Source organism: Psittacula echo, assembly GCF_963264785.1.
Source record: "Psittacula echo genome assembly, chromosome: 4".
In the NCBI taxonomy this organism is placed as follows: domain Eukaryota; kingdom Metazoa; phylum Chordata; class Aves; order Psittaciformes; family Psittacidae; genus Psittacula; species Psittacula echo.
Window position 1 is genome coordinate 21,069,265 of NC_137738.1, and position 107,318 is coordinate 21,176,582.

A 107,318-nucleotide genomic window follows, 5' to 3' on the forward strand; every position below is an offset into this window, starting at 1 on the left:
TGAGACATACTTGTGATTAACTTTATTTTGGAGGAAAGGATATCGGTATAAATCCAATGTCCCTGTTACCCACTCTGCTACTGTCGCTTCTGCAAGCAGTAGGAGTGGTGGTCACTGCTGAACCTGGCTGGCCATAAACAGAGAGCCGCTAGCATCAAGAGAAAGCAAGAGCTTTGTGAATGCGAAACTGAGAATTGTTACCCAATTCTTGTCTTGAGCTTTCCAGAAGCTGAACCTTCCTATGGTACAAATTAAATAGTCCTTCTCTTCATGCCCTTTATTCCAATAATTGTTCTCCTGTCCCTGAGTTGGAGTAGGGTGCTCTGTTCCACACCGGAAAAAAGATTTAATTTGGCCTTTTTATGAGGTAGGAGTGAAAGGTGCTCCTTGCACTGCTAGAACGGATGAGAACGAAGCAGGTGGTGTAGATGGCAGAGGCAGGCTTTAACACTGTCTTGCAGTTTCATGAAATGGCATATATTTTTATTTATGTATTCTTTTTTTTTCCTTTTTCTTTTTTCACTGTGGTTTCCAGAGGCATGCAGTAAATGATTTATCCACTGTCCTGGTCCCCTGTGCTGGCAGAGCTGTAGCATAGTGCACTGACTGGGAAGCCTTAAGTTCTAGGCTGGCCTTGGACTCTTGACTCCAGATCCTCAGGAGGAGGGGTGAGTTAATGGAGGGGATTTACTTGGGTGTTTGAATGGTGCAATACAGCATAACCTCTCCTTCCCAACCTAGTTCTCTAAAAGCTGCATAACGCATAAGAAGTTTTCTTTCTGCTGGTTTTTAGAAAGCTGCTGATAGGGAAGAAATAAGCCCAGTTTGAATCTTTCTTGACGCTACCTCAAATCAGGCATAAGTACCTGTACATTCAAAGGACAGTGGATTAACTCTAAGCCTTCATTTGATGCTGCAACCTTTAGTTTGCTGTGATGGAGGCTGGCAGAAAGGCCTTTCTCTTGGACGAAGTTTGTTGCAAAATCAGTCTATTAAGAGGCAGTGGAAGAAGAGGCATGGATAAGCTGCTGGCATTCTGTCAGTCTATTGTATGTCCAGGTGGGTTTTTTTAATACTTCCAGTTTCTTTTAACATCTGTGGCTGCATCTGGAAAGGAGAAGCAGCTTTCAAAGGTTTGCAATTTGCAGAAAACTTTACGGAAAAGCAAAAGTAATGTTTTAGACAAAATGCAGTACATTTTTTCCCTGGGGTAGTCTCTTGGGCAGGTAAATCCTGCTTCTGGCTTGCTGGAATCTTGTTTTGACTGTGTCTTAACTAAGCAGCAGATAGGCTTTTGAGGGGTTGTTTGCTTGCTTGGTTTAGACTTTTAGATGGCATGTGAGCAGGGAAGAAATTATCAACCAGCATCCTGTTGCTAATTTTTTTCCAGATGCATTTATGTCTTAGTGGTAAAAAGTACAAAGAGCAGATTGAGATATAAGGTGTCTGCTCTTCTTAATTCTTGCCAACGGTGCGAATAAATGCTTAATTCTTAGCTAAGGGAAGCCACACAAATACCTTAAATTTTGCCTGTGGAAACAGTAGGAAAAGTGGGCAAAGAGAGATAATTTTTTTAGCCTGGTGAATCTCAAACAGCTTTCAGAAATAGCAAGTGAAAGTAAGCGATGATAGAAGACTCTAAAAAACCAAACCCACAACCATCCACCAAACTAGTGCATCCCAAAGCATGATAAAACTATATTTTAGTGCAAAGGGCAAGATAAATCACGAGAAAGGTTTTTATGTGGCACTTAATGTAATACTGTGTTGGTTTATTACTCTCTCAGCATATTACGGAAAGGTAAAGGGAGCAAAATCATTCAGTCCTTTTTTGCCTGCTGCAGAGTTAAGTGCAAGCAGCCTACATGCCACCAATGTGGGAGTATGAAGCAGACATGAAATAGATTTTTCTTGACTCCTCTGCCTCTATCTAGCATGAAGAAGGAGCTAGAGATGCAGGTTGTGGCTGCTAGACCATCCTTTCTTGAGACATTTTCATCCAGTATGGATGTATTCCTGGTTGTAACCAACTTGAGCAAAATCATGCAGCTGCAGATTGCTATATACTGCCTTAGAGCAGAAACCTGATGCTCTAGCTTTAGTATTAGTTTCTGGGGTTGGTTTTGCGATCCCACCTCCATCTCTTCTTGGGCTGTCTTGTTGCTTGCAATGAGAAGGCTAATTACCACGTTGGCAGTTCTAGTCTCTGGTAAAAGGAGGTGAGCTGCTGTAATGATTCTCATGAAGCTGTACAGCAACTGGAGGTGCAGAGAGCAGAACCATTAGAATTGCTCAGGCGGGTGGTGGAGAACAGTTGAATGCCTGCAGGAAATAAAACCTGTATTAGAGCTCCTTCAAGGGACACAGTGTTCCATTTTCCAGTAGGCTGGCTGAAGAATGTTCAGTTTACAGACAGGAGAGCTCATACACACAAGGTAATGTTTTCCATTCGTAATAAAATAGAACCTTTCTTTAAGAAACTGCTTTTGTGGATAGAAAATAATAATTGGGATACCACCCTGTTTAATTTTCTTACAAACTTGAGATGAATGCAGAAACAATACTTCAGGGGCAGTGTTAGCTGCAAAAAAATATGAAGAGCCCTGTAACAGCTACCTGGTAAAGAAATGGTAGGGATGGATCCTCACATCAGTATTTACATCAGGCTGTGTTCATCTCTTCATCAGTTATGAAAAAACCCATAAATTAAAGTCCAAATAATTAGATGAGAGAAAGACTCATGTAACTACACACCTCTGAGATGGGTGTTTAGAAATGCTTGTTTAGTGGGGGAAAAAAACCCAAAGTCCTTTAGCAAAGGAGTATCAGACACTGCTTTTTCTCTGAAGAACTGAAAACTGCATTTAAATTTAATATGCTGCTTTTCAAGTACTGTTCAAACTTCACGTCCTCTGCCACCTAGTTTCACAGATTATATTGCTTTACCAAGTGTATGAGAGATTTAAATCTAGTGTATCTTGCTTGTGTCTTTAGCCATACCATCCAAGATAGGATTACAGAAATAATTCACACTTGTATTTCGTGCATTCAGTGCAATGAATTCATGCAATGGATTCATTTTGGCCAGGGTGGGGAAAAAAAGAGCCATATCTGCCTTTGCTACAGTACCTTGTGATTCACTTTCTGCCTAGCATTTGAAATAAGATACAGGTATGCACAGCCTACTTCAAGCAGGCTACAATGTCTGCAGAAATCATCTAAGACACTAAATAACTTGTAATTATTCCTCTGAGAGTTGAATTTGTGTTTCAGAACACAAGAAGGGTTCAGAGGTTGAAAATTTATTTCAGGTTTGTAAAATAAAACCCTCTGCTTTACTAGGTTAGTATCCTAGACCAAAGTATTAAATACATACCTTTTAGTTACCTTAGTTCTTACAGGTTTCTTCTCCTAGTGCAACTACCTACATTGCCAGCATGTTCTACTGCAGCTGTTTTCATTCTGTATTAGGCTTGCCATATTTCTTCCAGAGTACATCAAAAGCTTTTGGTATTGAAAGCTTTTGATGCAGAGGGGAAAACAGTTAAAAGGGCCTCAGATTTGGGAATGTAGCAGTGAAATACACCAGATGCTTAGCAATCAGGATTTTAGGATGAGCATGAAGTTTGCATAACAAGCCTGTTCTCTTTGCTGGCTTTTGGTTAATTTCCACAGGAGCTAAGAAAATGTTACCTGGAACTGCTGGACTCCTGGAATCCTGTTCTGAGAAGGTGGGTACAGATTTGCATGATTGGTACCTCTTCCTCTTCTCTTTGGTATGAGGGAACATTGTTTTCATTACTATTAATGTGATTAATCAATGAGGCCTTTTCTATATTCATAATACTTAAACATCCTGTTCATGGGTATGTCTGTAATTGAAGTTCTTTTGCCAGCATCCAAGGTGACTGTGTATGTGTGGATGCTTCCTTTCTCTTGATTAAACAGTTTTAAAAACAAACATTAAACTTTTATGAAATAATACTGGATCCTGAGTGCTGTTTGTTTAAAAATTATTCTCTAAAGAGGATTAAAAAAGTGCAGGCTCCTTCAGGGTATTAGTAGTGGCAAGAGAGTGCTAGATTCTGAAGCTTCTTGATTTGTAGGACCTTTATGGTTCTATAGTAGCTTGTTTTCTGTATCTCTTGGAAGAGCTGCTTAAAGTAGGGGAAAATGGCTTTTAAACCTCTTCTCTCTACACTGACTCTGGAATCTTCCAGCTATTTTAAACTCAGCTACTGTGTTAAATTATTAATGAAACTTTTTTGTCATATGTTCACAGAAGTCCCTTGTTAGCTCTTTGCAATTACTTCACCTGAGGGAGTTGGTGCTGGGTTTCAGCATAAAAAATGTCCTGACATCAGCTACCAAGCATGTAAAAGAATAAAGGCAAACAACAGACAGGCTGCTTTTTTGCATATATTTATCAAAGCTGTTGATTATTTTAGGAAATAATGTGTAAGAGTTTGCTTTACAATATATAGATAGGCTCATCCTGCTTTATAAGTGATGCAACTAGTTTGTTGCTGCTGCTCAGGGAAGGAGAGCACATTAGAAATATTTCTTTTCCACACACAAGCTCCATGCAATGCTAACACATTTCCTAGCAGCACTACCTGGAAATTCTTACCCATATGTGTAATCTTAAGTACTGAATTGTCAGGTCTCAGCTTGCTGTTGTGTTAACAAATCAACTTCCCTTTCTCCTTCCTGATTTACTACTGCAGAGACTGATTGTTAAATTGCCAAAGCACTGACATCTGTTGGCTAATAGAGGTGTAATCCAGAGATGGATTTGAACACCCTGTCTAAAGGAGATTGCTTGTACTTTCATCCCAAAGCAGCAGAACAGCAAAAATTCAGCTACTCTAGAAAATAAAATAAGCATGCATTTCTGTTGAGAAGATACTCAAGAATATCATAGAATGGTTAGGGTTGCAAAGGACGTTAAGATCATCTCGTTCCAACCCCCGTGCCATAGGGAGGAATGCCTAGACCACACTAGACCATGTCACCCAACGCTCTGTCCAACCTGGCCTTGCATATGGTACAGTATAGCTACTGAAAAATTAACTGCTGCACAAAGGCTGCTTTTTAACCTTGTTCTGTAGCAAAAATTACCTCCTGCCTGCAGTAGGAGGGAGGTGTTGGTTGGAGTTGCTAAACTTCACAGACTGACAGTGGTGAAGCTGCCAGCAGCTCCGTCTCCCCAGGTCCAGTAGCAGCAAGGCAGAGTGTGTACTGCCAATAGGCATACACACACACAAACCTGTGTATGTGTATACAAATAGCCAGCCACAAAGATAAACACAAAACCAGAAAACAGCACTTATGCAAAGTGAAACAGGACCAACAGCATCATCCGATTCCGCTCTCTGGAATGAAGGTCCTTCGTGGAACATACAGAAGTACATACAACATGGGTCCCTCCAGTAACAGGCCTTAGATGCTCACTTATTCAGTGCTGGACCCAGATGACATACTCTCCAGCTGCAGACACCTGGTGATACAAGCCCCCAAGGCCTGCTGCCTCACTCAGTTTGCTGACACTCGGACCCCCTTGTGCCCACAAACGTAAGTGCATACAGAATATGGATTCCTTCAATAACTGGGTCTAAGTAGTCAACCCGAAGCTGGCCCTGGTGCCCTGTCAGGCAGAACAGCAGTAAGGACTGAAGGAAGTCAGGAAAGCTGAAAGTAGTTGGATACTGGAAGAATATTAGGGGAAGCATCATACGTGTTTGTCCTGCTCTTGATCTTCCCCTGGGATCTGGCTTTAGTTAATACTACCAATAGGCTATTCATCTAACGAGAGTGTGACCTTAGCCAGAACTGACATTCCTAGATACTTGGTAGATACAGCTGTATGTCACAGCCAGTGGACTTTTATCTGCAACACACTGGTTGGATTCTGCTGCATCCGGGCACTCTGGAAAAGCTGCAGTATCCTTGGAGAAATTGGTAAAAAAATTTATTTTGATAAAAAAGTGATTAGCAGCACTTTAACTTTGCTCTGCACCTTGTAACAATCAAGTGTTTCATACTGTTCCACCAGTGCAGATTTCAGGATGCTGTTTTGCAAACAGGCAGGGTACTCAACCGTCACACAGTAGCTGTATAACATGCAGTTTATTAAGCAAGCACACTAAAGCAACTAAGCACACGAATCAGGTCTATGTCTATATGTATATAGTAAACAAGCACAATAAAGCAAATCAGATATATATGTATAGCACAGAGGAAAATCAGCAATGCATCAAAGCATTAAAGCATACAGAGACAGTGATTAAGAAGAAATACGTCACCAAGTAGCACCCAATCTGCATCATCCAGGCCCACACTTCAAGATGGGAAGCCCTGTTGCAGTCGATGCTGGAGCCTCAGGTAAGTGTGAAAATTCCTACACGGTGCATCCACCTGCAGGTGAGGCTTCAGATTCAGCTACAAGAGGCTCCTGCTTTTATATTCTTAGAAACACAGCCGGCTTTACACCAGATCTCTAATGGTTCACTTGTGGAGCCATGCAGGTTCTCATGATCTCACTGTTGTCCGCGCCAAGAGCATTGGCCAGGCACCACAGCGTGGCCAAATGTGAAGATCATGGAAGAGCTGCACACTTATGTTTTCCTGCCTCTTTTCAACAAATAGTGACAATAAACATAAACATATATACTTTATCGAATACTCTGTCAAAAACATACTTTGTTATGTCTCTCAGTCATGAGCAGGGATCAACTCTTAGGTTCCCATCCATTACATTCAGTCCTTTGGTCCCTGATCACGACAGAGACACATGAGACACAATTTCTCGTAATTTGTACCATAGACAACAATTCCATGATGTTAGTAAAATCAGTATAACAGGTACTATGACTAGTGGGTGAATTAAAATACTCAGAATTTTCATAGCAGATGGTGAGAATCCTGTAAATCTGTCCCACCAATGGTGAGTGGCGAGTTGTTCAATCTGAGGCCCAAAGTTCACCAATTGATTTCAGCAAGATCCAATTAGTTTCTGGAATCCAGGATGTGAATATGATCTCCATGTTAATTCATTATTACTCATTAAGTCATGCTGTGCCTTATTCCTTTGTATTATATACAGTGCGTAATGTGCACTTTGTCCAATTCATAAATGAACTAACGTTTTTCTGGGCATGATGATTACGATTTTGTGAACTATCACAAAGTTGCAGGAACTCACTATCATACTGTAAAGTAAGGCGCTGTGAGGTAAATACAGTGGGCATCCATTGTGCATGTAAACTAAGCATTTGTGATATATCTTGCCCAGTTATTTTTGATTTGTCACTAAGCAATTCTATGTTTACACTATTTAGAAATTAAGTACCATCTCCCACTTCCCCCGGTACCGTGTCCCATCATGCTCGCCCCCTTTTCCGAGATGGTTGGGCTGGAAAACTAATGTTAAAATGCATTCTATTCTTTGGATATTGTTGGGCCCCAGGGGTGCAGGTAGCAGGGACCCTGACAATTTGATCAGTGTTTACAACAGGATGATTATGCAAAATTGTAATACAGTCTGCCCAAACTGATCCATTTGTTATTTCGGTAGCATTTATGCAAAACAGCACACTGAGGGTTGCCAGAGTTGTATTCCCACTACTACTGAAGTTGTATACATTTTCCATACTATCAGTGCAATAAGTGTCTTTTAGTGTCAGCATATAAGCACTAGAAAGATTACAACATTTTGATAGTGACAGTGCTAGCATTAGATATAGTTACTACATCTTGATCTGTTTGACGTTATACAAACAATTGTCTGTAGCATTGTCTGGACAAACTGGTTGTCCATAGATTTACGCCTGGGAAAAATGTTAATTAGCTACAAGGCAAGGTTCATTCACATACAGGCGTAATTATCTTGTCTGCGAGGTCTGGTGCTGTTTTTCTATCTCCAGCACACAAGCGAGTTGTCAGTCCCATTCAAATAGCTTCATGGGGACCATAAGGCATATGAGGACAGCTACAATCTGTAGTTTCCGTAAAACACAAAACTAAAACATAATAATATTCTCTCAAATAGCATTTATTTGCAAGGACATATTCCCATTTTTCTCATTTCGATTTAATCGCTAATACTGTGTGGTCTTTTTCCAGTGGCAAGAATTTCACCCGGCTCAGTTGGGCCATTGGGTGTTTGAACCCAAACTTTAGCTCCACTCTTCCATTGGTTAGTGGATTCAAATCCATGGTTCCCTTGAGCTGTGGTTATTTGTGGGGTTTCCCCCTTATTTACTTGCTTTTTCAACACAGGCAAAATCAACATCTGGGCAATACAGTCTCATGGCTGAATTTAGGTATCTTGACCTCCCCTGTTCAACAAAATCACCTTGATCTCCCCTTGATAATCTGAATCAATGATGCCCCCAAGTATTTAAATACCTTTGATTGCTAAATTGGCCCTTGGGGCTATTAAACCAAAGTAACCTGACAGACTATATATTCCAATACCAGTATCAATGACACAGATCCCTCGGGTATTCAATCTATGTATTTGTAAAGCATACAAATCTAATCCTCCAGCATCTGCAGTTGCTTGATAAGGTGCTAAAGCTCCCACCTTTATTTCCCAGGTGAGGGTCTCTGCTGCTCTTAATGGTTTTATTTGCAAATTAGGAGCAGTCATCCTCATTGAAGGGGTTTCCATTTCTCCTATGGGTCTATTGTTCTATAGCTGTAGCACTTCGGATAAATGGACTCTCCACATGTTCAATTTGCCTCCCCCAATTTCTTTAACTGTTCCTTAAGCAAGTCATTCATCTGTTCAATTAGTCCAGATAATACAACTTTCCCAACTAAAAATGGCCAAGCCAATATATGTGTCCTGGTTCCAAATTGATACTTCCCATCAGGTAAGTGTAATGTCAACCCTTTTAAAATGTCAATTCCAATTATATAGTCAGGGATAGGGACAATCATCACTGAGTAAGTTCGTCTTGGCAGATTGCAGAGTTTCATCTCAATTTTTCCTGTACCGCTTCAATTTATTTGCCACCTTATCCTGTAATGAAAACCTTTTGCCCTTTAAAATTTTTAGGGTTACCATAAATTAAAGAGGCCTCCGCTCCAGTATCAACAAGGGCCTTAACCGTTTGACAAGACCTATTTTTCCAATGAATTTGGAGCACCATGTGAGGATGATGGTCTGCCCGCACCCATCCTTGTGCTCAAGCTTGGCCTTCATTTCATTCTGGTTTTAATTCTTTCAATTGTTTTAACATTTTAACATCTGGCTGCAGGTAGAGATTGTCGTGCTGATCCCATCCTTTCTTGTTCCCTGGAACTGTCAACTTGCCAATGGGGGGGCCCTCCATTGGTAAGTGTACTGTCCCATTGAGGTTCAAAGGTGGGAGCGGAAGGTCTAATTGCCTCATCCGTCATGCCATCACTTTTGTTTGAGCTTGAATTTTTTACACTTTTTACAGGTCTATTCAACCCACGTTGCTTGTATAAACTGCACAGTTCATTAGTAGGGATCCCATCAATTTTATCTCAGTCCATCTCATCTTTCAACAAGGCAACAAACATTTGTTTTTGAGAGATTTGATTCTCCTTCACTTTGCAACTCCTGTTCTTGCCTCTTGTGTTTTGTTTGGGTCCCCATTCCCCCAAATCTTCTAACAGCTGGATCCTTTTTATGACTTCTCCTATGGGGTTTCCTGTTTCATTTATCAATAAAATCATAATAATACTTTCATACACATGTGGTGTAGTCTTAGTGATCCTATTCTGAATTAGAGCTGATAATGCACTTTGCAGCATGGTGTTTGCATCTCCAATAAAAACAGCAGTCTTCATTCCTTCCTCCTTAATACTCTGAATACAATCCTGTAAAGTATACCAGGGTTTATCTGCACCAGGCCATTCCCCTTCCATGGGGTATTTTTTGTTACAGCCTTCCACTACTACTGCTAATAAATTAATTTCCCCATTGGTGCCTCGGAAGGCATCCTGAACAAATGAGTCAGAGCTTAACACTGCAAATATTTTACCAACTGCTGAATCCAGTCTAATTCCCGAAGCCCCTAATTGTGCAGCCTAACAGCTCAAGAGAGCAGAGGTTCTCCAGGCTTTTGTTTGAATGTATCCATAATGTCATTAATTTCATGCTGAGTGAAATTTATCATGTCCCGCCTATCTGGATGACCATTAAGGTCAGATCCGAGTTTCCTTCGTATTATCAGCTTTGCTTCAGCAACCACTGCACCCTCCGAACTACTATCTAAATCGACTGAATCCCACACATCCCCATCCCATTTCTTGGGGTCTCAATTTATTCTTGCCTCCGCGATCACTGCATGCACTTTTTTCTTGTTTACTCGACCCCTTTGCTTTCAATATTTATTTTGGGCTACCCAAACAACCTCTTTTTCTGCTACTGTTTGATAAGTGTCCAATTTATCCATTAATAGTCGATTCTGGCACTGCAACGTAACTATTTTCCCCTGCAATTCGCATACTTGGTTCTCCAAATCAATCTTTTCTTTACACACTTGCTCCCTCTGCTGATGCTGCTTTCGATATGCAGCCAGCAGAATCCACTCGCGTCTCCCTAGAGTATTCACTTCCTTTCTTTTCTCTACTGAAACCTTTTGTGAGCATTTCACTACATAAGCAGGTTCTGCCTCTTTCAAACAGGGGTCCCACTTCTCACATAAATCATGACACGACCACTCAGCAGCCAAAATGCTATAAGGTGATTGTTACCAGCCGGGAATATCCAGCTCTGCACCTGTCTCAGCAACATTTTTCTTTACCTTAAAAAATGACATTTTGTTTTGTATCCTGCCGACTACCCCAAACTTGTTTAGCAAATAGGCAGGGTACTCAACAAAATGATCACACACTAGTCTTATAACATGCACAGTTTATTAAACAAGCACACTAAAGCAACTAAGCACACTAACTTGAATCAGGTCTATGTCTAAATATATATATATATGCTAAACAAGCACAATAAAGAGAATCACATATATATATGTATAGCACAGAGGAAAATCAGCAATGCATCAAAGCATTAAAGCATAGAGAGAACAGTGATTAAGAAGAAATACGTCACCAAGTAGCACCCAATCTGCATCATCCAGGCCCACACTTCAAGATGGGAAGCCCTGTTGCAGTCGATGCTGGAGCCTCAGGTAAGTGTGAAAATTCCTACACGGTGCATCCACCTGCAGGTGAGGCTTCAGATTCAGCTACAAGAGGCTCCTGCTTTTATATTCTTAGAAACACAGCCGGCTTTACACCACATCTCTAATGGTTCACTTGTGGAGCCATGCAGGTTCTCATGATCTCACTGTTGTCTGCGCCAAGAGCATTGGCCAGGCACCACAGCATGGCCAAATGTGAAGATCATGGAGCAGCCGCACACTTATGTTTCCCTGCCTCTTTCTGGTTTACTAATTGATGGGGGCACCAGAAAGGACACAGTCACCAAGGGAAAGAATGGTCTTATTTTACTATTAATATTAAGGTAATGCAGAAATAAAATGATACATTTAGTAAAATAATCAGCTTACTATGCTCCAGGTTTAAGCAAAAAACAAGATAAGCAAGGTAATGTACCTAATCATTGCTACATGAGAAAGAGAACAGTGATTAAGATACATCACCAATTGCCTAAATACGTTACCACCACCCAGATCCGCAGCTGCTAAGGAGACCCTGTTGCAGTGAGGATTTGGGGAACCTATCCCAGCAATTGGGAAGTTCTACACAGTGCGTCCACTTGGAGATGAGGCTTCCAAAGTTGCTGCAAGAGGGTCCAGCTTTTTAAAGACCCAAATCAGCAAGTCAGAGTGACTTGCATATTCTTTTGTGTGGAAACAGCTGGTGGTACACCGCCTGACCAACCGAGACCAGGGCTTGACCAGAGCACAGGGCACGGTTGGCAATGTTTCCTAAAATACTTGCAGACAATTGCACAAGACCATGCATGGGTCACCAGTCTTTAAAGTATCCATTTTGGCATTAAAACAGCTCGCATAAGCTGCGTGTTGAGTCTGTATACAAGGTTTATCTATTTCAAAACACCAGCATCAGCAGTTTATTGTTATGTCCTGACAAGGTTTGCCTATTTCAAAACAGCAGCATCTGCTCACTCACATCATCCCAGACACCAAAACCAATCAATCAAACGGCAAATACACAGAAAACCAATTGTCTTTGTTAAATGACAACTGGTATCAGAGTAATGGAGCACCTCACACCTCTCAGAATAAGTATTTCTCGCCTCTGCACAACCACAGGCCACACAAAGGCTGCCAATTTCCTTAACTTGTATGTCAAAGGCTGAGAGCACCTGACCAAGATCCACCATACACATCCACATCCCTCCAGGACTAAGGGGCTGGAAGGGGTTTACAGGAGTCCAACGGAGAGACAGCAGCAGCCTGGGCTGGTTTTGTTCTTACCATAGAGGAAATGAGCATTACATTGCTTTTTCAGTACTGGGGCATTGTAGGGAGTCAAGTGCAGCTCCAGCCAGGATGCTGCAATGAAGCTGCCTGAGAACCACGTGGAATCCCAGAGCTACAGCTCCCTGTGAGTGAGGGTAGGGAGGGAAGGAGCCATAGGAAACCCAGCCAAGGAGAGAACAAACATGAGGAGAGCTGAGCTCAGTTCTGCAGCTTGACAAGTCTTCTGCAGAGCCGTGGGTGTCCGTGTAAATCAGCTACTCCAGTTACAGCCCTGGTGTGAGCTGACAGCTTGAGTTGCTGCTACTCCCAGAAGTAACTGTTCTGCAAAGCCATGGGTCTCATTGCACAACAGCAAATTTCTTGGGACAAGATTAGTTTGTTTGAGAAGATCTATGCAAAACAAAAACTAACCGTGCATTACCCAAGTGAATTTCTTCTACAGGGGCCAGGATGCTGCACAGTTGCCATTCTCACCTCCCATGCCTCCAAAATTTGGGTAGTGAAAAAGCTTATGTAGCTAGGGGGAAAAAAAATATATCACAACTGACAAGACACAGAAAAACAAAGCAAAGCTCTCTTCCCTGTCCTTAGGGGTAAGTGTAGCTGCCTGCTCTAGTTTAGCATCACACCTCCAACTATTCATCTCTCCAACCACAGGATCCATATGGTTTTCAAGAAACCACTGATTCCCACAGCATAGAAAGGAAAATAAGGCAGTTGTGGAACTGAGTGATACAGACGGGAGACTTCTGTCTTGCCCCTACCCTGCAGTATTGCCACAACTGAATCAAAGAGAGAAATAAGCAAAAGGCAGATGTCGTTAGCTGAGCACCAAGACGAATACAACCCTTCGCCTGTGCTTATTTAAATAATCTGCCAATATAGAGTTTACCTGCAGTAAATGCAGGAGATAACAGCAAATGTTTCAATGAAATCAGCACAAAATCCCTGCTTGTAAATGTGCAGAATCACAAATGGACACAGCCTCTATATGAGAAAATGAATTGTTCCATGTACTGCTTGTTGCTGTGAATGCTTTAAAACCCTATGTTTAGTCCTTGTCTGTGGGCAAGGAAAAAAGCAGAAGGTTCAGAAATAAGGGCTAAACATTATCATGACCAGAAGCAGCAGCAACGGAGGAGCAGGGGCAGACTGTGGACATACTGCCCTGCTTTGTACACTTCCAGCTGTGCAAGCAAGCTGAACCCAACCATTACATTAAATCAAATGCCACAAGCCTTCTGCTGCAGTGTTGGATTTGGGAGGCAAAACCGCAAACCCTCAGACCCTCAACTCAGACTACGCACGCAGGCAAGACTCCCAGGCAGAACACTTGAGGTGCTTTGAATAAATCCCAACTGAATGGACTAAGGGAAAAGCAGGAAATTCTTACAGCCAAGTTTAGCCCAGCAGCTTGCCAGGAGCCTTAATCTGTTTGGTTTTCTAACAAACAAAACAGCTTACAGCTACCCTTTACAAATCACTATACCACTAGAAGCAAGCACACAAAGAAAGAAGAATGCCCCCATTATTCCTTTCATGTTACATTTTTGCTGTTCAGGAGGTAACTTTCCCCTAAGTGTCTTTAATAGCAGAACCAGTGATCGAGCTGTCTGTTAGAGAAGAATTTCTTCCTTAGCCCTTCAAGGCCGTGTTTCTTTGCCCTCCTACCTATCTTGAGGCTCCAAGATTCCCTCCTTATTTGCTCACAGCTTTTCTTCTCAATGCCTGACAAGAGCAATTTTAAGAAGTACAGGCAACCGGGATTCCTCTGCTGAAGCATCAGCTCACTGCTGGGCACAGGCTGCTATTATATCTGGCTTTCCCTGGCATGTCCTTGCCACTACAACATACTCTGCTCTCTGATCCATGCTCCCTTTTCAGTACCGATGTGCTTTCTGCACAGCCGCTGCGTACCAGGCAATACAGCAGTGCTGCCTAAAGAGAACTGGACAGAGCAAGCCAAATTATTCCCTAAATTAACAGTCCATTATTAATGATGCCTCTTTAACCATGGCAAGTGAGCAACCGAAAGAAGTGACGGGCGTCACACTCCTCCCCTGCCCCCAAAGCTAAAAATGAGTTTTAAAACAGCTGCAAGAGCACTGCCTTGAGGAGTTCCACCCTCTGCACAGAGCTCTGGTACAACCAGCACTGCCTCGGCGGTGCTCTGGCCCTGCGGCCCCATCCACCTCAGGGACAGTCCGCCATCCGCAAACCCGCCCCCCGGCAGAGACGAGACCCGCGGAAGCAGCGATTTTCATTTATTAGTTCTATTTCCCACCACATCTGCCACATCCGGCACAAGCCCCCGTTTCCCTACGGCGGCCGCGAGGGGCCCTGCCGTGCGCATGGCATACTGGGACTTGTGGTCCCGGAGGTGCATTGGGACCCTCCCGGCTGGGGAAGCGCTCGCTCACTAGAGCAGTTTGACCCTTCCGCCGCCCCGTCTCCCTCCGCCCGTCCCCGCGACGCTGCTCGACACGGCACATTCCAGCGTGGGTTCCGCGGCGGGGAGGAGGGTTTTTCTTCTGGGCCTGTCTGCGGTGGCGCCTGAACAGAAGAGTGGATCCTCCGCTCACTCCGGGCTCCCGTCCGACAGAAACAACCTGGCGTCCGTCCTCGCACCGTGTCTCCGTTTAGCAACGCTGCGTGGCTCAGCAGGTAGGCGGACACCGCCACGGGAGGAGGTGGCTCCCATCAGGCACGGCGGTTGGCGGCCCGAGAGCAGCCGGGTGAAGGGTCAGGCCGGGGACCTACTTCTCCCTCCCCCTCCCCGCCCTGACATGCCAACCCGGCAGTCGGCGGCGCCGCAGCGTGTGAGCAGCGTACGTGGAGCTGGGGCTGGCGGCACGGGACAGGGGCTCCGCGCAGGGAGGGGGTGGGCTGTTGACACCCAGCTGGGCCGGAGTGTGGGGCTGGGGAGGGGAGCCGAGGGTGGCGGGTCTGCCCGTACCGGGGAGCTGAGTCCTGCTGTCGCGCAGGTTCGCCTCCCGTGCCCCGCCGCAGGATGGAGGTCCAGCTCCTGGAGAGCGACGTTCTGGAGTCGCTGGAGGACCTGGGGTAGGTGCCCGGGGCCGAGCGATGCCCTGTCATGGGATCAGCGATGGGGAAAGGGTGGGCGCTTGGTGGCCCTTATCGGGGCCATGGCGTCCGCGGACGGCCGGTGTGGCCCGGGGGGGCAGGAGAGCGCCTCGGTGCGGGCCCCTGGCTCAGGGAGCGGCTATGGCTGTGCGCCTCGGACAGGTGGAGCCGGTGTCGCCGCGGTGGGCCGCGGCCCCCCGTTATGGTCCCTGTTCCTCAGAGCTGCGGTGCTGCCCCACGGTTGGCTGGTGTCGGTGCCGGCTGGGCTCTGGAGAATCACCAAGTGCAACAGACAGGTTTTCAGCCGTACAGGTATTTACAAGCGTTTTACCTCTCAGTGCGTGCTGATCTTTTTGATTATTGTGGTGTCATCTCATTGGTAGCACCTCTGATCCACAGAGTGGCCCTAGCCGAGGGTGGGGAAGAGAGAAAGCCTTTTACGAGAAGCCAGAGGGAAAGACAATTTTTAGGCTTCATATTTAATGAAAAATAATAGATGGGGGGAACAGGAAGCAAATTACAGTATTCCCCCCACCTTTTTTTTTTTTTTTTTTTTTAGTATAATACAGCACAGAAAAGTTCTGTGTTTTGTTTAAACCTATTACTCTGTCAGAGCCAGTAAAGGTTATGTAAATATGGAGAGCAAGAATAACGTGTCATACGGTAAGCTTGCATGTCTGTAAACTGTTGAGAGTTCAGGCAAGAGGCAGCTAGAATTCTGCTGCTGGTTCTGTGCAAACAGTTGTATTTATACACACTGGCTATGTTCCCATAACTCACTTTGTGGCTAGAGTCGTCAAGCTCCAGAAGAGATTTTATTTCCAGGCTAAGTTGGTGATGATAGTTCCAAAACTTCACAAATAGGTTTCTGTTTGAGCAGGTATTTTTCTGACTGAAATATGAAGAGGTCTCTGCCATGATGCATATACCATACTTGGCTTTTTTTTTCTGCCTTATGCTTAGAAGGATATTAGTGGCTTGAAGGAGTTGTGATTTATGCTCCTTATCTGTGTAATTACAGACAGAAAGTGTTGCTGATTTTGACATGAATAAAGTGAAAAATGAAAGCAGATTAAAAAATATCAAGATTGGCTACAGTGGTTGAAAAGAAAATTTGGAGGACAAAAGACACAGATCTTCCACAGTATTGATAACAACTGGGAAGATTACTGCATGTGACTACACAATTTGTTTCCGTGTGTCTGGAAAGAGTAGGGTATTTGAGGTTTCAGGCTTTGCCAAAAGTTCCATGATCCTTCATAGTTCAGCTTATTTTTTCTAACCAGATACTGAAGACATCTTTAATGTATTACTTGATTAATTTTTTCAATAGCATTGCACATCAGAGTTGTTTCTTTTTGAATTTTGAGGTGCTCAAATAGCAGCCTCTTGTCTTGTAAGTCAGTCTGTTGAAAAAAGCAAACAAAATGGACAGCGTAATGTCACCAGAAGGAGTGTAGCTCTAGAACATGTACCATTGGAAGGAATGGAAGGAAAAAGAAAGTCAGCAATCTGCGAATTGGATTACTGGGCAAGTAGATGTGTAACTGAAGTTATAATTATCAGAGATAACACAGTCAAGATGTCATATCGGTCAAAGAAGAGTTCTAGAAAAGGGGTTTCTGATGTGATCAGTGACTTAAATCCGGATCTTGCCAAAGCAAAAGGTTTGTCATCACTTCCCTTCTACTTTGATCTATAACTGTATGTTTCTGTTCTGAGTCCCAGAGGTTCCTATATATGTAGGTCTGAAACATCTGTGGGACAGGACTTGTTCTAATTAGCCTGTTGGAATTGTCTAACCTACTGTGGTAATTGTAGGAGGGTTGTCATACACCAGATTACAGCTTCCAGTAGCTGCTAGTAGATTAATTTAGTGTTGCTAATTGAGCTGCGTTGTGAGGTAAATGTTATTTTTGAGAGTGGCTACTTCATTGCATGAAGTAGCAGGCTGTTACAATGATGTGAAGCACAAGAACGAAGTGTAGAGAATAGCGTTTTCATTTGCTCTGTGAGAGACTTTTACATCAGAGGTTTGCCAGGAGTTGACTGAACTCACTGGGTTGCTGTGACATAGTGGGTGACTTTACCAGGAAGTTTGAGAGAGGGATTTTGGTCAGTTATGCTCACTCCTGCATGCCTTTCCGTTTTGGGTGCGGTATACCAAAATAATACTGTGCATTTTTCTTTAATACTCTGGTAAGCTCTGACTTTGTGCTTCTACCTGGTTAACAAGGCAGTCTTCTTCCTACTCTTCCTCCTCCCCCTGACAGAGTTTCATGGGGAGGAGACACAGATGTCCTGAAAACTGTCTTCTGAGACCTGATCTTTAGACTTATGCTTTTTTGCTTATTTTGTTTATGCAAATAACTAGTTCTATGTATTTTTCTTGTGCCCGTTTAAGAAGAGAATTTTTCAAAAGAGGATATTGTTTTTCAGATTACTTGTGTAACATTTATATTGAAGGCTTAGCTTTGCATGGCAACCCTTGAATGTATGCTAGGAAACAACAGAAAAGATGCACTAGTTCAGCAATAATCATTCAACTTACTGTAAAGCAGTGCTCAAGAATGGTACTTTGAAACTTTTTTTGCCCTAGATAGGTATATAGTAAGTAACAAGAGACAGAGGCAGAGAAGTTGTCACTGTATGTCATAACGTTCTCCAGGACGAAAGCTTTGATGATAATCTTTTGTGACGCAGTCTTTTTGGCAGTAAGCTAATGTGCATGGAAACGCTGAGTTTATGCAGATGTTTTCAGTATGCTTTTTCTTACAGTTCAGTGCAGGACCCTTACAGTTTAGATGTTCAGCATTGTGGATGTGGAGAGCATTTAGCTCTCAATATGTACACAGCATAAAGTAAACGTATCACAGGACATCAGTCGTAGCAAACATTACTAAACTGTGCTTTTGTTTTACTTTTCAGTTACAAAGGTCCATTGTTAGATGACGGAGCGCTGGCTCAGGCAGTCTCTCATGGAGCCAACTCCCCTGAATTCACTAAACTCTGTGCTTGGTTGATATCTGAGTTACGACTATTCTGTAAACTAGAGGAAAATGTGCAGGCAACTAACAGTAAGTAGCTATAACTCTAGCACAAACATGCACTTAATGTGTGTTGTTGCATGCCATAAAGATTTGGGCTGACAATTGCTGTATCTCTTATACCAGGGAGTACTGTCTGCATGCTGTCAGACTTTGGATATTTTCCACCTCGGACTTGCTTAATGAACAGCCAGTAGAGGGTGAAATACAAGTGAGGATCAAACAGTCTTTCTTCTGAAGTTAGCTTTTTCTTTCAGTTTTTCAACCATGGAGACTTTTTTAATTTTTTGGATAGGTTTAAGGAAACATTAGTGTCTTTTTCTAATAAGATCATGAGAATACACTACTTCTGGTTTTATTTTGATAGAAGCAACTACAGTAACCATATTTTATTTTTCTTTTTGGTTACCTTAACTCTGTGCTTACTACATACTTTTTTCCCCTACATTTGTAGTAGGAAGAGTTGGTTAATGCTTAAAATACCCCTGTAAAATTTGCAATGTTTTTAATGTCACTTTTAGTTATAGAAGTTGTCAGTGGCTCTCTGTTGTAGCTGGGAAAAGCTGCACGTGAAACATAATTTTACTATAATGAGGGTTATTGTGGCTCCAAGTAGGTTGTGCTTTTTCTTTGAGAAACACAAAAAATGCATTTGGCTTCCATTAAAAGCAGGGTTTTAATGTTAAAGAGCAACTGGAGCAGAGCGTTTATTTTTTTTTTCTAATAGCTAATTCATTCTAATCGTAGCCATATAAATGTATATATTAGCTGTAAACAAGTTATTATCCTTTCCTTCTAAGGTCCAAATGAAGCAGAAGAATTTCAACTTGAAATGAGTGGGTTGTTGGCTGAAATGAACTGTCCATATACGTCATTAACATCAGGAGATGTGACAAAACGCCTTCTTAATCAAAAGAACTGTCTCTTGCTGCTTAGTAAGTTAAAAGGGTGCTTGTAAGCAAACTTCTTGTGAAGAATCATAGTATTGTTTCTTACACTTAATGAGATACTGTTTTGTTTATCACAATGTATAAAAAGTTACCTAAAATTATGAGTTAGTTTTCCTTGTAATTTACAGTGTCAGAATATTCTACTTCTCGGTCTCATAAACTTAGCAGTCACTCTGTAACCAGTCTGAGCATGAACTTTTTTCACATTCACTACCAAAAAGCCTGTCCTATTACTTCTCAAAAGGTACTCTGAAGAGGGAGTAATGTGAAGACTTCTACAAGGATTTAGCCACTGAACTTTGTTTAGAAGGGTGTTAAAAATGACAGCTAACATCAGTTGCATCATCATTTTGGAGCCCCTACTGTGAGGACTTGCAAGGTGCAATAAGACTTGCGTTTTCTTACATTCTGACAACAATTTGAATCATTGCAAAAAAGAGAAAATGTTTTATCCTGACTGCCAGTTCTTTTGATCAGTTCTTAAGAAATTAGCAGTAGCAGTGGTGATGTCTTCTCTTTCACCCAGCAGATCTCAGTAGCTAAATTGGTTTTACTCCTGCTTAGGAAATGTTAGAGGAGAAGAAATAGTACTTTAGTTTGGAAAATCTGTGTGACGTTGATTTACATTAAAACAGAAAAATGAGTTTTTACAAGTGTCAGTTAGAACTTGTAATAATCATTCTAATATGATCTTAAATTAATGTTCTGTCTGCTTTCTCAGTTTCTACTGATTATTTAACTTCCAAAGCAGAAATTTAGTTGAGCCCTAGCTGAGATGTAAAAAGTGAATTACAGAGTAGGTTCCTGTATTTCAACAGTAGGAGAAAGATGAGTAGCAAGACTTAGTCTGAATTTATTTTGATAGTATGCTCAAAAATGTCAGATGCAGTGAGGTAATGAAAAATTTAAATTACTTTGTAGCTCAAGCAATCCGCTCTTCAGCTCATTCTCTGTAAACCAAGCCATTTAATAAATTTGGCTTGTCTATGACACACAGTTTATCCCAGAGGTCCTGTGTGATGTACGTTGTGGTAATATAAGGCCATGTTCAGCAGCTGAACTCTGGTATCCCATCTGGCAGGAATACTGTGTTTACTGTCAACCGTTGAATTGAAGTAGACGCCAAATTCCTTTTTTGTGTGCCATGATAATTGCATAGCTTTCTTTACCTACATTAAGCTAACTTAATTAAAAGTATCTGTCCTGGGTTCAGCTGTAACAGCTGTTTTTCTTCCTAGTAGTTGGTACCATGCTGTGTTTTGGCTTTAGTCTGAGAACAATGCTGGTAACACACTGACTTTTCAGTTGTTTCTAAGTAATGCTTACCCCTATCAAGGACTTCTCAGTCTCTCATGCTTTGCCAGTGAGGAGGGGCTGAGGAGGCATGCTCTTCTGGGAGGAAGCAGAGACAGGACAGTATTCCATAACTCCATAAACCCAGACTTTTTAAAGAGAAACAGAATAACCCTCTTCAGTGGTATGCCAGGATATTTTACATTTTAATGAAATGCAGCACACTTTATATCAATTGGAAGATGTAGCAGTATTGCCAAGAGAGGAAAGCACCAAATAAATGGAAGTAGTTAGGATTGTCTTGGTGTGCAGCAGCTCTAGAATAACATATTAAGTACTGGCATCTGCCAAAGTAAAAAGTGCAAGAGTTTCAGGTGCATTCAGAAAAGGTCTGCAAAAAGGGATCACTGTCTGGAGAACATTTATGTCTTACAGTGGTAGCTTGAATATAAGCTCTGAATTCTTGATATGAAATTCTGCTGCTAGTGTCTTTATCAGGAGGTCCTAATGGGGTGTAAATAACTGAAAATTAAATATAAGAAAAATGTGTATAAAGTACCTTTGAAAGAATTTAGAAAGGATTCTTCATAGCTTTGCATATTGTAAGAATTTTATACTTTAAAGGTGTTCTGTGTCTTTAGTAGAAGATATTCTACAGATAAAGAAAAATTCTAGAGATCATTAAAATGCTTTGTTGTTTTCTTCATCTTTTGATCTGTCCCAGTTTTATAGGTAGTGAGCTGCTTTTGTATAGCCGTGGGATTACATCGCTACTCACAAGTCTGCCTTTATCAGTGCAGTATCTATTTCTCAGTCCTATTTTTAGATGTAATTATTTACTTTACTGTTATGGTCACTCAGTATGATTCCTGATAAAATTATTGTTAAAGCTATGCATTATTTTTTTTTTTTTCAATTCAAACTTCAAAGTTGTGCCAATTACAAGTGAAAGTGGTGTGCTAAATTTATATTGCTGCAGCCAACACCTGATGCTGAAATTTTGGGTGTATACCATGTTCAGAAATCTTGATTTAAATTTTTTGTTTGTTTGATAAAAGAGTAATAATGTGATTGTAGGCTCTTGCAGTTCTGACATCGAAGAGCACTCCAGGCATTCTAGCTTCTGTTTCATCAGTTACTGCCTTCCTTTCTGCATGTCCTGGGTTAAAGACACTGGAATTGTTATAAACCTGAATTCTTAATAGTACTTTTAAAAGTGGTTTCCATTCTGCATCTTGCCTGTGGAAGTAGAAGAAATTCATCCAACATTTCGCTTCTCTCTACTCATTTCCTTGCCTTGCTTTCTACAGCATCAAGCAGTGCTTGCTTGTCTGGCTTAAAGTGTATATCCCAGTCACTCATCCTGCTTATTTCCATGTTCCTAGTCTCCTGTCTTTGCTTGGCAGAGCCTGAAGGAAAAGAGCTGTCCTGTGTTGAACTCTGATTAATACCTGTTGGAATCGTAGGGATTTTTTTTTTTCCGGCTTTTATTGGTTGTACTAAACCTTTCCCCTATTTGTTGTGTTTCTAGCATTGGGCTCAGTGATTATTAGAAATATGAGTGTTCTGCGGATACCAAAATTATAGCCTTCACTCTTTCTAAAACGGTCCATTTGCACATTTGTTCATTGTAAGCACTTGAATTCTCGCTGATTTTAAAATACTTTAATTCAGCTATATCTGATGCTGAAATCTAATTTTTCTCACCCCAGCATACCTCATCTCAGAACTGGAAGCTGCCAGAATGCTGTGTGTGAACGCCCCTCCTAAAAAAGCACAGGAAGGAGGTGGCAGTGAAGTCTTTCAGGAGCTAAAAGGCATATGTATCGCTTTAGGCATGTCCAAGCCTCCCGCCAACATAACGATGTTCCAGTTCTTCAGTGGAATTGAAAAAAAAGTAAGATCCAAACGAACAAAACTAGAATATTTATGATGTTTCTGTTTTGATGGAAAGTAGTTCTGCTACCAGAGAAAGATTTGACGCTTGTGAAACTTGAGTGTTGGAATTGTGAAGGAGAGCTAACATGGTTTACTGAGTATGCCAAGAGTCGAGATTTTGAAGATGAGTTTAAAGGCTTTTTCCATGCCAAGGCACGAGGTCAGGGACTACTGCTATCATTGCCTTCCAGGGTGAGGTATTTCTTACTCTGCTCTAGGCTTTAATGTCATCACCTGTTGCAGAAGACATGGAAAATACTGAGCTTAGGCCTCAGAAAGAATGTTAAGGAGGAAGTATTCCAAGACATACACAAATTAACAAATTTCTACAGGAATCTACTATTTGAAAAAATGTTTAGATTAAAAGGTGTTGTAACTGAAGTCAAGTTTACACCTTTTCCATAAGGTTTCATTGGTTCTTGTGTTCCATTTTTTTTTTTTTTTTTTTTGTTACTTTACATATATGCGTTCTTCAGGTTTTTGTGGTTTGTTTTTTTTTTTAAGAAATTTACCTTTGTTTGAGTAATTTTTATAAAGCAGAGAAATGAAGTGGAATGGACTGTCCAGTGCACAGACCAAAGGTGGCCGAAAGGAATTTTTTAAGTTACATTAACTAGCTTAGCTTGCGGGTTAGGGGAGAGCAAAACAGCAGAAAAGAATATTCGTGAACTTTAAAGAACAAATGTGTTTACAAAGTGCCCTAAAATACTTTCAGAGAAGATTTTTGACTAACCTTTTAGTTACATTATACTTAAACAAATCGAAGCAACTGAAAATAGTGCTTCATTTCTTTGCAAAAAATCAGTTTAGATTGACCTCTTTAAGAAGTGGAAGGTGTTTTTCCAGAAAAAGCCTTAAGGTGTAGAATGGAAGCAGTATGTTTTCTGGTTTTGGTATTGTCATGGGCATTAAATAGGTAGATACATAAGAATCTGTTCTTCCATTTTCTGTAAAAGTAGAAAATATTCCTACCAATGAACAATACTAGCAAGCTTTGCTGGTGAAAGAGACTTAAAAATACAGAATACAAAGTAGGTAACAATATTTTTAATCTGGGAATTCCGTTATGTTTTTCTACCTGACTTTTCTGTTTCATTGTCTTACTTGGTTAAATGCTATCTCAGTGATTTATATCCATAGATGGTCATACTAAAAAACAAACAAACAACTTGAACATTCCTTATGGCTTAATAAAATATATCAGGAATTTCTAATCTACAGAGTTTCTTAGGAATTATATATAGCTCTGGTGCTTGCAGTCTGAACAGTTCAGATGTTGGTAAAAACCACCAAACTGCTGATACTTGAATGAACTGCTGCCTCTGCTATTCTGAAAGCACTTGGTTTTAAAATCTTCAAGTTAGACAAATTAGGCTCAGTGCCTTTGGAAAACCAGTTCACTGACTTTGTTAAATCAGCTGCCGGAAGGAACAGCCAAGGAAGTTGAAAAAAGTGGTTTGCATCAGTGGAAAAGTGAAGTTTCATGACTCCAGCCTGCTTTGATCCAAGCTTTTGTCACTGTTACTCCATTTCTTCCCCTGAAATCCTCAGAAGTTTTGGGATGGGAATAGACAACCAAAGTTGTTCCCAAACTTTTAAAATGCAAGATAAATTAAAATTTCATATTGAAGATTTTCTCCTTTTGATTCTTTAGATCATGTTGTATTTCACATAGTCTTAATACAGACGTTTTTGATACAAGTGTGTTTCTTCTCTGCATTAGAGAGGTGATGTGTAGACTAATCGCTCTGTCTTCAAGAGTAGCTGTACCTCATAGGATCTTTCTGTTTTAACTGTAGATCTGCTCTGTCATCCCTTCTCTTAACTTTTAAATAATTACAGCCAAGACTACCAGAAATACAAAACCAGCTGCTTTCCAAAAGAAGGGTGCTTAGTTCTCTGTCCCAGAGAAAACAGCTTTATTGGAGTTTGCTCTGTCATGCCTATGACTGTCCAAGAGTCATCCCCTGTAATTTGAATCTTCAAAAGGTAATTTTGTTTTAGCCGATGCTTATATTTTTATGTGTCTCCTAACAGCTGAAGGAAACACTAGCAAAGGTTCCACCCGATCATGTTGGAAAACCCTTATTGAAGAAACAGCTGGGACCTGCTCACTGGGTAAGTAGTTGCAGGTGTTACAGCCTGTTTCCCTTTTTCAGAAATATAAGATATTAATCTTGATTCTGTGTGTAGTGTTGCAAAATTTTCTCATCTTTTCCTGAAGAGAAGACAATTTCTTGTAGTATTTTACATATGTGTCGGTCCAATTAACGTTCAGCAACTGGTAAGTTCTTAGGTTCTTGGGTATATGGGCAGATGCAGGCAAAAGTTTTCCATAATGAGACTTAAGGTGGTGGTGCTGACTTTTGGCTTCTTTCCAGCTAGCCTGTGTGTTTTTCCATCATTTTCCTCTTCTGTCTTGTTGGAGTAGTCTGCTTCTTTCATAGCTTTTTCTCCAAGGAACTCTTAGTGTCCAGGTGGAAGGTGGGAGAGGCTGTGCCCACAGGCCAGAGCCACAACCATCTCCTGCTGGGTTTTGTCTGCTGTTCTAGAAGGATGGTGCCTGGTTTAGGTGCTGCTGCTACACCAACACAAAGCTATGGCCACAGCTGCAAGACTGCAAGTCTCTTTTGTGTCTCTTGCTTAAGGCTGAAGTCTGCTTCCTTTAGTGTTTGTATTGTTGAAGCTGACAGTAGGCCCTGCCACCCTTTTCCAGCCAGGCTTCAGTCAATACATAAATTATTTCCTTAATGGTGCATATCTCAACTGTATCTGTGGCTAGACAGCCCTCTGCTACCAGGTTTGTTTCTGATGCTGGCTTTTCACCGTAAGGGCACTGTTGTCTGTATGCAGATTGTGCTTTAGTCAAGATCCTCTTACACTACTTTACTTTTAGTTCTCTATCTTTGTCCTTAAGCTTACTACTTTTTAAGAAGTCAAGGACACCCTGGTCCCTAGACTTAGTTACATCCTTGCATCTCCTTCAGCTTGTTGCGTGTAGTGTTTTCTCGTTTCTGCTAGGTGTGGAGAAAAGCCTCAGTAATGTGTGCAGTTTTCTATGTCTCTTCTGAAAAACAGGCAGCTGTGCTGTTAGAAATGGTAGAAGGCTGAATGTGAGGGTAACAGAACCTTTGAAGACCTCAGGAAAACAGTGTCAGCAGGCAGAGCTTGCTGTGAGCCCATTTGACAAGGGAGATAATTGCAGGCTTAAGCCCTGTTTAGTATCTCTGTGTGTCTTTTTATCTTCCATTCACATAGTTTATTATCTTAAGTAGAAACATTTTATCTGTAATCCATAGGTTATGTTTGTGAATTATTTTTTTTTTCAGGAAAAAATTGAAGCAATTAATCAAGCCATAGTCAATGAATATGAAGTCCGAAGAAAACTGTTAGTGAAACGTTTGGATGTTACTGTGCAGTCCTTTGGCTGGTCAGATAGAGCTAAGGTACAACTTGCTATGAAGTCCTGGTTGGTGGTAATGCTCTATAATAAGTATCTCTGGAAAAGTCCCTCATTGTTTCATCCTTCATGAGTAAAAAATAACCACAGGAGTTGTCTTGTTTTGGTTTCAGTTTCTAAAGAAGTTTCATGATGATGTAAGATGACTAAAAGATTTTACTTAAAACTGTTTTGTTGGATTTTAAAACATGTAAAATGAGAAGATAGACCATGTGTAACTAACTGTGCACCAAAGCCACCACATAACAACTAAATAGGAAAAAAGACAACTTTTTGACACATAACAACAACTAGGAAAAAAGAAAAGTAAGTGGAGATCCAGCTGTGAATCATTAAGTGCTGTGTCTGTGTGATGGTAGAAAAGCATCTTCCTGTTGACCATCCCTAAACTTAAGTTGTGCTGTCCACAGTGATCAGGTTTCTTAACTCAAAGTGTGTCTTCACAGCTCCACAGATGCGCATGAGAAAAGCTGCTAAGGCACTACATTTTCTTGCCTCATATATAGGGTAGTATTTTTTGTGCTGCTTTTGTCTCTGAACTGTGCAAGTAGCTGTGACGCGACATCTGTTCTCTCTGAGTATGTGATACATATCCCACTTTTAAAAATATTGACATGGTTTCCCTATTTCCTGCATTTCATAGTGAAATGATTTCTATGATTTTATTCTAAAAAGGAATCATAGAATGGTTAGGGTTGGAAAGGACCATAAGGTTATCCAGTTCCAGCCCTCCTGCCATAGGCAGGAACACCTCACACTAGATAGTCTGCCAACCTAGACCTGAACACTGCCAGGGATGGAGCATTTACCACAACAGAATTTAACAAATAGTACATATTTTTTTTAGGACTAAACCAGATCTGCTAACTTGCTGTTAATTATGGTGCTAGCAGTGTTTGAGACTGAGTGATTAGTGATAAACTGTGACACACAAATCACCAAATGCTTTTTCTTAAGAAATGATTTATTCAAAAAGCAGCTGTATTTTAATAATAAACTGTGACATCTCCTCGTTCTATTTTTTTTTCTTGAATAGGACTTCTGCTGATGTACTGTCTCTTAAACCTTATATTCTTCAGGGTTTTTAGTAGAAGGTTGAAGAACTACCTGATTGTTTGAATACTTTAATAGTGAAAATGGGCAAAAGTATGGATTAGGTTAAAAGCCAGGGACTTCTGATTGTGTTACAGCTTTGGCATCCAAATCCATGTTTGTTTTTTTTTGTTTTCTAAGAGAATTTTCAGATGTTTTTGAAGTTGACTAGCTGCATGAAATCCTTGCACAAAGCCCACAGATTGTATATATGCATTTCTATCTTTTGAAATGCAGATCTAAATTTTTTAGGACCATAACATACTCATACTGGCAAATATGGCTATGGTATGCCAGACATGCAGTAGAGTTTGTTTTAACAGTAGCTTTTAGCAAAGCTTTAATGCATTATGGTAATAATTTTAATATTTTTCTTTTAATTTTAAAATTGGAAAAGTATCAGAAAACAGTACTATAACTAAATAGCTACTTCTCCAGATAGTAGAAGCACCAGTAAAAACTTCATAGTCTGTTATTAGGGGGTTTTAAAGTTGCAAAATTTTAAGTTTCACTTAAAAGAAAAATACCATAGCACCAGAATACTGTGCTCAGATCTCAGTCAAACTTCCCAGGGAAAAACGTACTACTGCTGTAGTGAATACTGTTACTTCTCCTGTCTTTAGCCAGCATCAGGTAAATGACACGCATATTTTCCTTTTCAATTTGTAATACGAACATAGAAGCTTTTGACTCTAAAAACTTGCCACCAAGACACTTGGAAATACATACTCTCAGTTCTTCCCAGTTGCAGTTTTCTGCCTTCAGATGGAAAATAGGATTTTAAAATTTGCTCCTAAGTTCTTGGCCTTTCAAGGGAATTGTTGGAAAACCTGGTTTGCCTGAGCCCACTGTTGTCATCTGGGTACCAGCCCTTCTGTCTGTGTGCAGATTGTAATCTAGTTTATCCTAACTGCATCACACGTTAGACAGTGTTTATAACTGAAGATAGATGTAACTCATGTATTACCTCATGGCTGATAGCACAAATTTCTGTTGTGTCTGTCATTTGGAAAACTGCTGAGACACTTTTGAGATGTTCAAAGAAGCCAGTATGGTTAATGGCAAAGGCAGTAGAGGAAGAGAGATTGCATACAAAGTAAAGCTGATGTGTAGGATCTAATTTCTAGCTTGGGCACTACATATGGAAGACAAAGGACTGAATTAGAACAAGCTCTTGAGAGCTTTAGTTCTGTTAGTATGCTTTCCATGGCTTGCCTTTGTGAAGAAGCTGGCTGCAATGAAGAGTGTGAGAGTTAACACAGCGTTTTCCTGCTGATACAGTGTTTGAGATATGGTGATGCTAGTCTAGCTGGAATGGGTGTGGATCAGGGTGCAGGCACAGGAGGAAGTCTGGAGGCTGGACATGGGCGTGTTTCATTTTCAGTATCTTTTAGACGTTAGCGGTAATTTGTATAGCCATATGTCACACTTCTGTTCTGTGTTTGCCTGAAAGTAACACAGTCTGCATGTATATATTGTTAATCCTAAAACTGTCAGTTCTTCAGTGTCTTGGCTATTCAGCCAGAATAGCGTTTCCTGTATTACTTAAGAAATGAATTTGACAAATGCTAGTTTTGTTGCAGTGATTTGTAATTACAGAGTGGTGGTTCTCACTGGTGTTATATATATATATTTGCAGTAGTGTCTTCAGTGTTAATTTGATTCTTTTGGTGAGGTGTCCCATTGCTTTCCTGTTACTTTAGCTGACTGGGTTTTGGTTATCTTCTCTTTAATAGAGTCAAACAGAAAAACTGGCTAAAGTCTACCAGCCAAAACGTGCCCTCTTATCCACTAAGTGCACTATTTCCGTAGCAAATCTCTTGGCAGCTCGGCAGGATCTGTCAAAGATCATGAGAACAAGCAGTGGGTCCATCCGAGAGAAGAGTGCGTGTGCCATTAATAAGGTACCTTTGGTGACAAATGGTTTGTTCTGTTATATATATTTATGTAATTTGAATGTAGTAATAAAACCTACTTTTTTAGGATTGTAAAATTAGAAATAAAGGGTAAGAAACTTGGTGTTTATGTACTCCAGATTATGCATCAGTGCATTATGGGAACTCCAGTTTCACCTGTTTAGGTTCAGAGTGCCTCTTCTTAGGGGCAGTAAAAAATTGCTGCAATATCTTTTGATAACTTTCAGTGGGAGCAGGTCTGTGCTGTCTTACTGGTATTACTGATTTCATTACCCTGCTGCAACCTAATTCTGTCACTGTGTCTAAAATAACACCTACATAGTAACCTTGTTTCTAGTCTACGTGAATAGAATGTATTAAGAGCGCAGAGCAAGGATCTCAAGTTAGATTCCTCTGTGTACACAAAAAAGATTATAGTCAAGTGTGTAGTTTTAGAACTGACATAGTAGGAATATGATTTAGACTAAGCAACTTGTTTCAAAAATTATGATTACACATGAGTAATAGGCTCACAGACGTACATGTGCTGAACTGGAAGCTCAGTAGCTATGTACAGTGGTGTACATGGTGCTTTAAAATTTGTGGGTGTACATGCCTGCTTTTTCTGCCTTCTGGGTACCAACTGTATTTCAGGTAAAGCTGTAATTAATTTAGCATAGAATGGTGGTGTGCTGATTTGATCACACCCCACCCCCCCAAATAATTTTTGCACCTTTTTAGTGTAGTTGGAGCATGGAATGTAAGAAATTAAGTAGGAAGACAGATGTGACTGTATCGTCAGACTGCATGTATGTATTACTGGGAATGCAGTACTGCTCTGATGCTGATCCATATTGTATTAACTTATCTCAATATTAATCAATATTAAATTATCAATATTAAATTTTTTCCAAGACAGTAACAAAGTAACCTGCTTCTACTGAACTTATTCTGTACATCACTTTAAAACCTGAGGCAATGCAAATGTCCTGTCCCATTGTAAGTGTTGCTAAATTCTTAATGTCACAGCACCCTTAGGCAGCTAAAGACCTGTAGAGTCTTGCTCAGCTGTGATTAATACTGTCTAATACCTCTTTGTTGGTGTGTAAGTTTTTGCATGTCCCTACTGAAAAATAAGAATCTTTGCACTTTGCTTACTAAGCTGATGGCTTCTACAGCAATTCAGAGTGCCGGTTAGGAAAGAAACTGTGGTGGTGGTGTACTTGTGGTTGTTTGGGATTGGCAGTCTGCACTAATAAACAATTTAGTGAAAGGCTGTATTGATGCTGCCTCTGCTGGGATGCCTGCTGTTTGAACAAAAAGCCCAGGTCTCCCAAAAAGCACCCAGTTAGCAGTGCTTGGAGTACTAGATAATCCCTGTTCAGTTTTTATTAGTTGGAGACAAAGTTCTGTCCCATTCAAACAGACAAAAGTTTGCCTTGATGAAATCTTCTGGATGTAAGAACTCTTGAGCGGCTGCTGTTTGTGGTGTGTATCAGTAAATGTGACTCTTCTGTGAGGTGTTACAACTCCTATGGCAGTTCTCCCTTTCCCTTTGCAGGTGCTAATGGGCAGAGTGCCTGACAGAGGAGGAAGGCCCAATGAAATCGAACCGCCACCTCCTGAGATGCCACCATGGCAGAAAAGACCAGAGGCTGGTCCACAACAAGGTGGTGGCAGAGGAGGAAGAGGTGGCTATGAATCCTCATATCGAGGGCGAGGAGGTTATGACCATGGGAGTCACGACCGAGGGGGAAGAGGAGGCTATGACTCATTATATGGAGGGCGAGGAGGTCAAGAACAAGGAAGCCATGATCGAGGGGGACGAGGAGGACGTGGTGGTTATGATCATGGTGGCAGAGGAGGCGGAAGAGGAAACAAGCTTCAAGGAGGTTGGACAGATGGTGGAGGTGTTGGCTACCAGGATGGCAGCTACAGGGAGAGCAACTACAGAGATGCAGGTTTTCAAACAGGTGGCTACCACGGTGGTGGTGGCGGCAGCGGCGGTGGCTACCAAGGGGGAGGCTATGGTGGCTACCAGTCGTCTTCATATTCAGAAAGTGGCTACCAAGGGGGTGGTGGTGGTGGCTACCAGCAAGACAACAGATATCAAGATGGTGGGACCCACAGTGACCGAGGGGGTGGCCGTGGAGGAGGGAGGGGTGGTCGTGGTGGTCGTGGTGGCCGTGGAGGACAAGGAGGAGGCTGGGGGGGCAGAGGTGGGCAGAACTTTAATCAAGGGGGACAGTTTGAGCAGCATTTCCAGCATGGAGGTTATCAGTATAATCAGTCTGGCTTTGGACAAGGAAGACATTTCACAAGCTGAGGCTGCTAAAAATTTTCACTTCAGCAGAGCTCATGTAATAGAAACCTGGTTTCAGAGGTCTGGCTTAATCGCTGCGTGAGTAGTACAGGTTGGTGCGTGGCAGGTAGAATCCTTTGAGTGGGATGTTTTGCACTGAGCAAAGTACCACTTTCTGTAGACTTCTCCTGCCCCCAGTTTGTCTGAATTAAAAGCATCATCACTACGCACTGCACCCTAAACATCAACTAATAGCCATGCTTTTTAGATGTTGGTCTGGTTCCTTCTGCTCAGAACACTTTTGTTTTGAAACTACCTGCTGTGTTTGCCTTCCGCTTTGATTTAAAAAAATATCAAGACTGTCTGGTCAAATTTGTGTGTTATAATACACAATAGAACTTCTGCATTCTTCCGCCAGATCACTGTGCAATTAGATGTTCTAAAACCAGTTCTGAGTATGGCTTTCTGGCTTGTTAGCCTCTCATTTTAGTCACAAAGATGTTACACACACATGCGCACACACAGAGTGAACTCCCTCTGGCAAACAGGTTTTTTGTCTATGAGCTCTCCTGTGGATGCCATGTCCGATAGCCTTATCTCCTGCTAGAGAAAAAACATGTTCCCACCTGCTCAACTCGGAAGACTGACCACCGCCAAAATCTGCAAAGATCATTTAGAACTAAGCTAAATTGTGAACCGATAGTGTGTGTAGGCCTGTAGTTAGGTGTGGCAATTAAAACTGACCTGCATCCATCCAAAACAAGTTGCTCCTCTTCAAACCTAATTTTTACTTGAAATCAGCTAGAAGAAATGACAGATTTATTTTATTTGCAAGTTAATACCACTGGCTTAGCAAATCTAGGGCAATTTGTTTTGGGGGTTGTCTTTTTAAGGAAATGCACTACGGCCTAGGAAGATTAGTTCCTGCCTGGAGGAAGCCCTTTTATTATTGCTGCAGAAAACAAAGCCTGGCTGAGTTTGGTGTTCTGATGTTGGTTGGTTGGTTTGTTGGTTTTGGTTTTGTTTTTTTCTTTACTGAAAGCCACATAATGCTTCTTGCTGGGTTTTTTGTGTACATAAACCTTGTCAAGCTGTGAAAGAAAATGGCTGAAGGTGTGTTGTTGTATAAAAGGTGAGCAATAAAAGTATGTGTATGTTCACTTTGATTCAGTTTCTTTTCCTTCTTGGTAGTAAAAAGCAGTTACTACGGTAGCTGGGAACATGTGCCTGCTTCATCTAATGTACATTTTGATCTGTTTTAGGTGTCGTAGTTGTCCCAGCCGTACTCTGCTTTTACCTGCTGAGAAGCTGTCAAAAAAGGAGCAGATGGGGGGAACTGGTCTTCAGTTGCTGAGTTTTGTTCTGCTCCTCCCTTTGAGCTGGTATAGCAGGATGTGGTACTCTCTCTTACGGGTTGCTGTGTAAAGTTGTTATTAGGCTGTGTGAGCACCCATCTCCCAGGTTATGCTCCTGCATGCCATGTGAACATGGTATGCTGCTTCTGGGAACTTGGCTGGGCTTCTCCAGACTTGTGGAAAATGTAGGCTTCTGCTACTGTGCTCGGATTGCTGTAGCAGAGCATATGCTGATGGCAGTCTCTGGTTAGCTGCAGTGCCCTTGGAGCTGAATTCAGGTTGATGCAGGCAGGAGGAGTTCCTTAGATTACAGAAGTAAATAACACGAGCATTTGAGAGAATCTGTGTGATGCTGGTGTTTCTGTAATCCGAGCTAACTGAGAAAATAAGTTGGTAAACGTTGTTTAGAATTGATTTCATTGTTTCGTTCCATGAGCGATCTGAAGATCTCCTGTTTAATTTATTGTGGCCACTAGGTGCTGCTAGCGATCCAGAGGTTGGAAGCGAAGGTGTCTGTGAAAGGCATTTGAGAGTCTGACTTAATGTCTCTTCTTCTTTTTTAGTGTTTCAAACAAATTTATCAAGCCTGACAAGGGAAGAATTTTCTGTATTGAATCCAGGTCCTTGAGGATCACCGATATAGATCTATCTCAGCATAATATAGTTCAAATTATGAACATCTAAAAATGAATGTTGCTGCTTCCAAAAGGTATTGATGGTTTCTTAAAGTGGGATGCTCCAGAGAATAGATCTTCCTTGTGGAAGAGCAATGCCTTGTTGTGAGCATTAGCTGGTGACAAGCTGCATTCATGCAAAAATATTTAATGGGGGCTTTGAGAATTAAGATTCCTACAACTGGGTCAGTCCTGGAGGTGTGAAGTTGGAGAGGTTGACAGAGTTAAAGAGCCTTTTGCTGGGAATGTCATATCTTCAGTTTAACAGCTTCTGCTTTTCTTCTTAGTGCATTACAGTGCTGCAAACTTGTCCCTAGCGAAAGGGAGCCCAGGAGGCTCTTCAAAGAGCCTCTGGTTGTGTTGCACCTGCACTTTCAGAGACTTCTTTCTGTGCTACAGCTGCCAGTTTCTCTACAATTCTGTGAGTGTTGCTGCAGTAGATAGTCTCACTTTTGCACCCTGTGACATGCTGAAATGATGCTGGGATGAGGTAGGAACACAGAGCTTGCCCTTGCTCCTTATTCCAGATAGCTTTTTCTCCTCAAAATATGTTGCTTATCCTTCTCCCTCTTCCAGGACTTAGAGAAAGCTGAATCTGGATTCACTGCTGTTTGAGGGGGAAAGTTGTTTTTTAAACTCAGAAAGCAAAACAGGAGGCTTTACTTTTCCAACAGGAAAGAAAACACTTTGCTTCTGACGGCTGTTGTTGTTTTTCCTTACTCTGTTTTTTCCTCATAGTGTGTTGCGACTCCTTTGTTCCCCAAAGAAAACATGCTTTGTATATGTAGAGAGAGCAGCTTTGATTAATGAAAGCGAACAGGCACTGCTTTGTTATTCTCTGTATGATGCTCCAGTATTTACTGTTTTTCAGACATGACTCCTGTTGCACTGGATAGAATCTCTTAACTGGAAGCTGGGAGAGATGGGTTGTGGAGACTGTTGGATTGGATATATGTGCTTGATTTTATTGTGCATCATAGAATCATAGAATGGTTAAGAGTGGAAAGGACCTTAAGATCACCTAGTTCCAAAAGCAGAACTCCAGCAGATCAAGAGGGCAGTTAAGTAAGCAAGCATTTATAGAGGGGATAATTAATGAAATTAATGAAAGTGGCAGGTGCTTCAACCAGTCTCTGGCCTAATTAGAAACCCAGACACTTACCTAAGCTAGAACTGGGAAGAAGGGAAGCAAGATTCGTGTCAGTAGACATGAGAAGTGGCTGGAGCTTGAAAAGTGCTGTGGCATAAGAGTGTTCCCTGTAACAGGTTATACACTTGGGAAATGAAAATTAAACTGTGCTGAGTGGAAAGAGTTGAGTGGGGAGTAAGATGATTCTCACTAAGACCTGATGACTCTTTTGGGTTTCCAAAAAGCTCGTGTGAGTTCTTAGAGTACTAGAAGTTAATTCAGCTCCCTGTTAGGTTAATGAAGGCCAGCACAAGAAAGCCCTCAACTGCTCATGGCACATGATTTTTATTTAGTTCTGCAATACTTATGACTGCAGTAGAGAGTCTTGGTGGTGTTGCTGCAGAAGACTGTGAGGCTTGTGATCCTGCTTACTCTGTGAACTTATGATTTTCCTTGGACAACAGGGATGCTACAGAAGTATGTATGCATTTAAGGTGTTGAGTGTGATTTAGCAGTCCCAAGCAAGGCTAAACCACAAGCTTGCTTTCCCAGCCTCCTAGCATACCCTTAGGCTAGAGTCACACCAGTGTTGTGATCGGAGACTGGTGCACTGAAGTGGATGTGAACTTCTGTTTCCTCGGTGTAAGCTCTCAAAATATTTGTGTGTTTGCTTGTTTCAGGTTGTGCCTTTTCAAAGGGACGCAAATTGAAAAAGCAAGTGCTATTACCAGCTGTAAACATTGCCTTCTCCTCTCTTTGGCTGAAAAGAAGTCACACCTCTAATGGCTTAACAAACAAGGATAGAAGGGAAAAATACTTTTCCTTTGTGTTTACTTAGTGCTTTTTACAGCTCTGAGTGCTGTCAGTGTCATTGTTTCCCCTTTATTGTCCAGTAATTTCCCCTCTTGTCCACGTGGGTCTTTCCCACAACAGAGGAGAGAAAAACAAGTACAAAAAGTAGGAAAACACTATTGTAAAACCAAAGAAAGAGGGAGTCTGCCTGTGCTGTGGGCAGGTGGAGGGTCATAACTCGTTTTCACACATGAAGTAGAGATGAAGGTGATAAGGGCTCTTTAAACTTTCCGGCATTAGCTTAACTCATGGAAAAAACAGACTTTTTGGCTAAATTTCATACTGCCCCAGCGGTAGCCTTTTGCTGATGGCTTTTCTGTCTCCTAGGACCAGATTGTCAGCAGCTGTAAACAGCACTTCAGAGTTGAGCACGCAGATTTTCCAGTGAGTTTAGCCTGTTGGCTGCAGTGCTTATTTTGAAAATCCAGTTCAGATCAGTGCTGATAATTCAATAACTTGTTCCAAAGTTAGCTCTATTTCTCCAGTGTCCCGGGGTGGACCAACTCTGTTGTCAAGACTCTCTTGAGAAGTACTTGGAGCAATTTTTTTGTGCTGTACAGAGGCTCATCAGTTAGCAGGCTGATGCTGAATGAAGCAAACCTCGGCTAGATTTTTCTTTGGCTATGACGATCATGAAACAACAAGCTCTTGTGTCTCCAGGAAATCTGCATTCAGATCTCTCTTCTTCCTTCCTCCTTTTCTTCCTTCCTTCCCCCTCTGCTCAGTCTCCATTGAGATCCCGTTCCATTCTTGGTGTCACGTAAGGAGGGAGAGCTCTCTTAGAATGCTTCTTCCCACACTTACTCCCCATCTGTCTGTTGTTTGTTCTCTGGGGTTTTTTGTTTGTTTGTTTTCTGCCCCTGTCCTGTATCCAGTATCCTTCTTCACATGCAGCTATTTCCCATACAGATGCCTAAAGCTGCTGGAACAAGTGTCCCAGGCTGTGAGGACTCTTTTCTGGCTGCTCAGGTTGATTCAGACAAAGGCTCCCAGGCCCATAGGGAGGATGACCTTGGGGGCTGCTGCCCTGGGGGCACGCTTTCACTTTGGCTTCCAGAGGGCAGTTCCTGAGCAGCAGCCCACAGAGGTGACAGCAGCCAGTCCACTACATTTTGGGAAAATGTAAAATTTTAAGCAGCACCTGCCTCTAAATTTGCTCCGTAACTCAGCTTTTTATCTTCTTCTGCACTGAAGGGAAAATGGCTTACCTTTCCCTGCAGGGGAAAATCCATGCTTCAGACTGGCTCTGGTCAGCAAGCATGTTACCTTCCCCCCCCCCCGCCTTAGACTTCACCTGCCTGAGGAAGGCAGCTATGAGAATATAGCTTCTGCCTAGGAAGATGTTTCTTTGTGAAGCTGGGATTAGTCTTTTAAAGCCCAAAAGCTGGGTAACACTGGTGATGGCAGGGATGGGCAAGACTGAGGAGATCTAGAGCAGAGGGAAGAGCTGCAGTTCAAACCTGGTTTTACATTTTGCTCTGAGGGAGCCAGATGTCCCCTTGACTTCTTGCACAGCACTCAAAGCTGTGCCATAAAGTTGACAGCAAGGCTGAAGCTCCCTTATTTGCATCACATGGCTTTGCAGAGGTTTTACACAAGCACAGAAAGTCCTAGTGGGTTTGGCTCAAACAGCCAAATAATCTCTTACAGAGTCTATCCAAGCACTTGTATTTTTCACCTACTCTTGTTGCTTGTATTCTTTGGCATTTGCAGATTGTGCCATAAATAAGGTTTGATGTAATCTTTCCACTGTGTGGTGGTTTTATGTTTGGATTTTTTTTGTTTTTTAAAAAAACTCCTCTTTCTTCCCCTAAGTTTCTTCAAAGATCCTGAGACAGGGAAGAATGGATGTGGTGGTAGTATCCAGCATCATTTGGGATTGTATCTCACTTTAGCTACTTCATTAATCTAGTACTCTTGTCATTATGACACTTTTTCTCCTGGACGCTCTCCTGGAATTGCTCTACTTCCAGCAAGCAGGATTTCACCAAGACCAGCAGAGGCACATTGTTTAGTCAGGACTGTGATGGCTGATACATTTTGTCTCTTGTTAAGTCAGAGGAGGTGAACAAGAAATTCTTTGTTAAGTATCTTGGGGAGTAAATATGTAAGTGAGAAAGTAAGATTATGTAAGAGAAACATTCTTGTCCAACAACGAAATGAAGACACACATGGTTTGTGGGCCTGATAGGACAAGAGCTTAAAACTGACTTTTAAGACCCTGAAAGAAATGGGCTGAGGTCTACAGACTAAATGTTGGCTAAAACTCTTATGTGATGTTAAGAATGAAGTTGCACAAGAGCGTTTCATTTATAAAGCGTTAAAAAGCTTATCTCAACAGATCCATCAACAGGCTGGACCGTAACCGATTTTCTCTATTCAAATTCTCTACCACATCATTTTCATTGTGTGCAAGCCATATGCTGTAAGGGCAGCTGTGCGGTCAGCCTGCTCTGACCCGTCACCTGACCCACCACAAGAAATAAGGACCATATTTTTGCTAAAGCTGCTGCTTTGCACGCTGCAGTAAGACTGAGGGATGCTCATGGTCCTTATCCTGTCTTGGAAATTGGTGTTCTCTGGAGCGTGTGTTTCTCTGAGTTTAAAGCAGTAAGAGCATGTTTTCCCTCTGTTTTTTTTTCCTTTTTCTTTCTCTCCCCAGAATTACCATCATTACTACTTGTTTTGGAAAACAAACCTGCAGGATTCAAGATGCAAACCTGAGCAGGTGTCACAGTGCAGTTTACTGTCCAATTAACACAGAGGAGTGCAGCTGTCAGTTTTGGTTAGGGAAGTCTGTGAAGTTACTCTCTGGTCTTGTAACTTGGTGAAGCGTGCAATAACTTAATTTTTTGGGAATTCCTATAATTGGGTTGCTTTCATTCAGAGTGTATGCTCCCTACACACACCTATTTTTGTGGGGAAATGGAGTGGGAAGAATAATACATGTATACCAATTTGGGACACACCTCTCAGGTTTGAGCTTTGTGGTGTTTTGATTTGGTTTCCTCTCTTCTTCCAGATAAGGGCTATGCTCCTTAAGTAACTTAATGCTTCTGAGAAATGCCACTTCAAACCTCCTTTTTGGGCCCCTTGTAATTCAGGTGCTGGATCCTACATTAGCAAGCTGCTAATTTGCAGGTTGCTCCTCGGTATATTTAGTGTTAGCAGGTACAGATTTCTAAACCAGAGAAAAACATGCCACATACACAAGTATATACACACACTTAAAACTAAGGTGTTTATTACATGCTAATTTTACCATAATCGGTGCGGGCAGAGATGATGCCTCTCCATTGCAGTGTAACCAGATAAATGCATAGTGTCTCGGAATTCCTTCAGTCTCAGACACTTGCTGCCTATTTGAAGGATCTGCAGTCTTGGAACTGTTATCACTGTGCTGAACACCAATATGCTCACTATACCAATGTGAACATGGCCAAAATGTGAAACACCAGGTGTGAAAAGAATTTCGGCATAGAGGACTTTGTGAAAGGTTTTTGTTTGAGATTTAATCAACATACACACCTACTTCTTTCCTTAAAAGATCATTACAAGCCTCTGGAAAAGAGTGTTATCGAGCAAACTTAGATGCTTGGCTTCTGTCCTCGCCATTGTTGTTGCTGGCAGCCATACTGAAATGATGCAGTGTATTTAAAGGAGGCCAAATATATCCTCACTGGCATGTAGAGGAAGTTTCCACAAAAGTCATACAAAAGAAAACACTGAGCGCAGAGATCCATTCTGCTGTGTCCCTGCAATGTTCATCCAAACGGCTTACTCGTGAGAAAATAAATAGTGCTTTGTAACACTTCTCAGCTAAGAAAACAGGGCAACAGTTGAATTGAAGTGTACGAGGTACAGGAAAACTTCTCGTGGACAAGTATGGTCTGTGACAGTCCATCAACACTTGCTGTGCCATCGTTGCCATCTTCATTTTTCTGTGCTTCACGGTGAGCAATCAGCTGTCCTGTAAACGAAGGAAAATAGGCATATGCTAGCAAAAATGGTCAATGAAAGCACGAGGCTTTGGAAGTATAAGCTTTATGGGTGGCCACAACAAAACTCAGACCAATATCCTGCCCTAGTCTGGATTTGTGTGTCAGAATGCTAGTTCTTGTAAGTCTAACACAGAGCCTGTAACTGTGCATTGCAAAGTTGCAACAGCACAGAATTTGGTCAGATCTCCATCAGGCTATTTTAATGATCTTCAAAAAGTGCCCACCTCCTAAAAGCACGTACTGAATCCAAGCTTCCAGTTACAGTAAATACAAACTGCAATGTAGAAAACAGGTATCTATGGATGATTTGACATCATTCTGAAAGTAACTCTTGTTCAAGAAGCAATGGCAAATTTTAATGAAAAAGCCTCCTGAAATTCATGAGACCTCAGACTCTAGCATATTTTACACTGTCTTGGCTTCTTCTGCAACTCACCTCAGATTCCTGTGTTTCTGGGAGGGTTTCAATTCCATTGTGATCCTGTATATGTTGTGGGGCTTCAGCTTCTAGCTCTGTATCAGCCTGCATATTGGGCTTTTCATTCTCCCATTTTGCAAAGCCTTTGTTCTTCCCAGCTTTGCCATGGAATTTGGACTTCATTTTGGGGAAAGTATGGGAGCCTGAATCATTCCAGCCTGGCTCATGCCAGAGTGGTTCTGTCTGTGTGGCTTGGCTGGTGGTCACCCTCTGCAGCCGCACCGAAATTTTCCGTGAAGAGCCAGTGACGAGGGTGATAGCTCTGCCATCGAGGTCCTGATGTTCTGCAGCCACACTGGGAAACTCAAACACGTCATCTTGGACTGAAAGAGAAGGTGGAATTGTTTATTTTAACTAGTCTACTTTGAGATCTTTACAGAAAGATAACTTAAGCCTGGGGCAGGAGGAGGTAATCCCCCTATATGAAGCAGTGGTATAATTAGCAATATCCATATGCTGCTTGGAAACTGATTTTGACCTTGTGGGTGCACATTTCCTTCTCCTGCCACCTGGACGCTCAGGGTATAAGGCAGAGCTAGAATTGTGCCCTATGTCTCCCAGCCCCTGCCCTGGAGTGGTTTATAAGCAAAAGTACAATTTCCCTAATTAATTATAATTTTATTTCTTTTCAGCTGGGATAGAGGCACCAGTATAGAGGATAGGGAGCCTCAAGCAGGAGACTAGGGCCGTCACTGCAGAAAGTGGTGGTGTAATCTGAGCACTGAACACAAACCCCAGTGCAATGGAATGCACATGTGCTGGTCTGTGCATTGATACAAAGGGAAAATAAAAAATGGCATCAAGGACACTGGTTGTGAGAGAGGATTCCAGAAATGGTTTTAAATAGGAACAAGATGCTCTCACCTGGAGGCAGGGATGGACTGCTAGGCAGAGAGCCGTGGTTGCTACCTACTGAAGTTCCTCTGGAAAATTTCCTGCACGCTAGGACAAGCAGGTCTCTGCATTGTTTATGGCAGTTGGCACCACAGTCTGTAAAAAAAAAAAAGGCATTGTCAAGTCACCATATGGAAAGCCACAACTATCTGGTAATCCCTCAGGGCTATTAGCAGGCAGATACAGGCGGGACTTTGAAGGAAGGAATGCTTTGATGGAAGGTGTAAAGGGAGTTACAGAAACAGATCATTTGGTGTGAAGTGTGTTATAAAAAATAGGTCATTTCCATGGCAGCTATTAATAGAAATCTGGTAGCATCATGGAAGAGAGGGATGATATTCCATCAGAAATTAGTCTTAAAGAAGCAACCTTGAATTACTCAATATTTGACTCAGCAGGGCCCAAATAGTAAATCTGTACTCTGATTCTGACAGGTAGAGGTCAGTGTAGACCACTGTAGGTTAAAGCTAGTCTAAGAAACTCAGTAAGCAGCATCAGCATGGAGTAAGCTCTGTTGATGTGTATCAGCCACCCAGACGACAGTGGATGAGTGCCTGCACACATATCCTCTGCTGGGCTTTGCATCACTGCAGGTACACTTGTCACTAGGTACGTTTATTTGAAATGTGACTGCAGTACAGATCTTACCTGCAAGAAAGGTCCAAAGGGTGGAGGATGTGTGCCCAAACACAAGCTCGCTCTCCTCTGTGTCCCTGCCCTTGTTTGAAAATTTCCATCTCCCGTGTCTCTCTGTTGCTGCTCCACAACCTAACCTTTTAGCCATCACCAAAGTGTTGTGTTTCTAACTCTGCTAAAAGAGCCATTCTGCTCTAGCAGTGCTAGCATGATGGGTGAAAGCTCTGGTTTCTCCCATCACCTTTTTCATATGACTAATACAGAAGTACCTGCACAGGTGTGGTTTTGTCTGCCCTAAAGGTATCACACCCCCTTCCTCCCACCCCCTCCCCCAGTACAGTAAAGATCTCTCTTGGCAGCACAGAGCCTCTTCTGTTGCTTGTAGACCACAGTCTAGCTTCATCTCATTACCCACAATGCAGGTAAGCAGCAGACCCAAACAGATTAACTCCTTCCCTCCCCCTGCTAGCATGGTGTCAGAGGTTCGAAACAGATGACAGCTCTGTGCTCAAAGGCAGAAAACAACCATAACGGGTACAGCACTCTAGTGGTGGTGGCATATAGAGCAGCTGGTAGCTGCTGTAGCAAAGGGCAGGGACTAATTGCATTTGTTGACCACCAAGATCTGAGTGAGCAGCTCTGCTCTCTTACTGTCATGCTTCATTGCCTGTAATTTTGCCTTTACAGAAACGCTTCTGCTCACTCTCTCCACTGGGCTGTTGTTAACAAGCAATGATGCAGGACAGAGACAGGACATACTTTCAGATTTCAAGATGAGTTTACAGGGGTGCTGTGACAAAACACAGCACCCTTATCCTACCAGTAAAAGTATGGGCTGCAATTAACCCTTTTGTAGCTGTTCACATGACAGTAGTGAGGAATAGCTGAATTAAACACAATGGTTTAGCCATGGACACTTCCCCCGCCCCTCTCTGAGGAAGAGATGTTGATGAGTGGACAGGGAGAGCAATATGATGTATCCTAAAAATAAACCACTGCAAATTCTTCATCCTTCTCCTGGGAGCCAGTGTAAGACTGAGGGGAAAAAAATGCATACAAATACAACTAGGAAGCTCCAGTGTGAATGTTCCCTTGTGAATAACTGAGATGCAACTACAACTGTGAAAATCAACAGTGCCCTTCATCCAGAGCTGGGCTGCTTGAGAAATAAATAGGTCCAGGACTTTAAAGCTAATGAGGACCATGGTAATGTCATCCTTGGTCTGATATTCTTGCTCAATATGGTGCAAGTACTGCATAAGAAATTAAGCATTTTATGAAAGCAACAGAAAGAACTGTGACAGCTCTAGGATTTATTTTTTTTTTAAGTCGACTGTCTCAAGAAACAGTCTTGCAATAACGTCTGCTGGGCAGTCTAGGAATTAAACATTTCTCTATTTCTAGCTCAGTCACTATTGCATTGCAAGGACAGCTAGGCTTCACTGCAGGCATGCGGATGTACATGACAGACACATTGCCAACAGACCTTTTCCTGACCCCATGTTTCAGGAGATATATTTCAGGATGTCTCGGTGTTAGGATGAGGACACTCGGTTTTCCAGGGTGTAAGGTCTTTGCTGGTAGAAAGTGACACCTCATGGAGTCAGTGGCTGCTTTGGGCTTTTAGCTCACAAAACCTATGTGTTTTCCTACTGGGTGCTATGTCCCCTAATGCAGTGAGACTCCACCATGTACCAGAAGTCACTGTTCACAGACAGTACCAAGTGTAGAAGCAAAACTTGGATGAACAGATGATATTTAGTAAAAAATACAGTTGGCCCACTTGTGCTAAACCCCTCCACCTATAGCTTGAAAAAATCCATGCAATATTTATTTACCTTTGCATTTGTAGCCTTGTTTGATTATGCCCCAGAGCTGCAAAGAAAGACAAAAGAATGTCAAGGAATCAGAAAAGAAAGCCGGAAGGAAAACAAGGTCACAATGAGGAAGTACCAATGGCTACAAAAGCACAAACAGGATACAACTGCTTTTAACACCCTTCCTGTTAGGCAGACCTTCCCCTCTAATTGTGATAAGACCTGTGGCTTTCCCCCTATTCCTACTACTTACAGTGGGACTACGAGGGAAGGAGACACACAGATGACATTTGCTTCCAGAAATGGGTGAAAAATTGCCATCATATCAAGCTTACTGAAACCAGCAGAGCACATTCTGCTTCTAGGCTCACTAATGTTATCTGGGGGGGAATTACCAGTGTACCTCCATTCTCCAGATACATGAATGACCCAGGCCATCCAAACACAGCAGAAGAAAGAACCACTGGGGATAAAAATTAAGCTCTTGGTTCCCATACTGGTCCCCAGCACACTTAGCCATAGCAGTCTGATTTGTACACCTGACTTTTTCCATTAAAAACGGCTGAAGACTGAAACAGGCAGAAAAGCCACTGAATTCCATTTTTGCCTCCTCCCAGAAACTGTCCTTGTTGACGCATATAATGACCAAATGTTAAACTTCCAGGATGCGGTGTGTGTCATCCCACTTTTGGAAAGTAGGGTTGCTTGGAAGTAGGAAAATTCCCTAGCAAATTGTTATCTGGACACTCAGAAGTGCTGTATCTACAGCCATGTCATTATAAAAACAAGCAATTTCACTCTGAGAGGCAGAAAGAGGAAGGGGCAGCTTTTCTAGCTCTAGCATTAAAGGAAAAAATCAGGGACTCCAGTGTTTGTTTATCATGACCTCATTTAAAACGTTACCAGGGAGGGTGAGCACATATAGGCAGCTGAAACTGCACATGGATCCATACCATATCTATAAGAATCCATGTACAGTCTGCAGGGGCTGAATAAGGCCTTTAAAGAAATGTTCAACAGGAAGAGCTGGATAAAATTCAGAAATCAAAGGAAAGAGTAAAATAAAGTGAATAGGAAGATTCCAGGGGAAAAAAATCCATACACTGCACAAACGAATTTGCAAAGAAACAGAGGGGCTTGGAGAAAGCAAAATAGATTAGACAAGATGGAAGAACAGTGAACAACAGAACAGAAAGGCCAGCAGTGGAGGAAGGGTCCATAAAAAGCCTGCTGCTTGCTCTTTTCCAGCTAATGCTGTATATAAGCCCAGTGAATGCAGTTGCTGTGGTCAGGCAGTGAGTGGAGCTGCCAAGCCCCTCTTGAATGAACAGTAATGACCTTTTTCCCCAGGTCTCTTTGCCTGGATCACTCCAAGAGACATGGATTGTTATTTCTTTCATTTAAGCTCTAATCTGTTCTCACTTTCTCCTCACCTTCTCAGCTCCGTACCTTCCTCCTACTCAAACTTGGCACCACTGTTGAGGTTGCACACCACAGTGAAAACTTAGTTGAAGTGCCATGGCATGAATTCTGACCTAAAGCTTTGAATCTGTCTGACACAGCTTTTCTGCAAAGCTGGCTTGAGCCAGCTGCAAGGTAAGAGGATCTGTGCAAATTCAGATTTATAAAGCTCAGCGGGACGGCTGGTCACCTACCCTGCCACGCGGTGTAACTCAAGCTGTGGCACGGAACTGTGACCAGTCATGGGCATATCAATTTTATGCTGCTTAATGGCATCAGGGTTTAGATTGACCTTTAAAGTTCATATCTTTTTAATAACAGATATTTTATTCAATACTGCGTGCATTGCACTGTCACGTCAATTCATCCTGCTACACTGTCAGCGCACATTATTTTGACTGTGAATCAGTGCATCAGTTTGAAATTAGGTTTCCACCCGTGGATGAGCAGCACTGAAATGCAGAACAAATATGCAGCAGATTTTGTAGTTGGTTCCTGTCCTATCAGCTCAACTCATCCACAGAACAATGCCAATGACTTCAGTGAGTTGACAGGAAAAATGACCTTATTTCCATTTCCTGTACAACCCCTTACTCATTTGTATTCCTGTATTGGATGTAATCAGAGAGACGTAAAAAGTCCAACAATAGCCAATTAGCAAATTGATGCAAGAGAAAAATATCTGGTGGTGAGGACATTGCAGGGCAGTCCTCAGGCCTTGCTTTGCTATGGAAGCCTTCCAAACATGAACTGAGTGTCACAAACACAATGACGTCCTCCTGAGGCTGCAGGCAACCTGAAACAATAGACTCAGACCAGTGACTGCCTGAGCTGTCTGCTGGAGCTGTCAGCTTAAGAGCCCACCGGCACACTCCTTAATCAGCATTGACCATGTTGCCTCCAAGGCTTTTGCAGTTCTAGCGGAAATAGGTGGAATTCCTTCTTTCCCATGGCCTTGATCAGCGGTTGTGATAGGTACCACAAGCATCTGAACACGACTGACGCATCACAAAAAAAGCAAGCGGAAGATGGGAGGATAGACAAGAGCAGGAACACCAGAACTGGCTTGAAAGGAGGCACGTTTTTGCACTTAGCAGTGCTGTTATTGTTACTTCTAACTGTGGAGAAATATTACTTAGTGGAAAAGTTCACTCAGTACGAGCTGGAGATTTCACTGTGACAGCAGGGACAGATCAGCTCTGGAGAGCAGCGATGACAGTGTGAATTTATAACCTGTATGTGGGCGACACAAAAGCAGAGGACATGACCCTCTGTCCTTACTGCTTTGGCTGTCTATATGGAGACATTTGATTTTGGTGGAGTGTGTGCATTAAAGTAACTTCTAAATCATAGTAATTCCTTTTCTTTACTATACTTGGTTTGAAATAGAAAAGTTGGAGGAGGTTGGCAAGCAACACGAGTATTCACAAAAGCAATAATTTCCCAGCTATGTACTAAATACTCTACTAGGTAGCATCTGGTAAGTTATGTCTGAAAGAAAAAGAAAAAAAAACCCAACCAAACAAAACCCCCTATAAATAGATTTAAAAATTCTTGTTGTACAGAACTGCTGGAAACTCTTTTGATTTCTTGACTGAATTAGAAGATCTGTTAATTCAATAGAGAAAAGATTAAGGCTGTTATGGTCATTCAGAGAATTATGAACATGCTATGTTGCCATGTGCAATTTCCTGAGAAAGAACGGCTTTTGCTTCATCTACATCCTCTGTTCCAGACACTCATTTTCCCTTGAGCTTGTTTACATGGGAAATCAAGCCAAATTAAAGACCTTAAGATAAACCAAGTAAATCCATTCATATAGTCTCTAATATCCTTTAGCTGACAGAATTTTATTCTCCCACACACCCCACAACAGTAAGTCTTACAAATGCCACTTTTCTTCAGGAACCACCAAAACAAAACTGGGCAGCACAGCTACAACATGAGGAAATGTTTTGTGCTTCTGAATGCAGTGAGATATTTGCCCAAGAGACTTTACAATGCATGGAGCCAGTTTCACCCGGTCTATGTTGAAGGGTAAATGTGTTTGAGATACACTATTGTTAAAGACATACTTACAAATCCTGCACAGTGCTCGCAGAAAGTTGGTTTAAGATAGGTCATCTCCTGAAAGTTATGAATAAACCCTGGTCCCATTTTACACTGTAACTGTGATTTAGCTCTCAGAAAGTAAGCCATCATTTCCTCTTTGCTTATAAGACCATCTCTGTCAGGGGAAAAAAATGTAGATTTGTAGATTAGATCTGTCACTGCTCATGGCACTGAACAATTCAGGGTTTTCTCACTGCAAAAAGCATGCAGCGCACATAGCACATTCTTTGAAAAAGCTGTAACAGCCTTCGCAGAAAAAAATCCCTTAGAGACTTAGCGGTTCTTACCCTTCATAAAAGAGCAAACACTGAACTTGTAGCATGGACCTTGGTTTCTCACCTGATCATGGTATCAGAGCATAGACCGGGCCATTAGGTGAAGGATCTTGACTTACTGTTTCCACAGACCAAGCAGTTATGCCCCTGGCTGATCACCAGCCTTGACAGCCAGAGAGATTCTGGACAACAAGAACTATCAAACCCAGTGTACTAGGAAATATATATAATATATATAAATAAAATATATATATAATATATATAATATAATATATATATTCCATTATATATATGCTAGGAAATATATATACCATGCAGAATATATGCTACCCTTCCTCAACTACATACACCCATTTCCTCTCTACTTGTACACAACTTATTTGTTTCATCACTCTGATGCCTGGTCTGGATAAAGCATCTCCACTGTAATTTGATGGTATTCTAGGGTTCTTGACTCAGTTCCAGCAGGAATTAAAGCTACTATGTAAATAATTTTTAAAGTACCAGGTAAAGCAGGACTCCAGCACGAGTGGGCGCATAGAATTGATTACAGCTTAAGAAGTTAAATGAGAACAGAATTCAGCCTTTGGTGATCCCCTGTTCCTTAAGTGAGATGTCAGACACAAGAAGCTTGAGCGGCACTGTTTCTTCAATAATTAATTTTCAGGAGTATTTAAATTGAGGAAAATTAAAAAAAAAAAGGCCCACAAAGAAATCTCCAAACTTACTGGTCTTTGTCCAGCACACAGAAAGAGTCCAAAAAGGGGAAGTTGGCAGCTATACTTTCAAAGTCTTCCTGAGAAATATAGCCATCATGGTCATGATCATAATTCCTAAAGACAGACTGAGGAAAAAAGAAAGAAATTATTGTCCTAACATCTAGCCTATCTTGAACTGATACCAGCTCTTCAATCCTATAATTACATATAACTTAATGTTCCACATTACTAGTCAGATGCTGTTGCCTTACTCTATTCCTTTTATTCCTACTTGGCACTTCAACATGCATATTTACTGGACTATAGGGGAAAAAAATTGGCTAAATTTTAAAGAAAACTTGACCTCAGTATCTATCTAGTGATGATCCTCCACACCTCTTCAGACATAATTATTCTTGTTTTATTTTTCTTCTTCATTGGAAAAGTCACTGAAATTCTACCCCATGCAATTATACTCTCTTTGCTTCATTATGTACACTTTTTAATCACAAAAAAAGAAATAAAACAAAAACAACTAAACAGAAGCTTTCTTATGAGTATTTCAGATGGTTTTGGCTTCACTTCCCTTTTAGTTGGTCACCTCTGCTCTGCCACAATCTGTTTCAATCTGATTCATTTACTAATACCTTGATGCTCACACCATGACCATTTTGCACCTGACAACCATTCCCTTCCATCAACCTACCTCAGCTCACCACTAAGAAAAAACAGATCAAATTTAAAAGGTTGCATAAAATGAATGGAAGCCCTTCTTAGCTGCTATGGAAGTACTGAATTCTGTGTTACTAATTGTGAAGATGTGCAAGGGGCATTACAGCTATATGTGATGCTGATGGGAAAGACATGAGTGTCAGTCAACATGACTATCTGAAAGACATATTGAAGCACAATCTCTCTCATTAGATTAAGATTTGGTTGACAAAGACAAGAATTTAATACACTGAGACCTCTGAAAGGTGTTTACATTGTCCTTATTTAAATGAGAAGGTGATGAAGCCGATTTCTAAGCACCCGTCAAATGATCTGTAACCAATGATTGGCAGACCTCAAAAATGCATTATCAAGAAGGAATCAATATGCAAACTCAAGTAGTATTCAACACTTAGCTATAAAAATAATGCCTTAAAGCACAACTCAAAGCAGCTAGTAAATGACAAAGATTGGCAAAATGAAGACAGCTGTACAGAGTGGTGTGGACCTTTTGGCAAGCTGTATCCTTAATAGCCCCCAAACATGTTTTAATCCTGTCAAACTCGAGACCATACTTCCTGGACCAGGCCAAAATTGTGGAATGGGAATTGCATCTTCCCACCTCAGGAACAAGAACAACCCCTCCACCTAGCACATTCTGGAAAGATTAAAGAGTTGCAACAGATGACTTAGTTAAACAAGCTATCAAAGAGAAGTTTGGATGTGGAGTGATTTCTATCAACACACATGGCACCGACGAAAGCGATACAGGAACAGCACATGCAGTTCTGGCATCCCACATTAAGAGAAAAATGAAACTTTAAAAAAATAAGATCATGTACAAGAAGTAAAACACAATATATTTGAAGTTTGAGTGAGACAACTGAAGACTTCAAGTTATCTTAACAACATAACACATATAAGGACCTGTAACACAGATGAGGTGAAAATTTAATAGTTCCTCCCAGGCTTAGTTATTAATTTGTAAAAAGCAGAAGGAAATATTGCTTCACTATGTACAACACATTCTTGGTTTCCCTGAATGCTGCTTAAATCACTAGAAGTCCCTTAAACACTAACACAACAGGGCTGAGTCTCTCCAAATGAACCTGGTAGTGTTCGGCTTCGTTTCCATTACCTAATACATCAACTTCCAAACTGATGCTGGAAAATCCCAGCTATAATTCTCCATGACCTCATGCCTACATTTCTAAAGCAATACCAGCAAAGTGCTATGTTTACCATATACAATATGCTCTGAACAGTTGAAAACCAATGTAGGGTTTCTGAAAAACTTCCCTGGTCCTACTAACATGCGAGTCCTTGTTTCTGAACATTTGCTCTTTTGCATCACGAAACCGGCTAACTAATCCCATAGCTGGTTGCAAGAATAAAATAAGTAATTCTGAATGTATCAGTAAAGGCTCAAATTTGTTATTGGATGTCTGAAATTAATCCCAACCATAAGAATCTCTTGAAAAACTTGTACTTAATTATAATGATGACAATATCCAAGCTATCATTCTCTTTGACCGGTATATTTTTCCAAATACTTACATCCACCAGCTTTCGTATGTGCTTGTTAATGACTGTAGGGTCAGGTTTTGGTACCACTCCAGATGCCCACTCCAGTGGCACTACTGGCTTGTTAGGGGTCGTCGGCGAGGTAGGCTGCTGAGAGATGGATCAGAACACAAAGACTTCCAAATCTGAATTATGAAGATAAATTTCCCTCTGACAAATGTCAGAGCTACAACCACAAACTACTGGAGTCCCTGTGCTGTAAACATTTGCTTAGTGAAACATCAGGCAAGGTTTTAAAGGGTTGCTTGCCTTTGCTGACAGCTTCACTTGAGCTCTTTGTGGCACCTCACAGCTAATGTTGGCAGTGGCAGTGCCCAGCAAGGTCACAAGCAAAACCAGGCAGACTCCTCACTGCCATCTCTAGAGGGTTCAACAGCAACAAGAATGGGAGGAAGAAGGAAGGAATGAGAATCTCTGGACACAGCAGACATCAGAGATAGGTAAGCCCAGAAACCTGCTTTTCCCCTTCCTTGTGATGCCCCTGAGGAACTCTCCACCACAATGCAGCCTTGCCCCAACTCTCTGCTGGAGAGACTGTGCCCAGGCGCCATGCAAGGGGCTGCAGCAGCCTGCATAAGTTACCGCTCCTGCTCTCTGCAGCACCAAGAAGGCAGCAGGATGCAAAAGCAAGGGAAGAATCATGCTTTGCAGTCCCAATGGTTTCCAGCCGAGATGTGCCAGGATGCACAGCTTAATTCATCCAGGCACCCTAAGCAGAAAGGGGCTAACCTTTGACTTGCTTTGCAGATAACACCAGTCAGACTATTTTATTTTGTAAACGGCTTGGTCTTGACAGAACAGTAGCTGACAGCTCACTTGGGGCACAGAGCACACAGCACAACTCCCTCCACGCCACTATAGAACTTTGGGAGAAGCTCTGGCACACAGCTCAGCTTGTTCAAGTAGAAAATATAGGAGAAACCTGAACACAGTTTCAGGTAAGGCTTCAAAAATCATCAGTTAGCATGAAAAATGCTGCAAGGCATATTGGTGTTTTCTTGTATCTGTCACTGGATATGTAACAGGTGAAACAGTGTTCAGCAGAAAAAATACAGTATGGTTTGGATCAGAAGGAAAATGGCCCACAGCCTCAGAAAGACTCCTGAATTAGCTGTTGAGCAAAAAACCCATTTCCCATTAAACTGATGTGAGTTGAGAGGGAGATAATTAAGCCACATAAAGATGCTACAGTTATTATTGTGTATAGAAAAGGTATTGTAGATTTTGACATTGAGATGAAAGATGATCACAAGGTCATAAAATACTGCCTTTGGTAGGAAAACAAAAGGGTGTGTTAGCGGGTTGCTATATTAACCTGCACAGGTAAGTTTGGGAAATAAAAATCACTATATGTACATAATTCAATTTCATCAAGAAATACAGTGGACCCAGACATCCATCTCTATATGCCAAAACTACTTACAGAATGTTTTAATCCTAAAACTAATGTCATTGCACAGTGATGGACCACAGGCTGGCAAGTGCTTTTGCTTTAGGAATATGTAGAAATGCAGCAGTCTTTGAAAGATGACATGTTACATGATGACACACAACATGCCAGTATTGTAATATTCTTACAGCTATGGTCAGAGCAGAATCTGAAGTGTGCTTTGTCTTAAAACAAAAATCTTAAGACTAAATGGAGTCAAAGCATCAGTATCAAAGTGTCAGAGTGTGCTGGACTACTAAGTCCTCACAGAGAGCTTCTAACTCCTCTGGTCCAAGTGCACAATGGCAGAAAGAGTCTGAATCCATTGGAGCCTTCCCCTGTCTTCTGGGCCATTTCATTTGAAGCCTCCTTCTGTTTTTATGGGGTTTTTTGACAAGTTGCAATAATAACTTCATGTTACTGCCTGCTAACTGAAGGGAAATGTTGGTTTCTTCTATTTCACTCATTGACTCGTATGAACGACCATAATTTTATTTCTGTGAAATGCATGCTGTGAGGAAAGGTACCAACCAGTGTCTGGGGACTACCTAGCTGAATTTACTGAATGTTCAGAAACACTGTATCTGGGCATGCTGTTTCTGATTTAGTCTGCATCTCCTGTCTGTTTCACCAGCACAAGCATAAACGGTATCGTAGACTGAGAAAGCATTTTAAGATGGATGTGAACATCTGCTTATTTTGGCATTGAAATAAAAAAATATGTGTGTCGTCGGTGGCATAACTGCATCAAGCAGAGTTGTCTTCTAGCCAATAGCTGCACCAGTAAAAGCTCCCAACAAGAAGATAATGAATGCTCAGGGAAAAGCAGGACAGTGTGACAGGGAGATACTGTTCTACAGCTGGAGGTCAGTCTTCAATATTTTTTTAGGCTATACTGACTGAAGACTCTCCTCCCACTTTTAGCAGAATGAAGATCAAGCCCCTGTTAACAGCAGGCTCCTGTGCTTACAGATGTGCCTCCAAAATGACTGCAGCAGCATGAGGCATTTCCTCTGCACTGCACCTGCACAGGAGTTGTACCCATACAACAATAAGCAGCAGTTGGAATGACATAACTACGCTGTCATATTGCCTTTGACAATTTTTTTCCACATACAAAAGCTCTAAAGATTCTTTCCCCTCTAATACAGCTTGTGTGCTTTGGCATTCCATCAAAGAGAAGTATGCTTCAAATAGTCTGGCTTCTGTCTATTCAGCTGTAGCTTTTTACCCATCAGGATGCTGCAACAGCTCAATGTCACTGGTTATTTATTGATCATTATGCAGTAGTCTCCCACAACTGCTGGGTACTGTTGAAGTTCATAGCAATGTTTATATTGCTTTTGTCCTCCCTAATGTTCAAGCTGAAGATCAAAGCAGCAGCGTGATAATTTTCTTCATCTACAGTAGTGGCCCATTAGTCCTTCCACAGCATAGAGCTGTAACAAGTCAACTCTGCTGGCAGTAATGGGAGCACAAGGGAGCCAGAATGACTATGATAAATGGCAGCTGCTTTGGTCAGATCATATCCAACAAGGACTGGAGACTCAGCAATGAAATTACAGGTGTTCAAACCAAGTTAAGGTTGACTATGGAAATATTCAATAGCTTCTTTACTATTGCTCTTCATCCACCATTGAAAGCACACACACAGAGTGCTCAAACTGGTCCCCAAGAATGATAAATCATCTTAAAACCCAGAAAAGCCCTATACTTGGAAATTAAGGGGTTCTACTTCCTTGCTTGCTTTCAGGAATACTTCAGAAACATAAAAAGCACTGCAATGAATCAGCTCAGACTACTAGGCTCTGCCCTCACACCCAGCTAAGCATTTCCAGATTCCCTTAGTTTTGCTAAGGGTGGTCTCAGATTTGCTGGTCTCAGATTTGAGGGAGCTCAGCCTGAGAGCATCATGTGTTGCATATGACAGGTCATAAGAATGTTAATGCACCAACGAAAGGGTCAGAGGGAAAACCCAGACTTTGGCAACAAAGAGTAACACTATAAATGAAATTCAGCTATTAATTAGGAGATTTATCTGTATCCTCAGACTTGCAAAGCATAATGAAAAATGCATCAATGCATCACTATCTTTAGCTGCACACACAAAAAAAGAGTAATAGCTATTCTAAGGTGTTTAAATATTGTTTGAGAGCCCAAGATACAGCCAATTCTACATAAGCAAACAGTTTTTAAAATGTTACAGCTAATGCTGTGCCTTACCTAAAACAAATCTTTGGACTCTGTGTTGTTTTATATAACTGCACCAGCATCCAGAAAATAAAGTAGTGATCACACGGTGATGTAACTTACAAAGGGTATCTTCCCATAAAGAAGAACAAGGGTTTCCAGAACTTGCAGAGGTTTTGTTGAAAAACAATTAGTAATGAAGTCTGGCATGTTTCACTTTTTACTTCTCCCAATATGCACAAAAACTTATAACTATTGACTGTGTTTACTATGCAAGCAAAACGCTAAAAAGCTTTATGTGAATGCAAATAAGGAAACATATTTATTGTAATTTAAAAATGTAATCAACTGCCTGCAGACAAAATAAGCAATATGTCAAAATGCAGTAAAAGATGACCTACAGATTTGGAGTTCCTTGGTTCCAGCACCAGTGAGAGCTTGTAGATATCATCCTCAGTGTGATAGAGGTCCAGGGACAGCTGTATGCAAGAAAGACGTAAAACCAGCAATATTCATTAAACTGTTGGATATGCCAGGCTTGTAAGCATACCTTACAAGAGATATACCTCCCACTGAAGCTAGACAAAAGTTCTGCTACTCAGAGCTCAGGATACATGCCAAAACTGGGGGTTACAGATGCTGGGAAAGCATCTTTTCACAAGAGCTAATGTAACTGACACTGGTGAGCACATGTTGCTGCTCACTCCTGTACTGAGCTGAGCAGGCACTGTTCTCGAGGGCTGTCACAACCTGCAACCCAACAGATTCAGTGAGAGGGGCTGGATGCTAATCTTCTTTGAAGAGGGACACTGGCAATGAAGACCACCCTTATGCAAAACACTTTCTTCTAGCAGCTCAGTGGTCATGAGAGATCTCAGAGAAATCATCTAGTGAATACAAAACCTTCAGCAAAGAAGTTGTAAAGGCACTAGGCTAGAAGGACTTCAGGTTGTGTTCTGCTCAAATTTTGTTCCTGGAGAACAGTCAGCTCTGCAGCTTACTGCAGCTCTTCTACAGAGGCAAGCCAGGTTTGGCAGCAGTGCTGATGCAGCAAAGTGCTGCATGAAGAGCAATTCCAGTTGCTTTAACCCAGCTTAGTCTGCTTCTGATTCTGTCTCAGCAAGGAAGGCAAATTCCCTTTCAGCTTCTTTTAGATAAATGAAAGCTTTTTCTTCCATGTTTTCATTCTTTTCCCTAGAGGATTTATTGAGAAAAACAGAAGGGGCATAAATATGCTAAAGTAAGATGAATCTTTGTTTCACTTTGTCAGCTGGGGTCTTGCACTGATGCAGGTCTGCAGTAAATTCCTCCTTTTTTGGAGTAGTGAAGTACAAAAGTAATCAACACTGTGGCTAATGTTTTCCAATGAGAGGAAATGAACATTGCGTATTTCCTGTGATCATGTCCCTACATTAATTGGCTTTGGAGTAATTGACATGATCTGAAGTTACCATCTACCTACATTGCAAATCCCCAATTAAGCTAAGATTGAGTTAAAAGGATGTTTCCCAGCAGGCAGATAGAATTACTACGGACTAAATGACTGTGTCAGAAGGCTATTTTTAGAGAACCTGAAGTGCTGAATCAGTAACAAGCAGAAGCAGGACCAGCAACACTGTACTACAGAACCACCTTTAGGAACCACCTTCTTTAAGGCAGAATTTTGTTCAATGAGTAAGACAAGAGGTAGAGCAAACACATTGCTTTAGAGATGTGTTGATATTGCACTATTCATTTTGTCTAGCTGTAACACTACACTGATTTTTGCAATTCGTAACTTGGTTATGGGCACCCATGAAAGCCTGAGCATCCTGTAGGTTCAGTCCCAGCTGTCATGCTGCTGTCACATGGGAATGTAAAGACCTGTCCTAAAAGTAACATAGATTCAGTAACTGCTGTAATAAATATTGTTCATGTACTTAATTATTCAGTGACTGAATTCTTAGGTTCCTTGGTGGTATAAAATAAGCAGAACAGTGTTGGAGCATATGATATTACCAGGTCAGGCTGGGACTGACAGCAGAATTGCTAGTTCAAAAGGCCTTGTCCTGTTCCTGCTAAAGAGCAGATTTCTCAGCAGGCCAGACGAGCAGGGTGTGGGTTTGGGGATGGAAAATCATTGGTATTTACTGAGTAAGTTTGTATTTCCCCCTCCCTGAGCTATCTGACCTTAACATAAGTGGCAGTTGTAACTTGATTAGGCACGTGTAAGCACACAACAGACAAGGTATTGTCTAGTACAGAAGTTTCAAATACTTGCAAAAACATTACAAGCATGATGACTGTTCATTTACATAAGATCTCATTTTATATTTTATTTACACGTTTGCTCTGCTGGATAAAGCCTAATAGGAGCTTTCCTAGGACAGCCTTCACAGCAGGTGGCAGTTTCCGTTCTAATTTGACTTTCATTGCTGTCCTATGTTGCCAAGCATTTTGGGGGTGGTGGGGGTGGTGGTGGGGTGAGGAGGGTGGGTTCAGGAGGGTGGGGGTGTGATCAGAAATGCACAACATTTATTTGGTAAGTGGAACTTACTGAACCCAAGTTAGGGAGGGTGACTTTCAATTTGATTGTTTAGATATTTCTCATTCTCTTCACTAGACTGTGCAAATGACTGGGACTTTCCAGTCATTTGCGTATAGTTTCAGAGCAGGTTAGATAAATATCTGTTGGGATCTAAAAATAGTGGGGGGAAAATGGTGGCACCAAATAAGTTCTAGTGCAGTTAGTATAAATACATTGTACTCTAGTTGAGAGATTGAGATCCACTTCCAACCCACAGAAAGTGATGAAACATTTACCTGCAGGCTTTTATCACATAGTGAAATAAAAAAAATGTGGAAATAATGCACAGCAGGTAAGGAAATCCCTTAAGTATCCTTACCAAATGTAAGTTTTGTAATGATGAAAGTGTCGTTAGAGCTGTTCTTTCCCTCTATTGCACTGCCAAGCTTGTGAGTAGGTCCTCTTTACTACTTCTGCTTCTTAGCTCCAGGTTTCAGATGCCAGGGACTGGCACAAAACTGGGTACGGAGCCAGTGGAGCTGGAGCAAGTGTGGCTGATAAGGCAAGAAAGGAGGAAGAACCACACAGACTAAGAGCAAGCATGCACTGAGTCCATCTTTATGTAACACACTCTTGCTCACCGGCAGCTGAGTCCTGGCACATTTACTCCTCTTGCCCATATAACACAGACTCATTTACACATGACAAGGGAGGACTTGCATTACTAGAGCTCCCTCTCAGCTTTTGCAGTCTCCTATGCAGGTGGTCTGATGTTTACTACCTAGTCCTTGCCCCAGCTTTTAAGCCAAACTCATTTCATAGCTCTTAACACAGTCTCTCCAAATACAGAATCATAGAATCATAGAATGCTTTGGGTTGGAAGGGACCTTAAAGATCATCTAGTTATATACCTCCTGCCACAGGCAGGGCTACCTTCCACTAGACCAGGTTGCTCAAAGCCCCGTCCAACCTGGCCTTGAACACTGCCAGGAAGCAGCAGCAACTTCTCAGGGCAACCTGTGCCAGTGCCTCAACATCACCATTTTTGAACCACTTGAATGTATCAGCTTCCCCAGAGTGGAGAGGGCTCCACCATCAAGAAAAGAAAAACCAGGGCAAATGCCTACATGGCCACAAAATACTAATTTTATCTTTTTGTGCAAGTTCTTGTACTAGTAAACCAACACCCAATGACTTATTTGTCAAACAAGCACAGGCCAGGCTGTTAGCACTTGCTAAGTGTGTTGCAAAAGGCAGCACTGCAAGGGATGGAGGCCAAGCAAGAGATTTACACATTGCTTATCAGGACAAAACACATACTAAAAGCTTGCCCAGATAGAAGCAGCTTAATGGAAAAACAGCCGAAGTGAACAAATAGTTGGGTCAGCTGATTCACACACAAATGAAAAGCACTCTATACATCTATACACATTTACTAGTTTTGAAGAGGAGTTTCTCTAAGTTAAAGATGAGAAAAATTTTTACAGTTTACATTAGAGAACAAAGACCTAGCAATAAGTGAAATAATTATTTCTTCAGGATCTGGAAACTGTATGACTTTGGCAGCAACGGAGGCTAAATCTGTCAAAAGACCATTTGCATGTAGCAAGGTCAACTATTTTTAGTTGGCAGGTCTTGTCAGCTTTGAGCTGCAACACTAGCTTTTCTTCTCTTTCTCTGACCCCAGCCTATAATGTAAAACTTTCTTATTAACAGAAAGATGAACAGAAACATTTAAAGAGTAATGACTTAGATGGAAGATGAACACTGTAAAAAAAAAAAAAATATTCTATACATACATACGAATGAGGAAAAACCTACATACTAGAATCAAAATGAAAATATTCATTTTATGATATGTACCAAAAGTCTGGTCTAGGAATTTTTTGTTGATCTTTGACTTTTTCTTTTTGAGGAGTCATCATCTTAAATCAAATTGCCACACTATCAAATGTACTTGACCCTAACTACAATTCCAGTGATTACTATGAAGACAGAATTACCTTGGAGATGATTTAGGATACCTACAGCTGTCTACCTAGGATACCCACAGCTGTCTACCTAGGATACCCATGGCTGTCTCCATCATTACTAAAAGGTACCACCATGGAATCATGCTAATAGGTAAAAGCAGCACAAATTAATTTTAGCCCATGATCAGGTCTGGAATCAACACTGCAGAATGTAACTTCATTATTTACAATCAGATTGGCTCAGCTGTAACCACAGTCGGCAGAGTTATATTAGGAATAGATGCACCAAAGTGTTTCACGTAAGTGAAAAAGTAATGGTCATGTACTCAGTTATCAAAAAGGGGACTGAAAATTAATTCCTTTTAGCACTGTCAGTTGCAGCTTTAAAAAAATACATGTTTTATTCAGTCTTTCTGAAATCTCACTTTGTTTTGAAATAGGACCTTCAAATCCTTATCTGTAATTTGTATGTGCAAGTTTCAAACCTCCACAAATGTAGCCAATGCCAAGGGGGGAGGAAAGGAGAAATAGTAAGGGTTGTGGGGATTGTTTAGCAACATGTAAGAGCTTTTTTTTTTTTTTTTACTGGATAGAAAGAGTACTATGTCGCACTTGAAGCATAGTGGAGCAAGAACAGAGCAATGCCCAACTTGGAATTCTACTTGTGTGTCTATGTCAACACATCACCTGATCTTCGTGCAGAAGACATAGGCCACAATTCTAAGTGCTCTGAACTTAGTTTTAACTTCTCCTAGCACAAATACAGCCCTCTTTCTGTCATCCTTACAATAATTAATGTATAACAACCCTGTTGCTGCTTTCAGCCATCACATACTACACTAATGGAACTCTTTGTGCACTTGTTTCCGTTTTGTATTGTCTCCCTTTTCTTTTACGAAACTGGGATAAAAATGTGCACTTATCTCTACAGATACGAATATTCCTACTGACATTCTGAATAACAGAAATGAATTGAAACATGCTCAGTACTTACGGTTAGCAGGTTAATTAAATCCATATTAGGCTCTAAATGATGAGAGGCAGTCTGCAGGGAAACTAGTTCACTCAAGGTGATGGAAAGCTGTTGCATTTTCACTATGTTAACTTTGTTCTCATCTATCCAGTCAGGAAAAATTACATGGACAGCAATCAAGTCTTTCAAATGAACTCCTAAAATAGGAATTTTGAAGCCAACACAGTCAGCAAAAGCCTTGCGGTAGTTGCAGTAGTTTCCATTGGAAGAGACCAGCTCTGTCATTTCGTTCCAGTCCTACAAACAGCCAGAGAAGCAAGCCTCTGTGAAAGCATTCATAGAATTTCCTTAATCTGGTTTAAATGAGCACAGCTTATGTCAGGGTAATGACAGTGTTAGTTTCCTCTCTGGCACAGGCAATCAAGCAGAGGATCTCCATGAGCCGATCCTTCTCCACCAAGAGGAATGCAACCAAAGTGCCCTTGTGGATGCCCTGCCATGATCCAAGTATTGTGCTGGTGAGACACCTGCACTGCAGAATTCATCAGACCTCAGAGAGGTGATACTCTGCTCATTATCTCTATATTCTGGAGTCCACCATACCTTTGTGACTTCTGAAGAGAGATGAGAATGAGTTTCTTTCAGACGAGAAATAGAGCTGTGGCTTAGACCTCCCACAACTGCCATCAGTGTGTTGAAGTTCTGGAGTTGAAGGAGCTTCTGCAGGAGAGATTGATCATGGATAATTAAAAGTAAAGGAAATATATGTGGCAGCTATCTCATGTCACACACAACAGCTAAAGGAGACAATCTGTCACTGCTAAAGCAGAAATCGTTAAATCAGGAGACATAACATAATGGTTCAGCATTTCTTTATTTAATTAGCTTAGGTCCACAAGAAACACACAGTAGTGACGGTTGTCAACTAGAATACAACAAAGAAAAATTACTTTATAGTTACGTCTGCTAGTTAAAAACCACAGATATACCACATCTGAACAAATAACGTGCACTGATGTTGAACAGGCTATTCACTGAGGAAACAGCACAAAGAGCATCCAGTTCATTTGTTTATGGCAATCTCAATTTATATTATTGCTTCACACTGGAAGAAAAAGACTCATATGCAAGACTTACCTGTGCAACATTGATAAACTTTGTGATTACTTCTGCCCTTTGCTGGGGTGTTGGTTTGCTGAGAACCATGAGCTGGACCCATTTGGAGATACCATTAAATAGAGCAATAGATCTCTCCAAAGTAAGATTGTTCTCCAAGCAGCCATGGATCACATAGCTTTGGTAGTCTGTGAACTAACAAAGGGAAGGCTTTTTCAGTAAAAAAGTGGACGACTTAAGAATTTATTTTTTTTCTCCTCTTGCTTAGAAAATGACAAAGACTCAGGGTCACCAGACCCCGCTGCAGCTGTCACTCTTCACATGAGCTTGAACTGCATCCCAAGCAGCTAACTGTGCACCTATTTTCTTCCTCTTATGTAAAAAAAATCTGTTTCACAAGGAGCTACTTCTGATAAGTCTTGCTTGTTTTGATGTTATGGTTATGCCTTGTGCGTTCATGGACACGGCTCTACATGGGAGAACTATGGCTCCCAAGAATTAAATTTCCCTACATGTTTGAAAACATTTTTCAGCTGTCCCTTAAAGGCAGATTTTCAGAAGCTTATGACATAACTTCAGCTAGCTAGCAGTGTCAGCCAACACACATTTCTTGGTCTTCTAACTGATCAAAAATTGCTGGACATACACGCTAACACAGCAGATACTTGCCTCAGAACTGCAGATAAACAGTATTTCAGTGTTCAGTTACTTTAAAATGTTTTCTGTTACAGTTAACACTCCCCTTCCTTCTCCTCCATCCTTTTCCCCCCATATTTTTATTAAATAGGCAAAGCCAAAGACAGGATTCAGACTAATCATATTCTACAGTTACATAGCTTTGAGATAACAAATAGTAAAAGATGCATTAACTGTAATTGGTTGCAGAGAAACATCTGATATTGCAAAATTCAAGCCAAAGAATTAACAAATTAGAAACAACAAGGAAAAAAGAAAATCGATTGCAGGTCTGAGTTTTATTTCTGGAATTCCCAAAGGAATTAAAAGATATCTTAAGTCTAGCCAGAAATCTGTGCCATTTTTCTTGTTCCTCCCTCCTTGTTTAGGGTTAGTCTTGCACAGATCACGGTAGGGTGTTTTCCCATGATTTGAAGTCTAGAGTAATAAACCTTTGAACGTTATTAGATGATGTCAAAAGTGATTCTGTTTAGACTGGTCTCAGCTCCTCATTGATCTCTCTTTCCTTCCTCCCTTGAAACAAACAAAAAACCTCATATATTTTTCTTAGTTTTGTAGTTCGATTTCTTTCATGCTCCTAAACATTTTTTAAAGTCTCTTTTTTTAATTTTTTTCTGAAGAGAACTTGTCATCTTGAGCCCTTACTGCTTCCATTTGCCACCAGAAACAGTGGCATCATGACTTTTTCATATGGATATTTGCCATTAGAAATCAGCATTTCTTTCGGCATTTGGATTACTCATTTGTTTTGCTTTAGCATCTACTTTAATTTTCATCCATTTTTGCCTCTTGTTCATGTACAATCTCTATGAAAAGAAGCAACTGTATCTGAATTTTCCTCAGTGCCAATATGGGAAAATGAGGAAAGAGAAGTTGTGCAGTTTCCATTCTTGCATTTTTCAAGACCCAATTGGCAAAGTCCCTGAGGAACATGATCTGTCTCAAAGCTGACCCTACTTTGGGCGGGATGTTGGCCTAGAGACCCTTCCAACCAGAATTATCTTCTGATCCTAACTTGGAAAATGAAAGGACAGTTTCTGAAGAAGTAGTTGGGAAGAACAGAGACTACAGAAGGACTATGTATATTTCAAACTCTTCAAAAATCATTCATTGCAAAGACTCTGATATTTACTGAAAAGTAATTAACTATTTTCTCAGAGGAAAAACCAAACCAAACCAAACCAAACCAAAACTGAAGACTTTGAACACTAATATTGGTTTAATCAATTGCTGCAACACGTGGTTGCAGTGGCTTTTAGCAGTAATTTTTGCCTAGTAGTTCTCAAAAAAAAACCTCTAAACTTTTGTTACTAAAAGCATGTCATAAAAAAGATCAAGGAAGTGCTGGTGCAGCCATGTCTATGTACAGCATATAAAGGATTACAATGATATATTATACGGAAATGTAGAGGGGAAAAAAGTGATAAATGTTAAGCCATGTGAACACTCTCTAAGTATGGGCTCCTAATTGCAAATGACAAAGCTGTGGGATTACAGAAATTCTCCTGAAAGATTTATGCTCCAGAAAAGTAAGATGTTCAGCTAGCTCAATGGGCTCCAGATGGTCAAACAGCAGGCAGGCTTTTCCTTTCTTGGAAACCTTCTTTCTCTGTGTAACTCTTCTCATCCAGTCATAGGAAGGACTGCAAAAGAAAAATAGGTATAATTCTCAATTCTGTTTGGGTATATGTGAGTGTAGCCCACAATTTGCACACATAGTGTAAAATTAATAAAAGACAGACCATGAGCTTTCTGATCTGTGACATCCAGTACATAACAAACACTCAGAGTAGCACCATTCAGTTGCATAACAGAAGATGAGAGTTTCAGAGGCATTTCTGCAAATGATCAATAATAGCAAGTTTCTATCTGAACACAGATGATGTGCTCTATGATACAGATGATGTTCTCTATGACACAGGAAGTCATAATTAAAAGATTATTTGGAAACAGAAGAACAGGTCACACCAAATTCTGATACAAAATAAAAGAAAGACTTGAATTATATCAAGGATTAATTTTTACTCTGTAAAACCACAGGTCTATGAAATAATGGAACAACAGAAACAGTCAGTCAAACAGCTAATAAAATAGTAAGTGGGTGGACAAAAAGGCAAATCATTTGCTTACAAGAAATGGAATAATTTCTACCCATATACAGGAAAAGCACTTCAGAGAGCAGAAAGTTTTCTAATAATATTTTAAACTGAAGATTTAAGAGGCAATATTTATGTAATTTCACTGGTACTGTTCTTGCAGGAAGTCTTGCAAACTTCATTGAGATTAAGAGTGCTGTCCTTTCAGGTTACTATGCCATTTTTAAATAAGGAAAAATCACTGTGCATATGCCACATTTTAAAAGAAAACCTACAAAATCAGGTGAGATACAAAAGCCAGTCTGGTGATGTTTAAAAGGTAACTTTCATTTCAGTGTGTCAAGGAAATAGTAGCGTAATCATTTTGATGCAATAAAACTACAAATGTGAATGCTAAAGATTACCCAGTTAAATCATAGAAGTACACAGAAAGCCATCAAAAAAAAAAAAAATAAAAATAACAGGTTACTGATGAGAGAACAAAAAAGCCTCCCTGAGAAAATGCAAGATTTACACAACATGCAAGTCACTGCTTTACTTGTCATTCTGTATGAAAAATTATAGGAAAAAAGTAACACTAATCACTTAATTGGCACTAGCTTTGTCAGGAAAATTATTCCTTTCCCATTTATGTAAAAAAACCTTACACACAGATAAGAATCTTTTCTTTACTGTGACTCCAACTAGATTTTCAAATTTGTAGTAACTTCAAATATAGAAGATAATATAATTTTTTTGTAACTGCTTTTTTTTGCGCTCAAGATGGCCCTTAGCACTTTTATATTTTGCACTGAACTAGAATTCTGCTGTTACAGAGAGGAAGATGTTGAAGGTCATGACATCCTTACATGCTGGAGATATCAATGAGGTGGATGTGATCCTCGTATCCAAGCTTGCTGGCTACTTCTCGAAACTCTTCAGTCAAACGAATCAGTCCAAGATCCAAGTTAAACTCTGCAGGAAATTCCAAAATCCAGTATCTGAAATCCAAAGACAGCAGTTACGACATGCCCAGGGATTCAGGTATAACATTCAGTGCCTGTATATATATATGTACATACATTTTATTTAATTGGACTTAGAAGTACTTTAGACTCACTGATCTTTGGACAGAGAGAGTAGACTACCTTAGCCTGTTGCTTCTGTAATTATCTGTAACACTGATCTGTAACACTGAAGTGGCAAAAGCCACTTTATATTATAATTTCCTTTGTTAACCTACCACAGCACAACACAGCAGCATTGTACTGAAATGCAGAATTTAGGTGATGTCTCAGGTGCACAAAACAAAAGGCACACACACGTGTTCTGATTCTGATTCTGCTGCCAGGACACACAAATGACACTTGCACTTAGCCCTTGTCCAAGTGACACATTCTGTTCAGAAAAGATTTTTCAATGAAAATGAAAACATGAATTTGAGTGGCAGTTTTACCATGATAACCATGTAAAAAACATGTCTCCTCTGCTATTTAAGTAGGGTATGGAAAAGGCTTTATCAGCCCTGCTTTCAGTAATTCCCCCTGCCTTCACAGTGATATAACCTAGTCCAGAGGAAGGAGGAAAAATGTTTGAGGGAAGCACATTATGTCATTTTAACTTAAAAGTTCATGCTTTCTCTTTTATGGAGAAAAGTTCCTACACAAGCACAGCCTCACACATGGAAGACTTTGCATACAAACGAGGTCAGAGACAGTCAGTGCAAGGATCAGAACATATCGACCTGTAATGGTCGAATAGTCAAACTGGCATCACTAACACAGTCCTGTCACCACAAATTGTGTAGGTATTGTGTGAATTGAAGTTGACAGCCCAGAGACAATCTTCCTCTATCACACTAGGTTACATCTGGGAGCAAAATATGTCTCTCGTCTACATGGCACTGAACTAGTCTCTCTCTAAGAAATGTCACACTCAAACACCAGGTAAATCATAGCACAGCTTTTTAGCTCAATGCAGTTAAGTGTCTTAAAGGCTGAATGGCTCAACTTAATTGTTTTCAAATCAGAGAAATTCATTCTTCACTACGGACTGGAGACCAAGTGAAAAAAAAACCCAAAACAACAAAAAAACCCCAAACAAACAAAAAGCAAAGCTTTGTATTTTTATATTTCCATGGTTTAGTTTCAATATTTACAAAAAGAAAGTACATTGATGGTATTCACAGAGGCATAAAACCAAAATGCTAGAGGGTCAGAAGCATGCTTACCTCATGAAATAACAGATTTTTAATCTGAATTCATTGCAGTTCTCCCCACTGGCATCTCTATATGTATGCTAGTTAAAGAGAGGTTTGTGTGCCTTGGTTCAGTAATGATCTTTTTAACCACAGAAGACTCTAACACTAGGCCAGCTGCATAAAAATCAGTATCAAAATTTCCTACTTGAGATAACCACAGTATGTTCTGATATTTCATTCACATGTGTAGCATCTTAGGGGACAAAGACCATTTTCTGGCTGCCACTTCATTTTTTGCCCTAGCAAATTATTATTCTGAATATTCTCTTGAAGGGTTTATTGCTAGCTCTGGCTAACCAAATGTGATAATAGTTATGATTAATGAATTCTCTGAGAGGTGTAAATGACACGTAGGTGCTTAGCTACCACTGAAAGTTCACAGTAGTCAAAGGCCAGCCCACCATGATACATTTGAAAAGTTATCTTGGCCACATATTTCCACTAATTCAAAGTTAATGCAAGATATGCCTCAGCATGCTTGTACATATGGAGAAGGTCCACAACCAGAAGCATAAAGCTCACAGACTTCCATCTTTTAGGTTGAAAAAAATTCACCTCCAAACCTTTTGTCACTGATTAATTGACACATTTTTACATGCAATAACAGAAACAATCTGCTTTTGACATTATAATATTGATTTCTGAGACTTTGTGAAAGGATATGTGGACAGAAGCTTGCCAGCCAGCTCTGTGGAAGGCAGATACCACCGGTGCATTAAAAGAAAAGTTCTTGGCAATGGGTTGGAGCACCTATTTCCTTTGTCATCTGCAAAACAGAAACAGTTAACCGCATCATTCATGAACAGAGAGGAGCTTTTATTGTTTACGTGGAGTCAGATAGAAAGATCAAAAGTGGAAATGTTGGTTTATTATCTACCAAATAGGTAGGAAATAACACCAAAGCACAAAAATGCTCCTGTAAGAGTAGTTATTTCAGATTGTAGTGCTAGGTACTTGAGGAGAAAAAAACTCAAAACAGTGTGGGCCATACCTAAAAAAAAAAACAATCCCAGGGCCGGGAAAGCACTATTCTAAACCTTACACAAAGAGACTGGCAGTAATCCAAAGAAAGAACCCAAAATTAATCCACCAAAAGTGTGGGGATTTATGTACAACCACTTCCAATATGTGTTTTAGTGCAGCTTTATAGCTTTATGTTAACAATTAGATTGTTAAAAAAGGCATCTGCCTCAACTAATTCAATGTCAAAGTAGCATCTCACATCTGTGCCTAGGGCCCCATCTCCAGCTGCTTTACAGACCAATGTGCCTTTGTGATACAGCCACTGAAACTACAGGAAGAGTTATTCCCTGGCAGGCTAGTTGACCATCAGTCTTCCTCATCATCTGTAATCTTGGATTATTCTCTGTATGTCACTTTTTAAGACGACAGTAGATTGTATGCATGTGTGAAACAGGAACAACACAGGCAGTACACTTGTCAAGAGAGTGTGTATACAAGGAAAAGAGGCATGATTTCCAACAGACAGTAAGTATATGGGCTCTGATAATACTTTCTTTAGGTTTTATAACAACAGGTTTGATTATGGTCTATAGAAATGCATATACAGGGACCCACTACAGTCAGTAGCAAGACCCATTTGTCCCTCAATTATTTAATCTCTCTCACCTTTAGATATTTGTTTCTTTCCACAAGGAGAAACAATAAATACCTCATTCCAATCAAAAGCTGTCCTTCATTTCAAGAGAATCTAAATGTAGCTTTGTGAATTAAGGCCCCATTGCAAACTATTTAAGACCATCCATGAACTCATCTGACTACAATGTGACATACGTCATGAATAATGATGCTATGAATCAAAGTCTATTTCATGACTTCTTTGCCTCAGACCTGGTACATCACAGTTTAACAAGAGTAAAAAGATTACATGAGCCTTAAGTCATATTCATGTCAATTATTCCATGATGCTTCAGAAAACCTTTTAAAAAAATGACTGGTCAGAAATGCAGCTGTGTAACCACTTCAGACAAAAATCAATGCCAGAAATAACTCCTTGAATAATTCAACTAAACACTTCTCTTGGTGAAGGCCAGCATTTTAAAAACCACTATACTCACCATTGTGCATTATCTGTATTACAAATATTTAATACAGTATGCATGTGATTAAAATTCTGGCTCATGTGATTCTGGTCCAAACATGGAAAACTTTACAGAACAGAAATGTTGTTTGCCAAAGGAAAGACTGGCTCAATCAGAGAACAGCAGGGGTTATATTATAAGGTGAATTTCAAGAAACAGCAAAGTAAAATGTTGAAAACTCATACCAAACATTTCAATACAAGTGTTCAAAAGCTCATCCAAAGTTGCAGCCTTCCCAAGTGTGTTTGACCCCATTGTCCTTTAGTCGTTGTCAAAAAACAAGGGACATTTTCATCAAGTAGAATGCTGCTTCTTCGGCTGCGCAGCTTTTTCACTTTATTTTGTACGTTGTGCTCTTAGCTGGACGTCAGGGAAAACCTGGAGAAAGTAAAAGAGATCATAACTATGTGGAAGACTTATCAGGATGCAATGTTTACAGTTCAGCTAATCTTTTTTGTGAACTGGTTTTCCCCCACATGATACAAAGCACGTGAGATTGTTGTAAGCTTTCCCTACTGTCCAGATTTTGACAACTACGTTCCAGCTTGTGTTTTTAAGTGTTGTCCAATTGTTTGTCCACTAGCACAAAATAAATCTATAGCTAGGGTCATAAACCAGAAACCAGATGGTAAACGAGGACATGCATGTACAATGACGCACATTGTGTTCAGGTCATTTTATTTACACTTGATAAGTCGCTTTTTGTTAATAACACTGCTTTTATGTTTTTAAGCATAACTGTTTTTTTTTTTTCTCTAAGGTTACAGGTTCATGGTAATGCTAATGGTCTTCATTGGCATAGACTGCATAAAATGTTTAATGAAGCTCACAGCAAACATTAAATTAGGAGGTGATTTTTCAGAGAACCTTAAGATCAGTCCCTACAGCTTTTTAAAATAAATCTCATAGTAGCTGACCATTCACAGAAAGCTGAACTCATACAGAAACTTCTAAATTGTATAATAAATCTACTATGCATTTAATTATCAAATATCCATTTACCTGAAGATGCACAAAATACTCTGTTATAAGTTAACTCTCTGTACAAGAGTAATCTTCTTTCCTCTTTCAGTTACAGCAGCCTTCCAGTACCTGAAGAAGGCCTACAAGAAAGCTGGAGAGGGACTTTTTACAAGGGCACGTAGTGATAGGACAAGGGGTAATGGCTTTAAACTGAAAGAGGACGAGTATATATTAAATATTAGGAATAAGTTCTTCACTATGAGAGTGGTGAGACACTGAAACAGGTTGTCCAAAGAAGTCACGGATGACTCATTCCTGGAAGTGTTCAAGGCCAGGTTGGACGGGGCTTTGAGCAACTTGGTCTAGTGGAAGGTGTCCCTGACCCTGGCAGGTGGGTTGGAACTAGATTGTTTTCAAGTTCCCTTTCAACCCAAACCATTCTGTGACTCTATGACAGACCTAGCTTCAGAGTCCTGCAGGGCTCAAGCTGCTCTAAGTATGCAACAGTGTTTTGCTTGGAAAATCTTCAAAAGACACCATTCAGCGAAAGATACAAGTCTTGGGAGGAATGGCTGAGGGAACTGGGGTTGTATAGCAGGAGAAAAGAAAGCTCAGGGGAGACCTTATCCTTCTCTGCAACTACCTGAAAGGAGGTTGTAGTGAGGTGAGGGTCAGTCTCTTCTCCCAAGTAACAAGCAACAGGAAAAGAGGAAATGGCCTCAGGTTCCACCAGGGGAAGTTTAGATTAGATACTAGCAAAAAGTTCTTCGTCAAAAGGGTTGTCAAGGATTGGAAGAGGCTGCTCAGAGAAGTGGCTGAGAAACCATTCCTGAAGGTATTTAAAAGATGTGTAGATGTGGTGCTTAGAGACATGGTTTAGTGGTGGACTTGGCAGCGCTAGGTTAATGGTTGGACTCAATGATCTTGAAGGTCTTTTCCAACCTAAGTGATTCTATGATTCTATACTACTATTTTTAGACGGGTTCGTGCAGCCACTTCTTTATGGTCCAATCCAACAATGGATTTAGACATGACACACTTTTTCCTGAAGCTGGCAGAAGGACCCTACAGGAAATAAGCACAGCCCACTGAGCCTGGTGTTTCTACAAGTCAGTGCACACACTATCCTGCAGCCCAGGTCAGCCAACAGGAAACATGAGCAGAGGGGTGCAATCATTCAACGCTGCCCCATTTCTGCCTTCCTTCTAGCTTAAAGCAAGCACTTTCCTCTCTCTGAGCTTGGCGGTGCAGACACCCCTCTTGAAGGAACACATCTGTCTTTCCAGGAATCTTGCGGAGCTCTTATTTGCCATGAATCAGGGGAAGACTATTCCTTTCACAAAATGGTAAGTAGTCAGAGCACTCACCTAAGAAAAAGGGGAAGTGGGTATACAGCGGATTTGAACCCATGCTTAGCATTCTAGCAGAAAACATCCTAACCATTATCTCTGGGGCTAAGCTGGGCAGCCTCAACCCCTCCTGCTAGAGCTGTGCCATCACACAAGAACCAAAGTTGTCTGAAGTAGACCAGAGAGGGAATACAGGGAGATTTGTCTCTCTAACCTGATGGTCAGGCCACATGTGAGCCAGGGTTACCCTATGTTCAGTGTTTCTTCCCAAGACTGTTTTTGTATTTGAAGTGAAAAAGTAAGCAAAGCATGTGCTTTGTTTACTTGCTTTGAGAGTTAGCCAGCAGCTAAGCACTGTTTTTCAAGATCACAACTCTGTTCTTTGCCACCTTTTGCTAAAATCCTACTTTGTGTACATTTGTCCTTTTTGACCATCCCCAAATCCTACTCTAAGTGCTTAAATTACTGGCTTGATTTTACATAGAGGCAGCTATTTAGCTTTTCCAACTTCATCTGACTTAGGATTTTTAGAAGAGAAAAATATAATAAATTTCACATTGGCTATTAAATGATATTTTTTAGTCAGCTCTTCAAAAATATAACTGAGAAAAGCTGTTGCATTTTCTGCGTATCCCTTGAAAATTACTGAGCATGAAATGTAGGCGGGAAGAGATTTGATGTGGCTTTTCAGTTTTGTTAGAATTACCATCCTCCACGTAACATAGGAGATTACAATCTGTCTTCTGCTGGAAACACTATAGAGGTAGCCATATAGTAATTAACAAGTAAAATGGTAGGATTCTGTCTAAATTATATGACAACTACTTAGGTAGTTGTTAGATCTAGGTATCTAACTAGTAGATACCTATATCCTGATGTTACAATACTACTCTCTCAAACAGCCCATCTGACCAATAAGGGGTTTTATTCTCATAATGCTTCTAAAAGAAGAACAAAATATTTCCACTGGAGAAAGAACTGGTGGACTGGGGCTAAGCTACATATCTACAGTTCAGCCAAACCCTGATATCACATCTCTTGACTGCAGACTCCAACAACCACATCCATTACATCATTATTTGTATAATTAAGCACTGCTGTTCTACTAGAACAATAAATATATTGTTTTTATCATGCCACAGTGGTATCCAACCACATCACCAGCTCTAGTGATGGATGAGCAAAATACAACTATAAATTTCATTGACATAAATTAAATAAATTATATTCTGATAGTTCAATGCAAGAGAAGCACAAATAGAAAAAAGAGAATAAAATCATAGCAGAGCTTTTCAACATGCAAAGAATTAAACACTTTTGAAATAAGCAGTTACTATTAAAAAACTGATTGGCAAAGGTGCAGTCGGACTTCCAAATAAAGATAACCTAGAAAATCTCTGCCCTCAGATGCTTCTCGGCATGTCTGAAACATCTCATTGCCATCCAGCTGTTTTAGGAGGATTCAGGAAAGCTGGATAAGAGAAACAGCTCACTCAACGAGATCACAGTGAATTACTGCACACTATAACTGCACACTGGGTCGGAGCAATCCCAGGCACAGCTACAGGTTGGGCAGAGAAGAGATTCAGAGCAGCCCTGCAGAGAAGGGTGTTGATCGATGAGAAAATGAACATGAGCCGGCTTCAGTGTGCACTCGCAGCCCAGAAAGGCAACTGTATCCTGGGCTGCATCAAAAGGAGCGTGACCAGCAGGTCGAAGGAGGTGATCCTGCCCCTCTACTCTGCTCTCGTGAGACCTCACTTGGAGTATTGTGTGCAGTTCTGGTGTCCTCAACATAAAAAGGACATGGAACTGTTGGAACAAGTCCAGAGGAGGGCCACGAGGATGATCAGGGGACTGGAGCACCTCCCGTATGGAGACAGGCTGAGAAAGTTGGGGCTGTTCAGCCTGGAAAAGAGAAGGCTGCGTGGAGACCTCATAGCAACCTTCCAGTATCTGAAGGGGGCCTACAAGGATGCTGAGGAGGGACTGTTCCTCAGGGACTGTAGTGACAGGACAAGGGGTAATGGGTTCAAACTTGAACAGGGGAAGTTTAGATTGGATATAAGGAAGAAATTCTTTACTGAGAGGGTGGTGAGGCACTGGAATGGGTTGCCCAGGGAGGTTGTGGATGCTCCATCCTTGGCGGTGTTCAAGGCCAGGTTGGATGAGGCCTTGGGTGGCATGGTTTAGTGTGAGGTGTCCCTGCCCATGGCAGGGGGGTTGGAACTAGATGATCTTAAGGTCCTTTCCAACCCTAACTATTCTATGATTCTATGGTTCTATAATAAATCTTTATTATTATTTTTTTCTTTATGATAGAATTATCAATCTTATTGGGTTTACTGTGGTTAAGAGAGGCTATATTAAGGACACAGTAGACACACAATCATCCACAGCCACCCATTTTCCTTTCTTAATCAGGCCACTTGAAACTACAATCTCCACTGCAAGTCCTGCTGGTAACCTGCCACATGCTGGGAATAGATTTCAGGGTGATACTCAGGGATGGGTGAAGGCTAGGGCAGTAGGAATATGATCAGTATATACCTTAGCACTTCCTCAAAGCCTAAGGCTCTGTGTAAAGGACCCCTTTCATTTAGGTAATATTCTTATGAACCATAGAATCATAGAATAGTTAGGGTTGGAAAGGACCTGAAGACCATCTAGTTCCAACCCCCCTGCCATGGGCAGGGACACCTCACACTAAACCATGCCACCCAAGGCTCTGTCCAGCCGGGCCTTGAACACTGCTGGGGATGAAGCATTCACAACTTCCCTGGGCAACCCATTCCAGTGCCTCACCACCCTCACAGTAAGGAACTTCTTCCTTATATCCAATCTAAACTTCCCCTGTTTAAGTTTTAGCCCGTTACCCCTTGTTCTATCACTACAGTCCTTAATGAAGTCTCTCCCCAGCATCCTTGTAGGTCCCCCTTCAGATACTGGAAGGCTGCTATGAGGTCTCCACGCAGCCTTCTCTTCTCCAGGCTGAACAGCCCCAACTTTCTCAGCCTATCTTCATACGGGAGGTGCTCCAGTTCCCTGATCATCCTCATGGCCTCCTCTGGACTTGTTCCAACAGTTCCATGTCCTTTTTATGTTGAGGACACCAGAACTGTACACAATACTCCAAGTGAGGTCTCACGAGAGCAGAGTAGAGGGACATACCTTATTTCATGAAATATTACCATTATGGAGTATGCACTTTCCTACTTAGGGGGAAACAGAAACATCTGCAGTGATATGCCCTGGAGTTAGAAGTTTGTGATGGCTTGAACTACAAAACGTAAGAGTCCGTCCCTTCCTTGACAGTCCCTCTTGCTTTCACCCTGACTGCCACATGCACACAGACAGTTACTTTGAGCAGATGGCTTTCCCCTAGTACTCTTATGCACTATAATTACATTTTGTGTTCAACATTTTGGAAGTCTTGAGCTGGCATCATCGTGGACTGTCCTGATGTATTTGAAAAAAGCATGTAGGCTTTGAGCTCTTGAGACAGCCATGGTCAAGTGTAATACATTAGTTTTTCAAAGGACACTCTGCCAGCAAACTTCTGGTCTTATGCAAAGCACCAAGTGGTGTGAACAGAGTGGGCAACATGCAGCCAAGTTTTAAATGTTGGCTACTGTAGTCAGTAAAACCAAAAGACACCACCTTTACTGCTGGAGGCTGCTAAAGGGAGGTCCACATGGAGGTCCACACCTCCAGGCTATAGCAGTTTAACTAATATTAAAATGTCAAGCCAGCACAAATACTTGTGTGGGCACTTTCACATGGATTTCAAGCAACTTCTATTGGTTACAGGCCCAAGCTAAACCAATAAGTTGGGTTTAAATAGGCTTAAATTTGACATACAGAGAAATATTTACATAGCTAAATGAAATTTAAACAGCTTTTTAGCTAAGCCAAAGTAAATGTATATGTAGCATTTTGCCAATTAATTAAAAGTGGGCTATTTTCCTTCTACTTAGGGACAATAAATAGAGCCACACTCAAATAGTTCAACTTTGACACAGAGGCACCTCTATGGGTCTCAGTTTATCCACAAACTTTCCAGAGGCCTGCACACAGGAGACTCATATTCTTTACAAGATTAGGACATTCTTGGGAGTTTAAGTAAGCCAGACCTCCCCTCATTTCCCCTCTCCTCCAAGCCTACACACCACATCATTGAATGCTTGCATTAAACAGCTTCCACCTAGCTGCTGGAGAAGAAGTGCGAAATGTGAACAACTGAACAGGGAGATCAGACCAGGAGCAGTATGCAAAAAAAGAAGCCAAGAAGAAATTGAGAGTCTCATGGGAAGGCTTACGGATTTACCTTTAAGGTTTAACTTCCCTTGCTACACCTTCTTCCTTTATTCTGTATTCCTCATGTCCATGGCAAGCTCCTCAGAACAGAGTTCATCTGCTACTATGTAGATGTAGTGGAGGTTTTCACAATGAGACTCTTTCTTGTGATTAGTATAACTCCATAATAAGAATCCCAGTGGGATACATAATGGCTGCACCTTTGCCTACACAGGTGCAATCAAGACTTCTGTTTGGGCTCAAGTCGACACAGGTCTTTGGTTGCCTAATGCATGAAGCTCCTGCAGGTTTTTTTTCTCCAGGCTATGAAATATTTCTTGTAGGTGGTCAGTACCAGTTTATTTATTACAATACAGACAAGTCCATTTCTAGAAAACTCTGAGCAAGTGATATATGTGGTTAGATTTCTTCAGTGTCTGACATACGCTGAAGCTGTGCTAGGCAGGAAAGGGCAGTGATGTTGGGCTGTCAGGTGGCCTAATGCCACCCCTTCTGTCCCAGTCCATGACCTCAAGCATCACATGTAGCTGGCTGCAGGATGGCACAGCCGGCTTACCAATGATGTTTGTCATGTGGAGTGAGGACACAAAGAATAGATTGTGGCGCTTCTCCATGCATGCAAAATATAAGCCTTGCTGGGGGCAGGAGGGCTCATTCAGTACTCATTCACCTTTGCTACATACCTTCAGACAGCAGTTACACTACAAGCCACAATAACTGTCTAGACCTTATTACTTTGATTCCTTTTTTTTTTTTTTTTCTGGATCAAAGGGGAAATTCCAAAGACTAGACAGTACCTGAAAAGGGGAGAGGATGTGGAATGGTTAAGTGTATACTGCTGGTGGATGGCTAAAGCAAAACCTTGTATCAATGACAGACGCTGCACAGGTGACGTTAGTGGATTCGCAGCACTATAGATCCCATGGGATAAAGTTTCACCTACTTCATTTGATTTGCCCATCCCAAAGCAGTGTCATCTCTGTAAAACTTAAAAAACTTTAAACTTCATTGCCAATTAACATAAGTATGTAATTACTGGTTTGAGTATTGGGAAACAAAGAAGACAAACACTTAAACACCTTTCCTCCACTTTCTCAGGCTTGGCTTCACGCCAGACACCTCTCCTCCTCCCCTGTTACTGCTGCAGATAGCACCCTGTCCGTTCAGGGAGGTAATGAGCAGTGCAGGATGTCAGGGTTGGTACATGGTAGTTTCTGTCAGCTGCTCCTTCCTTCTTACTCTTGTCCTACGGTACAGCATGGGTCCTCTATGGGCCACAGTCCTTTAAGAGGTGTACAAGCTCTGGCATGGGCTTATCCACAGGCCACAGTCCCTTCAGAGAAGTACCTGCTCTGCCACAAAGCACCTCCTCAACCTCTTATCTTGTTATTCCCTTTGTTCTTCCCTTCTCCTCTCCATTCCCTTTTCTCTCCATGTTCCCTCTTCCTCATCATTTTCTGCCTTTTCTTCAATATGTTTTCACAGAGGTGCCACCAACTTGGCTGATGGACTCAGCTGTGCTGTCACCGGCAAAGACAGCTGGAAGCAGCTGTGTCCAAAACAGGGCAGCCCTCAGTCTCCTCCCACAGGTGCCATGACTGCAGTCTCCACGCTGCCAAAAATCTTGTCATTTACGTCCAATATAGCCTCTAAGGGATGAGTATTTGTCACCTTAGCACAAAGGTATGCAAGTTAAAAATTGTCAAAATGTATTTCATTAAGTTTAATTTTGAGATAAGTGTCCACTGAGCTAAGTGTTTACTTTTGGGTCATCACAGGTCACCCAATTAACATAAGAAGGCTACTATAAATTATTTCAGGGCCTACACATGTACTTTTCTAGAGGAGCAGAGGTTAAGTGAATAGGACCATAGGTAAGAAACCAACTGGATATATGGATCCACTCATATACACTGCCAAACTATTGGAGTCACATAATGCCTTGTAGAAGTTCATGTGGGGTACAATTCATGCTGGCCAAACATAAAAGAGAAGCTGAGAGAAACCACGAGGAATGCTAAAGGACAGTCACATGAGCAAATACTTCTGGTAATCTGAAAGTTGCTTGATTAAAGCTTGAGCTGCTTAGACAGGATTTTGTTTAGCATTTTTATCTCTTTCTGTGAAATATAACCAAGATGATTTCAGAGGCAACACAACCCCCCAGGTTTCCTCATTTATAACCTTCTAAAATAATGGATAACTTGATAACTGGACTTGTAAAAGCAACAAAGGTTTTATTTTGAATTGCAATTCTAGCATTTTATGGAACTGGTTATCTGCTGTACTTCTTTGTCCCATTCACTTCTACATTTGTTTTCTCAATTTACTGTGTGGATATTTACTGCTACAACTGTAACTCCATCTAATAATGGCAGTGAAATCTGAACATACATCCTTGAGTTGTTCCAAGTACTATCATTATCACATCTTACTTCCACTTTCCATGGGTCTAGGTAGTACAATTGCTCAGAATACAGCAGGTTAAAAGGAAGAGCTAAAGGAAGACTGAAACTTTCAGTCACGCTTCTTAGCAGATTTGCCACAAAAATTGTTTTTCTACTCCCAGTAAAGCAGAAATAAAATTACAAATATCAGGCATTTGTTTAACGTGTATGACACCAGGGGATGCAGCTCTTCTGAGAATCTTTGCCCTTCAGACGTGTTAGAGATCTCCAGCACCAAAGTACAACCCACTGGGAGAGGACAGCTAACAGGAAGAGTTCACATACACTAACTCAATCTTTTTTTTCAGAAACCAAATCAATACACTGTCAATACGTCTTACAAGTTATACCACTGCCTGCAAGCCTTCAGAGAAACTCTTGGCAAGTACCTTGGCTACTCAGACTTGTGTACAACTCTTTACAGCCTTTCATAACCAAGACTGCTTTGTTAATGTAGTCACATAGGTCAAGTTAGAGTAAAATGAACATCTTGTCAGCATATATTCTTGTCCGATTACACTGTTATGTGCCTTTAATGAGACTGGACCAGCTCAAGAAAGAATATTTTTGTAGTTATTTAAAAAACCCCAAAACTATGAGGAAATAACCAGCCTTTTAGTCTGAAAGACAAAGACCCAGTATATTTATTATCATATGTTACAAATTATTTTAATATTTTATTATTCTTTACCTTTTCCAGCTCTAGCATCTTAAAGCCAAGCTGGGAAAATCACATTTATTTAGTAATTTGATTACTAAGAAATCCTGGGCCCTTTTTAATTAGACCTTCTGATATATTCAGCTTGGAGATCTATATTTTTCTCCCATGCAGCTTATTTTGTCTTATTTTTAACTAAGCCAAAATTCTTCCATAGTAGCAGAATCCCTGGGTAGTATCTTTTTTGCAGGTGTTAAATCTTCCAAGCTTTATGACAGCTTGAAGAGTCAGTAATGCTTTCAGTTTCACACCACTTTTCCATCAATTTTAAGGCAAAGAAGAACCACAACAGCCTCTAACTTGTATTAAAATTTACTAAGTTTGGTATCAAGGTTTTTTCTGATAAACCCATGGCTTCCAAATTCATTTTCCCTTGAAAGAAGCTTTTTCACTCCATATAATTCTGTGATTTCCAGTAATTTCCATCATAGACTAACTGCTCATGGGACAATACTTTTTAGGCCCACGCTGGCAGACAGCCTCATTGCAAACATCTGTGTCACATATTATAATGATGCCACAAGAATTACAGACACATATGGAGCTTCTTAAGCAAGTCAAGCTCTACAGGCTTGTGCTGATCACCCTGACAATAGAGATTATAGCCAAGTATCCCAAAGAGCAAGTTGTTAAAACACATCCCCTCTTTTCTTTTCAATCTCTGCAGCTATGTTGTATCAAGAAAAGATAAAATTATTTGCAGTCACAGATAGCAGTGAAGGGAGACTTCGGCATTTTCTAACTACCTCCTGTCATTTTCTAGCATCATTGAACGTATCTGATTTCTCATTCTTTCTGGTTTCTAGCATTCCCCCAACTGAAGAATACCTGCAGTTACTTTACATCTCATAAAAGCAGAAGTATCACCATGTAAAGAGGGGAGGTTAAGCGTTATTTTTTCTTCTTCAGCCCTGTTATCCCTTGTGTTACCTCACTTCTCTCCCCATAAATTCACAACCTATACCTATCCTGGTGCGAGGAGTTTCCTGTGTAGCAAGAGCAGTTTTACTTCAGACCTTTCCTCCTGTGACTACAATCAAAACATAGGTTGGCTTCAGAAATATCTTGACCCCACATTTACAGCCTGGGAAGTACTTATCAGTGCAGTAAATTGAGGGCAGCAACTGGCAAAACAATAAAGGCAGGGAGAGGCTTTAAGTAATGGGAAGCTGGATGTCTGAGATGGAGCAAGACTGAGTTAAAAGGATAGGGGCAGGACAGAACTTTGGCTCCTTTTGCTCATTTGGCTGTTAAGGCAGATTTCTAATGGCACCGTTTTCCCTTTAATGAATGGTTCACATGTAACTGCTGTTTGCCCACAAAAGTGCTAATAGGTCTCAGACAAGGAGAGAGACTGGACCAGTTGCTAATGGCCAGTAATCCTTCTCACTCTCTGGTGGCATCTTCCCATTCATTTGAGAGCAGCTGCTCTTTAAAGAGGATGCAAATCAAAATGGTACACTAGAAAACACTGACAGACACACATGCCAGTAGACAGACCTGCTGCATGATCCTAGGAACTCATGCAAATTCCTGTCTACTGCACACCCACATGAACCTGGGATGCCTGACCTGCCTTGTGCAGTGCTATGGTTTTGCATCTGAAATCACTGATGACTCACAATTCACATGTAAGCAGGCATGCAGAAAAGCTGGTAGGGTAAAAACACAGCCTAGAGGTGAGGAGAGATCCAGCAACTTTCTTTGCGCAATTCTGTCAGCAGATGCTGGACATCAAAATACATAGACAGTTCCTTACATCTGATTATTTTATATGAGTTTCTCTTGGGAAGATGGGTAAAACAATGACAGCTTCAGATTTCTTAATGATGAAAAGAAAATATTTTAACACAGCATACAGTGTTTCTTAAATCAGTTCAGGGGCTTTTAAAAGAGTAAGCCTCCAACAGAGAAAAACACGAAAGAGATTATTTGCTTTTTGTAGTGTGTCTGACTAGATTTTGTACTTTAATTCAGAGGTAACAAAGCAACTGTCAGTCAGCTGACTAAACCTTTTCTTACTAAGCAATCTACTTAGAAACACACACTGGTTAGTACAATCATATGGTGGATCAGCCAACCAGGAGAGGAGCGCTGCTGGATCTCATCCTCACTAACAAGGAGGGTCTGGTCGAAGCAGTAAAGGTTGAGGGCTGCCTTGGTTGCAGTGACCACGAGATGGTGGAATTCAGGATCTTGTGTGGTAGGACCAGTACAATAGCAAGTAGAATTGCAACCCTGGACTTTAGCAGGGCAAACTTTGGCCTTTTCAAGCAATTGCTAGGGGAAATCCCATGGGCAAGGCTGCTTGAAGGTAAAGGGGCCCAAGATAGTTGGTTGGCATTCAAGAATTGCTTATTCCAAGCTCAAGAGCAGAGCATCCCGACACGTAGGAAGTCAAGGAAGAGGGCCAGGAGACCTGCGTGGCTAAATAAGGAACTGCTGGGTATGCTCAAGTGGAAGAGGAGAGTTTATAGGTCATGGAAGGAGGGGCTGGCCACTCGGGAGGAATATAAGGCTGCTGCTAGAGGATGTAGGAAGGCAGCTAGGATGGCTAAGGCCTCCTTAGAATTAAATCTGGCCAGAGGGGTCAAGGACAGCAGAAAGAGCTTTTTCAAATACATAGCTGATAAAACTAACACCAGAGGCAAGGTTGGCCCACTGGTGAATGGGATGGGTGCCCTGGTGACAGAAGATACTGAGATGGCAGAGTTATTGAATGCCTTCTTTGTCTCAGTCTACTCTGCCGGAGGCAGTCCTGAAGAGCCCTGTACTCCTGAGACCTCAGATGAAGTCAGGTCACTGGAGCGGTTTGCCTTAGTCCATGAGGAATGGGTTAGAGACCAGTTGAGCAATCTGGACATCCATAAATCCATGGGTCCAGATGGGATGCACCCGCGGGTGCTGAGGGAACTGGCGGAAGTCATTGCTAGACCACTCTCCATCATCTTTACCAAGTCTTGGGAAACGGGAGAGGTGCCTGAGGACTGGAGGAGAGCAAATGTCACTCCAGTCTTCAAAAAGGGCAAGAAGGAGGACCCGGGTAACTATAGACTGGTCAGCCTCACCTCCATCCCTGGGAAAGTGATGGAACACCTTATCCTTGATGCCATCTCAAGGTATGTCAAGGATAAGAGGGTTATGAGGGGCAGTCAACATGGCTTTACCAAGGGGAAGTCATGCTTGACCAACCTCATAGCCTTTTATGAGGAAATAACATTGTGGATGGATGATGGCAGAGCGGTGGATGTGGTCTACCTTGACTTCAGCAAAGCATTTGACACAGTCTCCCACAGCATCCTCATAGCTAAATTGAGGAAGTGTGGCCTGGATGATCAGGTAGTGAGATGGACTGCGAACTGGCTGAAGGACAGAAGCCAGAGAGTTGTAGTCTATGGGGCGGAGTCCAGTTGGAGGCCTGTATCTAGTGGAGTGCCTCAAGGGTCGGTATTGGGACCAGTATTATTTAATATATTCATCAATGATTTAGATGAGGGAATTGAGTGTACTGTCAGCAAGTTTGCTGATGACACTAAGCTGGGAGGAGTGGCTGACACACCAGAAGGCTGTGCTGCCATCCAGCGAGACCTGGACAGGCTGGAGAGTTGGGCAGGGAGAAACTTGATGAAATATAACAAGGGAAAGTGTAGAGTCCTGCATCTGGGCAGGAACAACCCCAGGTTCCAATATAGGTTGGGGAACGACCTGTTAGAGAGTAGTGTAGGGGAGAGGGACCTGGGGGTCCTAGTGGATGGCAGGATGACCATGAGCCAACACTGTGCCCTTGTGGCCAAGAAGGCTAATGGCATCCTGGGGTGTATTAGAAGGGGGGTGGTCAGTAGGTCGAGAGAGGTCCTCCTTCCCCTCTACTCTGCCCTGGTGAGACCACATCTGGAATATTGTGTCCAGTTCTGGGCCCCTCAGTTCAAGAAGGACAGGGACCTGCTGGAGAGAGTCCAGCCCAGGGCGACAAAGATGATTAAGGGAGTGGAGCATCTCCCTTATGAGGAAAGGCTGAGGGAGCTGGGTCTCTATAGTTTGGAGAAGAGGAGACTGTGGGGGGACCTTATTAGTGTATATAAATATATAAAGGGGGAGTGTCACAAGGATGGAGCCAGGCTCTTCTCAATGGCAAACAATGATAAGACAAGGGGTAATGGGTATAAACTGGAACACAAGAGGTTCCACTTAAACTTGAGAAGAAACTTCTTCTCAGTGAGGGTGACAGAACACTGGAACAGGCTGCCCAGGGAGGTTGTGGAGTCTCCTTCTCTGGAGACATTCAAAACCCGACTGGACACATTCCTGTGTAACCTTATCTAGGTGTTCCTGCTCTGGCAGGGGGATTGGACTAGATGATCTTTTGAGGTCCCTTCCAATCTCTAACATACTGTGATACTGTGATATGAAGACACACAGCAAACCTCTAAAACTGTTTACAATATAAGAAGAAGTCGACAGAGTACAGGATATGAGAACAGCGTCATCACAGTCAGTTCCTATATCCAAGCTTTTGGAACAGAGTGAGTTTTATTAATAACCACATACTTTCCAAACAATAAGACAATTTGCAGCCAACAAGTTAAATGACTTCTTTAAAAACAGAGTAATGGCAACACAGAAATTTCTCATCAAAAGACTTGAAATAAGCTCATCTGAAGAGGTTGCTATATATAAAACCACACGTAACAGCAAGATAATTAGAAAAAGAGGAAGGAGTAATGTAAAAAAAATAATCTATCTCAAAGAAAAAAATAGGAAGAGCATCTTACAGCCCCTGCCTTAATAAGCAATCATTAAACAAGTAACTTTGATCCTTAGTTTGCTAATATTTGGTAGTTAAAAATTTATTATATGAAAGAATACTTAACACAGGATTGCAGCTACACAAATAGCCCACTTCCACAATCACGGAACACATTGTTACAACAGGACTTCAGAGAAACAAATCTTACCAAAACCCACTGGTTAAGTTTGCAATGCTCATGTCTCATAATGCAACACTCTCTAAAGCTCATGTATTTGTAATGCAACCTGTATTTTCTACCTAAAAGAGTAAGATCTGTGGAAAACCCCAAAATACATACTTTGAAGAGGTGCTATGCCAAAGATGCACCATTATTTGGAAAGCAACAAGAGAAGTTGCTGCAGCTGTAACAGCTGAGAATCACATACTCCAACTGTCTTTCTGGCTGTGGAGATAAAGACCCTTCAGTTAATTGGTAGCATAACACCTTTGCAGTGGCTGGTTTAGGCCATCCCAAATACCTGTTACCCTCATGAGTAACCTAGGAGACACCTAATAAATTCATCCAAGCCTGTTTGCTTTGTGTTTATAGAGGAAACTCTTTAGCATATATTTATCAAATTTAAGGAGTTTATCAGAATTTCCTGATCATAACTCCAATAATGATTAAAAAGAAGGAAAAAAAAAATCCTGTGGCTATGTGTCAAAGCTAATATTAAGTGAAAAAAGTGGTCAAGTAAGGGGAGGAAATTAAAGGGAGTGAGGTTGAGGAAGGTCTTGATCTAGAAGCTGAGATAGAGGCTTAGGGACTTGTTTTCCCTCCCCCAGTATTACGCATTGAAAGACTGACTGCTATTGCAGTAAGGTTTTCAAAACTGCTCACTCTTTTTCAAGCTTACTTACAGAAACAAATATTATAAAAGCACTAGTATACCAGATAACCATGCCCAAGTCAGAGTTTACACCAATTTCACAATCAAGTTAAATCAGTGCAGGAATTCCAAAAGGAGCAGATTTCGAAACACAGACATAAAACAAATTGCAAAAGAGCCTTTATTTAAGTTATATTAATCTGAAACCCACCTCTCTTATTTTGGTTCTACAATGTGAACTGAGATCTAAATCCAGAATAAGGATTAAGCACCCAAATCCTGGCTTCCTTTCACTTCCAGGGCCCGGCTTCAGAGGTGGGATTCTCAGCCTAGTCTCTCACTTCTCACCCCACCCCAGAAGGTGACTGCCTAGAGCTTTTAACCTCTCTCTGCATTTTAAATATTAAAATCTCCAAATGCCCAACAATGGGTTTGAGAATCCCATCACAGTCAGCAATGCCAAGAAACTGTGTTAAGCATCTGCTCGTCACACCTATCATATCACTCCTACACTAGGTAGGCGCAGCTCTGGTGCCAAGCTCTTTATCCAAGCTCCTTAAAGCTGTGAGAGGTACAGGATCAATTCTCCCCGTTAGCAGAAGGATTGCAAATCTCCCACTGTGTTGACTGAGACTACAGAGTATATTTACCAGTCCCAGAACATCAATGAAATTCCACATTAAATGAAATAATGAAGGTTTTTGGGGCTACAGGGAGAAAGCAAGCAAGAGCATGACTGCATAATTTAAGGAGAAGAGTACTCACTCAAGAAGGGGGGGGGGGGGGCGGGGAAGAAAGTGAATTCAAGTTCCTGCCCCAATGCCGCCTTAAAAATACACACAGGCATTAGGGCAGCGCTTGGAAACCAAGAGTTTTAGGAAGGGTGGCAGCTGTTCCAGGAAGTATGTGTTCATGAATTTGGTAAAGCACAGCATGAGTAAGCAAGATAAAGTAGGCAAGACATCTTTAGCAGTGGAGGTTATTATTAGTCTTTTAATAAAGAAGCTATTTCATGAAAGCTGTGATAAGGCTGGAATGTCATGGCTATTCTGATTCAGATGACAAAAATCACTATTTATCCAGACAGTAAGTTGACTAAAGGTCTAGTTCAGCAAAGATCTTCTGATGTAATTTTCCCCAATGGTAATAAATTCCATTATTTGCATACACTGTTTTTTCGCTTCCCACTAGCAACAACAGAAATTTCCAAACAAGCTCTCGGTTCAAACACTGGATCACTGCAAAACAATCAGAACTTACAAAGCATGCCATATGAGCCAGCACCAAGGTTATGAATTGGGTGGACCTAAGTGAATTACAGGTTGTGAATGGAAATCTATCTGTAATAATGTTACTTCAGATTCAGGAAATTCAATTTGGTGAGACCAGAGTTTAAGCCGGACAAATGTTATGCCTCTTTAAAGAACATGACAAAGAATATACACAACTTTGGGTTATGTGTCAAAGGCAGACTCATCAAGAAGTTTAGCAAGCATACAAATACATTCTGTATAAGTCATGTTCAATCTATTTGACCATATAATGCATGACTTACCTAAATATTAGCCTCTAAAAGTGATTTCTACATTAAAAACCATCTACCTGTTTCAGGCATGGGGAGCAAAATATACTTCAAAAGGAATGGAAAATCCTCGTTCATCTTGGAGATCCTGTTCCTGCACACACTTTCCACACTCCAGACTCTTCAGCACAAGCTCACCGCTACTCTGAGTGGAACATCTGTTTACATAGCAGGAGTTGAAAAGAGGCAGTTTTAACAGTAGCAGAAGGAGTTGTATATCGAAATGTATTGTTATAACATGTAGTATCAATAATATTAGCTACTGTTATATTAAGCTTGGTATGACTTTTGTGGTAGCCCAAAGCAGATATACTGTTGAATCGCTAATATTAAATTTGTGTTGATTTACGATGGTATAGTTATTTTCTGTTTGCAATAATTGAATATATCAAGTATCTGAACAAGAATAGCTGAGGTTTCATTAATTTTGCACAGATTATTATGCCTGGCAGGCTCTTGAGGTGTTGAAGCCTTCTCCCCTTGCCTGAGAAACTCCAGATCATTAGTAAAGAGAATATGCATAAGTCACAGGTTGAAGAGTACAATGTACAGACAGTCAAACCATTTCACCTATTTGAATATGGTCGGAGGACACTGCAGCAAGGGGAGCAGTTATTCACAGAAGTGAGACAGCAGATGGCCACCAAAACAACTAGAGTAATTCTCAAGGGTAATTGTATTTTCTGCTGAGCTGTAAACATCAGTCATGTGGGTATTTTCACACGCCACACTTTGATCCTGATCCCACAAACACTTAGCGAGAGGTAAGCTGAATTTTCTGATGGGACCACTCATGAGTTCAGCTCAGTAAATAACTATGTGTTTGCAGGATTAGTCTTTGCATCTAAACTGGACTCACCAAGCCTGTTCTATTGAATTTGCCAGTGCTTGTTGCTGATACTCTTTTACCTTCACTACAAGAGAAAAGTTCTTTCCTGTCCCAGTGCTTCTAGTCTTGTCTTCAGGTGGTTTTTAGATATGTTATACCAATAAGAAAACCTGTTAATAAAAAAGTACTACTGCACTGGCTATTCACATTGAATAGAAAAAAACAGACAAAAGCAATGAACAGCAAAAATCAGAAGACCTGAGAATTTGTTTCATCTTTTCTATTCAAACACTTGAGTCTAAGACATTGCCATTCCTGACTTACAAGAAACAGCAAATGTGAAAACAAGTCTATCAAATTTCACAGTTAAAAGAGATTATAACACAAATACGTTAACAGCAAAACATTCTGTGCAAGTTGTTTAGAGTACCTGTACAAATGTTCTGCAGCCAGGCCTGGACAGATTAGGAAAAAAAGAAAACCACCGAAGTACCACTCCAGTATTTTTAAAAGCAGTTTCCTCCCTTTATTCAGGAACATCCTGGAAGTGGCTCCTCTGTATTATGGCATTTTCAGCTAAAGACAGGGGCTGGCAAAACTGCAGTTACTTTTCAGCTAGATGTTTTGCCTGTAGCAAAAGAAGAATATGCCCATTCAGAAAACTGTAAGGCTGCCCTGATTGTTTCCTTAGAGTAAAGGAAAAGGATTTAACAGGAACCTTACATGGCTCTCCAGTGATACGAATATGCACTGAACTTCTGCAGAGGGACAGCAATGGTCAATCTCTTCTACTATGTAATAAAAAAATTCCAGGATGAACAACTTCTCTTAGGTGTTGGACTTTCTGGTGATGTATCAATGGGAAATGCAATGGTTGCGTCCTTCCCCAAACAAAGCATGCTGAAATTTAAGGTACCTCATGTTTATGCAGACTTGCCTTGACTTACACAAACATAAAGAGGGGAGTATTCAAAAAGCTGAACACTTGAGGAATTGTGGAAGGGATAGGGAAGGAGAAGGTACAACAGGAATGATCTGAACTCCTATCTATTTTCTAGTGGATTTGGGGTTTTACTTGGGTTCAAAGCCTGGTCCTTCAACAGTACTTTTCATCTGACTGGGAAGTTTGCTTAACAGAGAAGGTTACAAAAAATAGAGAAGGTAACAAAGAAGACATAAAATGTCTGGATACAAGCATACTGTGGCATTGTCTTATCGAAAATGAAGAATTCCTACAATTCTGAAGAAAAAGAAAGTTATTCTGAGACCAGAATAAAAAAGCAACAGTGGACCAGTTATTCTCCCTGCCCCACATGGGACAAACAAACCCTTGCACCCAAGGTTCCCCAGGGATTTGAGGCTCCTGAGCACAAAGCCAGGCACCTCAGGGCCCCATATGCCTGCTCCATTCAGGGTATTGTGTGCTGTCAGCATGGGAGGGCTGCAATGTAACCACAGCCTGATAGTACTTCAGCTCTTGGTTCAAAGGCAGTCTGCCCTCAGAGACAGGGACAGGCAGAAAGCCAGGGAGACTTCTGATTTTGTGAACAATTGAAACTGATTGACATTTTCCTAAAAAATTTCCAGTTAACCATCAAAGCCATAAACTATGGTTTAAAAGAAAAATAAAAGTCTTCAGGGAGAAATAAAGTTTCTCTTTCTTACATGAGAAGTCTTTGAAAAAGGATTATTCTCTCCATCTTTAAAGGAGGGACCATATGATCCACTAAACCTGCTAGTGTTTGCTCTTGGTCCTGTTCTGAAATTCAGGCTTTTTGACTTGATGTACATCTTCTTCAAAAGGGTCCAGCAATCTTTACCTCTGCCTCTCTTTAACCTTCCCCAAAGCACCTGGCAGCCCTCAGTCTCGTCATATATCAAGCTCTCTCACCCATTCGTTTGTTCTTATTCCTCCTAAGTCTTCCTTCAAAACCCCTAATTCACCTCTACATAAATAATTGATCAAAAGTTCATTCATATATACATTGTATTCCAATTCTTGTGTTTCAAACCAAAATTCAAGACCGTAAAAGTCAAAAATTATCAGATGGGGGAAATCAATCATTCATAAAACAGAAACATAAAAAATGCAAGTATCCAAAAAGAAATTAAATTAAAAACTTAGACATATTTAGGAGACTCGATCGCTGTTTTTAGAGAGGATTTTTTTCAATCTTCACCATCTAATTATGTCTTATTATCCAGAATGACTTAATTATATCTTAATCAGTGTATCTTCACTGTCTGTATTTCTTTGCTTCTACCTTTTTCTTTCCAAAAACATCTTTGCATTCACCCCAAAAAAGTAACCAGCCATAAGCAACATTCTTCAGATTGATAACAGTTTTGAGGGGGCTACCTCTGTTAATTCCTTACATGAATATTTTTAGGACAAATACCGAAATTGCTCTATACTCAAATTGCATCATTACCTATTGACTAGCTCTACAGAGAAAGGAAAATACATTCATCATAAACACCTCTTCACTCTGTCATCTGAGTAAATAAGCACCATTTTCCCTCCCTAGAAGAAAACACCATACCTGTCTTGTTCCCGCAAGAGCAAAAACAATGCTACTGTTAATCACAGTTCAGAAAAATATAGGCATTCTGAGCATGAATGACTGCTTATCAATGAACTGACAAAAAATACGCCTCATCCATAAGTGTTTTTATGAAAGGTCTAGGATGAAAATAGGAAAACAGTGGCAGTTTAGAGTTAAAAAACCCCAACAACGCACCACCAAATCAAAAACAGGGAAAATCACTTACTGTACTTGGTTCTGCAGAGGTATTCAACACAAACATCACCCTTCCTTGTCCAGCTGCCAAGTGCTAAAGCATGAAATGAGCAGCTGTTTCCTTCAAGCTGGGGCTGTGTGTCTTAACTAGTCACATGTCCCTCCTGATAAATCTCACTGCCGTGCCAGGAGGTCAGAATCTGAAGATCATTATTCCCCTTATTAGAAAATCCTTTTCATAACAGCAGCCTTTGCTACAGCATTTGACTGGAACATGGTGCTATGTGCTCCATAACTCGGTTTTTTTTTTTTTTAACGACTTAACACCAAACAGTAGATAAGCCTTAATCGACAGTAGGGGCAGCACAAATGGAAAGTTAAACACCTACCCTTTGACCTCTTCAGGTTTGTTTCTGACTTCACAATTTGCTGTATTTAAATTTAAACCATCAGGAACAGGATAATTTAGAACTCTGTGGCGGTCATCGCATCCTTAAGACCAGGCCACTCCATAGATCATGCAAAATATGTGAACAATCCCATTTTCAGGGATTAGCTGTACTTAAGGGGCAACATCACTACCTGTTGTGTTTGGATAGTAGAGTGATGAGCGCATTATTAATACTGGAGGTCATTTTAATTTTGGTATCTAGCATTTTCCAGCATGGATTACGGGGCTTCATTGTGCCAGACATTGTCTAGTCAGACTGTGATAACCCTTTTGAGGTGGTGACTATCAGTCTAAACAGAGAGAGCAAAATGGGAAACAAATGCATCTTTATCCCCATGTTCCCAGATGTAGGACAAATGAAGGAGAAACACTGAAGTCACAAAATGAACAGATTCTGATGGAATTTTCCAGGGTGATAGTAGTCTTACATTACTGAAAGTCAGCTGAGACTCTGCACTTAATTCCCTTTAGCTTGGCTACCTATTTAAACATATTTAGATATTTAAGGACAAAGGCATGCTATCAATGGGATTTTGAGGGTGAGATGTCATTTTCTGAAATGCATATAGGCTATACTGTGCTGAAACTCCAGTGGTACTTTTACTGAAAAGACAGGACACTGGCAATTGCCATACCTCAGTATAAGATGCAGTAATGGTATTTTATTGTTTGGTAAGTAACCCAGATCCTGCAAGATTGCACGGTCTCATTGGGTTATAATACAGGGCATTTTTCAGGGATTGCAAAGGATTGTCCAGAGACAAATGCCTGTTGTTAAAATTTTAAATTGTAACAGCATATCTAGCTGGCACATAGGTCAGCAACTGATGAAAGCCTGCAAACCACTGCGGCCGAGGGCTGCAGCAAAGAAAGGTAACTCAGGTTGCTTCTTTTGACCTTACCCAGCTCTTCATGTTATATAAACTCCCACATGGTTACAAAACCATGCCACCGTCAGCACTGCCAGCAATGCCTGGAGCAGGGAAGAAGCCCTCGTACTAATTACCCACGACTCTGTGGATCTCTTCTCGTCTCAGGGTAACTGCTGAGTTTCCTAGACAAGCTTTCACAGCAGAAACCTCCCGCACTACATGGACACTCCTAACCCAGCCAGACATGGGTGTATCCCGCCCACTGGAGGGGAAGGCGCTCAAACCCCGACCTTTCCCCGGTGACACAGCAGGGTTGGGTGCCTCGTTTGCCCTCGCCTGCCCCTGCACCCTGGTCACCTGTGGCAACAACAAGTATGCTGGAAGGGAGCATCAGTTCAAAATCCCTCTGGCTCATGGCCGGTGGGGCCGCGCCCGGCAGAGGGGCAGAGCCGCCGTCGCGCGCCCCGCCAGCCGTTAAGGCCGTTAGGACCCTCACAGAGAGAGCCGCGGCGCCCTCGCCGGCGGCACGTCCCAGTGAATTTGCTCTTTCGGCCAGACATTTCTGAAGGCAGAAGCACACCAGCCGCCAAAAGGGGTACCCGGCCGTGGCCTGGCGGCCCCACAGCAGCCCCCAGCGGCCCGAGGTCCTCTCTGCAGCTGCCTCACCTTGAAGGCACGAGGTGCGCGCTCGTGCTGGAAACGCTCCGAGCGTGCTGTGATGCCGGGCCTTTGTTCTGAGCTGGGTAACGGGGTAAGTGCAGCGCAAGGAGGATCGCTTCTGGAATAGCAGGTTAACTGGTAGGCAAACAGCGTTTGCCTAGATGTTCAAGGCCAAGTAGGATGGGGCTTTGAGCAATCTGTTCTAGTGGAAGGTGTCCCTGCCTTTGGCAGGGAGTTGAAACTGGATGAGTTTTAAGGTCCCTTCCAACCCAAACCATTCTACAATTCTATGTGCAGCACTGTTGCGTCCCAGTGTGCTTGGCAACATGTCAATAAGTTGCTCCTCCTGACTTTCCTGGGAAGCTAAAATGAAGAGGCCTCCTCAAGCTTCCTTGGGAACTTTCATCAGGCCTCCAAAGAGAGTCTCCCAGTGCATGGGGCTCTGTGATCCTGTGGCCTTCTGAGCTGCTGAGGAGGCTTTAAAAGCGGCATAGAGAAGATGATTGTAAAAATTAGGAATTTAAAAAAGAGAAAAAAGCCCATGAGGAATGAGTTTGTTTACATTTTAGAACACTGGAGGGATGATAATTTCGAAGAGGTATTGAGAGCTGCCACTGCAGAACTGAGTTGGAAGCTCCTGCAGCCCTTGGCCACAGATGGCTGCCCGCTGGGCTTTGGTTGGAGAAAGAAGAGAACACTCAGGGTGCTTTAGGGCATGGTCCATTGACCAAATGAGTTACCTTTGATAGATGTAACTTCATTCTCCCTAAAAAGCATTTTCATTTGAGATCAAAGGTAACAAAACTTTATATGGAATTTAAAAAATAATCCTGAATTTCTTTACAAACTTTGTTAAAAAATTACTCTCTGCTGATACTGAAGGAAACATGATTCTATGGTTCTATGATCAAAATGTGATCAACAATAGTCTACCAGTCTACAAATGCCATTAATAGTACTTTGTCTATTTCTCTGATCATGCAGTATCAATTGCACTCTTTCACATTTTTCAAGACCCTTTGATATAATTGATTAAATACTTGTAGTACCTGGGCTATTTCAAATAGTCATCACTCTGCACTGAATAGCTGTCTATTTTTATTTGGTAGTCATGCTCCACGTGGGAACATATTTGATCATAATGACTGAATGGCAATATTCCACAAACAACTTGGGATACATTTCCTGAAAGGAGCCTTTGTACTTTCTGAAATGAGTAGATAAATAAATTAACTTTATGGATCAGTAAAAAATGACAGAAACTCTTGATTGTGGTTTATGTGGGAAAAAGTTTATCAGTTCCTCATGCTAGATAGATCTAAGTCATTGTGAAACAGAATAGAGAAATAATTTGGGTATGATTCCTGAAAATAAAAGTACCAAAATTTTTTTGGAAGGTTTATTTTTTTCTGTTCTTAACTTTAAGAATTGCCAACATACAAAAAAGATAAGGTAGCTAATGCAGACACAATGAATATAATGTTGTGTTCTTGTATCTTTGAGATGTTGTCTTGTATATGACAGAAGTTTTGCTGCTGGTTACAGCATATAACAGTATATTAGCTTCTTTATCTGTTGAGAAAACCACTCAAGACTGGATTGAAGGGAGTATATTTTTCTCTGTAGACACTGATGCTTCAAATAAGAATGAAGAAATGAACACAGATTTCTCAGGTAGGCTATGGGAAATGCTGAACAGGACCAAAAAAAATAGAGTACAGTTAGCACTGAATTGTTATAGAATGGGTGCATGTAAGGTTAAAATTTTTATGTAAAGTTTTATGGATAGATTTTAGAAAAGTTTCAAAGAACTAAATAATTTTGGTTCAGTTTGTGATCAGGAAGTTGTTTGCTTTTATTGATGCTGGATAAATGGATCAACAGCCTTTCCTTACTGTAGGAGAGGCTTTATTTCATGGCTTGTTTTAAGTATTGTTTTTTTTGTCTTTGTAGACATACTTGGCTATGTTTTGCTGTGTGTCATTTAATTAACTATAGGTGCATCAATATATTAATTGATCACTGATAAAGTGGTTATCTCAAGTATAAGTGCTTTGATAGTATCCAAAATTTTGGAACATGAAGTTACTTTCTGAGTATGACAATTGTAGACGGCTGTTTTGTGAATTGCCTGAACATTTTTCTGTTTTTTTTTCTGTTAACGTGTTCTTCTGGAGTTTATGTAACAGGCAGTAAGACTCTCAGTGGACATAAATGTCAGGTTATACTAACTGCAAGTCTGTGTTACTGTATTTGTTTCCTAAACAGTTGCACTATGATTTGATTGCAGCTTTTTGGAATCCATAACTAATAAGCAGTTCCTGGTTTGCTGGTCTACCTCACTGCTCCAGATAGATATTATATAGCCTTCACTACCAGCAGAAGTGAATGAAAGCAGACCATGGAAGCCTTCACTACACAGGATGTTTTATAAATACCTAAGTGCAATTAAAAAGTCTGCTATAAATAGTCTAACAGCTCTTACACTAAGCTGCCACCTAAAGGGCATCTGAAGGACATAATGGAAAGGAAATTTTGCTGGAAATATTGTAGATAAGTTTCTCAACCTTACATTACATTAAATCAGCTTTAAACTTCTATAGGCTATGTTACATCCCCAGCAATCCTAAAAAGTCCAAAGTCGATTCCAAGTTCTTCAATATAATGCTCTAGGGGGCACAGGAGTACTGCAAATGCAGTGTACCTCCCATGTACTCATACCCATGGGTACAGCTTGTAGGCCTGTTATGACTAAGAAAGCAAGAGCTGAGAAGTATCATCAAATTAGGTCGTCCTTAGGTATGACCCTGGAAATCAGTCCTTTTTTTTTCTCAGCAATTACATGTCACAGGTGCAGCCTATAGCAATGCCTAGAGTAAAGGTTGCTGGTTGCTTTCAGTTGGAAAAAAAAGTGCATTTGAGTGATTTTAAGTACATAAAAATATCATAATTTAAACTGAAATTTGATATGCTGTGTACCTGCCTGAAATTTGCAGTTTGTGAAGTAAACTAAAATAGCTGAAAGATCCATTCTTAGAAATAACGGAGAGGAAAAAATGTGCTCTGTTAAACATTTCTTCCAAGTGTGACATATTAAAACAATAGCACTTCTAGGCTCTGAAGTAAAGACTTACCTTTTGATAGACGAGTTACATCATGGCAGGCAGTGGGGGATTTTTTATTCTTGACCCAATGAACATTCAAATCAGTTTTAAGTTTCTGACTAATGTTTTCACTTGCTCAGTGGAAATTTGGGTGTTTGTTACTGTGGCTGCTGAATTCTGTGGGGATTAAGTCCCTCTGCCAGTGATCCGTGCCCACAGTGCCATGTTCCCAAGGGGCTCCTACCTATCCTACCACCCATCTTCTCACGACTTTTGGAAGGCTCTTAGTTTTCTCCAGAGCACTTGGTCTCCATAGTGGAAAACCCAGAAACATAATGACTGGATGAAGGGGTTGCAGTGAAAAGGCTGTGGTGGAAAGAAATTTTTTTTTTTTTTTAAAGTAATATTAACACCCTCATCCTATTAAGATCCTCAGTATTATTTACTTATTCTAGGTGATGTGTGGGTAGGCCAATAAATTTGCTTTCTATTCAGTGTATTGTTCTTAAACATGGAATTGCATCAAAAACATCTCCTGCTTCTCAGCCAAGGTGCTTGGGCAGACCAGGATGAGGAATTCCTTATGTCTAGAAAAGCACCAAGTGACCAACAGTATGCAGCTTGAGGCACTTTGGTTTCAAGTTTCTCAGCACTTTCAGCAACTTTTTCTTATTTAATAGATATGTACTTGATCGAAAACGTGATTGCATGCTGCTCGCATTCAGTACTGTGACTTCCATTTTTACAAAAGCAGCAGGACTTCATGAAATAGCTGATCCAAAGCAACTGATAGATGAATGTGTATGTATTTCTCACATTGTCAGTTACTGAAATGGAATTTGTTTCTTTCAGAAAGAATTTTTAGAAATAATTTGTTTCTTTTAGGAACAAATGAGAAATTTTCTCTTGGAATCCTTGAAGAACAGAGATGGACTGACAAATGTATGTTGTTCTGCACTATGAATGCTAATGGGTAGTGACATTGCCTTTGCAATGACTTTTGCAGTCAAAGCTGGTGATAAGGAGCTCTTCTGTAGCAAAACAATATATTCATGTTTGTTTTTAAAAAAAGCAAACAAAAAACCAACAAAGCAACAAAAGCTCTTTACTGTCTATTACCAGCCAAATTGAATAGTTATATTCCGCAGGGTGTCTATGCTTAATTCAGAAACAGAGTTTGAAGAGTGTGTTCCTATAATTCTAGACCTGGATGCAGTATCACCACTAAACTCAAAATCTGTTACAAAAGGTGTTTTTTCCAAATCTACGTTGATTGTTCTGAAGTTGAAGATGTCTAAGCAGACCTGAGCATTTAGAAGATATTTGCTTTCTAGGTCTCTCCAGCCATCCTTGTTGTAAATGATGTGCTGAACAAAGATGGAGCATGGCTGCAATGTTGAGTGTACAGTGGCTCTCAGTTTTTGTTGATTTTTCTGCATCTGGTAAGTTTGAGCTAATCAGGAGTTCTTCTAACATTTAAAAATCTTCATGAAGTATGTTTTTTTTGCACAGTTGGTGCAAATGAGTACAAGTGAAGAAGAGTATGACATCAGAACTTTATGCAGAGCTCTTCATTACATCTTTTCTAGGACATGAAGTGCAATAGTTTTCAAGTCAAAGACAAAGTCTTTCAAAAAAGACAAAGTTTTCAAGTCAGCGAATGTATGTTTTATAATGTGGTTTAGAAATTACCTAGCTTTCTTGGATGTTTATGTTTTATTTGTTTCCCCTATTGTAAGTTGGATTACTTTTAGCATTGTCTTGTATAAATCACCTCTGAGTATGCTTTTCACTCAAAATGCACATCAGAGAGAATGTTATTCTGCCAATTTTGCATTTCTGTTTTTGTTTGGAGTTTGTTTGGTTTGGTTTTGTTTGTTTGGTTTTTAATTTTGATATACATGTTACCACCACTGATGTCACAGTGGTTCTTGGTTCAGTAAGTCAGTTTCTTCTCAGTGAGGCAGGATAAGCTGGTACTAAGTAATCAACCTGAAGCAATACATTCCACCATTCTACTTGCCAACTTGACGTAGTCCATTTGCATTGACTTTACAAAAGTGGAAACAATGGAGTCTAGTAACAGACCCAGAAAAGAGAAAAAAACCCAAGCCTGTTTCCTTCCTTTCCCTAGAAAAAAATGAACAATTTTTTTTTTTTAACAGTTTCTGTCAAAATACTAAAAAATAATTCACCTCTCCCTTTTAAACAATAGCACTTTAAGCTTGTGCTTGCACTGTAAGATGAGGCATGGATCACAAATGCCTTATCTGATAGAACTGGCAAGCAGGGTCTCCACTAAGTCCAACACACAGTGTCTATCAGTCAGACTAGGTTGTCCAGCAGCCTGAAATCTGTGCAAACATCTTGGGTTCGTGCTTCTAAATTTACTGTGAGTGAATTTGTATCCATTTGTGCTTTCTATGTACTCTGTGAAGTACCCAGTACAAAAATGAGAGAGATGCTATTGCTTCCATGCTTATTTAGTTGTGAGGAGATTCGCTTATTATAGTCATAACACTTAGTATTTTTGTATGCCAGAGCCCCTTGGGGCCAAGGTCTCTGTGTATATTACTACTAGATTTATTACACTTATTTGAATCTGGGCCTTTCTCTGTTGCTAATGTTCCATGTCTCTTAATGGTATGAGGACACTATCGTACTCTTTTATCTTACTTTTGTTTTTAATTATTGCTTAAGACAGTTACTCATCCTCCTATTCTAATAAAATAAAAGTGAATGGATAGAATTATAACAGAATGATATGCTGTGTCCAGAATTTCATGTAGGCTGTGTTGCAGTATAAAACCATAGCATAATATGAAGGCAATATGGAGGCTCCTTTTTTTAAGAGAGAAGGAGGAGACTAGCCATGACTGGGAGGAAGATCAGGTATCTTGGAAGAATTCAGATGTAGTCCACTCCCCTCCCTTGCCTCTTCCTATTTCTGAAATGAGAAAGAATATTTCGTAGTTCAGTTGAGACTGAATGCTATTTCAGTTTTTCTTTTCACTTTGGTAGTGAGCCGGCTGATCTTTAAAGATTTACCTTTGTCTCCAGCCTCCTAAGCTAATTGTGGTACAGTAATAAACAAAAGTAACAATAAAATGCTACGTTGGAAAACTATATTAGGATATAAAGGATTCTAAGAATGCTGAGCTATCTAAACAGAGATGTTGGTACACATTAATTGTTCTCTCTAACTAAAGTGATCTACAGCTTAATGTAAACGATCATGAATTAGTGGGACAATACCAGACCTGTTTGCTACACAGAATGTTAAATCCACAGAGACCCCTCCAAGTTGAGTTATTGTGCATGTGGTTGAATCATGTTGGTAGAGCAGATTTCCCACAATGCTTTGCATCACACCAGAACTGTTCTGGCTGTTTACCACATTTATGTTATCTTGACCAAGTGGCATCAGTTTTTTGTGATACTGACAACAGACTGGCCAATTTGCATTTTCATATTCCTAGTGGTGTCTGGTCCTGCATTACAGAACTGTTACAACAGGGCTATTTTGCATTGGGCAGTTGCTTGAGTCCACACAGTCTGTTTGGGGACCACTGTGACAAATTAGTGTGCAACCACTATTAAACAGGTGGCTGAGGAGCATCATTTTGGAGATTAATTGAATTTACAGAAGAGCTGAGGACTGAAACATGGTAGTGTGCTTGCCATTTTCCGCTGCTGTCAAGAGTTGGGAAAGGTTTCTCCTTCTTCTAGGGTACCTCTGCTTTCCAGGAAGTACTGTGCTAAGTGGCAAGGAGATTGCCAACACTGAAACTCAGTGGAAAGAGGAGAAAGGCAAAGACAAGAATACTTCTCAAAGCCAACATGTCTTTTTGGTGCTAATCGAAGACATAAAGGTTGGTTATGATCTTGCAGGCTCCTTGGAGAAATCTTTAGTGATTGTGTGCTATTGTATTTTTAATTAGGTAAGTTTTGCTATGAACAAGCATGAGCAATACTGTGTCATATAGTGGAGTTTTATTTTGTGCTAGGTGTTCTGTGAATACAGTCACTTAGGATTTTTATCAACTTCAGTGCTTTCAGACTCTTAGTCACAAAGTACAGGCCATCCCCTTTCCCCTAGTGTTTTCAAAGAAGTCCTGGAGGCTGTATGTTCCAACTCCTGCGTTCTGCAGCTATGTGTGAGATCGTTTGTAGCCAAAGTATATTTGAATCATGGGAACAGGATATGAATTGTGGGCAAGGTGCACTTTGCACAAGGTCTGTGGGAAATGAGAGAACTGAAGGCAAAAAATATAGCTTCACTTTGGCATGAAGATCGACTTGTAAAGCAGCTTTTTTATTCAGCCTTGCTTATACAACAGTACTTCTGAAGAAAGGAAGAGTAGGAAAACAAACTTTTTTCTGGTAGCGCATAGACTTCTGGGAGATACAGTCCATCTTCCATAAACACATTGACCTTCACCCATGTGCAGTAAGCTGATACAAAGCCTGTGCAACATTTAATTCCTTTTGAGCTAGGGGATTTGTGTTACCTTGAACAATTCTCACTGTAGTGAGTTGCTACTCATGCATGTAGAACATTCTGATCTCGCCCTTAAACTTTTATCTTGAACATACTATATCCATATGTTCTGTTGTAAGCAGGCAAGCTTTTGGGTTTTGGACAAGAGGAATAGTACAATTAGCATGTTGTGTTTGAAGTCAGACCAGATGATCTAATGACTCTGCGTGGCTTTAAATTCTATCAGCCTGTTGAAATAATTTTGCTTTAAATCAATGGGACTACTCATATGCTTAAATTTAAGCACCTGTATAAACATTTGCACGAGTCAGGATGTTATTCAGCACATAGTTATAAGCTGGATTTTTTGGACATTATTAAGAAATTATTTTTTAGCACGGACATTTCTGTTGTAAGTGTGGAGCAGCTGCTTCTCTTTGTAGAACTATTTTGATGCTGTCCAATATTGAACTTTGATTTCTTAATGTGTTTTAGCTAGGTTTCTTTTTATGTACTCTCTCCCCCAGTTCTGCTTTTTTGAGTGAGACTACTGTAGACTGTACATGTGTTCCTAAAAAAATCTTGCTTTGACTGCCCCAGACACACTGATACTTCTAAGTCTTTGCTCTTTTTTTCCTGTAATGTTAGCAGGCTTGACTGTGACTTGGAGCACAAAGCTCCCTTGTAAGAGTGCCTGGTATAGTGGAAAAGGGGTTTAGGAGAAATTAAGATACTTAGACAGGAGCAGTCGCATGAGGAATAATAAGTCCTACTAAACGTGAGCTAGCTTTACATGAAAGCGTGGCATGGTTTGTCTGTCACCCAAAGTGCATTATTTTTTTAAGTAATTGGTTTTTTTTTTAAGTCAGTTAGCTTTCCTGGAACCAGAAACCTGTGCTGGCCACACGGTAGTGACAGTTGATTGAAGCATTTGACAACCCTGGACACCTTTGTACCTCCTGGCAAAATAATGGCAGTGTAGAAAACATGTGAACCTCTACTTCCTTCTGGTGTATCAAATTCTCCTATTTTATTTTTAGCTTGGTGTCTTAATAATTGCAACCCTGTTAGTACTTGTGAACGCTCAGAAGTGTTTATATACAAAGAATCTCCTGCAGAGTAGTTAGACCCTAGCAGGTAGTAAGATTTTATAAGGTGCAGGGGTGTAAATGTCATTCTAAGACCTTCTGGAAAAAATGTATCTTTAGGATAAAACTGTCAGTTTGCAATCTTTGAACTCATGAACTTGTGAGCTCTTGCAGTTTTGAAGCAGATCTTTTTATGTGTATGGTTTTTCCCCCGATAAAACTGTTACTTCTGTGCTTATGTGACTATGTAAGGCAGTTTCCGTTTTTTAAACTAGGATTAGTAACTCTTGCACTTACAGAAACAAGCTTGAAAACACTGACCGTAAGTTCTCAAAGATAGAAAACCTAACAGTAATTTGTAAGCCGTGTTTTTTCTAAGGCAAGCTGTCTTATTTGGAGACAGCATAGAATGTCTTGAGCACCACTAGCCATACTGCATTTTCCCAGATTCTGAATTGTGTTGAGCCTGCCCTAGGTGCTAAAGTGATTGTGACTGAAGAAAGTAAGGTTGCTTCAAGCTAATGCTATGTTCCCCATACAGCATACCATAAGAAACAGAAAACAAATGAATAGTCAATGGCGTAGATTTTCCTTATCTTCAGAACAAACAACTCTCTTCTCAGTGGTATTAGCAACTCTCCTAGCTTCAGTGGGTTTGCATCTGTGCCTCTCATCAGAATTTGTTCTGTTCATTCTTCATTAAGGATATGAATTTATTAAGAGTACTAGTTAGGCAATTTCTAAGTATCACCTGTATCATCTTTTCCACAGGTAAATGCGAAAGTGCATCAGTACGTGATTTTATCACCCCTGCCTGTATAATTACATTGTAACTGGCTGATTTGCAAATGATCTTATAGCTAAGCAATGGTCTCTGTTTTTATACATTCATGCAGTGATACTGAGCTTTAAAATAGTATTGTGGAGAGTGCTGCAGACTTGAATAAATCTGAATGATCCAGTGTTTGCCTTTCAGTTGTATTGCAATTGCTGTGGAACTGACATCTCATGGAAATGATTGCATGGAAATGATTGCATTTGTCTAACAGCAGAAATCACAATGCTTCTTTGCTTGGCTGAGTGTTTTTCTGCAGATTTGCCTCTATTCCTTCCCTGCATCCTATGAGTTTTACAAAAGGTTATCCAGTATAATGGTGGTTACACAGTTTAATCTTCTATTTTTTATTATTTTTTTTTTCAGGGTGGGGTGGGATGGGTTTTTTTTTTTGTGTTCTTTTTTTTTTGTTTTGTTTCTACTCAGTGTTTGTGCAGGGGAATTGGTTACTGAAATTGAAAGCAAGGAATATTACCTGAACATGAGCATGCTATCCTAGTTACTCAAATTGCAGTCTAAAAAGCTTTCGTTATCTTGCAAATATCTGTACAGGCTTCTGTTTTTACTCCTATTACAGGTGTTTTATTGTTCACTAGACCAGGCTTATAATCACTTGGAAGTGAGAATTATTGTAAATTATTGACTACTTTGAAATCAAACAAAGAAAAACTTGATTCTTTCTAGGAGCATTGACTAACATATCCTTCTTTGGGATTGCTGCTTGACACCTCTCTGGATCACTTTTTCAGCTGACTGCCGTTGTTTACAATTGTCCTATCACAGCTTTTCACCGACATGGGTGACATCCTGCCTTCCTATCTTCACAATAACAGACTCTAAACATAATAGCATCCTACGGGGATACAGTAGAATAACAACACATCACACTTCCTTTTAACTCACCAGCAACTTTTTACAATAAGCCACTAATCCTAAACAATATCTGAATAACAATGAATAATCTGAATGGCATCTGCATAGAGGTAACATGTTAACACAAGTGAGACTAATACAAATGTTATTCTCATAGATCAAAGAAGGTGAAAGTTGCATGATGAAATCCTGAATCTAGTATTCTACAGCTTCTGTTCTCCTGCCTTCAAATCACAACAGCATTTCCTTTGTTAGGAGAGAAAAAGACATGTTGGAAATCAAAGAAATCAAACACAGTCTTAAACAACTTTTTCTTTTTGCCTCTTAAAAGTCAGTTTGTTGATGCTCATTCATTGAATTAATATGGTCTGTGCACTGGTATACCTTAAAATGGAGCTTTTTACATATGCAGTCATGATAGTATAACTGTGTCTATGGTATCTGAAAATAAGTAGATTAAAAATTCCCACTCACATTCTACTGCCATTTTGAATTAAATCTCAGAATGCCAGCTACATACTATCGCAATGCAAGATCACAATGAATAATATATATCAACATTTTTATATAGTATATTTTCTTGGACATGCAAACAAACACACAAATTACCTGCCATAATAAAATCTCGAACTAGGATTTTTCAGGTGCTTCAATTTTGGCTAAGTTCCTACCTTCAAATGTAGGTCATGAGTATAAGACTAAATTCTCACAAAACTTCCATTATAAATTATATTTTTATATGTTTATGTATTCTAATTTAACACATTTTGCATAAGTGTATGTTATATATACTTCTCCCTCCCTTTCTCTAAATCTATGCATTTAACCTAATGCATAGTTGCTTTCATTATCTTTCTTTGGAGCATACAGTTACCATGAACATTTTTCTAGTACTTAATTGCAGATAATAAGATGAACACAACACAGGTGAGGAAAACAGTAAAGTTATCTTATGGATATATGGCAAAGGCTCCTTTTGCTTAAGAAAAGTTCTGAAGAATCTGTAACTGAAATCAGATTTCTTTATCTAAAAATCAGACATCCTGCCAAACCTTTATCTAAAAATCAGATACAGTTGCTTCTCCAAAGCTCATTCTGTTTTCATTTACCAGTCTGGCCACATCTGAAAAGACATGGAGAATACAGCAAGCAGAAATGCCGGAAGGAGACACTTACCTTAATTTGGCAGGTATTTAACTTTCAGCACACTCCTTTTTTTAGAGTTCTGCTCACAGTGCTGAGATGCTGAGGTTACTTGCTGCCTGGCAGTGTCCTATACATGACTCTCACACTCCACAGCCCTGGCAGGGCCCTGGAGAGAGAAACAGGACTGTGCTCTGCTCCCTCCCAGCAGCTTCACTGAAGCTGGGGCTCTTTTGAGCTCAATTAGTTCTAGATTGTTTGGCTAAATGGCAGCCACACTTCCTTCTATTCTTTCCCAACTTAGTTTTCCTGCCTCCAGTGGTGCTTTTTCCTTTCTTTGGACTATAAATAGGCCTGCACAACACAGTCTATAGCAGTGAGGAAGGCAGGAAATGCATTTAAACAAAGGAAAGATCTTAGCTTTTTTTGCCCTCCCCCAGCAATATAAGTAAAAGAATTTGATAAAGATTGCTCTGCAGACACAGTTCTCCTGCATGAGGAAAACACTTGTTCAAAAGCATGCGAGGATGTCATCTTTTGTACTTTACAAAAAAATGAGGAGACACAGTAGTACTGTGCCTTTTGACCTTGTCCTTGGGTAATTATCACTTCCCTCAAGTATTTAATTTTGATTAAAGCTTTGAAATTGTTTGAGACTGGAGAGTTGGAACAAAGATGTTCGACTTCGGTTTGGAAAAGAGGACAAAGATGGCCAACATGCTGTAGGATAGCAAAATATGTGTTTTGGGTGCAGATCTTGCATACTTAAGCATGATGTTTGAAGTCAGTGCATCATCATTTCATCTGAGTACTTTCTTCCTTAGTGAAACTGAGTCTGCAGCCTCAGGCCAGAGACTAAGGTTGGAATTATTTAAGCAAACTAAGTGCGTTTACATGCAGGAAAACCAAATGTTGTGCAGGTATTCAGTGAGGTACAGCTATAGCTCTTGAATAGCAACTCTGTTAAAATCCTCAAATATGTTTATGAATTAATTTGAGATAAATGGGCTTTGGGTCAGTTCTTTGATCAGAAACTTTCCAATTTTAATTATTTTCAGCTTAGTATTTATAAAAAACATACCAAGCTTCCAAGGCCCTGTCAAGCTAAAAGAAAAAAAAGAACCATTTTCACATTATATTCTATTAAGATGATAGCAGACTACCATACTTACCTAGCTTTTATCTCTTCTTCCTACTTTCTCTGCTGTGTGAGGTACGTGCCTTTCCTTCAATTTATACAAATGAGGCAAAATGTTGTAAAAAATCTTTTTCTGTGGGTCTTTACATTGGTAGTTTCATGTTAGAATAGCAGTGTGCTTGTTGAAGATAGTTAAGACTAATGCATGGTTTAGGATTGGTGATTATTTTAGTGGGAAGGTAGAGACTTTAAAGATAGATATTGCTATGTGGACAAGTAATTTTTCTTCTGTATAAGATCTGTATACAAATCCTGCTGAAAGTGGTGAGAGTTAAGGCCCTGTGGCATTTAAGGAATTTGGAGAATGCTAAACCTTTTGTTTCAGCCACATTATGTAGGCAGTGATCATGACTGTTAGCTAGTATGGTGGTTTATGTATGAATTTTCAAATCTGTGTTAGATTTACATAGACTAGATAATGCTAGAGCAGTTTATGTAAAAATCAAGAGCATTTTCAGGGAAGTGCCATCCTTGTTGAGAACTTTGCAATGATCTCAATTCTCATGACAAGAATGTAATTATTTATGGAAAAAAAACCCAACCCAAACATACAAGTGGTGAGTGAATAGACATTGTTGTTGAATTCTTGAAAATTAATAATTATACCCAGGTTTTCCTTGAAAGTACTTTTAAATAAAGTTAAATCAAAATTGAATACTTCTAGCAAAACTCCTCTTGAAATGAATAATTTAATTTATAGAAGGACCTGAAAGTTACAATATTTATGATTTTTTTGTGTGTGTGTTAATATTGGTAATTAGCAGACAGGTTTAAATTCTTAGGAAGAGGTTGATCTTTGCAGACCCCATACTACAAAACTAACAAGGATCCTGTGTAGTGAACAGAGGATCAAAAACTGACTTAGCTGAAGCACGTTTTAGCTGAGAAAATTCTGTCATGAAGATGACTGAAGACAAGCTTCAGTCTTTCTGTCTCTTTCAGACCTTAGACCAAGGCTGAAGAACTGGCAATGATAAAAGTTGATTGAATTCATTATTATGGGTGGCTGTGGAATAGGCCTAACTAACCCTGTTTCTGCAAGGTTGATCTCCACAGTATAACAGTGCTGCAATGCAAAGCTGCTTAGCAGTATTTCACTTGTTATTTAAAGGTAGTTTAGTTTAAATCTTCAATCTGCTCGATGAGTTGCTAGTGGTTACAGACTTGAATTTGCATCACACATTCTGTGTGTGTTGTGGTGCAGTTAGCACCAAGCACTGCCAGAGCCCTGGAGAGGCTTAGCCTTGAATAGCTGCTTGTCTTGTGTCAGTCAGCATGGTGCCAGTAGAGCCCAATTGAAGGAGCCTGCTCACACTGATTTTGCTGGTAGCTGTTCTTTCAGACATGCACATATTTTCTCAATGTCATTCAAAGCATCTCCAAACATTAAAAATTGAATGCAAGGTTAAAGCAGGATTTCTCTCCTGTCTTCTGACTTTGCGCAATGGAAGAAATCCTCACCCAGTGTGCAAATTGTTTCACTCGCACTTTACTCTTGCAGTCTTGAGGAGAGAATCTGTCTTGAGAGGTATTTAGACTTTCCACTTTAGAGTTTCCTTTGGGGGTCGATCAGGTAGCTGGTAGAACCAGAAGAGAGCTAGGAGCAGGGTGAGGAAGAGTCGCTGAGAGCAGATGTTGTAAGTTAGTTTTTTCTGTGTCAAAGCAGAAGAGATGTATTTTCTCTTACAGTACCATTTTTACTTGTATTTCTTATCCATTAGCCTCTGGGACAAACAACGGCAGCATGAACAGATGCAGAGTAACACTGTGCCCCGAATTCATGGGGATGTTTTTGGTCCCCCAGAATTCAAAGCACCTTGTCTTCATAGTCCATTTACACTCTGTACCCTGAAAACACATGCATGTGTACATGTGCTAAGGATGTAAGTAAACTCTTTTCAGCAAGTTCCTGTACGCAAGGTCTGCTTGTTCAAGTACAGAGAAACATGAATTCCTTACCACAAAAAACTTAGACTGAGGTCTCCCATGGCAGCATGACAAGAGCACTGCTTTTTACTAGGCACCTCAAAGGAGCTTTGCACAAATAATTTTGATTTTTACCAGTGAGCCTCAAAACATGAATCTAGATGCTTTGATAAGGTTTCCCCCCGGTGCTGATTACTGAGTTAGTTCTAGATCTGCATCTGGCTTTTCACAGAATGGTAAAAACCGTATCTAAATTCCCATGACATTTGAATGTGGAATCTTTTCAGAATAGCATCCAAAATAAAAAGCTGAACTACCTGAGCCTTCTCCTCTGCTTTTATTCTGCGCCTCCCTTGTGCTGCTGAGCAGCATTGTGTTATGCTACTCTTTCCACTGACATCAGTGGGAATGGGTTTGACATAAAGTCAGCATGACCAGGGCAGCATGCTGTAGTTTGTCTTGTCTATAATTCGTTAAATAGTTTGAATTCTTTATATGGTTATTCCTGTCCCTCTTGTCTCTTCAGTTGTGCCCTTCATGTCTTCATGTTTCATTGCCTTGTGGAATATGTTGCAAGAAATTACATAACTTTCCCTGGTAAAGCTATACTGAGGAAGAAACAACAAACCACTTTTTATCTTGTATAGCTCTTGTTTAGTCTACCTGACTTAAAACTATGGAAAACCATTGTGTCAGTAGTATTGAGTAAATTATAAGGACACAAACTTTCCTTTTGATTTCCCATCCTGTTAAACACAGATGGTCTTTTTGGACTGCAGTACAGTCTGTGGGCCAGATCTCTAGCTTCTACAAATTGGTGTTGCAAGTCAGGGAAAACCGCAGGCCAGACTCAAGCTGTGAGTCAATGTACATGTAGAAGTCTGGTTGTCTGCCCTGCGTATTTGTGGCCTGATGAGGTTAACACAGTTGTGGTCTGTAATCCCTCATGCCATAAACTATCTCTGTGTGTTTTAGATTTGTTGTGTGGTAATGAAGGGAGACCACAAATAGAAGTCTAATTTGTTTTTTGCCTTCTTTCTTACCAAAACACAATGTCTATTTTTTTCTCTGTACCTTAAACAAAGAACATGCATGGCAGTGTAATAGTGAAGATTAAAGCTTCATTTACAAAACCTTAGAGTTCTTAAGTCTCAAACCTTTTGTACTTCCTCATCTTTTCCCTGTGATTGATTTCTGTAAAAACAACCAGGAGCTTAAATCTTCTAGGGAGGTGATGACAGCAGGAAACATTATCCCCACGGTATTGATGAGGAAACAGACTAACTTGCCAAAGGTCTCACAGGAAGTAATACTCTTATCTTGAAAACTTATTCTGTTGGTTGTTTCTGCTTTTCATTTTTTTCCTCCTTGTAATTTACTTGTCTACTCTTCCCTTTTCAGTCACATCATTGTATTCAAGGTTCTTTGCATTCTACTTCTGTCCTGTGTGTAATTTAGTCTAGCAGAGCCGATCTTTGCTTCCAGCCAGCTCATGATGACATCCTATGTTCCCACTTGTAAAATATTCATGCAAGCACCCTTGGTTTTTCTCCCCTACTTGTGGCAAGGTGCTATAAACAACTGCAACATTACCTCACTGGCCTTCTGCAAACCTCCTTTGTCACACCATTGTCACAAAATGTCAACACTGCTGCTGCAGGTGGCATTTTGTTCCAGGAGGGTAAAAGGGACAACTGAAAATTTCAGCAGGTTCCTGAACTGTCAGAAATTATCTCCCAAAAGTTCATCTTCTGGTGCTGCCCATCTTTGTAAGTGACTTCTCTGCTCTGCTGACTGCTAGGGATGCCATGTCAGAAGTCCTCATTCCCGACTGCATCCCTTGTTCGTATGGGATAGGCAGCTGCTGTCACTATTACTAGCATTATCTTATCATTTCCTTGTATACTTTTTCCACCTGGAACCATCTTATTTTCTCATTTTATACCTCTGTTGAGAGAAAGCCTTTTTTAAAGCACTTGGCACAAAAGGGTGCCCGTTTTTTACTGATTTGCACTATGACCCAGAGGTATTAATAATGGGTAGAAGACCTCAGGCATGATAGTCCTGCACTGATAGGTCTGCACTTCAGCCTTTACATGTTTGATCTTTCCTTTTACATTTATTGTACTCTTACATTTATTTTGTGTCTTTTAGAACTGAAGTTTCCAAGAAAAAAAGGTGAGAAAACATATAGCAGGGAGAAATCGTTTCCTCCTTTGTGTATAATTTGCTAATAAAAGAGCAACAATGTGCTTTACAGGTAATGAATCTCTAGCAAAAACACTTCCTTACAGGACTCTGTTAATTTTTTCATGGTTGCTAGAAGATGGGTGCACACCATTTTACTTAGCTTTTGTAGCCAGGTGTAGATTAGGAAAGGAAATATTTTAAAGTGGCTAAAATCCATCTGCTTTTTGTTAGACTGATGGAATTAGGTTCTCATTTAGGCTAGTTTCCCCTCACTATAATTCATTGACCAAGATGAGTTACTTTCCCTGTATATTTATATATTATATTAATATAATTATATTATATTATAATATATAATATAATTATATTATTATTATATTATATTATATATAATATTATATTATATTATATATTATATTATATATTATA

General features: G+C 40.7%; 2 protein-coding genes across 5 annotated transcripts; one reads left to right on the forward strand and one right to left on the reverse strand.

Annotated features, from left to right (window-relative positions):
• The first annotated feature begins 14,980 nt into the window (after positions 1-14,980).
• FAM98A (family with sequence similarity 98 member A) lies at positions 14,981-32,667 on the forward strand. Of its 4 annotated transcripts, none has more exons than XM_080614785.1 (9): positions 14,981-15,110; positions 15,431-15,509; positions 18,459-18,607; positions 19,378-19,512; positions 22,533-22,717; positions 24,796-24,876; positions 26,088-26,204; positions 29,047-29,214; positions 30,767-32,667. In XM_080614785.1, exons 2-9 carry the CDS (start codon positions 15,457-15,459, stop codon positions 31,529-31,531), a joined length of 1,653 nt encoding a protein of 550 aa, XP_080470911.1. In that variant the 5' UTR covers positions 14,981-15,110; positions 15,431-15,456; the 3' UTR covers positions 31,532-32,667. The 4 variants fall into 4 exon arrangements, with proteins under 4 accessions (XP_080470911.1, XP_080470910.1, XP_080470912.1 ...); XM_080614784.1 differs by having other exon boundaries at positions 15,055-15,274; XM_080614783.1 differs by lacking the exons at positions 14,981-15,110; positions 15,431-15,509 and adding an exon at positions 15,560-15,842.
• Positions 32,668-39,478: 6,811 nt separating this feature from the next.
• RASGRP3 (RAS guanyl releasing protein 3) lies at positions 39,479-67,759 on the reverse strand (the record flags this gene model as incomplete). Its single annotated transcript, XM_080615861.1, has 16 exons — positions 39,479-39,487; positions 39,955-40,319; positions 40,861-40,986; positions 43,365-43,401; positions 46,884-47,031; positions 47,920-48,035; positions 50,158-50,274; positions 54,205-54,282; positions 59,277-59,552; positions 59,859-59,975; positions 60,393-60,566; positions 62,563-62,710; positions 64,012-64,143; positions 65,373-65,429; positions 66,051-66,168; positions 67,690-67,759. The coding sequence occupies 16 exons, from the start codon at positions 67,757-67,759 to the stop codon at positions 39,479-39,481; spliced, it is 2,088 nt and encodes a 695-aa protein (XP_080471987.1).
• Between the last annotated feature and the right edge of the window lie 39,559 nt (positions 67,760-107,318).

Bases quoted from the DNA above. Each gene is read 5' to 3' on its own strand.
- FAM98A (XM_080614783.1), top strand. From the start codon at position 15,733: ATGGTCCCTGTTCCTCAGAGCTGCGGTGCTGCCCCACGGTTGGCTGGT. The intron at 18,608-19,377 runs GTAAGTAGCTAT...TTTCCTTCTAAG, and splicing joins AAATGTGCAGGCAACTAACA to GTCCAAATGAAGCAGAAGAA. The intron at 26,205-29,046 runs GTACAACTTGCT...TCTCTTTAATAG, and splicing joins GCTGGTCAGATAGAGCTAAG to AGTCAAACAGAAAAACTGGC.